Genomic DNA, 143461 nt, shown 5'->3' with positions numbered 1-143461 from the left:
ACAAGGTGTAACAGAGCAATTTGAGCTTTGGAGATGTAGACAGACTAATAATAAAGTGTTACTCAAACATGTGTAAATGAAACAAAACTCAACTCCAGGTCTGTTTTTTGATAAGGTAACAGCATTATAATATGGCGTAAAGCTGTAATATAGGACCTTTAAAGTTCTTCGATGGAAAGTAGAGACACGGGAACAGTCGCACAGACCAAAACAGGAATCCAAAAACAGACCACAGTTCAAGGCCCTATATTGTTTTAGACAGAGTTTTTGATTGAGACGGCACATTGGCATTGAGTGGAGTTTGCAAAAAGTTTCCCTGTGCTGTGACATTATAGAGTGAAGCCATTGACTTTAAAATACGAAGTAGCACCGGATGACATCACGAGGTGGGATAAAGCATCCGGAAAAGACGACATATCAAACATGCAGGATGATGACATTTTTCACGAATTAAAGTACATTTTAAAGAGTAAACATGAGTAAACAATCCTATATTCACATTTGCCTCAGGTTCAAATTTATGAAATACCATTTGAAAAGTAGTTTAAAGAAGATGTGACAATCTATTGAGGCATTTTTAACGCCTACACTGTGGCCGGCCTGTTCTATGACATCACCCATCTGGCAGCAGTGAAAGTGACTCGACATCCTGTGGCGCCGGAGCTTGTATCCACATGAGAGCCATACGGAGTGAATGGTCGGACAGAGCGCGTGCAGAGGAGGAGATGCAGCTGGGGCTTTGTGCGACCACAGTAAAGCCGTCACTGAAGAGTCCAACGCATCCGAGTGCCATCCACAAACATAATACAAGCTCTGACGCACAGCTACACCAGGACATGAATGTAAGCACAAGGAGGGCAGAGTGTCCATGTCAGGAAGGAAACGGGAGGATAGATTTAAATAGGGTTTTATGGGTTTGAGAGCGGTGTGTAAAAAGGGGAGAAATTATTATTCAAATAGTTCCACAGAGTTTTAAAGGGTTCAGGGTTACTGCGTGGTGATTTTTAGGTGCAAATGAAGAAATTAGTAAGAGGACAGTAGTCAAACAAAAGCAAAAAAGGAAAGAAATAATATAGTAAAATGAATAAATAAGTGAAGAAACAGAATTTAAAAAAAAAAACTAAACTAAAAAGGCCTGTTCATGGGTTTAAGCTTCCTGTTTATAAGATTGCCATTGTTACCACTTTATTTTATTATTACTTCTGGACACTGGACACATGGAAGATCCAGGTTTAGTCATTTATTAAAGATGTTAGTTCAAGACCAGAGGTGACGGAGCCTTTTCTGTGGCAGTGTCCAGACCATGGAGCCATCTCCCTCTGCCTGTCAGATCCTCACAGTCTTTAGCACAGTTTAAGACTAGACTGAAAACCCATATTTACTCCCTTTAATACTATCTACACAGGATATCTGTTTAACTGTTAACCTTTGTGTCATATTATCTGTACATTTGTTTTCTGTTGACTTTTTATGTGAAGCTAAAGTTGTTTTCAGATGTGTCGTGTAAATAGAATTGAACTGAACTGAAAAAGTTAGGAGATAGTTACTAAGCGATCAATCATAATTAACAGTTTTGTTCAGAATTAATTGAAATCTGTGCTCACACTTTATTACGGCGATGAAGACTTTATCATTCAAGATGTAAATGTTCTGATGAATGCTGCAAATTTTTCATCTCCCAGTGAAACTCTTGGTTGGGATATTATGCAAAATGAAGAGATTTTATAGTAATTTTTGGTGTCAATAATTGTTACAGCAAATCATCTGTGTCAGAAAGAATGATTATGATTGTCAAGGTAATAACAATGTTAACCAAGAGAATGCAGTAATCAGATAAAATTATAGTCCAAAGAAGGAAAGAGGAAAAGACAGTATAATCTTACTTACTAGCAGTCGTAGTAAAATATACAATGTGCAGTAGTGTGGTAGTCCAGTAGATGACAGTATATCACCACAGACCGAGCGTGTATCCACAGAGTCAAGTGTCTGCAACAAGAACAAAATGACATTACACCACATTCTTATCATTTAGCGTCTTCAAACTGTTAAAGGGGAACTATGTAACTTTTCTGCATGCTTGTTTCCATAAAGATGTTATTGCTTTACCTGGGAATGTTCCCCAGTAAGGCATTAGAGGTCTCATCTTCATAGAGCTTATCAGGGAACGCCATCAATTTGAGTTAAAGGTCAGATCTGTGGAGAGGCGACCCCCCTGACACAGTAAGAATGCATGTTTATTAACGTGTTTTTGTTAACAGTAAAAACACAAGTAGGCCCAGTTGAATAAATGCAAAGTCAATACGTTTAATGCCATACTGTGGGACATTCGAGGCAAAGCAATAACCTCTCCATATCCTCCACCAGGTGCATCGTGGACCTTTAGTAAACCTACGTCCTCGCTATGTCGTATGATGGATTTAATCTTAAACCTTAAAGCCAGAAGTCAAAAATATTGCTCGAGATAGGCCAATGAACTGTTAGCCCCTCAGAGAAACGCCCCTAAATATAAACTGAAGACGAAAACCAATTTTTGGCTCTACGTCAACCGCTAATCGGCTTTTCTTCCAAACTCCATTCTGCGTTATTCTCCACCTCCCGCTGCATTGCTAACCGTGCCCACAGAACAAAGGCAGGAGTCTTTAAAATCAAATTACGCTACGCACAAAGCCTCTTGTAATCCTCTGTTTCCTAGCCACCACGTTTTAGCCGCGCAACGGTAGCCTCTGTTGTTTTTTTTCTCCATCGTGCGGCCATGCTAAATGCTAATCTAACGCTAATCCTCATTTATCAAGACACAAAGCCGGAGACTGCTGTGGAGAACACGTGTGTGACATGTATGAAGATGTCCTCCGCGCTTTGTCCTTCACTCTTCATTTGCGGCAATCAATTAGCAGCCAGTTAGCGAGCGCTGTCCCCAATCAGAGCGCTAAATGAAGACAATCAGGTGAGCGAGTGTCACGGGGTCAGGAGGAGCGGCAGAGGCCAGTGATTAGAGCTCATAGATTTTCCATCGCTCAGGTAACTTTTTTGATGCTGGTCTCCATGGAGATGTTTCGGCAGGAAGGTTCCACAGTAAAACATTAACTGTATCTTGCAGTTATTCAGTTAAAGGCCCTGTAGCTGATTTTTTTCCCCATGTATTTGAGCAAAATGTGTCTTGTATAAGCAGCTCTTTAGGTCCAAATATGTCCACTGTGTGCGGTCTGCATCTAATTACAAAACATTTTATTGTCCGGTAATCAGGAGGTGTGCGTTAGCATGCTAGTTGTTGTTACCGTCGAGTTCTGGCAAGATGGCTGTCCGGGTATGCAGTATTCTTGAGCTGTTGCAATTGAATCTCAGAATACCAATTTAGATCTCAATTTTGAACCGCTAAACAGGTATAACTTAATTTTTAGGCCCGAGCCCCTACAGGGCGTAGGGCCTATTGCTTCCACAATGATGAGTGCATGGGCGTTGCTTCGCGCACAACTTCGTGGCAGCACCGCACCTTGCACAGACTCCTGTGTCCTAGCAATCCATGCCGTAGGCATGGGACATGCGTACTTGTTGTTGCTAGCATCCCCACGGTGACGTGGGGAAGGTCCAGAGCTTTCAAAAAACGTATGTCATTATAATGTTTTCGGATATATTGTTTTTGCTCAAATTATTAGGCCCGAGCCCCTACAGGGCGTAGGGCCTATTGCTTCCGCAACGATGAGTGCAACGCCCATGCACTCATTGTTGCAGACTGCGAAGCGCACAACTTCGTGGCAGCACCGCACCTTGCATAGACTAATGTGTCCTAGCAACCCATGCCGTAGGCATGGGTTTGCATATTTGTTGTTGCTAGCTTCGCCCATTGACTCAATGTTGATGCTGACGCAGCACGAAGCGCTAATGTCCCCAAACACACTCCTGGCATCGAGCCCTATCCAAGTATGGCCCATGCCGCAGGCATGGGCCATACTTGTTACTGCTAAAATGAATGGAAGTCAATGGGAGGTCAATGGCGGACCCCGACGTCATGGCGAATGACGGTCGGCCGAGTGCGAAGCACGGCCTGCGAGGGCCGTTCGATGCCGCTTGCGGCTTTAATTATTTATTTTTTTTTTGGGGGGGGGGGGGGGGGGATATTGTGTTTTTGTTGTTATTATGTAAACAATAAAAATTTGATCACAAAAAAAAGCATTTAAATCCCTCAATGATATGTGTAACTAATCAGTTTCATTTCATTCAATTTTATTTTAAGAGAATAAATACAGTTCTACATAGATGTTATGATAAGTTTATTAGATGCTATTCGGCCATTTTATATGGTTTGGTGAAACAAAAGACTGGAGAATTTTTGAAAAAAAAACATTCAGCCATTTTGTAAGATTTGGTCAAACAAAAGACTGAACATTTTTGAATCAAAACATTCAGTCCTGATTGGCTGAGAGACACATCAAAGAAAAGAAGTCTCACTTTCCCTGGCTTCTGATTGGCTGAGAGTTCGCACCACTGATGACGCTACAGAAGTCTTTAAATACAGGTGTGGAACAGCCATGCCCTCTGTGGCTCTCGTGTCTTCAACAGTTTGAGCTGCACTTGAGTGGTTGGAGGGGCCGATGGCGCAGATTGGCAGCCTCGCTTCTGTCAGTCTCCCCAGGGCAGCTGTGGCTACAATAGTAGCTTACCATCACCAAGTATGGAAATGAATGAATAATGACTATAGTGTAGCGCTTTGACAAGCCTGTAAAGCACATTACAAGTGTAAGGCATTATTATTACAATGACAGACTTCTTATGTTACCATGACTTCTTATGTTACCATGACTTCTTATGTTACCATGGTGACACAGTTGCAGCTCAGGTGACATCACAAAGTATGATGACATCTCAAAGTATGATGACATCTCAAAGTATGATGACATCTCAAAGTGGCAAAGCATGTAAACCCTCACTGCATTACTTCATTTCAGTTGTAGACGAGACACCCAAAACTCAGCAGTTTTGCAGCAGAAGATAAGTTTAAAAAGTATCTGATAATCTCACTAGTATTACAGATTAACAAACACAACAAACACAGCGATACAACAATGGACGCAAAGAACATTCAGGCTCAGATGGAAAGTCTGGAAAACAGTATAAACCTCTTAAAGTTAACTGACAGACTCACTGAAAACGCCCTAAACGCTATGTACACACTGAAACAACAAAATATCAAATTATTGGACAAAGTGGAGAATCTGGAAACACAAGTATCAGCACTCAGTCTGAAAGAATGCACACTGCAAGCACAGCTAAGTCAGTGTAGGGAAGCAGAAAGAGAAGCTGAGAACAAACTAGTCCAATATGAATCCAAAATCAAAACACTGACATCTCAGCTCAGTCTAAAAGAGCCTGTAGTTAAAACATCCACTGCAGAAACTGAACTTCAGACTGAAACCAGGGAAACGATTGAAGGACACCAAGAACAAGACGAAACTGCCCAGTTAAGAAAAGTCATTGAAAAACTCTCTAGTGAACTTGAGCAGTACAAAAGCAAACAATTACAATCTAAAGAGCGGAGAAATGTTCCGAAGAAGGCGAGGACATACACAATAGGTAAATTACCGATTATACAACCTTTGAAAAAGCTGGAGGCAGACCAAAGCAGCCCATCCGATTGTCCAACTGAAAAAGCCCAGTCTAGAGAAGAAATTGAAAAACCTTGTAGTGAACTTGAGCAGCACAAAAGCAAACAATTACAATCTAAAGAGCGGAAAAATATTCGGAGGAAGGAGACGACACACACACAAAGTAAAATACCGATTAGACAACGTTTTAAAAAGTCAGAGGCAGACCGAAGCACCTCATCCGATTGTCCAACTGAAAAAGCCCAGTCTAGAAAAGAAATTGAAAAACCTTGTAGTGAACTTGAGCAGCACAAAAGCAAACAATTAGAATCTAAAGAGCGGAGAAATGTTCCGAAGAAGGTGAGGACATACACAATAGGTAAATTACCGATTATACAACCTTTGGAAAAGCTGGAGGCAGACCGAAGCAGCCCAAGACCCCCCAGCCCCCAGACCCAAAAAGAGGCTGCTTGTAAATCCTATGGTAGAGCGACAACACAAGCAGAGGTTTCCATAGAAATGTACCAGATAATGGAACAAAAAGTCTCAGATTTGGAAAAAGAACGTTCAAAACTTGTAGCCAATGCTGAGATTTTAAAGAATGAATTGGCAAAATCTACTTCAGCAGAACAGCAGGCAGACAACGAAAATGCAAATTTAAGAAGAGAAGTGGAATATCTAAAGGACGAATTGGTGCAAAGAGAGGCCACTTGGATGAGTCACTTGGAAACTCTGATAGAAGACACACATGAGCTGGTGAACATGGTGTACGAGCTACAACAAAAGTACAAAGAGGAGAGAGAGAAGAGCGCAGAGTTAACAGAAGCTCAAGTCCAGCTTAGAATTAGAGTTGAAGAGTTATCCCAAAATGTGGCAAAAACACAGGAAACATCGGCAACACTGGGGAAACAGGGAAAACAGGATCAGAAAAACAAGCAACGTTCAGGGATATTCACCAGGATTTTTAGGAGATTGAGACGCAGTTAAGCTGACTGGTAGGCTTTGTGTCCTTGGGCAAGACACTGAACCAGACTGGCATCAGGGCAGCTGTGGCTACTGCTTGTAGTCAGTGACTGTGTGTGTGTGAGTGAGTAATGGTTGAGGCCATTGGTGCAGATTGGCAGGCACTTCTGTCAATGGGCATCAGGGCAGCTGTGGCTACTGCTTGTAGTCAGTGGCAGAGTGTGCGTGCGTGCACGTGTGTGTGTGCACATGTGTGTGTGGACTGTTGTGGGTGTAGAGTGAGCCAATAGCATCCTTCAAAACAGCAGCATGGACTTTACAAGAGTTCGTGAGGCTGTTTGGGACTTTGGTGATGAATCCTCCCCCAGAAACGTTACATAATACACCTTTAAAACCAGCCATGAAATTGTAAATGAGCAGAAGAAGAAGAAGCAGTGACACTTTACACAGTTGGAAATAGAGATATGTCTTCAGTGGCTTTTTTATTCAGTGATGTGCAGAATATGTAATATATGTAAATATTACATTAAAGATTTGGCCTGTTACATGTAGCAAAGCATGAATATACAAGGTTCATTGTACAAATTGTTTTCCAAATGCATTAATTAAATTAATAATGAATTTATTACATTTCAGTTAAATAAACACAGCAGAAAAACCTTGAACAAGGTTTACCCTTACCTATTTGAATATAATTTGGTCACATTCGGCGAGCCGGATTAATAAACTCAAAGAGCAATGTGAGGCCCCCGGTGAGTTGTTTTTAATCTCGCTGTGCATGTGCATGGTGTTGTGCATGTGTATAGTGACAATAAATGCATTCTATTCTATTCTAGTTTGCCCATGTCTGTCTTAAACCATAAAAGCTAGAGTCATGTGACTCTCATATTGTGGCCCATCACAAATAACACACCTATGATTTTTTTCACACCATTAAGTTCACACCAAATATATTGTGTTATACAAATTTTGACAATAAATCCAGAAGAGGGCGCTTGAGAGCCATTTTGTGAGATACCACCTTGATTTGCGTCTGCAAATCTGCATAAGCACTCTATTGGCTTTTTCCAAACAAAAAATGTGAAAAAGAGAATTTTTGTAGGCCCGAGCCCCTACAGGGCGTAGGGCGAAGGCTATGCACTCATCATTGCGGTCTGTTTTCACAAAGTTGCGTGCTTTGCATCAGCACCCCTCATTCGCCATTGACCCCATGGTGACGTGGAGAAATTCGAGAGCTTTTGAAAAATGTATTATATGACAAGAGTTGACTAAAATACTTCGCAGCACGAAGCGCTAATGTCCCCAAACACACTCCTGGCATCGAGCCCTATCCAAGTATGGCCCATGCCGCAGGCATGGGCCATACTTGTTACTGCTAAAATGAATGGAAGTCAATGGGAGGTCAATGGCGGACCCCGACGTCATGGCGAATGACGGTCGGCCGAGTGTGAAGCACGGCCTGCGAGGGCCGTTCGATGCCGCTTGCGGCTTTAATTATTTATTTTTTTGGGGGGGGGGGATATTGTGTTTTTGTTGTTATTATGTAAACAATAAAAATTTGATCACAAAAAAAAGCATTTAAATCCCTCAATGATATGTGTAACTAATCAGTTTCATTTCATTCAATTTTATTTTAAGAGAATAAATACAGTTCTACATAGATGTTATGATAAGTTTATTAGATGCTATTCGGCCATTTTATATGGTTTGGTGAAACAAAAGACTGGAGAATTTTTGAAAAAAAACATTCAGCCATTTTGTAAGATTTGGTCAAACAAAAGACTGAACCAACTGAAAAAGCCCAGTCTAGAAAAGAAATTGAAAAACCTTGTAGTGAACTTGAGCAGCACAAAAGCAAACAATTACAATCTAAAGAGCGGAGAAATGTTCCGAAGAAGACGAGGACATACACAATAGGTAAATTACCGATTATACAACCTTTGAAAAAGCTGGAGGCAGACCAAAGCAGCCCATCCGATTGTCCAAATGAAAAAGCCCAGTCTAGAGAAGAAATTGAAACTCTTAAGGATCAACTCAAACTGTACAAAATCAACATCATGGAGTTTGAGGAGGACAGAGAAAAGTGGAGGGAAGAGCAGAAAGATTTAGAAACTCAACTGCAGACCTACAAAAGTTATTTGAGCCAGCTAAATCTAGTTTTTGAAAAGGAAATGGAACAGAATGATTTTATGATGGACACGATCAAAGATTTAGAGCAAGAAGGACAAGATGTCCAAAAAGAATTACAAGATTCACTTAAATGTATTCATGACATGGATGTGAAGTTCAACACTGAGCGTAGCAACTTTGAAGAGCAGCTAAAACAACAGCAGGAAGCACTGACAAAACTACAGGAACAATCTCTACTAAACGAGAATGGCATGAAGGCAGAACATGAGCAGCTGAGATCTGCCAAACAGTCTATGGAGGAGCAAGTAGAGATGACGCAAAAAACAGCAGATTTGGAGAAGGAATGTTCAGACCTTAAAGAAATGGTGCAAATCTCGGAGAAAAGGTTGGCCCAGAGAGTACAGTTTTGGAGGAAAAAGAGATGGAAACTAAAACCAAGGAGCAAACCATTAAGGATCTGCAGAAAGAACGGGCAGAACTTGAAGAAACCGTTGAGATTTTGAAGGAGAAACTGACCCAAAAAGAGGCTGCTTGTAAATCCTATGGTAGAGTGACAACACAAGCAGAGGTTTCCATAGAAATGTACCAGATAATGGAACAAAAAGTCTCAGATTTGGAAAAAGAACGTTCAAAACTTGTAGCCAATGCTGAGATTTTAAAGAATGAATTGGCAAAATCTACTTCAGCAGAACAGCAGGCAGACAACGAAAATGCAAATTTAAGAAGAGAAGTGGAATATCTAAAGGACGAATTGGTGCAAAGAGAGGCCACTTGGATGAGTCACTTGGAAACTCTGATAGAAGACACACATGAGCTGGTGAACATGGTGTACGAGCTACAACAAAAGTACAAAGAGGAGAGAGAGAAGAGCGCAGAGTTAACAGAAGCTCAAGTCCAGCTTAGAATTAGAGTTGGATGGAGCTATATCTACAGTTACACCGCGTAGACTGATTAACAGAAGGACAGTTAGACTGTCCAATCAGAGACATTTAGTTCACATTCCCTGTAAGAAGATAACATCCAGTCCTACTGAAACTAATCTGAAACTTGCTGTGCTCAATGTCAGATCTTTATGTAACAAGTCCTTTTTAATTAATGATTTTATTTCTTCTTTTAGTCTTGACTTTATGTTTTTAACTGAAACATGGCTCGACAAAAACACAGGTAATGCAATTCTAGTGGAATCAACTCCACCCAACTTCAAATTTGAATCTGAAACACGAGTAAACAAAAAAGGTGGAGGTGTGTGCGCATTTTTTAGAGATAGTTTAGTTACTCACAGATTGTCATTTGGAGTGTTTTCATCTTTTGAGTATGTTTCATTCAAAATGGAGCTAAAACAATCCCCCTCCATACTCTACTTAGTCATATACAAACCTCCCCAGCACTGTCTGAGTTTTATTGATGATTTTACTGAGATGCTTTCAGTCATATGCACAGACTTTGATGGTTTAGTCATTACAGGTGATTTTAATGTACATGTGGATAATGTGTTTGACAGGAACGCTAAAGAGCTCAGTTCTGTCCTTGAAACCTTTGGCCTGACTCAGCATGTCAGCGAGCCCACCCACAACAGAGGACACACCTTGGACCTGCTCATTACAAAAGGAGTAAATATTTCAAATGTCAATGTGTTGGATGTTGCTCTGTCTGATCATTTCTGTGTCTTCTTTGACCTGTCTGTTATTCCCAAACCAGCGGCTGGTCCTGCAGTTGTTCGAAGGAGACACATAAATGATAACACAGGTGCACTGTTCATGGAAATGATACACTTTGAAAATGCCTCATGTTCTAATGTTGATGATTTGTTGAACTCTGTAACTTCGAGTGTTTTGAATGTTCTGGACACCATTGCCCCGATGAAGGTTAAAATGGTTAAAGATAAGCAGAAAGCGCCATGGAGGAATGATGATTCGGTCAGGGCACAGAAAAGGGAGTGCCGGAGGGCCGAGCGGGAATGGCGCAAGTCAAAGCTCCAGGTTCATTATGAAATTTACAGAGAAAAGATGCACATGTACAACCACAGTTTATGTAGAACAAGGCAAAGGTATTTTTCTGACATTATTGGAAGTTGTAGTAACAACTCCCGTATCCTGTTTGCAACGGTAAACAGATTAACAAACCCCCCAGCTCCACTGCCGTTAGAACTAATTTCCACATCTAAGTGCAATGAGTTTGCAGTATTCTTTAATGACAAGGTTCAGGGTATTAAAAATGCCATAAATTCCACAACACAAATAACAACCCAGCACCCACCTAGACACTTAGAGCTGACTCACTTTACACCTGTAACTGATAAAACTGTCCAAGAGATTGTCACCAGTCTGAGTTCATCTACATGCTGCCTCGATGTGCTACCCACTAAATTTTTAAAGTCTGTGCTCAACAGTTTGCTGTCACCACTCACTCACATAGTTAATATGTCACTTCAATCTGGAACATTCCCAAGTGCTTTGAAAACTGCGGTTATCAAGCCTCTCCTAAAGAAGAGCAGTCTTGATGCCACAATATTGAACAATTATCGACCAATCTCAAATCTGCCATTTTTAGGCAAAGTCCTTGAAAAAGTTGTTTACCAACAGCTTATTAACTTCCTCGAAATGAACAACTCCTTTGATGTTTTCCAATCAGGTTTTAGACCCCACCACAGCACTGAGACTGCTCTTATCAAGGTGACAAATGACATCCGCCTGAACACTGATGCAGGCAAAGTCTCAGTCTTGATCCTGTTAGATCTGAGTGCTGCTTTTGACACTGTTGATCATGGGATCCTCTTACAGAGACTGGAGGACTGGGTGGGCATCTCTGGTACGGCACTAAACTGGTTCAAGTCCTATTTAGAAAACAGGGAGTACTTTGTTGAAATTGGAAAATGTATATCAGATAAAATGTCCCTGACCTGTGGGGTGCCCCAGGGTTCAATCCTGGGACCCCTGCTGTTCAATCTCTACATGCTGCCGTTAGGCCAGTTAATACGCAGCAATAATGTGTCTTACCACAACTATGCAGATGACACTCAGATCTATGTCTCACTAGCAGCAGGTGAATATGGACCAGTGGATTCACTCTGCCACTGCATCCAACAGATCAGTGTGTGGATGCAAAACAACTTTCTTCTGCTAAACTCAGACAAGACTGAAGTTATCATCTTTGGCCCACAGAAACATAGAGAAAGTGTCAGCAGTCACCTCCAGTCTCTCTCTCTAAAACCTTCAAATCAGGCTAGAAATCTAGGGGTAATAATGGACTCAGACTTGAACTTTAACAGCCACATCAAATCAATAACATCTGCAGCTTTTTACCACCTAAAAAACATTGCAAAAATCAAAGGTATACTGTCAAAGCCAGACTTAGAGAGACTTATCCATGCATTTGTCTCCAGTAGGTTAGACTACTGTAACGGCCTGCTCACTGGCCTCTCCAAACGAGCCTTAACACAGCTGCAGTACATCCAGAATGCTGCTGCTCGGGTCCTGACTAGAACCAGGAAGTACGAGCACATAAGTCCTGTGCTCAGGTCTCTGCACTGGCTTCCTGTAGCTCAAAGAATAGACTTTAAAGCAGCTCTGCTTGTGTATAAGTCTCTCCATGGCCTAAGTCCAAAGTATATCTCCGACATGTTAGTGCCATATGAACCATCTCGCAATTTGAGGACTTCAGGGATCGGCCTCCTGCTGGTGCCCAGAGTCAGGACTAAACATGGGGAATCAGCGTTTAAATTTTATGCAGCTAAAACTTGGAACAGTCTTCCTGAAGATGTGAGACAGGCCTCTACTTTGACAATGTTTAAATCCAGACTCAAAACAGTTCTGTTTTGCTGTGCATATGACTGACAGGTTTTTATTCTGCACTCTTCTCTTTTAATGTTGATTTTATGATGATTATTTGTGATTATTTATGTTTGATTTGTGTGATTTTAATGTCTTTCTTATTCTGTAAAGCACTTTGAATTACCTTGTGTACGAATTGTGCTATACAAATAAACTTGCCTTGCCTTGCCTTGAAGAGTTATCCCAAAATGTGGCAAAAACACAGGAAACATCGGCAACACTGGGGAAACAGGGAAAACAGGATCAGAAAAACAAGCAACGTTCAGGGATATTCACCAGGATTTTTAGGAGATTGAGACGCAGTTAAGCTGACTGGTAGGCTTTGTGTCCTTGGGCAAGACACTGAACCAGACTGGCATCAGGGCAGCTGTGGCTACTGCTTGTAGTCAGTGACTGTGTGTGTGTGAGTGAGTAATGGTTGAGGCCATTGGTGCAGATTGGCAGGCACTTCTGTCAATGGGCATCAGGGCAGCTGTGGCTACTGCTTGTAGTCAGTGGCAGAGTGTGCGTGCGTGCACGTGTGTGTGTGCACATGTGTGTGTGGACTGTTGTGGGTGTAGAGTGAGCCAATAGCATCCTTCAAAACAGCAGCATGGACTTTACAAGAGTTCGTGAGGCTGTTTGGGACTTTGGTGATGAATCCTCCCCCAGAAACGTTACATAATACACCTTTAAAACCAGCCATGAAATTGTAAATGAGCAGAAGAAGAAGAAGCAGTGACACTTTACACAGTTGGAAATAGAGATATGTCTTCAGTGGCTTTTTTATTCAGTGATGTGCAGAATATGTAATATATGTAAATATTACATTAAAGATTTGGCCTGTTACATGTAGCAAAGCATGAATATACAAGGTTCATTGTACAAATTGTTTTCCAAATGCATTAATTAAATTAATAATGAATTTATTACATTTCAGTTAAATAAACACAGCAGAAAAACCTTGAACAAGGTTTACCCTTACCTATTTGAATATAATTTGGTCACATTCGGCGAGCCGGATTAATAAACTCAAAGAGCAATGTGAGGCCCCCGGTGAGTTGTTTTTAATCTCGCTGTGCATGTGCATGGTGTTGTGCATGTGTATAGTGACAATAAATGCATTCTATTCTACCGGTATTCTAGTTTGCCCATGTCTGTCTTAAACCATAAAAGCTAGTCATGTGACTCTCATATTGTGGCCCATCACAAATAACACACCTATGATTTTTTTCACACCATTAAGTTCACACCAAATATATTGTGTTATACAAATTTTGACAATAAATCCAGAAGAGGGCGCTTGAGAGCCATTTTGTGAGATACCACCTTGATTTGCATCTGCAAATCTGCATAAGCACTCTATTGGCTTTTTCCAAACAAAAAATGTGAAAAAGAGAATTTTTGTAGGCCCGAGCCCCTACAGGGCGTAGGGCGAAGGCTATGCACTCATCATTGCGGTCTGTTTTCACAAAGTTGCGTGCTTTGCATCAGCACCCCTCATTCGCCATTGACCCCATGGTGACGTGGAGAAATTCAAGAGCTTTTGAAAAATGTATTATATGACAAGAGTTGACTAAAATAAAACAAAAGCTAGTCTAGAATATAACAGTGACAAAACAGTGAGTAGACCAGGATTCAGGTCCAGAACTATCTCAAAACAGACTAAACCACATTTTAACCTGGGACACTGGACCTGCCCGGACCGGGACTAGACCAGAACACAAGTGAAAACTTCTATCTGTCCTGAGACACATCAAACCACACACATTCACAAAACAGACTATCACTGCAACAGCATAGCAACCGCATAGCAACCAAGATTCCCGCTCTTGAAATGAGTGATATAATTGGCTGTTTCTAGGCTCACTGCTTTCTGATTGGTTAACGCACGCACGCACACACACGGGCGCGCACACGCACACAAAGACCAGAACCAGGACTAGACCAGGTCTAGAATATAACAGTGAGTAGACCAGGATTCAGGTCCAAAGCCATCTCAAAACAGACTAAACCACACTTTAACCTGAGACACTGGACCTGCACACATAATACCGGGCCTGATCAAAACCAGGACTAAACCAAATCATAACAGAACTGAAAGTGGTTCCTAACAAATAGCGCACACAGTTTTGTCCTAAGCTGCAAGTTTACAGTCACGTCCGTGCATAAGGAACTCTCCTGAGGCCCTGACACGTGCTACGGGATTCAGCTACGACGAGCTACCTACTAGGCCCAACAAACACTTTAACGCAATAAAGTTATATCTACATAAGTACAAATCAGCCACAAGTTACAAGACCGAGACTAAAGAAGAATATTACTACTTTTAAGCACACAAAAACCTATATATAGGCCAGTATTGGATAGGACAACGGCACCATGCAGCTAGGATTAGCGGCTACTAGGCCTCGCTTGGTACTAGGCCTCACTAGCACTTTAGCGCTAAAAGTATAGTCCGTAGAAACACATACAACCGCACGTTACAAGACCGGGCCTAAACGAGAATATTAGCACATTAGCACGCACACATACACAGCCCATATAAACCATTAGCCACACAGCACATGGGGACACGCCCGAGAAAAAAAGCTAGCTTAGCTTTTACACAATACACGGTGAATTTTCACTACAGCTACGTTCAACTAACAAACCAGCTTTATTTAACACACATTTGAAGTAACCAGCAGTGTAAAATAAATAAAAGTCAGATGTCTCAATCACATTCTGGAGAGATGGCAGCCTAGTTCTGTTCTCTTGCCAGTACATAGTAAATTACTCCCCCACAGCAACTAAGACAACTGAATTCAACAAATAAATTGCAGAATGGAAGGGGGAAACAAACAAGAAGGACGTCGTACTAAAAGTGCCCGAAACAAAGCATTGGAACAAGATGTGGAAAGAGAAAAAAACGTGGCGTGCACCGAAGCTAACACGCGAGCGGCTAACGCACCAGCGTGGCAGGAGATGCTACCAGGCCTGGTAACAATATTGGAAGATTTAAAGCAGGAAATAAAAAACGGGTTTGTGTCGTTTAAAGAAGAAGTGAAGGCTGTTATCAGGAACGAATTTGACGCATTTAGAACTGAAATAAACAAGAAACTTTCTGACAATGAGAAGAAGTTACAGGAGCAGGAGGAAAGACCGACACACAGAGCGACACCACGGTCTATGATTGTGAACTTTCTCCAGTTTGACACGAAAGAGTTGATACTCAAGAAAGCCTGGCAGAAGCGTTTGAAAATATCTGGAAAACCTATATTCTTTGAGCACGATTATGCCCAAGATGTGGTTCAAAAACGAAAAGCTTATGGAGGCATAAAGAAGGCGCTAAAAGAAAACGGGGTCAGATTTCAGACACCTATGACAAAGATAAGAATTCACTGGACGGACGGGACCAGAACATATGGAAATCCACATGATGCAGCTGAAGAAATGAAGAAACGGGGTTTTGATGTGACGGCTGGGTCTACGGAGAGAGAAGACGAGGAGCAGCGGAGGATTCAGCAGGCCTGGTCATGGGAACGCGGGCACACACGGGATACACGGAGCAGATCTCCAGGACGGAGAGCGAGGGAGACTACAGGAGTTTCGGAGATAAAATGTAAGAGATTGATGGGAGGTAACTGCTAACAGGAAAACAAACAAATGCATTTAAATATTAAAGAATAAAGAAAAAGTTTACCGATTATAAACACTACTAAAATAGACAAGCATGTGGAAATCCGGCAGTACGCTTCTCTTTAAAAAAAAAAAAAAAACGTCCCATGAAAAATAATGATACTGGCAAGAGGGAATTGAAAGTAGTTGGACATTGTAGAATGGAAGTTAGACTTTTTGAGTCAACACTTACATCTACAGAGGGGCCCTTCTTTAGTGGGAGGCGTAACCTCTCCCCTACCAACAGGACACTAGGGTCACCCATAGGCCCAGACTTTTACCAGGGGGTACTGTTCTTTAATATTTTAGTTAGGGTTCATAATGTTCACTGGGTTGTTACGGTCATGCTGTCAGTATTTTTTTCCTTGGTTAAAGATGTGTACCAGTAAAGTGAAGATTGTGTGAATGGCTTAAATAATCCAATTAAAAAGGGCAAGGTTCTTAAAAAGTTAAAGAAGGAAAAGGCAGAGATCATTTACCTACAAGAAACTCACCTGTCTGATACGGAACATGAAGAAATGTGCATGTCCAGGTTTAATCAGAATCCTTTTAATCCTTTTTTAAAGTTCCCATTTAAAATAATAGAGCCCATGAAAAAAAAAAAAGAATAAAATAGAAGACTGGGACTGTCCGATTGTCCACCCTAGTCTCTAACCACTCATTCACTACATAACCCCACACTCTTTAAGCAGATTATATAGTACACTCCTTCACAGAGTGATTCGGACACACAGTGCATTACAATCAGGTCATGTGACTCTGGGTCTGGGTGAAAAAAGTATAAAGGCAAAACTCTGCTAAAACTTGATCTCTGTCATAAATAATCAGATTTGACTGGCACACAAATAGTTATGGATTAATATATATACCAAATATAATTAAAACCTATAAATCATTTACAATGCCCTAACGTGCCTCCCCTACACATTCCCTGCCTTGGTCCTGCCCTGGAACCTTTTTAAGGGAGCTCGTTTCCAGGACAGAGGTGGTAAGTTAAACATTTTTAAAACACTATTTCACTAAAAGCACTACAAATTAGACACCACACACACACACTTAAAAACATTCCCAAATAAGCATTTCACTATTACTGCACATATCCAATTTAATTATTAGTAGTTAACTTTGTCTTCTTTTCCCTCCAGGACAAGCAGTTTCAATTAAAATGTCACTGTGCCTCCAGATCTAAAATTGGGTAAAAGCAGACAAGTTAAATAAACATTTTAAAATCCTTTTGTGCAATTGTCTTTTTTTTTTTTAAGTGCAAACAATGTTCAAAGTGCTGTGTGCTATTAAAGTGTATGTGCAATTTATAGTGCATATAGTGAACGGTGCTGTTTCTTTGTTTTATTATTAATTCAAAAAAGTTGTTACCATCACAGCAAAACTCCACTACAGAGAGTTGTGAAAACCACTTGTAAACTCATCGTGGTGAATAATTACGATGTACAAAATGCATAAGGTAAATGAGGAATAACTTGGACCACTATTCACTTCATAAATGTTTCCATAGGGTCTATATTTATTTAATACTGACCATGAGGATTTGAAGGACAGGCCTCTTTTCACATGTGACCGCCATAACTCAACACTGAAATATAATCTGAAGCAGCCTTGACCTATAGACACAAAGCCAAAGGCAAAACAACCGGCCGCTTTAATATTATTGAATACATGAGAGTTGGACCATCAGAACGTCGTAAATCTTTATAAGTAGGCACGCTTGGCTACAGCAACTTTTTCTAGATGCCATAGATGACACTGGGGAGACTAAACTTCCTCATCCGAACAGTACGTTTAACACTATATAGTTGAATCGAACTTTGCACAGTTGCAAAAATTATCTTTATAACATCACATTGCAAAGCTTTATGGGATCCCCCCTAAGACAAACGCTAAAGCAAAGCCGGTACGTGTCCTCCACCGTCAAAACAACCCCATCATGTCCAGATCTAATGTTCTGTAACTTTTCATACTCAGTGTTGGGTTTTACAGTGTTTAAGGGCCCATGTTAGGCTGTTGTTTTTTGATAGTTTTATGGTTTCTCATCACAAACATAATTGGATTTGTGTTTTGTTTCATTCACATGTTTAACACACAAACCTGCATATTTAGGCTGAGTTATTCCCTCAAACTCAAAACACTCTGTGGTAATACAGGAAGTGCTCCACTGTTTAAACTCCATACATCTTCAGTAAAACCATTTGTACAATCATTATTTCAGCCATGGATTTACTTATCTTTACTGAACTAAAAGTAAAAGGAGCTGTTAACTTAAACTACCAACTGATGACATCACAATGTGGAACAGAGCATTTTGAGCTTTACAGATGGAGACTGACTAATAACAAAGGCTTACTCAAACATGTTGTGTTTGGTTCTAACATGGTTTAAAGCTCACAAGAGTCAGTGTCCTTATGGGACCTTTAAATGTAGAATGCCATGTGCCGGTTTGTTTGTCTAAAGTTGTAAAACAAAGTGGGCCATTTGTGAGTCCACTGATACGTTTGAACTCCAATCCACTGGTGGATCAGACCAATCACAGCACAAAACACGATGCATTCAAGTTAAGTATGAACATAAAACTATTTAGGGCTGTAGTCGAGGAGTCTAGGAGGGGGCGTGGCAAAACTTCTAAAAACTATTAGATATCTGTGTCTAACCCAAAGTGCTCTCACAGACTACATGAGAGTTCATGCAAAACAACTTTTTATACAGAAAAAAGTACTAAGAAACAAATGCCAATTGCACTTGTGCAGGTTGATTGATACTTTACAACTGATGTCATCAACGCTCCTTGGGGGTGTGACTCTAACTGTAGGCACAGCTCTGTCTGAAACTCTGTTAGACTTTAATCTGATCTTTTTTTTATAACATAATCTGACCAGAAAGAGTTGACTTAATTGTAACCACAACAGGTGAGATGGTTTGTTCTATTTAAGTCTTTTACACATAACATTACAGTCACAAGCACCTAAACAGAACCATGAACACTCGCTTTGATCTTAGAATTTTGAAAATGTGTTGGTTTAATCCATTTTGTCTTTTTTCCATGCATTTTCAGACAATCTTGTCTCTATGAAAACTGCTGAACATTCTGCCATAGACATGCACCCCCAGCATGATGTCACTCAAAGAGTAAAAACAGGTACATTATATTTGTGGGGCCCATGTGAGTTTTCTCGCCCATGGCCCCAAAAACCCAGTGCACTCTCCTGTCTGTCCATCACAATATACTTTTAGCATTTTGAAACCTGTCCGATGAAAATGGCGTCCCCCCGGAGTCTCATGTGTCAAAAGTGTCAGGACGTGCGGTCGCTGCTGAGGAGGCCTTTTGTTGTCTGGAGGTGCAGGCTCGACCGGTGCTCAGGGGACAGCACTGGACACACGTCACATTCACTTCCATTGTGTATCCGTCTCATCTGTGGCGGCCCATTGTGGAGGCAGGACGGCCCAAACCCACCGCCCCCGCCCCCCCCCCCCTTCCAAGCTGCCCTCCTGGGACTCCATTGTCTCCCCCTTCAGTCCTGCGTTTTTTCCAAACCCTCCAATGCTACAGCGATCAAGGAAAAATAATCAAATGGCCTTTTGTTTTTGCGTGCTGTTGACGGGAGGAAATAAACTTATGGAAATGAAGCTTATCGGGCAGAATTCAGGCGGTTTGAGACGGGGAGGTTGTGGGGGGTGCGGTTGTGAGGGTGCAGCCAGCTGACCACGAGCCAACACCACAGCTCAAGAAGTCTCCCCCCACCTCAGAAGTGCTGTTCAAATGTGTCTGCAAAGATTGGACACTTTGACTCTCCTTTTGGATCATATGTGAGGTCAGTGCAGCAGTTTTAATCAAATCCAGACCCAATAGTTTTAAATCGTCAACGATCAGTGTGGGGAGTTTTAATGGAGAGCTCCACAGCCTCTGTCAGTAAAAGCATCGGAGCAGAGTTTACACTTTAAAGGAATATTTTATTTTTTAATAAGTGACACTGACTAAATTGTTCATGTAAACGAAATTAAAAGCTATTTTTATTTGATTAAAAAAGTAATACTGAAGCAGCTATTTTTGTCATATCGTGCCACATGAGACATTTATTTTTATAGCAAATATTATAGAAACATTTTACGTATGAATTAAAACCAAACCTTCTGGCCAAACCTTAAAGCCTGATCTGGTAAAACCTCAGAAGCTAAACAGGGTTAGGCGTGTGCGCTCTTGGTGCTGGTCGCAGGGGCTGATGGCGCAGATTGGCAGCCTCATTTCTGGCAGTTTGACCCAGGGCAGCTGTGGCTATAATAGTAATTTACCACCACCGAGGAAGGAGTGAATGAATAATGCATGAAACTGTAAAGCGACTCTGAGCGTAGGAAAAGCACTGTACAAGACTAATGTTCTTATTTTTTAGTTTTTTCTTAAACATGATTTTACATTTTTGGTACAGTATTAACTTAAACAATACAATACGGTTTATAATTAGATGCAGACGACACACAGCTGTCTCATTTTGACCCTAAGAGCTGATTTGACAATATAGCTGCACTGGGGAAAACATTTAACATTATTATATATATGCATTATTATTATTTAGTTTAGTCACTTATGAAATTAAATGACTAATACCAAAATAATAATAAAAATAATTGAAATAAAGTGGTTTCGTTCTCCGCTGGATGTGAAACACTGCTCCAGCCGTTGTAAATGAGAGGCAGATGAGGACATGGTGTGGTTAGACTGATAGTGGTTATACGTGCACCAGAAACAGTCATAAATCATAAGTAGTGCTTGGGTCAAATTTAAATATTATCAGTGAATGTTCATCACTTATAAGACAGAGATCAGTCTGTGTCACAGCTCACCTCCGCTAAATGACTTTTGCTTCTCCTCCATGAGTGAGCGATGAGAGGAAGAGGAGAAGAATCCAGCTAAACGGACAGGGAAACTTTTAAAGATGACAGATTATAAGCAATATTGATTTACATAATACAGCATGACATACACATATAAATATAGTTTAAAGTATATAGTTTTGTGAGTCAAAAACAGACCTGGAGTTTAGTTTTGTTTCATTTACACAGGTTGAATACACAAACCCTGCATATTTAGGCTGAGTCTCAAACTGAAAACACTTCACCTGATCCACCTTGTGATGTCATGTGGTAATACAGGAAGTGCTCCAACGTGTCTTTACACTCAATACTTTCACTAGAATAATTTGTAATTGATGGTCACTATTAAACTAGAGATAAAAAGTTCTGTTAACTTGACATCACAAGGTGGAAAGGATCATTTTGAGCTTTAGAGATGCAGACAGACTTAATAAAATGTGATTCAAACCTTTGTGAATGAAACAAAACACAACTCCAGTTACGTTTCTGAGGAGGTATCTCATAAACCAGAGGGTAAGTGGTTCAGTTCTTGCCCAATCCTAGAGCAGTGTTCTTTTGACTTTTAATTTTAGTATTTTAGTTTTAGTATTTTGACAAAATATTTAGTTTGAGCTAAGATATTGACGGATATTTTCTGATTATTTACTGATGAAATGTATATGGAAATCCCCTCAAACTCTCCAAAAGTGTTGTAACTCTTTTAATCCACGATGTTTACGTAGAAATTGAATAAAAACTCAAATGTAATAGAGACATTTGATCTTTCGCTAATCTAAATGTTATGGAAGTAGGAGTAAAAGTAGAACAGGGATGTATAGTTCTTTAAAAAATAACTCAAGTAAAGTTGATTAAAAGCACACTATGTAACTTTTCTGCCATTTGCTTGTCTCCATGGCGATATTATTACTACCATTTAACCTGTAACTTAGCCTAGTGATGTCTCCTTGGTGCTCCTGTCTCCTGATTTTTACAGTCTGATGAAAACGTGAAAAACAGAACGAGTTCATTTTAAACAGTTTGCAGTGGTCCAACAACAATAACTAGCATGCTAACAGTGCACACTTCCTGATTCTCGGACAATAAAACACTTTATAATAAGATGCAGACAACACACAGCGGTCTCATTTTGAGCTACTTATCCAATATACAAGATAAATATCACTTTAATACTGTACACGGTCAATTTAATGCCATAATGTTGAGAATTCCAAGCAAAACAATAACATCTCCACGCTGACCAGTATCTTCCACCTGAAATGTTACACGGTGTGCCTTTAAATAGTCTGAATACAGCATAAAAACTCCCTTTTACAAACAGTAACTCCATGAAGCTGAATTCGTCTCCCTCCCCTGTGTTTTATGGTCCTGTCGTAGCGTGGTACAGTACCAAAAGTGTCCTCCGTTTGGGGTTAGCTGGAGCTGGTGTCTGAATGAGTTACTCCTTCCATAAAGGCGTAATAGAAGAACAATCAGCAGCTTGTGTCTGCGCAGGCCGCTCACTATTTACCTTTTTATGTGCGTGTAAATTTGACGGCCCCAAGGACAGCGCGGGCTCCCGGATATCTCCTCCTCCTCTTCCTCCTCTTCACCGCTGCAGGCCTGTAAAGAACATAAAGAACAGGGCTGAGATAAGAAGAGGCAGTTTTCAGCTTTTGTTCACAGGAGCTGGAGTGGAGGGAGTGCGGAAGGTTGAAGTTGTAAATTTGTGGAAAGTTTTGTTGTACTAGGTGGGCTCCAGTATATCAATGTGAAGATTTCAAGAGATTTTAAAGTTTACTTATTCAAAAATGAAATACATGCTCTTAGCTACTCAAAAACACATTCGCGCTTCAGTCATATATGAATAAATCCTGTTTGTTTCTGCATCACATCATCTTTTATTACATTACAGTCCTGCCACAACACGTCCCAAAGTCTAACCCTGACGAAAATACCTGTTCTTAAAGCTGCACTGCCCCTGTTGACAAAAAGAAACTCACTTGTATTTATTTACAGTATGTTTGATAATGTAAAGTATATGAAGCCTTGCCTACACTCTTATTCACTCATTGTACAGATATTTCTACATATAAATAATGTGTTTTTTTTATAGAATACAGAAATAACGTCCTCCTCTATGCAGCTGTCATTTAAAGCAGTGAAGTGTGATTAAATGCACCAGTTTAATCAGACCAGTGCACAGAACCTGTCACAACACCGCTGCGTTCAGGGACCGTCCACATTATGGGTTTGGAGAGTGACATCGAAGAGTTTATAATAAAGATTTAGATTGAGAATTGTATTATATTAGATGCTAATAGTCCCACTTGTGTTTTCGATTCACTGATGAACGAAAAAAACAAACAAAACAAAACTAAGGTATCAGCCCCTTTGTCTCCATTGTTTGCACGACTTTATTTGTAGAAAATCAAACCTAATGCGTGGATAACAGGTCGAATGATGAAGTTTCAGGCTCATTTTCTCTGTCGGAAGATTTTGAAAAAAATAAATGTAGAGTACCTGAGCTTTCAAAGAGCTATAATGTGGTATAATGTGGTGTGATTTTGGATATATTAATTCAATTGTGGAGACCAAAATTGCTTCAGTCCTCACTCATTTCATCTGAGACACAGTAACAATGACTATTTCATTCATTGTGTATCATATATGTTAATAATTTAAATGAATATAGTCCAAAACAGCTTAAAGAGAACATTTTATGTAAACTACACTTTAATGTGCTTTTAATCATGTAATAAGTTAGAGCTGTATTTTGATTGATTCACATAAGTTTGAGTAATCTAGTTTTGCAGTTTTAAAAGGATCAAAAGATTCAGACTCCAGAGTAAAAATGTCACGTAGGCATTTTTCAACAATAAAACAAAAACACATAACTGAAAATCCACTGCCTGCTATGGTGAAATGTCCCAATGAATGAGGTGTTTCTCAGGTCTGTACTTTTGAACAGGGTGTCACTGATACCATTACTAAAAAATAAAACAATATAAGATTATGTTATAGTTTAATACTAAATATCAGAAAAAGCATGCAGTGTCTTTAAACGTGTTAATTTGTAGCTTTTGTATCTCGCCCAAAAACACAATAACGAAACCTTGACGGACAAGAGGCGGCAGGAGCTCAGTCGGCAGCGCATTTGTCCACTGATCTGATGTCTGGCTGTTCGATTCCTCTTGACATAAATATCACTGGGATGCGACTGCAATTCCAGCTCCCACAGATGAATGGTGGTCCTTGGGCAAGACACTTAACGCACCTCGGCCCCAGTGTCTGTGTACACTGGTGTATGAATGTGTGTGTGAAGGAGTGGTTTCTTGACATAAAGTGATTTGAGCGCCTTGAAGGTGGAAAAGCGCGATATAAAAATGTGATCATTTACAAACGCAGTACCTCGCCGCATGTCTGCTAGCTAAACTAAAATGTCTAAAATCCCACACCTACTTCGAACACATTGGCTTTACACTCACACAGTAACGCTTCAGTGGCACAAAACAGCTAGCCGCCACTAGTTTATCTCGTCCTACTATTCTTTGCATATTTTAGGACGTCAAATGGGTTCTCCACTGGATGCTGCTAGCTTTGTCATTTGTGAAACCCCCCGACATTACCTCGATATCACTGGATCTTTTTTGTTTGGGCTCTGTTAAGCACCACAGCGATGCGATCATCAGCCTGTTTAGCATGCTCAGATTGGCACTACCACCACGCGCCTTAATGACACCGTGCTTTTACCCCACGCTGGGAGGCTCGTCCGCGGGTGGTACGGCTCTTCCTCTCACCCCCCTCCTCTCTCCAACTCCTTCCCTCGGGCATCATCAATTCGCCGACTCCTCTCTGCCAGCTTCACACACATTGCGTCGTTCATGGTTCAGCAATCCAACCGGGCCTCCCTCCTGCCTGGGCCTGCAAATGGATAAATTAATAAATTCTCTTGAAACAAATTGGAATTACACCCCTCGATGGGTTGTAATGCGAGGGGGGGGGGGTGTGTGCGAGATTCCGGATGGCGCGGAAAACAGCGAGGGGTAGGTACAGTACGGTGGAAATATTCAGGAAGTGGGAGCGGTTGGAGATCTATAAAGATGTTAAAAATGGGATGTGAAAGAAGATATGAAATAGAGAGGAATAAGTAGTGATAGCAAGAGGGGGTAGCAGATGGATGAAGCAGTAAGTAGTATGTTAGTACGGTGGAATAATGGTTAGCACTCTTGACTCACAACTAGAAGGTCTTAGGTTTGATTCCCAAAATGTGAGAGGGCTCGTAAAGTGAAGGAGGTGAGAGGCAACTCTAAATCTGCACGATATATTAGTCTTCCAGTTAGGTACTACGCCTACTGACCATGCTTGAGTCTAGCTAGGTCTGAAGTTAATTTTACCTTAAATATCTGCCGTAAGATGTCATCCCCGATTTTCTTCATTTTAAAATTTACATAAACATTTAGTTGTGTATCTTGTGTGTATCTAGATCAAAAAGTGAGTGAAAAAAACTTTTTATAAATGCATTTTTGTAGAACAGATGGAATGTTGTTTTGAAGGGTCTGTCAGTTTTATCTTCTTTGTGTAAAAACTGTTTCGTTCCAAACATCTATCTTCTTCTTATCCGGTGCTGGGTTGCGAGGGCAACAGTCTAGGCAGGGACTCTCAGACTTCCCTCACCCTGGACACTTCCTCCAGCTCCTTCGGCGGGATCCCAGGCCAGCTGAGAGACATAGTTGGGTCTTCCCCGGTGTCTCCTTTTTCTGGTTGAGCATCATGGCCTTGGATTTGGAGGAGCTGATTTTATTGTGTGGTATTAAAAATACAATACTAGTCGAGTTGGCAACATGGCTACAGTCAACGTGACTCTAACATGTTGATGCTTTGTAGTCAAATCTAAATGCTGCAATGATGTGAAAGGTGCACTATGTAACTTTTCTGGTGGAGAGTCCATCACCTGCTTGTCTCCATGGAGATGTTACTTCTTTGTCTGGAATGTTCAACAGTGTGAAATAAACCTGATCCATCTTGTACTAACTGAATTGCAGGTGTTTCTATGGCTCAAAAATACCTGATAAACATGTCTGGGTGACATCATCTACTTGTTTTCATGGAAACAGACAAGTTTAAAGTGAGACTAAACTCCGCCCACAGCTGCATTTCTAATAGAGCTGCTAAACTGTGCAGTACCGGAGGACTAAAGGGGAGAGTGAGGGAGGAGGGGTGGGTTTGGGAGGTATAAGGAACAGTGTGGCCTAATCATCCCAGATATCCATCCCTGCAGTCAGGTGTTTGTAATGTAATGTGTAATCAGAAATTAGACTGACCACTGGAGGCAGCACAGTCAGTTTTTGAACACAAAGCTGCAAAATGACACTACTACAAGGTTTGGACACACCTTCTCATTCAATGTTTTTTCTTCTTTATGTTTACCAATTTCTGCATTTTATATACATATGGAAGACATCAAATATATGAAGCAAGATACATGAAAATATGTAGTGAAGAAAAAAAAAGTCAGTTAAATATTTTTTATATTTTATATTCAAATCCTCAGAGTAGCCACCCTTGGCTTTGTCGACCTCGCTGCAAACACTTGGCCTTCTCTCAATAAGCTCCACAGCTGAGCCATGACAGGATCAAGAAATGGCAAGAGTGCAAAGTGTGTCTATTTTTACAACCAGTTTGGATTCTGACTTTATTTTTGGTTTACTACATTCCATGTGTCATTCATAGTTTTGATGTTTTCAGTGAGAATCTACAATGGAAATAATCATGGAAATAAAGAAGAAGCATACATGAAAAAGTGAGTCCAAACATTTGACCGGTGTCTGGTTACTTAACATCTCCATGGAGACAAGCAACAAAGAAAAATCTAGTTGGTATCAGTGTATTTGAAATATTATAATATAAGCTCAAATATTACATTTAACATACCGGCAAAAGAACACAAGAGGAATAATATCATCAATGATCTGCTTACATAAAATATTGCCGTCCGTTATTATCGTCATGAGGGTTAATATGCAAGATAGAGATGCAGTTTGTTTATTGAGACTGAAGAACAAATTGGCAGTGCTGGGAGCCTGATGCCCGGGCGCGCTTTATGTTGTCGTTTAGCAATTAGCCGAGCGTGATTCTCACTTAAGATGTGCCACTGCTGTGTGTTAGAGATAGAGACGCCAACAGAGGGTTTTTTGCATTTACAATTTATTGGCACTTCAAGGGATAGTTTCAGAATAACTATGAGAGCCAAAGGGTGCTCGGGCCTGGCAGTGGTGCAAGTTCAAAGGTCAAACAAGCAGCAATGAGTCATTTAAATATAAATAATGCTAACTTTTTTGGTTTCAGTGTGGCTGGTGCATTCTAATGATCGAGAGTTAGAAAAGTTATATTTTTTTCTGAAACTGCAAGGCCACTGGAAGGCCAAAGCACCATCTGGCTACATGAAGGAAAGTACGCAAATGTGAAAATAACACGAATGCACTGGTATGCGGCAATTAAAATTCTGAAGAGTAAAAAATACTAGTGAATACATATGTAAAATACAAAAATAAGATCATAAAATCATGTGGAATGTGGGATATGGCAGAAGTGGATGTAGGCAGTGCTTTGGACATCTTGTAAACAGTTTTCCGATATTTAGTGTAAGAAAATAAATACTCATACAGCAACTTACATTCATATTGGCACCAATGATAAATATGAGCATATAAAGTAGATTTTTAAAAAGCGGTTTAAAAAAAAAAAAAAAAAAAGCTTAGAAAAAAACAACAAAAAAACAACAACACATAATGCAGTATTCAAAGTTCTTTTAAAAAAATCCTAAAAATCATAAGAATAAGAATATAAAAGAATATATAGACACTTTGAATAATCAAGAACATAATATTAATTTTTAAGTGAATTAAGTGAATTCTCAGACTTGGACAAGTTAGTTGGGACTTGGCCATTATAAAGTCTTGAAAACATCAACATAAAATTTACATTAAAGATTTGATCAGTGGTGCCAATATCAATGAAGGCTACTGTAAATGTGTCAGGCTAGTAGCATTTAAGCTAACACTTGTCATCTTCACTCCTGTGCAGGTTGTATTGTTGCATTCACAGTCTGCAGCCCTAAAAGTTACAAAGTCTTTCCTCTGACAGAAATGCGTAGTGTTTGTAAAATATCTGGACTTTGGGATCAGAGTAGAAAAGTAGAGTGTGCTTTGTTCAGAACAGACAGGTGCAGTCCTCAGTCCAAGGTCTGGATCTCCTCTTCGGCCGATTCTTCTTTCACAGTGGTGGCGTCTGCCTCTTTTAAATCCTCCTCTTCCTCCTGAAAGTGCACAAATGAACACATGTTAAAGCTATATTGCACTATTTTCTGATCTATGTTATAATGATCAGACCTGGCATTTTGTTTCATTCTCACATGTTTAACACACAAACCCTGCACATTTAGGCTGTGTTCTTCTCTCAAATGGAAAGCACTTTGTTCCACCTTGTGATGTCATGTGGTAATACAGGAAGTGCTCCACTGTGTTTTTAAACTCCATACATCTTCACTAGACTCATTTGGATGACTTCAGCTCTGGAATTGCCAATCTCAACTGAACAAAAGGTAAAAAGTAGCTGTTAAAATTACTGCTTCATGACATAAGATAGAACAGAGCATTTGAGCTATGGAGATGTAGACAGACTAATAAAGTGTTACTCAAACATGTGTGAATGAAACAAAACACAACTTCAGGTATATTTTTGAAGAGGTAATAACAATATAACATGGCTTAAAGCTCAAGAATCCATTTTGTGTTATATAGGACCTTTAAGAGACACTATCGTCACAGGCTGTATGTGACTGTGTTGCATCAGGAAAGGCATCTGGCATAAAACATGACAGATCATAATTTGTTTGGGCATCTCAGAAGGAAACACAAAAGAATACATAATGGTGCTGCCGTCAATCCAGACAGTGACATAGTAGCTTATGCGGCAAGATCAATTCCCGCAATTTGTGAGTTCAGATACTCGTGAGTATCCCTCTCGTGCTGCTCCCGCTCCTGCACTTGAGATCAGAGTACAGCTAACTAATTTGGGAAAAATATCTATTGTGATTTTTCTGACAAGCATTGTGATTAGATTTACAATCTGTGTTTTAATAATAGGATTCTGTTCAGAGTTCACATTTTAAAAGTATCCAGAAGAACTGACAAAAACATTGAAATATGAACTGACTAAGAAATTACATTTCAGAACGTTTGTGCAGATCTAAACGACAGGGTTAGGAGTTTGTATGCAGAATAAGACCAAGGCAAATAGTAGTTATGATTTGCTAATTGCGTCCATTCAAATTGCGATTTCGATTTGATTGCTATTAAGAGACCAGAGCAAATGGACCAATCAGAGGTCAAGACAGTAGTTTCAGTGAAACTGAAAGCCAAAGGTGAAGCACCCAAATTCTATTTTGTTTGAAAGAGAAGCACTGTAAACATTTGTGGGTGTCAAAGATGTTTTTCTGTATGTGCTTTTCTCTCAACTGAGTTGAATCTAAGTTTGCTAAAGTTTGATGCGTCATCTAATCAGCTGGGAGTATTTGTTTGAAAGTTACACCTTTCGTTGATTGAAAGTACAAAAACAACCAAGTAGGGGTGTAGTTGACTAAAGAAATTCTTGATTGACTAAAGAAATGCCCTGCCAGTCGATTATTTGACTAAAAATTTTGTGTAGCCAAAAATCTTAAACCTTTCCAGGGTCTATCATGTATGTGTATCTAACGAAAACCGCACTCAGCAAATAGTTGTCTTTGTATGAACTCCTGTGCAGTAGTATTTAACAGAAAAGTACTAGGAAATTATATTGATATGAAAACAACAACAACAACAACAACAACCTTCCAAACCTTGAGCTTCCACCCCCTTTCTGCTGTTGAGCTTTAAACCTTTATAATCTAAATTAAATAATTAATCGTCTAATACAAATTCTAAGACACCATCAATCGATTAATCTACTAAACGACTACAACCAAGACAGCAAAAATTAAATTAAATAACCCAATGCCCCCTACCATCCATCGAACAATTACAACAAATTAAAATACCGAGTTACAGTTTAGCACAGGCCTGGGCCGAGGCTCTGTGGAGATGTGTAAGATTTAATGGAGCAGTGTAAGTGAAGGTGACAGCACAGAGAGGAGGAGAGAGGAGGAGAGAGGAGGAGAGAGGAGAGAGGAGGAGAGAGGAGAGAGGAGGAGAGAGGAGGAGAGAGAAGAGAGGAGGAGAGAGGAGGAGAGAGGAGGAGAGAGAAGAGGAGAGAGAAGAGGAGAGAAGAGGAGAGAGGAGGAGAGAGGAGGAGAGAGGAGGAGAGGGAAGAGGAGAGAGGAGGAGAGAGGAGAGAGGAGGAGAGAGAAGGAGAGAGGAGGAGAGAGAAGGAGAGAAGAGGAGAGAGGAGGAGAGAGAAGGAGAGAGGAGGAGAGAGGAGGAGAGAGAAGAAGAGAGGAGGAGAGAGAAGAAGAGAGGAGGAGAGAGAAGGAGAGAGCAGGACAGAGTAGAAGAGAGCAGGAGAGATGATTAGAGCAGCTGACAGATACAATTATCCTCCGTCTCAGCCTCTACACATGTGCACTGGGCTCAAGCCTTTGGAGCCCCTTCTTACTCAGCAGTGTAAGAATTTGCTGAATGAGAGACAAAACAGGGGACACCAAAGCACCACTACTTGGAAATGTTGAAAAAAATGGACCAAACACACTTCAATGGTGCCACTGAGCAAGACACTTTGAGGATGCAGAGTTCCAAATGTTGACATTTTTTCATGATGTGTTATTAATATTTTGAGGAATAAATTTTTTTTCTGGGAACTAGGATGTAGGCTAGCATGCTAGTTTTATAAATAGTGTCTGGTGGTAAAACTTCACTCTGACCTATAAACATATTGCGGTGAATAATTAGGATGCTAGTGAATGCAGTGAGGAATAACTTTGGACTGCTGCAGAGTTTAAAATGAACTAGCAGTGCTTTTCACGACCCAACAGAAAAAACAAGTCTGCTGACGTCCACGTTTGAAACGGCGGGGCCCAAAGGAAACCAACAGCGTCCTAACCTTCATCACAACAAAGAGGTGTGTAGCAGTTGACACCTCTAATGGATAGCTGAAGATCACACGGGCGAGCTGCAAAAGTTTTTTTTCTTTTTTTTCATTTGTACCAAAATGACTATGCGACACTGCTGACTCCGACATGTATCACTGATTAATAAAATTAAATTGGAAGCGGAATTAAATATAGAGCAGTGGGTGTGCACCGTTGACAGTAAAAATGCCATCTTGAAAATTGCTCAAACATGCACGAATCACTTCAAATACAACTCCGGGTGAGTAAGTGGTGAGGGGAGACAATTATAACATAGTTAAAAGCTCTAAAAAGTCCATTTTGGAGAATAGGTCTGTTTGAACAACTGAAAACTTTCCAACAGAACAATTCACAGGCAGCACACACGTCTTATGAGAAAACACGACTAACACTGCATCATTTCCGTATGGTGTAGTCTGTAATTAGAAAAACTCCCTCTGAAAAGACGCATTCGGAGCACATTTAAAAGAATAAATAGAGAAGGGACACGTCTTTAGAATCCTTATTACCCTCCTGGGCACAAACGGCGTGGTGCTGCATACATTTTGCTTGTGCCAAAACAAAAGTCAGCCTCATCTTTAAATAACAAAGCAGCAACTAGTCCCCAAACAACAGGCCGACTATTCACGAGAATAAGGCGGAAATAACTTATGGTGCTTAAACAACCACCACTGAGAATACTACGCTTCAGATGAGAAATGTACTTTTTAAATATATGAAAGAGTGTGTGTACAGTATTGTTGAAGGTTAGGGGATGTGATTAAAATTGGACTATATACAACAAAATGGGAATATACTTAAAAAAAAGGCTTCAGCTTCCTGTTATAGATGACATTTTGAGGACATTTCACCAGTCAAAAGATATATTTTGTTTGTGAATTGCCATGGCAACGGTGCTAATTTTTTCATCATTTGGAAACCCATGGATATCTTTTCTTGTATCTCTCACTATCTAAACTGCTCATAGCTGACTCACAGGAATAAACTAATAAACACAGGAATAACTTGGAAATAAATGTAATAAAGGAGATGATTTATTAAACCAGAAACACAAATTTGTCTAATTAGTTTCAACCCCGCTCTTACAACTAACCATAAAAGGGTTCCAGTAAGGCCCCGGAGAGATCGCTAAAATACTCAAACAAGCATGGATGACAACTAACATCTCTTCAGGCGCATTTTTGATGAGGGAACAACATTATAACATGGTACAAAGCTAAAAAAAAATCTATTTTGCATAATACCCCGTCTTTAAGTGCTGATTTTAAAATATATGCTGCTGACAAAACTGTGGGCTACATATTCACGAGAAATAAGTTGGGTGCCCCAGCTACAAATTGGTACGCAATTGCAAACTGCATTCCTTGACAAGTTCTCTTTAAACGCGTCCTCTATAAGTAAGTTCCAAGTTGTTTGCCATCCATCCAGGTAAGTCTGAGTAAGCACTGAAGTTGGGCGTGTCACATTGGAGGAGATAGAGATGAGATGGATCCGTGTGCGTGTTCATAAATCACTATAGAGGATGGTAGGGGCTATTTGCTGGTCTCGCTGAAGCCTTGTGCAATGCCGTAAATTAGGGTTAGGGTTAATGCCTGGGACAGCCTATAGATCATAACCAAACTAACAGGAACCTTGTCGCTGTCTCTGGAGTGCCTTTTGATATGCGGCCGTCCGTACAGATGAATGCGACACCCTTTCCTCGGTGCTGGCTACTTTCTGGTGGATAAATCTAACCACGGGTGACATCTCATGAGGTCCTATCCACCAAATCCTGTCCTCCTGGACAAGCCTGCCAATTTTCCAATTACCTGGACCACCATCCGTTACGGGGGGGTCCGGTCAGCTCTTATAAGGGGCACAGACGAGGGGAAGGGGAGGAGTTGGCTAACAATGTCATATAGCAAGAGATTCGTTGATTTAGAGAGGAAGAGGTGATATCCAGTTCATTGGTCTCTCTTGTGTTACTAAAAAATCTAAGACAGAATTGGTTTGAGCACCGACCCGAAAGTAGGAGGATCTATTCCCACTAGACCCAAGTTCTGCTGTTATTTGGAATGGGAAAGTATTGGATAAAAAAAAAGCGCCAAAACAAAACAAAAAAAATTAAATATCACTTGCAGAAATATGACTAAATATCTTGAAAATGCTATATTCACTGAAAACATCATATTAACAAGTTTCATTGCTCTCCCTTCAGAGCTCTATCACAACACAATTGCCATGCATCAGGTGTTGTTTTGTATCATGCTTTTGTATAATTATGTAAAATTATCTTGCACACAAATGGGCGACACAGTGTTATGGGCTGAGCTTTGGACAGGATTGTACAGCTAACCTCAAGGACATATTAACCTCTTCAGGCGTGTTTCTGATGAGGGAACAACGTTATAACATGGTAGGGTCGATCTTTAATGTCCCCTTTAATTGTAACCAGCTCTTTTTTAAGCTTTTTGATAGTTTTCTTATTAGACACTTAATCTTCTAAACATTTTGATGTATTGTATAGGTCCTGTCGTAAAAGAAAAGTGAAATCTGTCGAGCAGAAAAAAAGTTTGAGTGAATACATTTTGCTGCTCATCCAAGTGGCTTCTTCAGAACAATTCCATTTTCTTGTTGCGTTTTTGAAATGCCTGTTATTATATTATTGTTTAAAGTTTAGTTCATATCTGCTTTTATTTTTGAACTACTCCTCTAGTCTTTCCTGAATTCTAATGGCGCAGAGCTAAATATGAGGTGCATTTTTTACAGTCTGGTGGCTAAAAAGGCCTGGGTGAGAAGAGCAGTGTGTCCATCTGTCTGTACCAAAGGATCTGCATCTGCTTTAAGAAAACATATCTTACTTTACACACATTTTATTGTGCATTTGGGATTTAAACCAGCAAGGTCGAACTTTTATTAGAAACTCAAATCACTATATATGCATGTTAAAGGAGACATATCTGACTTTTAGTGGAGAGTGGACATTGTAAAATCAGATAATGAACAACAAAGTCAAATGAATGAACAAGTTTAGTGTGACAATGAGTACACAAGAAGTGTTGGATCGACACTTGGTAATAGTTAGCTCCTCCTTTCATGCAGATATAAGGCAGTGTCCACCAGTAATCTGACCAGAACTGAAGTGGCTTGGAAGAGCAGTGAAACCTCCTCACTGTAAAACTTTTGTCCAAGTGACAGAATTTTCTTTTTCTACAACTCACAGTAAGAATGTACATTTGACAAGATATTTTTTAGTCCTAAAACAAGTGATTGAAAAACAGCAACATAGATATTTTTTTGTCATATTGTGGAACATCAAGGTAAAGCAATAACATCTTCGTGGAAAGAAAAATTACACAGTGCACCTTTAATTCCTCCACTGGCAGATTTAAAGGGTCTGTACCCATTTTTCTACCATGTTTTTGAGGAGAATTGATATTGCTCCAGTACAGATACATTGTGTAAGTAAGTCAGCTGTGTACTGTCTGTATCTAATTGAAAAGCATTTTATTGTCAGATAATCAGGATGTGCACATTAGCATGCCATTTGTTTAACGCCACTGTAAACTCCGCTGTGGTGTCTGAATGTGGTGAAAAGCGCTTATAAACTCATTGCAGTGAATAATAAAGATGCTTTAAATGTATAAGGTAAGTGAGGAATAACTCTGGGCCACTGCAAACTGTTTGATTTTCAAGTTTTTAAATCAGTAAAAATCAGGTACTGCGCCTTTAAACAGCCACACTAAACCGATTGTTTACAAGTATTTTGATAGTAATTGGATCGACACTTGGTAGTAATGTGTGCATGTAGCTGCTAACTGCTTCGGTGTGTACTCTGCTGGTTTGATGTGCTGTTGGAATGGGCCATAATCAGAGCTGCTTTGTGGGATGTGAAATAGAATCTGTGAAGTTAAAAGGCTCGGTTAAACATTAGCTGCAGAGATGGCAATATTTGGTGGAGCAAAACACATTGGAACTTTATTCATCACTTGGAACAATCTTCTCTTTTGCATTTAGTCCCAAGTGACTGTTTGAGCTTAGTTCTGGTTTAGAAATGGTTTAAGCTGCATTCTGTTATTAACATACATGCACTTAAAAAAACAAAACAATGGTTTATTTATTTATTTATTTAATCCAAAAAAATATAAACATTATAAAAAAATTGAGAGACTAACAAAAAAAGTTGGCTAAAGTGTGACTGTTTTATGTGAGAAGGACAAACCAGCTATAAACATTTATAGTGGTCAGTTCTTTCTGGTCAGATTGTGTTGAAACAAACCTCAGATTAAAGTCTAACTTGAGCAACAAAGCCTCAGACAGAGTAATGCCTAAAGTTAGCATCACACCCCCAGGGAATGTTGATGACATCAGCTGCGAAGTATCAATCTTTCACAGTATGGCATAAAACATATCTATCAATGTGGAGAATGTTCCAAAGTATGGTTTTAAATTTAAATTTCCATGGAATCATGCAGGTGACATGCCACCTCAAAAAAGTTACAAACTGTACCTTTAACTATATACAGTATGTAACAATAAATCGTCCGTAGAGCCTAAAGCAGGTGGGAGGACAGACAGGGGAAGGGAAGAGAGAGGATAGAAACATGAGAGGAGAAAGAGACAGAAAAGAAACAGGAGAGAGAACAACAGGAGAGAGAGGGGGGCGGGGGAGAGAGGAGAGAGAGACAGGAAAAAGGTAGAGCTCCAGACTAACCATCTGAGTTGGGTGCACCGGTGCGCCGAAAATTTTCATTTGGGTGCTCCAGGACATGATGTGGGTGCAGCAATGCCTGTCGCTTAATTAAGCCATCTTACCAAGTTATCCTTAAATTACCTCAACAACAAGGGTTGAATACGTGGCTTAATGGATACTTTCACTTGGATGTACAATTTATCCTCTATACTACACAGGCTACACTTATTAAAACTAAATATTTCTATAATGACTATAGTTTTATATATTGAAATTAGTATCCTATTTGACTTTAATTAATAAAAAGCTACAAAATAAATATTGGCTTTAAAAGTAGTCAGAGTGAGAGGTCTGTGCTTTTAAGGATCTTTACAGTTCACTATATTATGTGCAGAGTGAGTCTTCTTACTTTCAATAGTTGACATCTTTTACCTTCTTGTTCTATTTTCTTTTTCACCTCTTGCAACTGCAGTCTCATTTGAGTAAACACAGCGTGGAGGATCTACAGGTTCGATGCCGCTCTTTAAATTTAAGTGTTGTGTGTCATTCACAAATCGATGAAAAAAGCCTCATGAGAAATGTGGTGCATTTAGCTCTGAGCACCAGAACACGACCTGAGCGCGTTGGCCTCAGCCGCTCGGAACGGCTTTGGTGTTTGGTCAGAGGTCAGAGGTCAGAGGAGAGCGAGTGAATTAACGCTTTTGTTTTAGTTGTCTATTAAATCATTCAAGTGTGTTCTATGTTATATAATCTGTGTTTATAATGAGGAGAGAGGACGCGGGAGAACGGATGTGATGAGGAGCTGTCAGGTGCACCCAAGGAACATTTTTAGTCGCACCCAACAAAATTTTAGCTGCATGTGAGCCCAAATTGGTCACACTCTGGAGCCCTGAGAGTTAAAGAAAGCGAGGGGATGAGAGGAGCAATAGGGAGATGGGAGATAGAGAAAAAGAAGAAACAGGAAAAGGAGAGGAAGGAGAGGTAGAAAAGAGAGGAGAATGCGAGACATGAAAGATTGGTAAAGCAGATGAGAGAAAGAAACAGGAGAGTAACAGAGAGAAAAGAAAAAAGAAAGTGACAGATATAAGAGGGAGGGAAGAGAGAGGTAAAGGAGAGAGACACAGGAGGGAGGGAGAGAGAGTGCCCCGGCCCCAGACAACTCTGCAGTGTGCGGTTCAGGGGAGGCCTGTTGTGCTTGAGCAGAGCTGTGATGGGCACGAGTATTATGGGATGTCTGTGCCTCAAGCCCCCTGGCAGTCTCATATACATACATGATAATGAAATGCCACGCTCTCCTTTGTTATAAGAGGGTCTAAAAGGGCACGAGCACCGCCGGCGACTCAAATCTCAAAATGGTAATACAGACCAGCGCCGACTGCTACTGAGGTCACGATCAAAGCAATAAAATCATACATTAACATCTCACAGAGGTAACCATAAAACAACTTCAGGACCATGGACAGCTCCTCTCACCAAACGATAGAAACTATATTACAGCATTTTCCTTAAAGGGGAGGGTATTTTACTTCGAAAAGATCCCCATATTACATAAGAATGGTTGTTTTGCAAGGTATTTCAATGTGATTTGATCTTTTCTGTAGCAATAATGAATGAATGCCACAGTGGAACAAAACCACTTTTTTAACAATAGAATGTAATTAAATATCAGTGCATTTATCAATTACTTTTATTTAAATTATACATAAATAAAAACTCTTTTCAAATATACCCAAGTTAGGTCTTTATGGAACGGTTTTCACAAGTATCTGCAAAAGTATACGCATCAGGTGTATTGTATCGTGAGGAATGTACTGAACGATTCAATATTATTTTGAGTAGTGTTACATCCCTAGTACTTCAGTATTGGCTTTGGTTAACGATACTAGTGTGAATGCAGCCTAAGTCTAAGCTTTAGGCTAATAAAATCTATACCTTGAATCGTCAAATTGCTTATTATACGTTTTTGGCAAGTCTCTATATGATCAAATCTTTTGCAGCTGTCAACCATGTTACAATGTTGTTCTGTCATCAAAAACATTCCTGAAGAGGTTTTAGATCAGATTTCACCCATTCATGTTTGAGTAATCTTGCAATCTCTCCCGGGCCCTATTCAGACCACACTGATATAAGACTACATGGTAATATAAAAGAAAGTACTATGATTTAATGTTGAAAATCACATTTTATTGTCTAAAAAAAAAGTGTTTTTTTAAATTATCATCACAGTATCAAAACTGGTATTGAGTATCGAGTCTATTCTTAGCATGGAAATAGAGTTTGAAATATTAGTACCGTAACACTAAACCAGCATGAAGAAGAACCAAACAAACTTGCGACAGACACCACTAAAGCAGCGGTCTGACATAATGTAATTGTGCTGAATGTATAAAAGTGTCTGGAGCTGCACGGGCTGTAATAAGCTCCCTTTATCGTAGTCGCGCAGTGCTGTGTAGAATTAGCAGTTAATTAACCTCCCTGCTTTTCTTATCACGCTAGCTGCTTTCACTGTGTTTATTTATGAGTTATTACATGTGTGGACCGCCGCCAACCTTTGACCTCCCATACACCAGTCCTCATGGTACACCGTCAGCACAGATACTTTACAATGTCATGCGCTAAAGGCTTAAAATGGATTATGTGTACATGTGTTCTTTATATAACAGCAAAGACAGTTTTGTTTTAATAATGCGTGCTAGTTAATAGTCAATAGGAAACTGACTTGAAGGAGACATGTTTGACTTCATTGCCACCTTTGAGGTAATAATTTTGAGTGTGTAAAGCGTAGTTTACACAATCTGCAGTTAGGAGTTGGCAAGAATATATCAAAGTTTACTTTACTACAAAAACATTAAGCTTCCATTACATTGTGAATTGGGACGCTTCACTCCGCTTTGTCTCCGACAGAGACTGTCAGAGAATATGACAGACATTATTTATTAACAAGTGCCTTTCAAAACATTCACTTTACACTGTGGTGGTAAGTTACTATGACTGTCTGAAACACACCAACACACAAATGTGAACACAGCCTCTGGAACTCAACTCCTGACGTGATCTGTCACACATTTTTGAAAAGTTTTCACAATCCTTCCCATAATTCTTAATAAAATGAGTCATATGATCATTGCATTCACTGTAATCAAAATCAAAACCATAAAATACAAAAACTTCATCTTATCAAACAGCATTACAGTGTAACAGACCACGAGTGGGCAGTGCATACTTCATTAGCCCGCGAGCTCCATGTTACGCGCTACATTTAGCCACCTCTGCCCTGCTAAATCTCATGACGCCGCACATCTGCATTCCCCATTGAGTTTATTAGGCAGGGGCAGCCCAGAATGTCTCCTCGCTTTTTGAAATGCAGAAACCTACTGCCATTTTAGTGAGGCGTGACTGATACAGCGATGAACATACCAGCGATGGACTAATTTAATTAGAGCCACCAAGACGCACATCCGTGAAGATAGATATGTGTAATGCCTTACTGTGGAACAACTGAGGCAAAGTAATAGGTATTTTTATTAATCCATTACAGGTGATTTTGTTGCAGTCGCTCATTTTCTGAAGTAGCAAAAAACGTCATTCATGCACATATATTAAAAGTCCAAAAAACACGAACTGTGTGCATTAAAGTGCATTTGACAGATTAATATACTTTTTCTAATCATTACTTAGTTTGGTGGGATAGTACCTGTGGCAAATATTTATCATTGTTTCACATCAGTTAAGTGGCAGTTTGTGAAGAAAAATAGAAAACAAAAAGTTGGCAAAAACAGGAAGTAGCTGACAGATCTGAAATTGAATCCCTCTCGTCAATTCCAACCAAAATGCAGAGAAAATGTACACACAAGAAGGCATTTTCTCAGGTTAAGTATTGTCATTAATTTTTATTTATCAAATCATAACTATTGTGCAATTTAGACATTATGATTGCAAAGTAAGTTACTGGTACCTCTGTGTATGTCATATCTGCTGCTGATGCCCAACGAGGAAGTAAAACTATAATTATTTAAAAAAAAAAAAAAAGTAGGCAAGATTTTTAGTGAACTCTTAAATCAAATGATGTCAACTATGTTTAAGAGAAACTCATCATATGCTTTAGCTTAGACAGCATCCGTCCCTCTGTCACGCGTTGGGTGGTAGATCCAACTTTTATAATAAATGAAAAATTAAAATAAAATTGTTAACAAGTTTTGATGCCTGGCTTATACTGGAAGAGATAAGAGATGTACAAGGGGTGGGACAGGTCACAATCCCTACAAGACAAGACGTTATACGAATATGAGACAAGATGAAAGTTTGTCAAGCCAAATGTAAACTGATGGGGAAAAAAGATCCTTTTCCACATGTGTGCATAATCTTGAGGCATTTATATCCTGCGACATCAATCCATAATAGGTGCTAGAGTTGTCAAAAGTAACAAAAATCAGATACAAATTGATACTGAAGCTAATATTGAGACTAGATACTAATTTGAGCAGGTCACACCCAGGACAGAAATGAACCTTTCCTGGATAGCTTTAGAATGATCTTGAGCTGTATCAGAACAAGTATAAGACACAGACTAGTATACACACACGGACCACTATGGAACCTATGGACGACTGAGGGATTACACAAATATAAGACCACATAGGAATACAAAAGAAAGTACTATGATTTAATGGTGAAAATAACATTCTATTGTCGAAATAAATTGAGTATCGAGTCTATTGCTTAGTATCAAAATTGAGTTTGAAATTTCAGTATTGTGACACCAATACTGAAAAAAAACTTGAAGTACTGCTATCCAAAATCAGGAATCACTTAAACAGAGCAGTACTAAAAAAAATAAAAAGGTAGCTGCCCCTAGGCATCTGTAGTCGCTCCATTGCAGTGAGAGGCCGGTCAGGACACAGCAGTAACAATAGAACACAGGTTCAGGAGCCTGCAGCTGCTCCCATTACTGTGATTTATGACACCGGACCACACTATCGCATTTAACATGACTTACTGCACTCCACCACATGGCCAAGTCCCACAGCTCTGGAGATGTAATGCACTCAGAAGGGAAAATATTTGTTCAAACAACCTCAGCAATTAGTTTATGTCTTCTTAAAAGAGTGGGTGTAAAATTCAGTAGAGATTGTTTCAAGCTACTTCTGGGAAATTATTTTCTTATAAATATATTAGAAGCTACAGCAAAGCACTCCTGATTTATTCATATTTTTGCTATTAGAAACAACTTTTAACATGAAAAAGAAATATATTTGACTAAGGCAAATACCGATACCACCTTATATAACTACCTTATTTAGTCTTAATAAAGAATAAACAAAAATGTAATTAACTACTTTCCAAAAAGGTAAATCTGATCTTCTTTTCTTCAGTTACTTTTAATTCATCAAAGAGACCAACATTATAGATTGGAAAGGAGCCAATAATACATTAAACCAAGAGGAGGGGGTGTTCATGCTTCCCCACACTTGGGATACATTTCTGAAGAAGTTGGACTGCGGAGGGCGTTGTCATCCTCACAGAAGAAGACTGTGCCAAAGACGATGTAAATCAGTTGGTAAAACACATCACAACAACATAATATGACTCTTCTGATGTCGACTGTAGACAAGCAGTCCAAACATGACAAGGTAAATAAACAGGTTTGAAAGAATATAGTTTCCTCTGTACAATTTTATAATAATTACACCTTAAAAAGCTCTCCAAAGAGTTTTGTTTTCGCTCATTTTCACTAGATAGTGGCTCTACTTCTGGACGACGTGTCTGATGTGTTATAGGTGATACGTCATCGTGGAGGACAAGAGCAGATCTATCACAGATATAATATACCTGCCGTTAAGATTTCTGTCGCGATTTCCGATCAGGATTTTCATTAAATATCTACGGACAAGCTTATTCAGCTCATGAGGGTCGGGCGAAAGTTACGTCGGAGAAGATGCGGTCGCTGATAAATTATTTACTGTTTTTGTGCGGTCCGGTATCAAATGCGTAACAGACCAGTACCGGGCCCCGGCCCAGTGGTTGGGGACCACTGCCCTATATTGTTATTTACTCTTAAGTTATTTTATCCCAGCCTATGTTGTTATGCATTAGAATATCCATAGACACAGCCTCTGCTCCAGTCCCAGAGGACCGTGTTAGACTGGAGTCAGCCTGTCCGCTCTAAAGCCTGTATTTGTCTCCATATACGTGCCCATTAGAATATCACATGTGCAGACGCAGCATGTAGCTATGGGACTGTCCTGCTAACGAACCCCCCTAATCACCCTGTGTCTGCTGCTGTGTACGTGACCCTGCGCTAAGAGGGCCATTACAGCCACCCAGGTCCAAAGGAATGGACTGAGGGCCCGCTGGGGACCCCCACTGCAATCACACATACGCCTGTTTACAGCCCAAATTGGCCCCTGAGAGGACAAGGGTGTCTGCAGCTCCTAGTTAAAGTGATGGAGGTGACTGGCGCTCATCGATTTCCCCTCTGTCTTTGGCGTCCCGCCTGGACACCCTTGACCATGTGCGGGCTCCCTGCAGGCTGCTGCCGCTGCCCCCGCCGCCTCTAAATCACATTAAACTGTGCTTAAACTCCAGCGTGCTCCAAATACAGGCATCAGTGGAGGTGTTAGCGCCGATTAAGCACCTCTCAGCCTATTGATCGCACACTTAAAGAGACAGTCTGCACTTTTTAGCATTTGAGAACTATTGTTTAGTCATGCATTTTGGGTTCTCTAGGTTTAATTATATATGTTAAAAAAAGTTATTTCAGCAGACGTATGAAGCTTTGTCCAATTACAGAATTTTAAAAAGGAGAGTTTGTGAAGCACCATAAACCCAAACAAATTGCATTTGGCAATCATGCAAACTTTACAATGTTTGGTAACTCATGGTAACCATTGTAAACTGTTAAAATATCTTATTTAAGTTAAGTTAAATTGGAACACACCTTTTTTGCTACTGAACTGTGTATAAGTTTTCGTTTTTTTGGCAATTTTAGCCTGACTACAGCCAGGCGTTTCTGATTACAAACAACTAGCTGCAGGGGTGGACTCCTCCAGGTACTTCCTATTTTAGCAGCTCTATTTGAAATGTGGGTGTGGGCGGAGTTTAGGTGCCTAGTCCCACTCTAAAATAATGTGTAGAATAATTTTGTTCTTGTGCAGTAATTTCGATGTCATGCATGGAGGAGTGGGAGTTATGCATTCTGAGATGATATTGTTTTTTTGTCATCATTTGTCATGTCATCACGCTAAGAGATGGATTGACGTAATCTTTTAAACAGAAGCACTTTCTTATTTTGAACATTTACCTCAAAGAACATAACAGCAGACAAAATAATTTAAGCATGTATGAATGAAAAAAAGCAAGTAAGCAAGTATGTTTTTGCACTGCATATAGCATCACATGGTTTAAAATGCAGACTTCTCCTTTAAGTACACGACAGCCTATTGACCCACACTCACAGATCCGACAGATAGCCGCCGCGTGTGAAGAACAATCCTTGGCCTGTATTTATCACTATTCCAAACATGTTCCACTGCCGGTGATTAAAACAATCAGAGCTCTAAGGAAAAACAGCTCATTGAGAGAATTAAACAGGCTAAAGGTGATACTTCTCAGCTAAGATGCTCTTTAGAAGACACTGCAGCACATCTGATGAGTAATGGCGCCTATTTTTCTTCCAATTTGCTGCATATAGTAAAGGCAGCCGAGTGTGGCGCTTCATTAAGTTAATTAGGCTAACTTAATTACAGTTTCTCACAGGTCAGGACAGGAGGATCCTGATTGATGGCGCAGCTCACTAAGGTAATCGCTCTCTGAGTAAAATTGCCATGCAAACATACAGCATACATAAGCAGCTGTGTAGAGAAGGAAAGGGCTAGGCTAATAGAAAACCATAGTATGTAAGAGTCAGGCTACGTACAAGCACTTAACCTCATGGTGTTATTAGCTTTAATCATTTAAGTGCTAAATAATTACTTAAACTACAAGCAATATGAGATCAGTCCACACATTACTTATGTTAAACCTGCACTATGTAACTTTCTGGTACAGAATCCACCAGGATAAGTTACAGATCGTCCCTTTACCACAAAGGTGACCCTTAAATGCTAACAGTTAATTTTCTCCACTATCAACCAGCAACCAAATGGATTTGTTAAAAAAGAATGCAATTTTTAAATGGCTTACAAAGTTTGTCTGAAGTGACATTTAATTGGTTGGTTCTTCGCTAGGGCCCATTTCCAGATCTTGAGCTAGGCTTGGTCAAGATTAACCTTGCACAGCAAAATGGATTCTGGCCATATTTGTGAGTTCACAAACTCAGGAGAATTCATCTTGGCATGCTCCTGCTGGTGTGATAGGGCCCCCAGGCTTTTTGGCACACCAACGCTAGAGCAGCATTGAGGTTTGTATGGAAACCAAAGGTGATGAGCCCAAGTGAACCAAAACAAGCACGGCGACTCAGATGTACTTCAGCTTATTTAGGGAAATAGTGAAGGGCTTGGTGAATTTGTGACAGGGAAAATGTCTGTACTTTTCTCTCAGCTGGATGTAACAAAAGTTAGATTTTTCAGCTTGTTCAGCTGTTTTGATGCTTCGACCAATCAGACTGAAATATTAGTCATGGAGTGGTGCCGTTTCTCCATCGCTTTCAGTGAGAGCCATTCCAGACTGATAAATGTGTAGAACTCCATTCAAAGGGCCACACATATCAATCTGGCAAGAGCCAGTTTAGGACAAGATTATTTTACCAACCACTCAAAAAAAACCTGGGCAGCCTGTACCCGGCACCTTATTGCTGTGAGGCATGAGCGCTCACCACCCTGCCACCGGCAGATGCCACATTGGCAAAAGTGTACTTTTTTTAAACAATTAATATATTTACATATTAATTGTAATTGTACATATTACATGTTAATATCTCCTGACAAATTATGACCCTATCAATGTAGGGAAGGTCTGCTTCAAGTCATGTTTTCAAAAAGGCAAGCATTTCTTTCTTTTTTTTTATCATACTCCTTCTAATGATTTGCAGCTTGTACAAATTCCGCTTTAACATTGTTGTGTGCAACAATGCCTGTGCAAATGAGCAGGGCTTGTTGATTTTGTGGTTGGGAAATATGGCTCTGCTGTGTACTGTCTGCACTAAAGGTCAGATGAAATGGGCCTCTCCTCTGAGCCCTGCACCGGTCCCAGTGTACTTGTGATGATACACCCATGTGGTCTGCTGGTATTGTGGCTGTATTTGTAGGACAGTGCTGATTACAAAGGGCCCGTTGGTTCACTGGTGGCTCGCTGTTGTTCCTGGAGTACTGAGGGCTTTATTGGACACGCTGTGGTGGATGGGAGGCCCTTTCTGGAGGCAGCTGATAAAGCGCAGTCCAAACCCAATCGTTTCTCTAATAAAGTGAGTGGGCTGGGAAAGACTTTATACTGAGGAGGGAGGAAAAGAAGTTTAGAGTATTATCACATCAAAAGATATTACTCAAATGAGTGTGTAGGCATGTTTCTTCTGGGTAAACCTGTTTCCCCCATCAACCTAACAAACAGGCTTCCAATTGGTTGGTCCTGTTCTAGCCTGGCTCAAGATTTGAAAATCATTACACTGGAAAACACTACACTGAGGACGCCCGCTGCTCCTGACAGGTGACCACACTGACATTGAAGGATGTCTATAACAATGTACAGTGTAAGACATTAAACATATCTTGCTTTATTCAATTAGAGGTGTTTTTATTGTGTAAAAATACCTTAAAGGGCCCATATTATGCTATTTTCTGATATTTGTTATAATGTAGTTTCCTCATCACAAACATGCCTACAGTTTTGTTTCATTCACATTGTTTTACACACACATCCTCCGTTCCACCGTGTGATGGCATGTGGTCACAAAGGAAGTGCTGTTTTTATCTCCATACAGTCACTAAAACCATTTGGATAATTTCAAGTCTGGAATTGCCAATCTCTACTGAAAAAAGGTAGCAGTTGAAGCAACTTGAAAACTACAGCTTCATGACATCACAAGGTGGTACAAAACATTTTGAGATATAGACTAATGTCACATTCACATACAATACCTCAAACTGTATCAAACAGACCCATGAAAACAACTATAAATCAAAAATTTATTTAAAAGCACAAGCCTATTATTAGCCCATGTTTTCCTCATGGAAAATGGTGATCATTTCGCCCGTTGAATCTGTGCACTTCAGACTTGACAGGCAGAGAACCAAGTACTACGAAGAGCTAAAGCCAAAGACAGGAGAAAATGTCTGAGCATGACATCGTGTTGGATCGTGGATACGCTCCCTCGTCTGGGGTCTTGACTACCCTTATTTAAGATCGAGCAGTCACTGAAGGCTGCAACAAAAGCCTCACTGCCTATTGTTCAGCCGGACTGTGGATCGCCCTCCCCGAATTCTATGGACTCACTGCGGGACAACGGGGTTTTGGTGATAGCTGCCTGCTCAGCTACCTATGGTTCATGTCTAGTGGGCAGGCAGTGGATCTGCATCCGGATGATGCCACATATTTATATCCTCCACTCAAGAAGGTGAAGCCTGGTGTGTGGAATTATTAAGGCTTTGAAAAGCAAGACCAACAAGGCAATGAGCCACCAATCTGCAGAGCCTGCTGAAAAAAGTTGCGGCTCTGAGGGCAAACACGAGAAACTTGCACTGCACTGTTTGACAAACTTGGGCTGAAAATATCCATCGTAAGTAACATACCACGTGAAATATACTATTGAATGCAGTTTGTGTTAGTTTGGATTTGTATGAATAATGGTACATGTTTGTGTTGACTTTGATATTGCTAGGTTTGCACTAGCTGAATAGCATTTTGCACAGCTCATATCATTTATCATATGCTTTTTTCTGGGGGCTTTCTCAGGTTGGTTCATGTGTTTTTTTTCATAGTCAAGAGTTATATAATTGACACATTTTTCATTTTTTAAATTTTTTTCCCTTTCACAAAAAAAACCCCAAAACAATAAATGTGATCACTCAGATACTTACATGCATGCGTATGGTAATTGACGTTTTAGTGACTTTTAAAAAAAACTGTAAACCTTGGTTTAATAATTATCTTGATATTGTTAATCACAAATTGTGAGTCTAAAATTTTATTTTGTCCCATCCCTAATAGGGAGCACTCTCCACACTGACCCGGTCCACACGCGGGGTGGGTACATAACTCACCTGGAGATGCCACACTTTTTGTGTGTGAACGACCCATGGCCCACAGTATGGCCTGGGGAACTGCAGTACCGTGCGGGGGTATTGATATCAGGGAACACAGACACACAGAGCCAACAACACTCGACCAAGGTTAAAGAGCACAACCTGCCTGCCCCATTTGCAGGTGATAAGCGTCAGATAAATTGGGGCTACACTTGAATATAGGGGCAAAACCATTTGTAGCTGCTGGAGTGTTGACGTTTGAAGTTTTCTATGGGGATATATTCAGACTCGCTAGCCTCTGGCCAAAATGCTTGTAAATAAATTGTAGGGCTGGTAAATTAAAAATTAGATTTAGGCAAATAAAAATACTGTTGCGATCAGACCAAAGAGGCCACAAAGATGTAGACATTTTCTGTTATTTCACATTGATATGTTACAGCTCAGGATTTCATTGACAAACATGGACTTACCAAGAAAAATCTCCTTTTTCATCATGTTATTTTTTATTTGGCATGTAGCAGCTCATCTGGTGCAGAATCCTCCGTTTAGGCTACATGATTGATGTGGATCCAATCAAGCCCATAATTATACCGCGTCTAGATTTGGACACTGCCTTCACCATTCGCACTGGTCGCCCTGTGCACCTACTTATTTCCTTGGATATAGACAATTTAATACCAAACTGAAACATTCCAGGCAAAGCAATAACATCTCCATGGAGACAAGCAGATAGTGGACCCTCCACAAGAAAAGTTACATAGTGCAGCTTTAACCTTCTGAAAATAACTTCAGTGTGTACTGGTTAATAGTTATGGCTCAGTAAAACTACTTTTACAAGTACAGTTCCTCAAGTAAATAAGACTGATGATTGCCCACCTGAGGACCTACACGGGGGCAGTGAGATGCCAGGGGCCAGTTGTTCGCTGAGCCTTGGCATTCCACGCTCCAACACAACACCACATTAACATAAACACTTGGAAATGCCAAAAGCTCTTAAAGTTGCTCCAGTGGTGTTTAAAGTGCTCATCTGTGAACTTGTGTGGGATGCTACACTTTAAACTGCACTTAGCCACGTTTCCATCAAAAGGACTGCAGCTGTTCAGAGAAACGGACATATAAGGGTAATTCTCTCCACTTCCTGCACCGCTCCAGGCCCACGCCCACAAACCCTTCTGTTCTGACCTCACATCCGGAGCCAGCAGTCCTAACAGCAGTTGGCTTCTTTGAGATAGGCCTTTTGTTGGTCACACAGTGTAACTACACTCTCAGTCTAAACTCTATAATCAAGCTGTAAGGATACGGTGTTTTGGTTTAGATGTTTTAATCAAACTTTTCTATGTAATCATTTGTTGAATACTTTCAAGAGAACAATTTGAAAAGTCTTCAACTTTACCTATGTAGTGTTTTCATACAATGTACAAGTTTTAAGCAGGCATAGCTACAAGTGCTATTGCTCACAGCTGGTACTATAGCAGACATATTGTATACTGTATATAGAGTAGAATCTGTGGTTAGACCCTCTTTGTCTTTCCTAAAGACTTTTTTATAGATCAACAAAAATGGGGTGACAATGAGTCGTCCATCAGCCCAAAGGTCAGAGATGTGATTCCTGCTTGGACTAGGCTCTGTTCACCGACTCAACCCTCTAGAGGTGGTTTCAGCAGCCTCACTTCCATCAGTCTTCCTCAGGGCATCTGTGGATACAATAGGTACAACTGTACCACCACTGGGTGTGGAGTGAATGAATAATGTAGCGTTGAGAGGCTTCAACAAGCTTGTCAAGCGCATTTCAAGTTTAATGCCTTATTTTTACGTAAGTACCGTAAATTTCGGACTACAGAGCGCACCTTGATATAAGCCGCACCAGCTAAATTTGAAGAGAAAATCAATTTTGTACATATATAAGCCGCACCTGAATAAAAGCCGCAGGTTTTCATATTGTAACATGAGACATTTACACAGAAAGACGCTGCACCGACACGCTTTTTTTAAACTGTGCCTGAAAATTGGCACCAACACGACAACAACACGGGATGAACGCATCTGCAGGTTTAGAAAATAAAGCTGCACCAACACGGAAAATCTGCTTTTATTTCCTCTGAAAACTTTTGTCGTCTTTTTACATTGACCAAGTTGGATTCATTGATGTCGAGCTTACGTGCAGTGGTTCTATTTCAGGGGTCGGCAACTCGCGGCTCCGGAGCCGTATGCGCCTCTTTCCGCCTCATACTGCGGCTCTGCGTGGCTTGGGAACTGACACAGACACAGCTCACAGTCCTGCGTAAAGAGCCCTGATTTTCAGACGTTGTGCGCACAGGGGTCAGGAGCAACTTTGGCCCGTCCCTAATGACACACTAATAAGCTCGTCCGTAGATGTATCATGAAAATCCTGCTGGAAATCGCCACAGAAATCTATTTGATGTAGTAGCAAGTTTATTATCTGCTCTTGTCTCCGCGGTGACGTATCACGTATAACACATGAGACACGACGCACAAAAGTAGAGCCACAAGCGAGTGAAAATGAGCCAAAACAAAAGTCTTTGGAGATCTTTTTAACAAAGGGGAAAAGGACAACTGAGGAGCCAGAAGAAGAGACTACGACCTCCAAGAAAAAGAAAGATAAATTTAACAGACAATGCCTACTTAAAATCTGGGTTTGTCGCTACAGGTGACTCTCACGCACAGTCCGCTCTGCGTAACATACGGGAAAAGCAAATAAGGCAATGAAACCTTCAAAACTGCTTTGGCACATGGAGAATAAGCACCTGGGATTAAACGATACGCTACGAGTTTTTTTGTTGTTGTTTTTTTAAAGAAACTGCGGAGTAGAGTAGACATAATCACATAATCAGCGCGATGCATGATGCAGCGGTTTGGTGAGTTGTATTTTTTTAATGCACTTAAGTTGTTTTTGCCATATTTATCTGCCACGTGTAGAAGGCTTGTCCGTGAAAGTAAAACCTACATTATTCCGTTACATTATTGTTATTATACAGTGTTATCTTCATTTTAGATGTCAAAAAGTATTTGCGGCTCCCAGTGTTTTATTTTATGTGGAAAGTGGGTCCAAATGGCTCTTTGCGTGTTAAAGGCTGACCCCTGCTCTGTTTCCTTTCTGTTTCTTTATCTTAAAAACTGCATCATATCCATTTCATGATGCGCAAAATGATCGTTCAAAATCAAAACTAGTGAATTCTTCAGAGCAGAATCTTTCCCCACGTCTGTCTCACTTTTACGTTTACAGCTAGAGAGCGCCCCCCAGGGTCCGTTATCCAGTAAAATTCCATATATAAGCCGCACTGCTGTAAAAGCCGCAGGGTTCAAAGCGTGGAAAAAAAGTAGCGGCTTATAATCCGAAATTTACGGTATATAAAGTATTTGGCAATGTAACAATAAGAGTAAGAAATACTGAGATTAACCGTAAGCAAAGCAGCATCACAGAAGGATGAAACTCAAAGCAGAGATGTTACAGTTTGAATAAACCTTAAGACAGATATAACAGGTGTTATGCCCTATATGCCCGCTCTTTAAGCTTTATAAGCCACTTGTTGACTGCACACTCAGTAGTGGCTGCCAATCTATGCTATCCATCTCCATGACCACATCCATGCAAGTGAAGTGTCAAGAGCATGTCAGGCAAGAACTGGGATAGAACTGCCAACCTTTGGGTTGGTGGGTGAATGCTCTAACAACTGACCTGTCACTCCCAAAGTACTACATGTATGACTGCATTCATCCAAGAATCAGTGAATAATGTGTATAAATATGAGAATGCAAGACAAACATCCAGTGTGACCCTGGCCTCAAGCTCAGACCACCAACCTGTAGACATGTTACAAAAGAATGACTTACTCCTGGCTCTCCTTTGACTCAATCTCAAACTGTCCCAACTTTCTGAACTTTGCAAAGCTTCTACATTTTTGCGCGCGTGTGTGTGTGTCGCACAATCTGAGATAGTGCTTCTTGATTCATACATCTGTGGTTGAGAAGAGCCGGGCTGCTGGGAGCATCCTTCCTACTAATCACTCCCTTTACCTGCTCCTCTCCATCAGGGCTGAGACAGGAGCTGACCGCCCGCTATCTACGCCTGCAGCAGCGCATATCAGGTGAGACGCTGCACTTAAGCTTGGCATTTCCAAACACCCCCGCCCCTCCCCCCTCCCTCCTCCTCTTCCCCCTCCCCCCGCGGGCCCCAAACGCTGGCATTTAAAAGCAGATAATAAAACTCGCCTTAAATACAGCTCTCATCTCGGAGTGCTTTTTAGATGCCCTTAGTCGAGTCAATTATCTCCCCACACTTGCTATTACCGACGCACTCCGAGCACCCCGCGCCTTAAGAGGTCCGTGTGTGCTGTGTGGACGTCTTAAAAAAAAAAGGCCACTTTCTTCAACTGCTGCTCAAAAGGGATATATTATAAGCGAGGAGAAGAAATATCGTTTGTTACATAAAGCTACACGTTTATGCAACAGAGGAGTTTCAAATCAATTGCAGAATGTCCTAATCAAAATAAGGGCGAGAATTCGAACGTGGCTTACGGCGACGGAGAGCTATTGAAGTCCATTGCACCAATTTGTCACGTCAAAAACAGCAAATGTCGTGTGGCTCTGGGGGGTAAACTGGGCCTAAGGGTGCCCACTGCATGTAAACGGGTGGGTGGGTGGCAGAGGAGAGGTGCTGAGGGAGAGATAGAGCGGTGGGAGTGCCAGGGGGGAGAGGGGGTGGTGGCAGACATTTTAGCGGGCTCGAAAGAACAACTTTAAAAGTGTAGAGGTGAAGAGATTTTCTATGTAACTTATAAACGATTTTAACTACACAACTTGCGCGACAACATATTTTGAAGTTCAATATATTGCTGAAGTAAATACAGATGATAAATGATAATATTGAAACTCACTTTTTCCACTGATACTGTAACCTAAGAGCAGATTTAAACCACAAAAACTATTCTAAATGTACAATACTGTTAAAAAACCAAAAGCTGCAATAAATAGACGAATGAAACACTTTAGTACTTAGTTTCCATCTGTAATGAGTCATAGAAGTTATTAAATCAACCTTTTACAGCTTAAATCTTATCATATAGGCAAAAAAATTACAGTCAAAAAATATTCCAGTAGTGCAAAGAATAAGTACACATGATAAATATTGACACCAAAAAAATATTGTTCCAACTTTCATATATTGAAAGAAAAGTCAATATAGTAATGATCATGACAGGCCCACAAGGCGTTAATCTTGCAAACTTGTCCAGGTTAATCGATGAGTGTGATTACTCATATCACAATATAATCATAAGAATTAAAAGAATAATAATTGTGACAAGAAAAAGCCAATCAATCAATCTGTACTCTAAAAAAGTAAGCCACATTTTAAAGTGCTTTTTCTTCTGGCTTTTCAATTCAAATGAACTTCGTTCAACTTCATTCTGAAAGTTTGTTTTATAAAGCTGGTCACATAGACACTAGTGTTGATACCCGTGGGCATATATCCAAGTTAATTTCAGTTCGGGGAGTTTAGTGGCTTGAAACTTCATCATTCCAGAGAGTATTAAAATGGACATGTAGGGATGTCAAGATTATTTGGTTAATCGAAAATCGTAAGACCATAAGAGCTAAAAAATAATCATTTTAGACAATAACAGTTTTCGAAGCAAAATTAAATAATTTCCATTGAATCTATAGTCCAGAAATGTACAATTCATCCTGTTTAAATCTGATTATTTATGTCGCTTTAATTTTTCAGAAAGGTTTATTTCATAAACCAGGTCACAGACTGTAACATGTTAGATAATGTTAGAACATGTTAGATGTCATATCGGGACATCCCTACTGATATGGAGCTGGCAACTTTCTCTGTCGTGATCTCTTTACAACATGTCCACCCATCAAATATAAAGCCCAGTTTTTGGCGAGGATCGAAGCTTTGGGTGACCAGTTCTATTTTTAGGTTCCCGCGGGCTTCAAAGGGCATCCAAGTGCACATGGGCACAAGCTTGGTGCCCCCTGTTCTAGATGAAGGGAAACGTGTTGCACGGTAAATTAAGAAAAAAAAAAATTTCCTTGTTGCTTGGTCATGGTGTGATTCATTGTGAATAATCGTTAAATCGTTATCAAGGCTTTTGGTCATTTACTCAATGAATCAGTTCATGGAGTCTTAGTCGACCAAAACCAGAAAGAAGAAAGTATGGAGTGAGTTAGCTGAACATTTGAGAGTGAATTCTGTTAATTCTACCATTTTACAAGTACATTTATTTTGCCTAGTACTTTTATGTATAAATTGCTGTTTTGCTTGAACTTCCGTGCACTTGTAGTCATGTAAAATCAGTTGGGGTCAGACACATAGAAATAAGCAATCATTTTGAGAGCTTTTGCCACACCCCGTTTTTAGTCCACTAATCGTTCGGCAAGACATGTCTTTAGTCAACTAGTAATTTCTTTATTGGACTACAGCCCTAGCTCAAACATTATTTCTTCAACTACACATATTTCCCTTCACAAAACAGTATCCCAAAAGCACCCTCAGTGAGAACCACAATGCCCTGCTAGTGTGATGGTTCAACTTTCTCACTGTGAGGCAGGAGAACCGCTGTGCATCCAATGAACTGATAAATGCAATACAAACGCGCGCTGAGAGCCAAAACATATTCATTAGAAATTAATTACAAGTATCATTAGCAAATGCTTTGATTCTATAAAGTCATTTAAGAAGAGGAAATGACGGATTCCTTTAGCGAGGCTTACTGAGCAGGGCTAAATGTGGTGCAGTTTATGCAGCAGTGGGAGCTAACCACAGGCTGGACTCACTGCTGTTAGTGGATAACAGTCATTTAGCGGAGGAAGGAGGGAGAGGGCCAGGACGCTCTCTGCTCTGAGCTCTTCTCTGATTCATACCATTCTATACAGCTGCGCAAGTGTCTCTAAAGGCAGTCACTGGCCAACGAGGATGGCTATATGCCAAATGCCTGTAAATATACTCCACATTACATCTGTTAAAAGAGGCTCGGAAGTCACCCAAACATTCTCCAAAGTCCATGTAGTGTGTTGTCTGAACAGTGACAGTGTTCAGTCTGCAGAATATGGAAAACAACTTTCTCTAACTTAGGAATGTCAAAATTATTTGGTTTGTCAATAATTGTGATGATGCAAATTGATGCATCATCAACGATTTAACGCAGATTAATCACACGTCTGTTTTAACCAAACACAAACTTGTGCTGGAAAGCTTACCTGGCAGGAGAAATGTTGTGCTCAGGAGCAAAAAGACATTATCAATTAGCATTTGCCTCTAAATATAGCAATCTATGAACAGTCTGTGCTGCTTTGACAACTGACAACCACAAACCACAAATGATGGACACCAGACAGAATCTTGTTTGTTCTTTACATTGCTTAACTTGGTTTATTAGCTCAACTCTTAGCAGGGTTTTGTAAATGTAATGTTATGCAAGACAACTCACATCAGTTAAGGCCATGATAGTTTGACAAATACTACTTACATAAGTGACTGAGAAAATTTAGCTGTTTATGTTAGATATTGATTACGTTATTTTAATGCCTTATTAAAATTAATGTAACAGAATGTTCAGTCAGGTTTTGTGTGCAACTAAACGTCATTCCCAGAAGGGTCTATTACACAATGTGAACGGAAGTGCATTCAAGATTTCACAGTCAATAACACTCCATAAGAGAATGTACCAACACTGTTGCAAAAGCAGCTCGGGACCCCAATCTCCTGTGCATCCTAATCTCAAAGCTACTAACCACTCCTTTATAGTGAGGTGCAACATAGCCAAAGAAAAGAAGTGGTTTAAGAGGGGATTTAAAGGGGCCTTTTTTTTTTGTGTGTGGAAAGAACAGGAATGGGGGCTTGCACATGATTTATCTCCTATTTGTAACTCCATCCTCTAAAAACAATAGTGCTAGCCAGTATGCTAATTGGTGTAACAGCACTCATTAGGGGCCTAAACTCAGAAACAGTTCACACTTAGTGTAGTTCAACAGATCTTTGGGATTCCAGTGAACCACGGTGAGAGCCATTATCCACAAATGAAGAAAGCATGGTATAGTGGTGAAGCTTCCCTGGAGTGGTCAGCCTACAAAAGTGGTCAGCCTACAAAAATTACCCCAAGAGCACAGCAACAACGAGGTCACAAAGGAACCCAGAACAACATCTAAACAAATGCAGGCCTCACTTGCCTCAGTAAAGGTCAGTGTTCATGACTCAACCATAAGAAAGAAACTAGACAAATGGCATGCATAGCAGAGTTCCAAGGCAAAAGCCACTGCTGTCAAAAAATAATATAAAAGCTCGTCTCACTTTTGCCAAAAAACATCTTGATGATCCCCAAAGCTTTTGAGAATATATTATGTGGACTGATGAAACAAAAGTTGAAGTTTTTGGAAGGAGTGCATCCCGTTACATCTGGCGTAAAATGAACACAGCATTTATAAAAAGAACATCATGCCAACAGTGAACCCCCCCCCCCCCCCCCCCCCCCCCCCACACACACACACACCTCTTCTCACAATAATAGTGAATAATAGTAAAATCATGTCCCTTCTCACAATAGTCGTGACACTAAACTGTAATACTGTGACATCCCTACTCACCTTGGAGGAGGAAGTGTCGCATTCCTGGCAGATCCAACCATAGCCCGTCTGCTTGGGGGACTTCTTCAAGGGGGGGTCCAGACAGCCAAAGTGGTAGCACAGGCTGCACTGGTCACACCTGAACACACACACAGAAGAGGAGCGGGGCGTTATTGTGGTGATGGATGAAGGCGGGCCCAGGAGCTGTCAGTCATTAGACTTTGTTAATGCCGGCTTAAGCGGAGATAATCAGTCCACTCCCTTGACCCGACACAGCCATTGAGCGTCCAATGGCTCGGATCAGCGCGGGTAAATACAGGCCTTGTTATGGGGAGATGGATGGCCCCACATGAGGCTGCAGAGGACAGGGACGACAAGACCAGGAGGTAGGGCCAAAAAGCAGCACAAAGTTAGACAAGGTAAAAACAGGGTCATTATTACATGTAGGTTACCCTGTATTTATTGGTTTCTATTATATTAGAGAGGGTGAATTTTACTTCTATGGGGTATTAACTACTAACAAAATCATTTAGGTCATCATGTAACATTTAGATCACCATATTTGCCGAAAGCAACATATTAAAATGTTTAATACGTAGCACTTTTGGTTGTTATGCTCAGTCTCCCCTCCCTCTGCTCTTCGGACCTAGTCACTCCCCCTTCAGAGCGCTATCGCAACACAATCAGCGTACATCCGACTAATGAAACTACTGCACATCTCATCAGATTTGTCAAGTTATGATATGTCATGCTTTTGAATATTCATGGAAATTTCTGTGTGGGAGCACGGGTAGAGTTTTGGTAAAATAGGGCTTTTAATGTATTAGTTATAGGCGCCATTTTGAGATGATGTCCTTTTGAATTGTTCGAATTGGCGGAGATTATACTTTTCCATAGTAACAAGTCATTTCCCTTAAATTTCACTTTTTGTTACTATTTTTGTTAGTTTTTTTCTAAATATATTGTGACTAGATCTATTCTTATAGCTGTTCACTGTCTGCTTGGAGATGCTTGGAGGTTGTTGCTTTGATGGGAAAGTTCAAGAGTATGTAATTAAAATGTATCCATCTTGCATTTATTCATCACAGGTGTTTTTATTGCTGGACAAATGTACATTATCACCTTGAGCTGCTTGTCTCCAAGGAGATAGAGAAGTTTAATGGCATTCTGTAGACCATTCCTGGCAAAACAATAACATACCCAATGTAGACAAGCAGGTGGCCTACTCTCCACCAGAAAAGTTACTGTTTTTACTACTAGACAGCCAAAGGGCTTGATTGGTCCTAGTAAGTGGTAAACATAGTAGATTTGCAAATGCGGGAATATTTTCTGTTAAAAAAAAAAAAAAAAAAGTTGTGAAAGTTTTGATATAAAGTTAAGCAGACAGACGTAACTCTTTCATAGGGGTCATGTGTTGAACTGAGGCACTGGAGCAATACAAGAATGGAGGAGCAGGAGGTGCCCCCACAGCCCAGACCCTTATGCCTGGATAGTTCTGTCTGGGTCAAACTAGCGGTAATAAAAAATATTCTCTGGTTGCCATGAATTTTACTCCCAGGCAGCAACAACTACTCAATTATTCAAATAATTTCAGGATAAATGAATAATCATTAATCATTGGCTGTATTAAAAACAGTAGTAACACCTACAAGGAGATAAGAGGGTGGTCGACATTACACCAGAAAAGTTACATAGTACACCTTCATGTCATAAGTAGGGTTGCACCTATACTGGTAACAAATATTGACACTGATACTGAAAAATTTACTGGATTGGGTGTCGCATCTATGATTTTGGTTAAGCCGATATGCTGGTTGAGCGATTAATTGGACAAAGTAAAACCATTTACAGGCTGATTTTGGCCCAGAATATCTCATAATGTTTAAAGATTTATTGATATGAAGCCGTTCATTGGTTATCGGAACACAGATAGATCTCTTGTGTAATAAGTTAAATGTGTTTTAAGGAAATAACTGCATAACATTTTCCATCCCTACACAGGTATCGATTAATATCATGTATCGGCAGACACTTAAAGTCAAAGTATCACTATCGGTATCGGAACTGAAAAAGTTGGATCGGTGCAAGCTTGATCTTTTTTAAGAATTTTTTCATGTTTTATGCAAATACACAAAACAGTAATAAAATGTACCTAAATACAACTTTACAAACTCACTGAATGCCAATGCTTTTACAGCTCCATTAGGGAAACAGAAGATTACAACTGCTATTCACACATTTATTATTATTTTTAAAGGTCACTGCAGAAAAAGCCACACAAAACTGGTACGTTATATAGTGTCCTATTTGCGTACAATGAGGAGGCCTTAATTACAGAGCACTCCAGGCGCACTGGTTGATGGTGTGTTCGTGGTGAGCCGGTTGGATGGGATTTTTCAGTACTGTCAAAGTGAATGGTGTTGTGTTAATCAGTTATGAGATGGCCTGCCCTTCCCTAATGCCCACACTCCACAATTAGACCCAATTACAGTCTAATCAATGGAGGAGATTCACATGCTGCACTCAAGTCTGATAAGAGGAGGTCAACGCCAATCGCTCTTAGTTTTAGAAACTATTCTTGGATGATAGAAGATTTATGTCATAAGATGTGTATATATATATATATATATATATATATATATATATATAGTGCATCTAATTATATAGTGTTTTATAGTCTGATAATCAGGTAAGTAGGGAATAACTTTGGACCACTGCAAACCATTTAAATGAGCTAGTTCTCTTTTTCCCATTTAAAAAAGAAAATGGAAAAATTAGGTACATCACCTTTAACTTATTATCTCATCTCAATAAAACAATGCCATCAATTGCCACTTATAGATGTCAATAGTAACATGGGCTGTGCACAATTAATACAAGTTTTATGGAATTGAGATCCAACCATCTTACACTGTCGATCAACTTGGGTTTTTTAATAGAGAGGTACACAACCAATGCTCTGTCGGTTATAGTATATGGGTTGGAGCAGAATTTAAACTTAAGGAAGACATATTGTGTTTTTGTCTGTTATATAGTTAATTGATGATACTCGTGGATGATTATGCTATATTAGATTGCTATACTGATCTTAAATTACTTCATAAAAGAAACAAGTCCAGTGTCTTCCAGTTGAAAATTGCAATAATTTAACAGAATCAAGGAACAAAGTAATACAGAGCAGTGGACGGGTAGGGGGGTAGGGGAAAATGTCATTTATTTGGAACGATGGCATCTTGAATGCAGGAGAATAAAGATTATTCAAACATGAATGAATACGTCTAAATACAACTTTGAGTGGGCAAATTAATGGGGAAAAACAATTAAAACATGGTAAATAGCTGTTAAAAGTTGACTTTGCATAATAAGTTCAATTTGAAATAGCAATGATTAAACGTTTGATGTTCTGGAAATTATTATTGAAAAACTGATTTGTCTTCAATAAAAGCAAAATTAAATTAAATTTAATACAGCTAAATTGAATATGTTAAAAAGCAGATTTGTGTTGTAATGCAGTCAGTTCCTGATTCTAGTCAGTGCATTTAGAATATTCCATAGCAAAGTACAATGTTATCAATTGGGGAAAACATCTCTTGCCTCCATTTGGGAGTATGACATTATCACAATGTAGAATCTGAAAACTACCAATATGAAGAGCCTTACTTGTACCTTGTGCTACATTACATATATATTATTAATATTGAAATAAATGGGATTCAGTCGGTTCTGGCTCTTACACCTCATAGCTTGTTTGTTGGATAAAAACAGAGCAATTTTATTAAGACGTGAGGGAAAAAAAAAAGTTTATGCTCAAATTTATGAATAAATAAGCGCTGGCATTTCATCACAATATTATATCCAAATCCTTCAATATATTATTTCACTTTACAATTTACAAGCCCCAAGACAATAACAATACTTTTCATTTCATTTCAAAGTTTACCTCTGCTAACCCCAAATCCTCCTGACAGCGTTAACCTTACAGTCATCTTAACTCCACGCTAAATCTACCCCATTCAGTCCGGATACCAGTCTTTTCACAACAGCGTCCAGATATGAATATGCTGAGATCCCATTAAGGGCTGCTTCCAACAACCTGTCCACAGATGATTTATGGTGCTACTGCCATGGGCTCAGGTATGGGTTTTGAGCGGGAGAGAGTTGGATGTGCGAGCGGAAAGAAATTAGGCAGTTAAGATGGTGGCAGATCGGACGGCGGCGTGGACAAACACAATATGGTGACGGCACTGATGGTGGCCAAGAGAGGGAGGTATGGAGAGAGACAGACAGAAGAAAGGAGATGATAGTGGAAGAGAAGAATAGGAGGCTTTGTTAATGGCAGGGTGCATAAATGTCAGTGAGGGGAGGTCTATGACAATGCTTTTGAAAGGGATGTTTTGTGCATTTCATGGTCCAATCATATTGTTCAAGCTTTTTTAAAAGACTTTGGATATCTTAACTGTGCAAAACTGTACCTTAGCGAAAAGGGGCAGGGAATCGGCCACTAATACCTCAATTTTCTAACCAGTAAGTCAGCAGAATTGTTTCTTTTATTAAGTTGTTAAAAATCAATATTGCAATTTAAAATGTCTAAAATATAAAATAAAGATCAATAAGATGGTAACTTTAAATCATTGTAAACAAACCTTATACTTTAACTTTTCTGCCACAATAAGACCAACTGAATGCAGAATAAACCTGATTGAGGTCGTAGAATAAATAGTAAAACCACACCATAATTTCCTAAATGGATCAAAATTGTCCAAGTGATTTAAGACTTTTTTTTTTTTTTACGCCATGTGACGCTTATTAGCTTCACTTGAATTGAAATTTACAGTATCAGAGTGAACTGGATGCAAGTTGTAGAAATCCCTCATGTGGAAGTGTCTCCCAGTTTAATATAGAGTTTTACAGAAGTGCTGAATGGTTTTTGGAGAGTGGAGCTGTAGATTTGTGGCCCCGAGGCGCTGGGAGCTTTGGAGAAGGCTGCCGATGCTAAAGTATGGCATAAACAACTGCTGCTAACAGAAGGGGAGCGCCGCACCAGCTTGGCTCCAGATTTACGGAGTACTCTCTCAATGCAAACGATGAGTGGTGGAATCCGGTTCAACTATGGAAGGTAGACGGGGATATAGGAGAGAGTAGATTAAGTTTGAGGAGACGTATTGTGAAATCATGTGGGTAATAAAAATATAAATGCTACAAAATCTACAGTTGATGGTTACTTGTTAAGGAGTGGTACTTGTGGTAAAAAATGGCTTCTTCCATCTCTGACATGTTAGTGCCATATGAACCATCTCACACTCTGAGGACTTCAGGGACAGGCCTCCTGCTGGTGCCCAGAGTCAGGACTAAACATGGGGAATCAACATTTCAGTTTTATGCAGCTAGAACCTGGAACAGCGAGACAGGCCTCTACTTTGATAATGTTTAAATCCAGGCTCAAAATGGTTCTGTTTGGCTGTGCATACGACTGAAAGGTTTTTATATTTCACCTTTCCCCTTTAATGTTAATTTAATGATGATTATTTGTGATTATTTGTGTTTTGATTTGTGATATTGTGATTTTAATGTATTTCTTATTCTGTAAAGCACTTTGAATTACTTGGAGTAAGAATTGTGCTATACAAATAAACCTGCCTTACCCTCCAAACCAGCCTAATTACAGTTTGAAAATGATCTTTGTTGTCCACAGACCATCACAAGATGTTGTACCTGGTTTTTATCATCTTAAAAACCTGAAAAACACAACTAGTTAATTTTGAACAGTTAGCAGCGGTCCAAAGTTAGTCCATGCCGAATATGCTAAGTATTCAAAACGGTGAATTTATAAGCCCATTGCACTATACTCTCAGGGTCCAGTGCACTTTCCTTTTATGGTAAAGCAAAAACCAACCCATGCACTTCCTAATAATGAAATACTTTATGATTAGACACACATAGTAAATAGTGAACTTAATTTGACCTCAGAGCTGCTTATACAATATATCTGTCTGTACCAGGGCAAAACTAATTTTACTCAAATATATACAATATATACAACATAGAACAATACAGAAAATTCTGTACAGCATACCCAAAGCATGCACACAGAGCACACGGTCACAGCAGTGACTCAAACAGACAAACTCATCTTGCTGCATGAAGAGTCCGCTCGTTTGATTGAGAACTAAAATACAACTACCAGTAGATACTTGCATAGCCTGAGCCCGTCAGCCTGATAGCATCAATGTCAAGCTACAACTCTAATGCTCTGCCTCATGTTTTCACTCATCGGCAGAATGAAAACTTTGAGATGACTTGTTAGACATAAAGTAACCAGCCTGTATCCCCTCTCTCATGTCATGGGCTCAGATGGAGTGTTCTGAGGGAGCAAACCTCAGAGGAAAAGCGACTGATTCACTCCATTTTGGACGTCTAATTATTGGGCTAAATTATCGGTGAACATTTTTATCATTGATATTATTAGTGTGACATTATCAGCTGATAATTATGGGTGACACTATTATTGTGCACCCCTAATTTATATAACACTTCTACCTCTTAAAGTGTGGCATTACTTTGCAGTAACATGTCCAGAAAATCCATACAGATACATTGGAAAAAAACAAGGTGCTCCCTCCCCCACCTGGCCTTTTTTCAAGCTCACCTGTGCTCTCTAGTCTTCTTCCACCATCCACACTATCAGACAGAAATATCATAGATAGCATCTAGTGGTGATATGTGAGAACAGGGGCGGGTCAGCCAATCTAATTACAGATGGTACCTTTAAGGCAATTTAAAGACTTTGCATGTACATGCATCATGATAAAATCAAAATTATGATCTGACTCAAAGTTTTAGCATATTGTTAATCCCTACACTACCTGCATAAATTTGAAAACTTCTGAACATTTCAGCCCCTTAAAGTGCTCACAAACCAGCGATTGCTTCACTGAGCACCTTTTCCATGTTTCCCCACATCAGCACTGACCTGTTTAATTTACCTCCGCTCACACACGACTGCTTTCACACCCATTCATTCCTTTTCCATGCTCGGTGATTAATTAACTTTTTTCCAGGCCAAACACAATTGGCCTTTTAGATGTGTGTGCGGTGCTAAATCCTGATCAAAATTCCAACTATCGCCCATTCCCAGATTCATGACCTAGCATGTGGCTCACTACGCGGCACTTAAATTCACAGATCTTCACGCCGATACCTGAATGCAACACAATAGGTTCATTAAGGTAAAGTAATTAGGGGAAAAAAAAGACTGGAAAATCTCAAAGTTCTGTTTTCACCTTTCATGGTTAATCAATTGCTCAGAACAAAAGGAGCATTTGAGGAGCGCAAGCTTTTGGGTCATTTGTCTTCCATTGACGAGACAACAGGAGGGCGCCGAAATCTCCTATCCTCCACCTGCCTCTGAACATCACTAATGCGTGGCAGCTGTTACCTTATTCCCAGACAACTCATGAGATTCCAATTATCTATGCCAATTAAGAGTTCTTTAGTGATTTCGTTCAAGCTAGCATGTGAAATGTGTAAACAGTAAGTGGGTATTACGGCACCTTTTATAGCCATGGTGCACGCAGTGCCAAAGGGAGGTCCTCCATAACTCCACGCTGATTGCGCTTTAACGCGGCTCGGTGCAAATAGACCCGTGGACTCCTGCCGAGAGCTCTCGGAGATCCAAACATAACTGCGTAACTGTGTACTTTATGCAAGTGCTTAATTTCAACAGGGTGTAACATCAGAACATATAGTGGAGCCTGTATAAAAAAAAAAAAAAGCCTTTTACTCCATACTGTATAGTGTGAAAGCAGCTATTGGTGGAAATAGTGACACTGAATAATATACATTACAATACAATACACAAACAATACATTTTAAGGGTGCATCATTACCATTACATACACATAGAACGTAATTTGTTCCAAACCTGAAACTAAACGTGGACTAAACCAGGATTAAAGCAGGAATAGAATAGGACCAAATCAATACCACACTGTCACTGTGTCCAAACCAGTGTGACCACACCCTCAAAGGTATTTTCTTGGATGAGATCCTTGAAGAAGCAATTGCCAGAGAAAAAATGTTGTTCAATGAGAGACGTTGTTGGGTGAGAATCATTTGGAAAAAAACATTTAAGTGAGAAAAGGCACAAAGTGAGTGAAGCTAACAGTTATTCTAACATGATATTTTATGATGGTTATTTTCCTGTTAGTTAGTTGGTTAGTTTCCTGTCTCCAATCAGCATCAAAATTTCAATCAAAGTGAGTTTTATGAAATACAGCAAGAAATATTCATGACTTTATATTGATATAGCAGCTGCGATAGCAATACTGCATCATCAAATAAAGTATATATATCACTACATATACCCTCCACAGTGGAGTGAATCAAGTCAAGACTGTACGTATATATATAAATGGACATAGCTAATCTGCTAGCAACTGCGTTTCAAATAGGAAGTGATCATGGACGTGCTTCCAGCTCCATCGACTCTGGCTCCAATTCACTTTACATTCAAAAACTGTCACCCCTCTCTCCATAAATGCTGCTGTCAGGCTCGTCATTTTTGTCTTAAAATGTTCATATTGACCCGCTCTATATAACCCTGGTATTTTTATTTTGTTATTGTGTCTGTAACTCAGTATATGCACATTAATAACAGACTACAGGTTTGATTTGACACCATTGCTAAGCACCGGTCCCCTGCGCCCTGCCCCAGTAGTGCGGATGGCAAGGGGTGTTACCTTCAACAGCTTCTCTCCAGATTGGCTCTTTGGTTGCTATGATACTTGAGGTCAGAATTCCAAAAATGGAACTCCGCTCCAGATTCGTCCCTATAACTCCTCGCTGCGATGAGCTTCATTTAGCTCGAATGCTATGGGTGACATCACACTCCCTTAGTTGACTGTATAAAGAAATGGTTCTTTATACAGTCAATGCTTAAGATCCACTTTTATTCTCTGGCTTTTAACACAGTGCTGTTGTTTGGTTCTCAGAGTCTTTGTTTTAATTTATTTGACTTACTTATTGATATTTTATGGAGTTAGTTTTTCTCTGATTTGATTTAACTGTTTTTTGTTTTTTTAATTATTATTATTTTGTGACATATCCCTTTTGTTGTTGTTTTTTATCATCCGTCTCTGTACAACACTTTAGAAACGGTTTTGTTAGTAAAATCTGCTATATAAAAAAAGTGAATTTGGATTTGGATATTTCATCACTCCTGGCTTATAGCAAATGTTTTGGGTTCAAGGAGAAAAAGTAGAACACAACTTCCCTGGATGACACATTTCAGTTTGAACACCTCCACCTGTGTCTAACTTTAAGCTGTTTATTGTCTGTGTCTCCTACTCTAACCTTACACCTCACCACAACAAGGTCCTTGATGTTATCTAAGCAATTTGGCCTTGCTTTAATCATTGGGAAAATTGAGCAAAACCCCACACACCCCCACACCCCCTCCCTCTCTCTCTGCCCGCCCCTCCCTCTCACTGTGGGAGCGGACCCAATCCAATCACTCATAAGCGAGCCTATTGATTGATGTAATCTTATTGGAGGTGAGGTGGTAGAGGCCGGCCGATTGATCGCTTTTGTCTGCTACACGTGTTGCCATCGCCGGCTGACTTGTGTCCACTCTCATCTGGTTTAATCTCTGTGTGAAGTTCTCCAATGCCCCGTGGCGCCCCCCCATGACCCACCGGTGAACAGCGCTCTCACATCTGTTCTATTTGATGTTGCACTAGGCGTAAAGTACCTGTCACTACAATGTCCTCGCTTCCGTTCATCCAGAGATGGTGAATTCAAATCACGAATCGAGGATTAGGATGTCAATAATACACACAAGTAGATGGTAACGACAAGAATGAAATCGTTCAATATGTGATTTAAGATATGAAAAAAGGTAATACTCTTGTGTCGATGCGTTTTAAAATGTACTGCTGAACAATTTTGGAAATGTATGCAATTCTGAGTTAGTATTAGTATTGCAGTAAGATTTGCACTTATGTTTTAAGTGTAGGATTCTGCTGTCAAAAATCAAAAACTTAGCTGGAGTTAGTATTTTTGCCTAATTTATGCTATTTATTTATCCATTTAAGTATTAATCCACACTAAATTTCTTCTGAGCACTCAAAAATGCTGTTGGCATTTTGCTAAGATTGTGATGCCATAGGTAAAACGCCATATTTCTCCTGCTCAGTTTTAAGTCCATAAACCATCACTGGACTCATTCTATGGGCAAACTCTAATTTTCAAATGTGGACATTATTTTATATTATGTGAAATACATACTTGCACTTGAAATGCATACTTAAAGAACACATATTATGCATTCTTGGGATTCATTTAAGTCCAGGACCATTAACATTTGAGAAAAGACATCTGAGTTGCTAAAACCACATGCATTTTTGTAACATGTTTGTAAATGTCTAAACTGCAGAGTTAGCAGGTTCTACACTGAATAAAACTTAATTTCTTTTGCCAATAATAAAATATTATAAACTACATTAGTATTAACTAATTGCAAACTTTACTAATTGGGCTCATTCAAATTGCTGTTTTGATTCGACTGTGATTGAGCTTGCAACCCTTCCAATACTGACATTGGTAGCCACATCAACAAGTCAGTTTTTTTAAATGTACAAATACATTTACAAAACATAAAAAGCATTTAAAAGAAAAGCCCAAACGATTCCCTTGACAATTTCTTAAACTCTCAGAATACCAACAGAAACTAATTAACTATCTTAAGCCACAAAACTTTCCATTCTATGACATTTGATTTGACCATTTGGATTTGTTAGCAGCTCCAGCTTCAGGCTAAATGCATGTGGCTCTATCAGGGAGTCGCCTTTAATATGTGCTGTGCAAGTTATCAAGTTATTATAGAGACATTGATGAGAAAATGGGTTTAAGGGCAGAGAGGTGATTGCCAATACTTTTCTACAGGTATTATTTTTTCGTACCAAGCTGATGTCAAATGCAAAAAGAGCCTTAGTCTGACAACTCGTCTTGTATCGGATGATAATGCATAATATGTGAGATATATATATATATATATATATATATATATATATATATATATATATATATATATATATATATATATATGTCATGTTTCTATCATTTCATTTGGCTGTAAATAACGCAAAATCTACAAGCTTTGAAGTTTAAAGCATGACCTGATACAGACCTTTTCCCACTGATCTTATCTGATATTTGTCTAGTTGTTGTGGCTGATAACTGAAATTTGACATTTAGAGTCAGTTACCTGCTTATGTCCCCGGAGTTATTATTGCTTGTTGTTATTGCTTTGTCTGTTGTCCCACAGTATGGCATGTATCTTGTGGCAACATATCTCCAGCCACTAGTCCAAATTACAAATCAGATCAGATATGCATGATATATAGCAAGACTGCATGATATGTTTTTTTAAATATTTTTTTTTTGCAATAACACCAAATGCAAGATTGAAAAGTTTAATGTTGTACTATGAAATATTCCAGATTGAAATGTAATATCTCCATAGAGACAGGCAGAGATCCATCCACCAGAAAGCTTATGTGGTGCACCTTTAATAAGTTCATATTGCTTTATCAAACTAAAGCAGACTTCTAAGCCAAAGCCTATATTCACATTAATAAAATTACATACAACAGCATCAACATAATGTTATGTACTATTAGGGCTGAACGATTCGGGGAAATATCTAATTGCAATTTATGTTTTAATAATAAGATTCTGCTCAAAGTTCACATTTTAAACACATCCAGAAGAACTGAGAAAAAGTCTGAAATATGAACTGACAAATTAATACAACAATCATATTTCAGAAAATATTTGTACAGATCTAAACTACAGGGTTAGCAGTTTTATGCAGAATAAAACAGGAGATTTTGTTGCTTGTGGTGGAAATGATGGCACTTCAAAAAAATTACTGCCTTTGTGATTTGTCAATTGTGATTTCTATTTGATTGCGATTAATCTTGCTGCCTTATTCTCTATCAGTTCCACAGACATGCGTCCAGCTATATTGACAGCTCATACGTGGTCTTCCAAACTTCTTTTCTTTACACTGCGGTTGGCGTTGTTAAAACAAGTCTGAGAATTTATCACAAGCGGCCAATGCAATTACCCCGAGAGTGGTCACGTGACACGGATCGATGCGGAACAAAGCAATCGCCCATTGACTCCCCTCCATGACAGAGTGCGCCGGTGTCCCGCTCCAGAAAAGACTGCATTATTGGAGTTTGCAAAACGGCACTTTTTGATTTACTGTGGGCTGGTGCTGCTACATTAGAAAAGAGCCATTGTTTTTATCATTGGGGAAGTAATGAATGGAGGAGAGCTTTGTCAGGAGGCGGCCTTTATTAGCTCTTCCTGGTGCAGCTCATTCACTGTTAGGACACAAGAGGATATAGATACAGATCTGTTCCAACTACTATAGCAATGATTTCACACGGTGGTGCAAGTCTGCTTTTGTCTGTTACCTATAAGCAACAACACAAGTCATGTCACGCAAGCGAGTAAGTAACTAAGGAAAGAGTGGGATCGTTGGGGTCATTTGAACATACGTGAGATGGTCCTCATGCATGGGTTGTTGTACGTTTTTAAAGGTCCACAACTGACTCTTGTGGGCATGTGTTAGAACGTTGTTACCTCATCAAAAACATGACTGGTGCTGTGTTTTGTTTCATTCACACATGTTATGTAATCTTGCATTATTAATTGTCTACATCTCCAAGGCTCAAAATGCTCTCTTCCACCTTGTGATGTCATGAAGTGGTAGTTTTTCAAGTTAACAGTGTTCCTTTACCTTTAGTTTGGTAGATACAGTGGGGCAAAAAAGTATGTAGTTAGCCACCAATTGTCCAAGTTCTCCCACTTAAAAAGATGAGAGAGGCCTGTAATTGGTCCAAGTTGTATTTGAACTCGTTATCAGTATAAAAGACACCTGTCCACAACCTCAAACAGTCAGACACCAAACTCCACTATGGCCAAGACCAAAGAGCTGTCAAAGGACACCAGAAGCACAATTGTAGACCAGCACCAGGCTGGGAACACTGAATCTGCAATAGGTGAGCAGCTTGGGGTGAAGAAATCAACTGTGGGAGCAATTATTAGAAAATACAAGACATACAAGACAATCTCCCTCGATCTGGGGCTCCACGCAAGAGCTCACCCTGTGGGGTCAAAATGATCACAAGAACGCTAAGAAAAAATCCCAGAACCACACGGGGGGACCTAGTGAATGACCTGCAGAGAGTTGGGACCAAAGTAACAAAGGCTACCACCAGTAACACACTACCCTGCCAGGGACTCAAATCCTGCAGTGCCAGATGTGTCCCCCTGCTTAAGGGGGACACACCTGCCAGTAAATGTCCAGGCCCGTCTGAAGTTTTCTAGAGAGCATTTGGATGATCCAGAAGAGGATTGGGAGAATGTCATATGGTCAGATGAAACTAGAATAGAACTTTTTGCTAAAAACTCAACTTGTCGTTGCTGAGCTGCATCCCTGAGCTGCATCCCAAGACCATACCTACTGTGAAACATGGGGGTGGAAACATCATGCTTTGGGGCTGTTTTTATGCAAAGGGACCAGGACAACTAATCCGTGTAAAGGAAAGAATGAATGGGGCCATGTATCGCGAGATTTTGAGTGAAAACCTCCATCCGTCAGCAAGGCCACTGAAGATGAAACGTGCCTGGGTCTTTCCGCATGACAATGAGCCCAAACACACCGCCCGGGCAACGAAGAAGTGACTTTGTAAGAAGCATTTCAAGGAGTGGCCTAGCCAGTCTCCAGATCTCAACCACATAGAAAATCTTTAGAGGGAGATGAAAGTCCGTGTTACCCAGCGACAGCCCTAAAACATCACTGCTCTAGAGGAGATCTGCAGGAAGAATGAGCCAAACTACCAGCAACAGTGTGTGAAAACCTTAGAGACTTATAGAAAACATTTGACCTCTGTCGTTGCCAACAAAGGGTAAATAAAGTATTGAGCTGAACTTTTGTTATTCATCAAATAGCTATTTTCCACCATAATTTGTGAATAAATTCTTCAGACAATGCAATTTTCTGGATTTTTTTTCTCATTTTGTCTCTCATAGTTGAAGTGTACCTATGATGAAAAATACAGGCCTCTCTCCTCTTGTTAAGTGGGACAACTTGCGCAATTGGTGAGTGACGAAATAATTTTGCCCCACTGTATTGGTAATTCCAGGTCTGAAATCATCCAAATTATTCTAGTGATGGTCTTTTCTGTATGACAGAAGAACCCAGTCGAAATATGCAGGGTTTGTGTGTTAAAGGTGTGAATGAAACAAAACACAACTTCAGGTATGTTTTTGATGAGGAAACAATACTATATCATAGATCAGAAAATAGTTTAATATGGGCCCTTTAAAGGACATTACACAAAATCATGGCAAAAATCAGGGTAAATGGCCTTTTTAACATAATTTTACAGAAAATGTATTGTGATGTTACTGCATTATGATGTATGAAACACAACAAATATGCCAGACTCATTACATTCCAGCTGTGACAATTTGCTGAATGCCCTTCCTCTTCACTCCCAATTCACGCTATATCATCCGGTCGAATGACTCATATGGGCAAAATAAAAATTATTAAAAATCTTGGACAAGGTAGATACTAGTCAATACTAAAACTACTATCAAAACTAGATATTAATTTAATATCAACATTACTGAAATAAGAAATCACAGGGATTGTACAAAATTTGACTGTTTTAAAATCATCTTTCAGGTATCAAAATGGGTATCAAACCTGGTCCTTAGTATTGAAATCGATTTTGAAATTTAAGTATTGCGACAACACTAGCTGTACCTACCCCATGCCACTTTGTAGTAGCATGAAAGGTTATAAGGGTGTGAATTCATAATAAAGTCCATTCTTCAAATATAAAAAGGAATATAGTAAAAAGGAAGCCAATGATACTCAATGTATAAAGTTTGACAACCACTATTCAGCATTGAATTCCTTCAGCTGTCCAGTAGGGGGCCTCAGTGAACCAGTAGAAAACCTAGCACTCACTCACTTCTGCAGAACAGATTGGCACCACAGTAAACAGCAGAACCTGGCCAAGAAACCTCTGTGTACCCAAGCGCTTCCTTTCCCAATTCTATAAGATACAAACAGCTTAGAGCACTGCACAACACATTCCCAAAAAAGGTCAGTGACAAAGTAATCAATTAAGATAGAAAGAAAAGTGGACTCCGGGCTGTAGTAGCTAGCCTATATAACGATTCCCAACGCAGCGCCCGCAGTATAGTTCTTAAGCCGATCAGAGCAGTTTGGCATCGGGGCGAGGAGCAGTAGAGTGGATAGCGAGAAGAGCTGGTAAAGAAGGAACTCGGAGTAGTAATAGATTTTAGCTGCTTGGTTACACTTCCCACACAGCCGCGCCACAACCGGGCTCTCCTTTTTAATGGGAGCCTGGAAAAAAAAAAGGTTGAAGTCAGCGAAAAAACAAAATGCCGTTAAATCATGCCGTGTCAGGGAGGTAATCGTCATGGTGAGAGAGAGAAAGACAGAGAGATAGAGAGAGACAGAGAGAGAGAGAGAAAGAGAGAGAGAGGGAGGGGTGGGCATCTCTATGTATCTGGTGTGTACGTTCTATTGCCGTGTGTGCTTGGTTGTTGTTGGTGGTAGTCCCTAAGGAGTCCAGAGGAGGGATGGGGCCAGCTACAGTTCTCCACGCTGGGCTGCTCGCATCGCAGACAAGGCCCTCCGCTGTCCGGCGCGTCGGATGTTCCGGTTGAAGAGTAAAATGTCTCTTTTTGTCTGGTCTACTGGAGCAAGTGTGGAAGGACAAAAGAGGAGATGGGAAGCAGCTTTGTTTTACTGGTTAAACAGCCTGCAGCAATGTGTAGTATTAAGACATTGAGAAAATGGGTAAACACATTTGTTTAAAATTGTAGAAATAATTGAAGAAAGTGTTGAAGTGTTGCCTTTAAGATAAGATTTACAATTTATGTTTTTAAATAAGAATTCAGTTTGCAGTTCAGTCTTAGAGAGAAGACCGAGATATAAACTGCTAAACCAATACAAGAATCCCATGAACATGTTTGTAGAGGTCTAAACTACAAGGTTAAAAAGTGTTGTGTTACCATATTATATTTAGTTTGCAGTGAACATTTATTGTATAACAGATTTCACAACTGAAATTCAAATTTTGATTCATATGTGCAGCTTTAGTGTATTGAAGACATTAAAAAAATAAAAATTCCCATAGTTATAGTACTTATGAAATAAATAATAATTATGCCAATACAGTGTTTAAAATTACTGAACAGCATTGAAGAAATCCTATTGTTGCAGTACTGGCAAAACGTACCTTCAAATTTTTGAAAAGTGCCAAGTAAATGTTTACTGTTGCCAAATGCATGCAACAGTAAAATAAATAAATAAATAAATAAATACATAAAAAGAATAAAATAACAATAATGATAATAATAAATACAATCAAATAAATCCAAATGAAAAAAAAAAATTACTAACCTATATGCCTATACCACACTACACAATGCATGACATTTCCTCCTTTAACACAAGCACTTAAATTTGCACACCCCTTTAACATCCTTTCCGGTCCTTTATCCGACACACATGGGGGATAAGACTCGGCCCACTTGGCCAAAGCCTTTCCGACAAGAATACATCAGCACACGGGTGTTGGGCGCAGCATGGGGCCAGATGAGCGCATGTATTCACCACCACCACCACCCCCTTCTTCCCTCTCCCTCCTCCCCCACGACAACAGGGCCACTTCCCCGGCGATAAATCACATGCGACAGAGGGCATTACGCGCGCAAACGGACCGCCGGCGCTGCACCTTCGCAACAATTAATTTGCCCACCGACACACATTCATCACCGCAGCAATAAGGTGAAAAAGTCAAGAGTTTATTAAAGCTCTTCTTCATTTCGGGACGAGAGCTACGCGGGCCACAGAGACAAAATCACATTAGACAATCAGACTTTGTACAGTGCAAAAAACAGGCAGAAGTACAGTGGAATACACCTGGTAAGAGTGTTCTGAATGCAAAGGTTGAACTGAGAAATCGGAAAACAAAAGTGCACTAACATCACATACACTACCAGGCAAAAGTTTGGACACAATTTCTCATTCAACGTTGATTTTCTTTGTTTACTACTTTTTATATTTTGAATATATACAGCAGACTTTACACATATGAAGCAAGATATATGAAAATATGTAGCAAAGAAAAAGAGTGAAAAAGACTCAACTAAATGTGTTTTAAAAATATTTCTTTTAAATTCCTCAAAGTATCCACCATTTGCTTTGTTGACAGTGCCACAAACCCTTGGCCTTCTCTCCGTGTGCTTCATGATGAAGTCACCTGAAATGGATTTCACTTCAAGATGTGCCTTGTCAGGGTCAAGGAATGATCCGTGTCCTAAGTAGTGACCAAAGCAAAGGGTGGCAAAGTTTGGAGTTATTTAGATTTTTTTTTTTTTATAATTAAAAAAACATAAAACATATTTCAAAAAGTGTGTCCAAACGTTTGACTGGCAGTGTACATGAAATCTGGGACTATCTCTTGGTGTTCAGTTGTCATTGTGTACACCTTTTCTTTGCACTAGTGTGGTACTTAATAATGTCCGAATGGTTTCACACATTAGAAGAAAGGCCATTTGAGATCAGAAATGTGATCCATGTTTCCGAAATGGAGAGAAGAGATGAATTTGGAGCTGTGTAAAGACTGGAGAAGCTTGTGCATGGATATCTCAGCAGTTTCTGTACTGCACAAACAACTCCATCTGCCACCAAAACACATAGTACTTGAAAATCATCTCTTATGGTTTGAACATCAGCGGTGGTCTTGAACATCTCTGTTACTAAATGTGTTGCTGCCATGTAATTTTTCAATTAAACTTTTGCATTTAGGGGCTTTAGTTAAATGCATACTCTCAAGCATACACTACCAGTCAAAAGTTTGGACACACCTTTTCATTTTGTTTTTTTACAGCGACCCTTTACTTTGACAAGTGAAAACCATTTCGGGAGACTTCATCATAAAGCTCATTGAGAGAAGGTCAGGGGTTTCCATTGTTGTCAACAAAGCAAAAGGTGGCTACTTTGCTACATAATTCCACATCTGGCATCATATATTTGATGTTTTCCTACACATCTAAAATGTAGGAAGTAGTGAACAAAGAAAAAACCTGACTGAGGAGGGATGTCAAACTTTTGACTGGCAGTGTACATGTAAACAAATGTAAGCAATACTAAAATAAAATAATGACAGCACCAGCAGAGTTCAACTCTGTAAAAACAGATTACAACAAAGGCACCAAGAGAAAACATTTGGCCTCTTAATAAATAGTGCACACATGAGAAGAGCACAGAGCTACCTGCATTCACATTCTAAACTACACAGCACAAGACTTCAGGAACTACAGTACAGATCAGAGTAAATACACCACTCATGCATTGTACAGGAGACACTGTCCCTACTATTAGAAACATACAGACCTACGCATCTGAATTCTTATGAATTGTATATGTCCTTTTATAATGTATACTTAGTGTAGATATAGTCCTACAGAACAACAGCATGCTCTGTATCTAACAATTACATTGCAAATATGTGCCAAATAGACACACTTTGCCATTTCAGAAACAGTTAATTACTGTAGAAGGCTAAAAATGCCAAAGCATTGCATTAAGACGATATGTTTTTATGTGTGATCAGGAGTGGATGGTTTCAGAGTAAGCTTCTCAGACTAAGCCCCATGTGCATTGTAGAGGGGGCACTCTGACACTTGTCATGGCCCTGACAGCTCAGCACAGCTCTGCTCTGACAGCCACAGATACAGGACCACCAGGGACCAGGTCTGGACTGGGCTCCTTCAGACCCAACTGTCATTCCATCACAGAAAGTTTTTTTTTTTTTTTATCTTTTGTTTGTTTATGTCTACACCACAACTAACAAACTAATAATATAATAATAATGTTCTAATCTATACAACAGTCCGGCCCACTTTGAAATCAGCTCAGTTTCTGAAGTAAATTTTACATTCATTTTTCTCACAGACTTTTTGAAAAATTTTAATATTAACATTTAAAAGGCATCGTGGAGGCCAACTGGCTACGTGGCAACCAATATCCATTGTTTTAAATCCAAGAAGCATGTTTAAAATGCAAGATTTGGCAAGATGTTTTAATAATTTAGTGGCTTATACAGTTTTAGAAACAGTTTAAAAAAGTCTTTTGGTCATTAGTTATGACATAGCTGAGCAAGCTTGCAAACCTTTAATGTAATTATTTTTGTGGAAAGTCTATGAGAAAAAATTATGTGAAATTTACTTCTGGAACCAGGGGCAGGTGGTCACTGTTGAGCTCCATACTAGATGGTGTAGATCCACCATAAACAGTTGGTTTCTACTTTGTACAACACACTATTTTACAAGTCTGACCCTGTTTACTTGAGTATAAGACACAAGGCTGATTGATTGCACTGGATCAAAGTCACAGGTGGTTGATTTCCTTAATCAATAGAGCTGATTGGTAATGTTCTGAAAGCATTTTTCCCTTAGAGACAGAGAAAACAGCTTCTTGATTTTCATTACTTTGCACAATTAGACTAGAATGTGGGAAGGTTTACAAGCAGGGCAACCATGACTGGAATTATTCTAATTGATGGGTTTGATGATGATGACATCACAACATTCAATAGGCCAATAATACTTAATACAGATGGGGGCAGCTAAACTCAATATTGATAAAATACAGCATTTTGTTGTAATACAAGAAGTTAATGGTTCTAGTCACTGATAGAAATCATTAGGTTCAACATTTGTGAATTTACCTTTTGGATAATTTAATGGGAAAGTACAATGCCACCCATCTGAGAGAATGACATCATGACATTTTAGAATCTGAAAACCACCAGTACTACTTAGATCAGTATCAGCTGATAATATTATGATCCTGAATGAACAACATGGCTGCTAAATGTATTCTAAAGCCTGAGGAATGTTGCTACTAGCATGGCCCCAAACTGCCATATTTACAATCAGCATAGTTACTTATTGCATACAGAGTTCTGCACAAAGGTCAAGGCAGGTGTCACAATAAGAGAGAGAAATCATTATAATGTGTATGTATTTACAAAAGGCTTACACGAGTATGTGGCACAGTTATCCAGATTTTAATTTTGGATTATTTGACTAACTACTGTTTGGGTTATAACTACTTTTGCTCTTGCTCAAACTAAAGTTGTCAAGTATCAAAAATCAGATACTAATCGATACTAAAAACAGTATTGAAACTGGATACTCATTTAACAGGACAGTAATGAACCATTCATGAATAAGTTAAGAATGATTTTGAGCTGTATCAAACAAGCATATGACCACACTGTCTAGTATACAACCATGGACCACTCTGGAACTTACCTGGGCGACTGAGGGATTACACAGATATAAGAGCACATGGTAATATAACAGAAAGTTGAAAATCACATTCTATTGTTTGCTTTTTGTAATCGTTCTATTGAAATTGGTATTAAGTATCTAAGTATCTAAGTCTATTCCTTAGTATTGAAGTAGAGTTTGTAATTTTAGTATCCTCACCAAAACAACCTATACTCATACATTCTTACTTATACAATATCACCTGCTTTGAACATTTGAACAGAAATCCAGAGGTGCATGAGATTAGTGAATGGGGGCAGTATGGAGGGTCCAGTCTGTTGAGTCCAGTCTCGTGTGCAGCTCTTTGCAGTGGAGTCTTTCTTCCTCTATTAGCCTCTCTCTCTGAGCCTAAGCCGCGGTCATCATCTGTCCGCTCAGTGTTTTTTGGGAGGAGAGGTGGCTGCCCCGGCTCTCACAACCTGTGCAACGCAAAGATACAAAGAGTCAGGGCAGCGACCTCTCACCCCCTATGCCCCTGCCGCTGCCCGTCCACCCGCCCGCTCACGCCCGCCACAGAGAACACATACATGGGTCCGCCGGGAGTCACCCTCAGGACATCTTCTAAAATGGCGATGGATGTGATGGTAACTGTACAAAAAGACATTCAAGTGCAATGGAGACAAAAAATGAATAAAGAAATGGCACAAGCATGATGGGTGTAGAATGAATGACAAAAAAAAAAAACCTCACATGCAATGGACAGCTTGTCTTAATATTCAGCATTCAGCACAATTATATTTAGACCTAGTTTTACCTACTTTGACAATTTTGGTGAAGTCTATTATTTTACATCTGGGGTGGATATGGGCAATGGATGTGACTTAGCACCCTTACTGTAAACAAGGAGCAAAACCTACAGTAATAGCTATTAGACAAATACAATCTATGATGTCTGATTCTTAAACTGTTCATACATTTTGGATGCAACTTATATTGATGACATATACGGATTAGAACTCAGCACTACTTCCAGTCACTTAAAATATTTTATTCACACCTTTTCCTCACAAACTGTCACTTGACTGGTGTAAAAATATGATTACTATTTATTCCAGGTACATGCGCACAGAACCATTCAGCACTTTCAGCACCATGCTCTACCAGTCATCCGAGATTCATAGACATGTAGTTAAATTTGTAACTTTAACTATGTGCACTTCAAAAGAAACCTGCACAATGACACCACGTGAATATCAGTACTAGTACCTAGTATTTACATTGTTTTATGGTCATATATGGTAACTCCACGCATCTTAATGCTGTGTGGAGTACACACAGACTTACAACCCTAAGAATGTCCCTTTTGTTTATGAGTCGATGCAATCCCTCATTCACCCAGGAGTGGTCCATGGTAGAAAAGGTTTCAAAGGAAGTCACCTGGACAACGTTTCAGAAATCAAGACATTTTGTCTTTCACCCAAAATACATTATCATGCTCTCCTGGACTAAAAATAGTCCTGCTCAAAGTGAGGAGTTATACCTGAAACTCCCATTGCCCTCGTTTACAAGGCTGACAGTTTGACTCTCACTGCTTGAGTCACTAAGGCAACCTCTTCTTCAGAGCTGTCATGTTTATGAACAACATTCTGGCAGCTCACAAGCACTACAGCTCCGACATACAATCATTTATAATTTCCAATCTTGATCTAACATTGTTCTGTTTAAGCATTGTTAAACAACTTGCCTGGATCTCGCGCAGACAGATGTTTACATTCTTTTGACACTGATGGAAACAAAAATAAAGAGTCATGTGACCATGAAGGAAGAAAAGACAAACACAACGAAATCACTGTATTTGACATGGAAAACAAAGTGGAAGATGAGTGGAATACATTTGTAAAAGCATATCAAGGCTGTCTGAAATAAAATTAATTCAGTTAGAGCTAATGACAGATCTAACAGTACTAAACTCTGGGGAGATTTTATGAACATTTTTAGCGACTCATCACCTGCTCTCCATTTTTTTCCCGTCTGAATTTCAAAGTCAAAGAGAAATGCTGTTTATTAGATGCCGACACCAGAAATCCCATGCAGGCAGCAGAATAAATTGTGCTATTCATTACACCTTAATGAAGTGTGCAAATGTATGTGGCAGGTCAATATAGGGGCCCTATGGAGGCGCCACCCTTCGGCCCTTCCTGCTCCGCGTCGCCCGCCACAGCCTAATGAAGACTGAACTTTAATCATCGGGAGGATATGGCCGCCTCACGAGACACACACGCCGCTGCATGTTTAATAATCCCTACACTCGGCCGGTCTTTGAACACACCGCACTCACCTCACTAAATTCTCATTGTCGCCGGGTCCTTTACACGTGGTGCACTCAGTCCGGGTGTCGTCCGCTTTGGGTTTCTTCTGAAGGGCTGATTGACGTTGACGCCGTTCCCGTGGCGCTGGTTCCTATGGAGACGCAAATGATTAGAATCGAGCTCTGTGTGGAGGCTGGATGCTGCGCGGGATAGTCAAAAGGGATGGAGGGAGATGAGAGGTAGATAATACGGTTAAGGCAATAGAGGATAGCAGTTTGATTTTGTGTCCTTTGAAGGTCTTTTACTGTACATCTAAAACAAAGGTGAAATATTTAGTGATGTAAAAAGTGTGGAGCAGCTAAAAAATAATTCAAATGCAGATCTTTGCTGTAACAGCAAAATCTAGGGTCTAGTTACTTACAGAAAGGATTTGGCTTGATAATTGTGAATTTACTTTTTGGAGATTTTGTATGAGAATACCATATCTATCGGACAATCTGGCCTCCCATCTGGGAATATGCCCTTAACACATTTTAGAATAGGAAAACTACAAATTCTGTCAAATACTGTTCAAGCTTTTAAACACATTATAAACTCCATTATAATATTATAAACTTGTTTGAATAATTCTGTATGGTGACACCTCTGTCTTATAGCTTTACTCTACACAGTGGCACAGTGTTGTGTTAGAGTTTATGCATATAGTTATTGGTCCATTGTAATTTCCCTATTGTGGGACAAATAAAGGTTCAAAACATGCTCGCCCTCTGCATAAGCTTGTTACAGAAACTGCTTTGTTGTCATTTAAAACTTTAACACATTAACAAGAGCTGCTAAGTCTAAGATGGCATACACAATTTTGTTTAACCGTTCATGTCACTAATTGCTGTGACAATTTCCCCTCCAACTGCGAAATAGAGGGCAAGTATTACCTAAAGTGTTTTATGAATTGGCTAAACAGACAGCCAAAAGACATAATCTATTCATGTTACATTTCAGTTTAAAAGAGTAATCTAAAACATGAATCCATAGCGAGTGATTAATCTTGCTCTCCACATATTAACACAACACTGATTACGAAATGTTACTATTATTTTTGAGAAGTAATGATGTGAATAGAACTGAAACAAAAAATTATTTTGCTAATCAATGAATCTGATGATTATTCTTTGGTTGAAAGATTTTTGCAGTATTTGCCTGAGATGAAGCTAAAGTGATGTCTCATGAGGACATCCCAGTGGACTATATTTACATCAAAAACAATCAATTGACACACTTCCTGTTTATGCACCCTTCCTTTATGTACTAGTTATAACATCTCTTCTTTCATTCTGGAGTCTGTGCATAGTCCAGATAAAATGTTTTCCTAAATTAGTTGACAATTATTTCAATAATCGATTAGTTACAATTAGCTTGTTTCAGCCGTAGATGGGAGTGATGTCTCTACTAGATCACTCCACTACAAGTGCCTTCCTATGATTATTTTAGCTGGATTTTTAATCATATCATTACTTCAGAGAGATTTAGAGGTCATGCTACATCCATTTATCCCACAAAAGTAAATGTTTTTGCTGCTTTTCCGATCTACTATTAATTTAAGATTGAGAAGTCTAATCATGGCTATCAAAATGCAATCATCTTTTTGCTACGGGCAAAATTATATTTAGGAAATGTTTTTGTTAAGATCTAATAGCTTGCGAATGCTGGGCACAGACAGCTATAACTAAAACAATACTTAGCTTCAGTGGAGCAAACCGACAGACTAAATGGTGATAATGCTAATCACATCACAGTCTCCTCATGCGAGACATCACAAAACTCATTTGAACTAAAACGGCATATTTCAGACGCTGACACAACTCTGAGGGAAATATATTTTAATAAAGAATCCTCTCGGAGTTGGAGGAAATTCATTAAGTGAGTCTGAATTTTAATAAGATCCCTTGAGTGCGGGTAATACCTCGTCAAATAAGCGCTGCAAAGTAAATACAGGCACAGCTGAGTGAGACACATGGAGCTGGGGATGAGAGGGGGATTCATGACAAACCTCCACTTTCTCCTCTGGCTCCTCAGACAGGTTCAGACGCTTCCTCTTCTGTCCACGCGTCCTCTGCAATACATGGACACAACAGTCACACTAGGCTCTCACTAAGTCCAGTTTTACATCAGACAACTATTCAAATTTTTGGCACCCCACTCTCAAAGGAAAAATTGTGCTGACTAGATATGAGAAAAATGATTCAGATTTTTGTACTTAATAACTTTTGAACACAATTGCTTCAAGTAACATGTAAAAGTGAAGTGATGGGAAAGGCAAAATGAAAGGGAAATATGAAGATAGGGTCTTGTTCACTGCTGAGCTCTAATGTTGTTATTTTGGTGAAACATGTTAAATGAGCGTGTGCTTGTGTTTGCTATTGGTCAAACATTTGACAGATCATAAACGGAGCGAGAGGAGAGGTAATACTAACCAAGATTGCAAAAGATCAGACACGTTTGATGTCAGTCGCAGCCCGTATTGGGTCGTACTTCAGTTCTAAACTTAATCTTTGTCCCTGTGTCACTGTAATGCCGCATTCAGGCCGAGGATTCAGGAGCATTGGGTTCACAGGCAAAGCTTATGGGGGTGTTTATCCAGGCTAGTTCAACATTTGAGCATTGAACTTTTGAGTTGAAAAATCTGTACTTTGCATTTGAGAGAAGATGCTTTACTCACATTGACACACAGGGCAAATTTACAAAGGCAAAGGCTAAAGATTTTGGTACAATTTTGATGCCACAGTCTGAACTTGGCATGAGACCTATGACCAACGACTTTGAGCCATGACTAAAGATCTCTCCATGATCAGTAATCTTATATCTTACATGGCCACCCGGTTTAAGGATGTCTGGTTACATTCATGATTAGTAATCTCAGCAACATGTCAACAAATAAACTAGCAACTTGCAAATTCACAGTGGTGGGATTATGTTTTCAAAGCACGATTAGAATTACGATTATGACTTATTATAAAGCAATAATGAGATTCAAATAGTGATTTTGCTTGCCATTCACTGCATCTTACCACCCGAATAAACAGGCACAGAGACTTTTAACTTCAAAGTATAGATGATAAAATGACACAAATATTCTCGATAAACTCCTTCCATGTTGCACTTCACATCTGCGTAGTAGAAGCACTCAGACTGATTGGGCACTTGTGCTCAAACCACACCACATGCATCAATTAAGAGCAGTTTGTATTGGCTGGTGGACTTGGTAACGCAGGATCAACAGCAGAGAAAGCACCGCCTGTCACATGACTTGGGATGGGACCAGTGCCGATCTCTGCGTCCCCAAAGTCACTCCCTTCTGCTTCCCGAGGTGCCGTGCGTGTCTTCCCCGTCCACATGAATGGCTACGTCTTGTTGCTAGCTAGCGTGTGTGCATTGTGGGAGGGGTTTAAAAGGGGAAGAAGAATCGACAACATATTTAAACAGATTGCGAAAACAATTCCATCTGTCGCCTTTGGCTCGCCACCACATGCCAGATGGAGCACTTATCATTAAGAATGCTAACTGTGCAAGTGCTGCCAATTTCCACGATTTCTCCAGTGAATGCAGACAAAGGGAGCAGTTTTGTCTAAGAATTCCAATCTTAAAGAAGTCTCTATAAAGGCGGTAGTAGGCAGTGGAGGAACAGCATGGATCTAATCTCTGCTCAGGTGAGGAAATTGAAGCCGTGGGCTGGTAAAAATCAATCTTTTAATTAAGTACATCAGTGAGTCTTTAACAAGCGTCACGCAGGATTGGAGAAATTACCAGAGCAGAGGAATGGCTGCTAACTAGATGTATTAAGTTAATTGTCATCATTTGCAGATGAGCTATGGCATATGTTTATGAGTGGGATGTTAGTGCTGGTGGTGGACACTTAATCAAGTCCCACTCAGGCACAGTTTAAGCACTGACCACAGCTCGATATGTGCTTAATCTTCTGTAGGACTGACATCTTGAGTCAAATGAAAGTCTATCAATTACTTTGTGAAATAGTCAAAAGTGACACAAAACATGATGAAATTAAGATGAGCACTGAGGGAATGTGATTTTATTTTTTAAACAGTGATGCCATGACTTAAAAAAGGGAACTCAAAACATTTCAAAGGCAGCAGAAAAGCAGCTGTAAATGTACACATTTTTACGTTTGCGTAACTGTTTAAAAACAGTGAATTTTTTGGCATGGAACACAGTTGGGACAAGGGATTATGTATAGAAGTAATGTTTTTTCACTAATAAATAGCATATTTGGGGTTTTAGTACCATTATCTACTGTTGCTAGTCTTTTTTTTGGGAAACTTTAGTGGAAAAGAAAATTGACTGAAGACTGAAATATAAAATGCTAAACTAGTGCAAGAATCCAATGCATTTCAGAACATGTCTAGATGTCCAAGTTACATAGTTAACAGCTAACAGTTGTTGCAAAGAAAATTAATTTCAGTCTTTGTCGTTTGGATTAAGGTTGCAGCCAGTCCAATGGTTATATTGATTAAATTGCCAAAAAGTAGACCAAATTAAACACCATTTAAACACCACAGTTTGAGATTGATAGAAGGACATTGCACATGGTCCTTTTAGAAGAGAAAGGATTTTTTAATACTGCTCATGTAGTGTGAATGGGAGGTGGGAGCCAAGTGCTTGGCCTGTTCCTAAACAAACAACTGTGTTAATGGACTGTCCTCAGACTCGGACAGGATCAGTAAACCAGAGCCAAATGTGCAAAGGACCATTAATTTTATAGCCGTGACATTAGAAAGCAGCCAAATTAAATACAGTTTAACACTAGTCGCACCTAGAACGGGACGTGAGTAACAGCTGGGGGAGCGCGGGACGGCTATATACAGCCTTTAGCGTCAATGTAAATCCACTCCTCTTTGACAAACACTCACCTCGGCCCCAGAGGCCGCGGGGAGGTCGATTAGCCGCTCTTGATAAATTAAAAGGTGGCTTTAGAGGAGTGCCAGCGCCTGGGTGCCCTGCTAAAAGCATTAAATATGCAAAGCGATGGCCCTTTTAGCAACTGCCTTGCATTTGAAGATAAATGCGGCGCTTGAAGTGGCTGTGAGGAATCAGAAAGCTTCTTAATCCCTGAGAGCCAGGGCAGGGAGGCAGGGTGGCAGTGCGTTGGGCCCTGGGTTTCCGAACCTTTACAAAAACACATTAACCCGAAGTGGCACAGAAGACAGATAGACAAGGGGCTCAGGCATTACTTTTCCTCCTCTCCACTGCACGGTTTGTAACAGAGATGTGCCCTGTGCAGCAGCAGTATAATACTTGTCACGATAACACATTTTGAAGTAGTATATATCGCTACAGAAAAATGTTATGATAAACGATAACACTGAAACTACCACTAACTTAAAAATCCTAAAACAGGATAAACAGAACCATGGCCTTTGGAAGATTTGGAGTTGTTGATTTTCATTCCAGCCACTTCACACCTGGCTACAATCTATCCCAGTGTATGTTGCAGGTCCTGGTTAGATGGTGCCATCAGGAGGATGGAAAAGCTCTCGATTTGCCTTTCAATCTACCTTCCTACCCTCACCTACGGTCATGAGCTTTGAGTAATGATTGAAAGGACAAGATGGCAGATACAAGTGGTCAGAATGATTTTCCTCTGAGTGGCTCGGCACTCCCTTAGAGACAGGGAGCTCAGTCACACAGGAGGAGCTCGGAGTAGTGATGCTGCTCTTCCACATCGAGAGGAGCCAGGCTCAAGCATCTGTTCTGGATGCCTCATAGATGCCTCCCTGAGAAGGTGTTCCAGGCATGTCCCACCAGAGGGAGACCCGGCGATGACCCAGGACATGCTGGAGGGGCTGGGTTTCTCAGCTGGCCTAGGAACGTCTGTCCCCCAGAGAGCTGAAGGAAGTGTGTGTGGAGAGGGAAGGCTGAGCATCTCTGCTCAGACAGCTGCCTCTACGACCCAGCCCCGGATGGAGATAGATGGATAATTAAACACTTTAGTAGTGAGTTCTAGTATCTATAATGGGCCATAGATGCTAATTATTCGACCAATTACAACTAAAAAGTTATTATATAGGTTTAATAACGCAAAAAAAAAGAAAGAAAAAGAAAGGAATAAAACAAAAGAAAGAAAAGTGCACAAAAAAGGTACACTTGATAATTATTGAGCCTGAAAAACGATTGTTCATCAAATATTGAGTGATAAGTCGTTAGTGTCAGGCATTACTTTTCCTCCTCTCCGCTGAGCGGTTTGTAACAGAGATGTGCCCTGTGCAGCGTCAGCACTGCCTCCCCTCCTCACACTGGAATTGTCCAAGTCCCAGCAGAGAGGGGGGCAGAGCAGGGCAGAGGGGGCACGATGCTGACAGCGGGAGACAAAGAACCCTCCGCCGCCACAGCGCTGTCAGATATCCATCTTCAGAGAGCGTCTTGAGCGAGCGAGTGAGCGAGGAGCAGCTCCATATCGCAGGGTGATCAGAGCGTGGGGGCCCCAGATAAGTCCCCTCCAGCATAGAGAGGGGAGAGGTATGATACTGCGGTCTGCACTCAACATCATACTTCACCAGCTAAAACTGCAGGAAAAGATGTGTGTTTAACAAAACTGAATTGTTTACACAGGTGGGTAGTACTTCGGTTAACTTTGGAAAGTGCTCTGAAAAGTAGAATTTTATTAGACACTATACTTTTACTCCTAGTTGAGTACTCTATTGAGTTACTCTATTGAGTTAAGGTTTTGATTTCACATCCCATAAGTCACAAAAGCTTTAGGCTGCTAATATTAAATTATTTGAATATTTGAGTTTCTTGCACTGCTCCATCAGATGAATTTATTTTGCTCTATCCTATAACACAGTTACTCTTATCTCAAATACTTGAGTAATTTCTGGGAACACTATTTTAGATTAGATTATTAGTCATAGGGACTCTTTTTTTAATGCAATTTTTGGTTACTCTACCCACCTTTGATGTTTTTTTTTTCTAAAGCTCTGAGCAATAAAATATAATTTTCAACAATACTGATAACCAGTAGCTTGAAGATGTGTTTCAACTGATAAAGTAAAACCGATAATAGATTTTAAATGAAATTAAAAATTAAATGTTTTTAATTACGGTAGTTTTTTCGCTGTATGGGCCTAAATGTGACTAAAGTAGACCATATAATACATATAAAGCCTTAAAAATATGACATTTACAAATATAAAGTAAGTACTGGGTTGTAGCCTGCTCATATAATACCTCATTTTAAATGCAGTTTTATTTATTTTGTTTTCTTTTTATTAAAAATATGCTTTAGATGAGCGTTATTCTATCTGTGGGTTTCATGCATGTTTTGTGCCACACAGAGGGAAAGGGGCAGACCTGCAGCACTGTGGCTGCTCCATTAACATGAGATGGATTCTGAGTGACTCAAACCTGTGAATTGTGAATATAGACAGTGAAGAAAAAGTTAGTGAAGAGAGGTAGACACATACAGTCTTGTATGCAGTTCATCTGCATTGGACTGTTTTGGTAAAAGTGTCTGCGTGACACGTGTTTTCTCATCTGCACACGGAGCACATGGTTAAAACAGCGGCTCAAACAGGCAAACTCCTCTTGGGGCACCTCTTGTCCTCTTGTTTGATAGAGAACTAAAATCTAAAGTTTGAGCCTGTCAGCCTGATAGGATCCATGTCAAGCTACAGCGCTAATGCACAGACTGTCACGGCTTTTCATTTTGTGAAACAAGTCATCTGAAAGTGAAAACTTTCAAAGCGGTTTCACTGAAATTTCGCCAAAAAATGGGAGTACGTAACTCCAGTTTTGTCGTCCCTACACTGGCTCCCAGATGCATTTAGAAAACATTTCAAAATTATACTGATCATTTTTACATGTTTGAATTCACTGGTTCCTCAGTACTTGTCACAGCTGCTGCAAGCCTTATCCTCCTTCCAGAGCCCTCAGGTCTGCAAATCAGCTCCTCCTGACAGTGAAGGCCAAGCCTTTTCCATGGTAGCCCCTAAACGGTGGAAAGGCCTTCCACTTCATGTCCGCTCTGCTCAGTCTGTGGACCATTTTAAAATTAAGATGTAGCCCTTCTATTTACGTTGGCTTTTAACACAGTTTAGAGGTGCTATCTTGGATTTTAAGGGTTTCTTTTTGTTTTCTTTTAGCACACTTAGTTTTATTGTTCTGTGATTTAAATGTCTTTGGTACTTTATTGCCTGTACAGCACTTTAGTCAACTGATGTTGTTTTAAATGAGCTTTATAAATACATTTGACGTTGACATTGACACATTGCTCTCTGCCTCTGACCCGGGCCTGCTGTGCGTGTAGGGCTGAGTGAGGGCTATGAGGGACAAAACCTTGGAGAAAAAGTGCCTGCATCAATGTATTGTGGGCTTCTAATTTTCAGATCATATTACTGGGGAATTTTTTTTATGAATGGCATTATTGGTGTGACATCATAATTACCATTATCTGCCGATAATTATCGGTGACCGATATTATTGTGAATTCCTACTGTATACAAACCGATTTGACGTGCCTCTGATAATGTTTCCACTTGTGTTTTTTCAAACTCTTGAAATCAGTGCTGTGATGTAAATGAGCAGCCATTTAGGTCTTATGTGATTGAAGTGCTGTTGCTCACATGTTATTTCTGCTCAGGGGAAAAGTGTCACCACCTTGGGCAACTTTCTGATAACCTTTAACAGAGTCTAAAGTGAGCCGCAGCTAATTATTTGTAATCAATAGAGATCAATCCATTAGCCTGCCCTGCCACAGAGACGCTAATTAGAGCGCACAAGGGTGGAATCCCAACTGCTGTGAGGAAATCATTGTAGTCACAACAAAAGCCTTAAAAAGAACAACGCACGTTGTTGATACATACGGAGCTTCGGACCTGGCTCTTCTTGGGCTCTGGTGACATCTCCTGAGGGATGAATTTGATTGGTCCTTTGATTTGCCTCCTGGACCTCTTGGTGCCATCAGGGAGTGTCGCCATGGCGATGTCAGCCTCGTCACTACTGGCTTGGTCACACTCTGAACATTGCCTAAACAGTGGAAAGACGGTAGTTTTCTTATATCTGGTAGTCCAGTTTTTGGACAGATTATTACAATTTGCAAATGCATGCATTTCACATGTGAGTATCTAAAGAAAATATAAGAAAATGCTATTTCAGTAATCTAAAAAGTATGGTTTAATATTCAACATCTAGCTGATATAAAATCATTTTGGTAGAATTTGCATTGTGTGATGTCTTTTTATGTTTTATGTTTGTTTTTATGTCTTGGATAACCAACCAATCTGCAGTAATTATTGTTTGTATTGTATTATTGTTTTCTTCTTTTTGTATTTGTGAGAACCATGTTTGTTATATCACTAATAGACCATGCATTTCTCTGATTGGTTAATTCGCCTGCCAGTCACGATTGAAAATTGGAAAAACGGCACGGTTCCACAGTTTACAGAAGCATGACCATGGAAGCACTGACGTCTTTATTGCATGTTGGTAAAACAAGTTCATACAACAAATTGCAAATGCTGCTTTAATGTTAGGGGTCCAAAAGTCTGAAAGTTTGAGATTTCTCAGTTTCTCAGACAATCCAATCTCGGTTTAGAGCACCCCAAATTTCTCTTTGCAAATCCTCCAGGCCATTACTGATAGCACAGCCATTGCGTTAAGATGCCCTCTCAAAATAACTGTAGTATTTTTCACACATCAGCTCTGTAATTATCCGATTATGAGTCTACAAATGTTGTCATCTGCACTTGTTTAAATGTCAGTCAATGGAGAGCTTTGTGCTCATTTCAGTTTGAACTCAAACCAACGCGAGGATGTTAGAGACAAACTGTGTAGCCCAAACAAAGCCACGTTGTGTTGTGAGAGCAGCAGCTGTGCTTTTTCTTCCTCTCATTTCCACAGCAGAGTTAGCGTGATGCTAAGTGACAGTGGGCTCGGCTCTGGAACGCGTGGTGGGGCGTGTGGAGAAACAGATGCTGGATCTCCTTGCACTCAGATAAAGAAGAGGCCAGAGAATTTGACATTTCCACCATCTCAGCACCTTCATCTGATAAGCTCGACTGCTGCATACTACACCCAAATGTCACATGGTAGGAAAACACTGGATTCCATTGGCTCTCCTTTACTAGAGTGGTATGGTTTTGTGGATGCTAATATAAATGTAATCTTACAGATACCACAGCTAGAGAGAGAAAATTCACTTTATATTGCAATTCAATAACTGAATAAATCTAGTTCCCATAATGGATAATGAGTTTAGTTACATAATATTAGTTGCACAATGAATTAACCATGGCCATATTATATTATTGTCCAGCCTACATAGGACATACAACAGCACCATTAGTGTATGTGTAAGTGAATCTGGTTATTTGTTATTTTTTCTACTCTATGCCTATCCTGTTGTGAATTTCTTCCATTCCTTGCATAATACAATAAAAACAATTATTAAAAAAGCAAAACAGAGTTACAAATTGGTCATATGCAAGATCACAAAATCATCCAAATGTCATATGGTGTCAAGACACAGGAATCTGAACCTCTACTGGAATGATATGGTTTTGTTGATATGAATGGATACCAAAGCATTAGCTAATAGTTAAATGCAGGGGCAAGATGAGACAGACGAGACACAAGATAGGGTCCAACAAACAAGATTTTGAAATCATTTTCAATTCAATTCATAATGTTAGCAACAGGCTCAAAGATATGCGACTTTTCACTTTAACACTTCATTTAACCACTCACAAAATTCTTGCCCCATCCCTAGTTAAATGTACTGCAGAGTGGTTTGTCAATTCTGGCATGAATGCAGGACAAATTGAATTCTGATTCAGAAATGATATCTGTGTTGCATTCTGGTGTAAGTGTAAGAATTAGGAGTTTTTGGATGAACGAATGCTTGGCAATGGTTGCAGGAAGGCTTAGCATCAATAAATAGCAAACAAATAGCTATTTTTCTCTTCGCATGTGGCATCGGCAGTCTGAAGTCCGTCTGAACGAGCACTTTTGTAACAGGATAGTTAGTTTCTCTAGAAACAAATTCAAATATTATACATTATTTGTGCTGGTGTGGGGTTTTAAACATGCTCTTGAGTACTTTTGGAATTTCATGTTTTAGAACTTAAAATAATCGCCAATTAAAGAACCACAGTATTTCACCGCTTCAGTGCTCCTCATACTGGGAACCGGTGCAACTCACCTCTACTGGAAGCAGAGGCAATTACCATGGGGAAAACAATTCTGTGAAAATTTGGTGAATGACTCGGAGGCAAAGTTATATAAAGGACTACTGAAACCAAGGAGAATGATCCGAAATACAGCCCCAGGTATGTTTTTGATGAGGGAACAATGTTATAACGTGGTTAAAAGTTCAAAATAGGTGTAAATAAGTGCAAAATATGTGCCCTTTAAACAATTTTTAGTCATGTCCTATCCCCTTGACGTGAGTATTTGCTCCTCACCAGTAGCTGTTCTTGGTCTTCTTGGGCATGCGTGTGAGGGGGGGCTCCAGACAGCCCAGGTGGTAGTACAGCTTACACGTGTCACACAGCACCAGCAGGTGTTGGTCCTGGTTCTTCTTACAGATACCACAGCTGGAAAGAGACAATTCACTTTATTGATTTATTTGATTGGGACAATGCATGCTAATGAACAGACATGATACAACGCACATTCCACTCACTGCACATTCCACTCATTGCACAGCTCCCATTATTGCACCATACACAATATTGCACATTCCATTCATTGCACAATCCCCATTATTTCAGTCAGTTTGGCCATCCATTCAAGACAATTACATTTTATACTCACCCCTTCATTTGAGCATTAAAATAACTGTATGTGGGAAATTATCTCAGACTTACCAGGAGACTATTCCACAGTTTTCCACCTTGGACAGATAATACATTCTGACCAAAGATGGTCCGTCTGTGGCGGATCAGCAGGTCACTGGTGGAGGCTTGTGTGGTCCTTGATAAATTTCCTTTATATTTAATGTACTCATTTAACAATGGTGGTGCGAGGGAGTGTAGGACCTTGTAAATTAGGCAAGCTCTTTTAAGGTTGACCATGTTGTTAAAGTCCAATAGTCTATACTTTTTCAGAACGTGACAGTGGTGGTGGGAAATGTTTTTTTAATCAAGTATTTTATAGATGTTTTCAATGGTTTTAAGTGATGTGGGGCAGGCAACAGACCAAGTAGATTAACAATAGTCTATGTGAGACATAATCATAGAGTAGGAATAAGTTTTAGCAGCACTCATGTTTAAGCTATTCCAGATGTGAAATTCTGATTATTAAATTGAATTACCTGGGACACTTTTTAAGTGACTTTTTAAGGACAATGTTGTGTCTAGGATAACTCCAAGGTATAACTCCACTTTCAGTTGCATTTGTTTAATAATTCCATCAACCAAACTGAACAGTGAGCTTTGTTTATAGAGGTGATAGAAGGATTATCTCTTCTCCAACATGTAAAGCCACTGCCTAACATTTTAGGCAAAAAAAATAGACTACAACAAAAGCATGTATTTTTGCTTTTTTGGTTCTTTTTTTTGTACTGAAATTTTTTTCCTTTGGCTATAATATTCCACACTATGGTATAAAATGCATCCATCTCCATGGAGAATGTTCCGAAGTATGGTTTTAACTTGCAACTAAGATACAAGCTTAATATGTGTTTTATGTAATGTACAAAATTGTGTGTTCACCTGTAGAGAATAGCTGGGAGGCTGGATGACTTGCCCGGGCTTCCTCCTTCTTTCTTATTGGGCTTTCTTTCCTTTGGAGCTTTCAGAACGGCCGGAGTATTTAGTTTCTGACAAAAACACAAAGATATTTCCATTGATGGTTTTCAAATTCACGAATAAGATGATGTCATAGTGCCAGATGGGGACAAGAACCAGTTTTCCCTATTGGTTACACTCTTACTTTGCTATGAAATTACAAAATGTAGAACCTGGTCATTTACATTGACGACTAAATCCTAGAAATTAATATTTAACAACAGAAATCGTCATTTTAACAATATTCATTTTGGCTGACCCCCATCTGTAGTAAACTTATGCAATATTTAGATTTTAAAGTTCATACACTTGACCTATCCGTGTCCCCGGATACATGGTAAACATGTTCATATCAAATATAGCTTTTACTAGTAAGAGTCGTAAAGCTGATTTATTCTTCAGTACAAAAAACAGAGATGATGGCCAAGTTGTTATAATTTGGGTTTTGGTTCTCAAAACGATTATCCTGTCAGAAAGCAGAATGAGCCTCACATGAGTCTCTTTTGGGTTGACAGTTTCAATGCTGAAAATCCAGTTGGTTTAAAACTGGATGCTCTCTGATCTAAACCCTAGCACCTATAACCAATCATTAATCAGTTCTAGTACAGCCTCTACAGCTTATTGAGTGAATTCTGGAGGTTCTGAGCTTTCATGTGAATTTTATATGTCCTCTATAGCCTCATTTCCACTGGTTTGCTTTGGTGGGGATCGGTGAGAGCAGCAAGTGTATCCACTGTCTAAAGTGACCCCTTTGAGGGGTCCAAAGTGGACCCAGGAGGGTACTAGCTCCCAGAGGGATCTGGGGCTGGTACAGTGGCGTGGTTAACGACTAAATGAGATGACTGGACAATAGAGAACACAGAGACAGGCGTAAACAATTTGGCAAAAGGCAGGCATAAACATAAAATAATTATTTCTCATCAAACACTGACTTATGATAAACCACTGTACTTCCAGTTATGGCAAATTAAACGTTGAGCTGACATGCTCTGCAAAACAAAGCTACCACAAATGCAACATCTGATTCCTGTTTATGGATGCACGCCATTTGCGTGTAAAGATCGAACATATCATATTCTAGTGCATTTTGTATCTAACATGAGCCAAACCCTCTACGTTACATAAAGAGACACTAAAATGTGGCACAGAGGCGCAGAGAAATGAAATAAATACAGAAAAACTGATGATAAAAAGGAAGACATTTTGTGATTATGTTAGTCTCATCTCACAATGGAATTAAAAAAATGTCTTTTTGAGTTGCTGAGATCGACCATACAATTATGAGTATAATTCAGGTATGATTTAGATTTGATTTATTAAAGAAACCATGAGTTATGTCTGGGTGACGTCAGTGTCTCACTCTCTGGACCCAGAGCTGGAGCCTTGCTTGGGACATGGAAGCACAACCCGCTCCAAGATGGCCCCATACAAACTATGCCAGTGGAAAAGAGGCTTATCTGTAGGTTTAGGCATCGGCAGCCCTGATTCAGTTGTGATTATAATACCTTTTTTAAAAACAGTAAGACTGCAGGCTTGATATAGCTCCTTTAAATAATATTTGTCTATAAAATGCTGTGATGTCATCTGAAACCCAGCAATATAAAGTGAACATTTTGGTCACTATTGGAAAGTAGTTGTAGAAGCTATCTGCTGTGTCAGTCCCATTTCAACTGAATAAGACATGGTTGTAGTGTGACAAGCCTTGGAGCTGGGGTAGTCCAAGTAGCAAAAAAAAAAACAGTTACATAGCAGAGGTGAGGAGTGGCAGCAGATAGCCAGTTTATTCTCCCCTAGCGTCTTGCGGTGAAATGCTGCCACGTAGGTTAATTAGAAAACTTATCTGCCAGGGACTGGGGCTGCCACCAAACAGACAAGGCTTTTCTCCCCAGCGAGGAGACTCTAATCTGGGCATGCTCGCAGTGGCCCGGGGCACCTATGGGAAGGTGTCTGTCCACAGGGAGGTGATACATGAGGGCAGGGTGACCAAACGTACAGGGTGGTGCTGGAAGTGTTTGCAGATATGGAGGTGCTTTAACACGCTTTATCAGACAGACAGAGGAAGTTTAAAATGGAGATTAAAAGAAAACAGTCGGTACTAGATTGGAGCTGGTGGCTATTTGCTAAGGGGTACTGTGTCCTCCTGAGAAACTCTACTAATGCCAGGATGGTAAAAAGAAGATCAGAATCGGCTCATTGATAGAAAAGTGGAAATAAAGTTCAGACTATCAAGTCTCAAAATTAAAATAAAGGTATTGAGATATTGAGAAGCATATGCACCAAGCTGTAACTGGCAAAATTACAAAGATTTTTTTTTTTTTTGTCTCCGCTGTACCGTCATAGTTTGTGTTACTGCTCAAAATTATAAACACCACTTTTAAAAATTGTGTGTAAACGTGGGATAATCAAATACACGCAGGCATTTGACATGGGTGATGTTTCATCTAGTGAGACAGTATTGTTATTACAGACCAGTGTCTCCATATCTTATAACATTTTCATTATGTATACATTTTTCAAAACCAAATTTTGGCAGCAGTAACAATTTGCTTGTATATATATATCGTATTGCTATAATGAGAAATTATTAATATAGAATGTACTGCATCGGATCATGAAGTATCCTATGATTACTAGCCAACTGGAACAATGGCTGGAACAATGTTTTTTTTGTACAAAACCTCTTATATTCTTTACTACAAAAACATTGACAGTTACAATATTAAAATGTGAGCTCCAGCAAACGTTTCATTTCTGAGAAGTGTCTATCTGGCGTCTTGCAGTTTCAGGAATAATCCACTGTGTCTCCCTGTAAAGCCTGCTGTGTCGGAGGCCGTCTGATCTCATATCAGATTGGAAGATGCTGAAGTCTCAAACTTGTTGGGGATTCATGTGGCCTGGAGCAAACTGATTTAGTGGACTATCGGCTCTTATGATGGGATAGAACAGCTCAGAACACTCCTAGCAAAAATAGCTCAAATGGCTTATGGAACAATAATGTCACCAATAACACTAAAGAAAGACAGACTAAATATTTAGCTTGAAGAATATGGTTACAAAACTGTGGTATCAGTGTGATTTTACACTTAATTTCCCAATAAAAGATTATGTACTGACATTACTTTTTTCAAAAAATACTGCCTCAGTGCCACTCAGTCTGAATGTTGAGGGGAACTATGAGCAGCAAAACAGACATAATATGTTTCTTTGATTTATATTGCTTCATTTCTGTCCATGGAGCTATTGTTTTTGCCGCACAAAATTTATTTCCTCAACACATGTATTCAGAACATGTTATTTAAGGAGAGAAAGGTTCCGTTCAACTGTGTCTGATCCTGAAGTCTGTATCAGTGATAAATGGGCGTGTTGTCTGCAGTGTCTCTGTGGTTTAACTGGTTTCACCGGAGTTGTAGACTTTTATATTTATTATTAAGCTGTAGCAGGTCTTTCACATTTTAGATGTGTTTTGAGCTTTTACAGAAGAAAATGTCATTGCACACTGTTGATACGCATACACCTTTGCCACTCACTAATAAAGTTCCAAAAGTTGCAGTGTCATCTGCATAACCTCTATACAGGCAGAGCTAAAAACAACCAACAGATAAGTAGATTACTTTGTGCTTCATCACATATTAAATTGAACAGCAGTCAATAACTAAATAACACAATCGTGAATTTCTGTCCTCTCTTCCACACAATAATGGCACTATTGAAACCATCCAGTGCAACAATGGACTGCAGTGTTTCCCAAATATTTTGTTAAAACTATGGTTCAATGTGTAAAGTATAAATGTAACTTATTGACATATTATGTCAGTAAGTTTACTGTCATAACTTTACATTTATACAATGAGCAACAATATCAAAATTATATATATATATATATATATATATATATATATATATATATATATATATATACACACACATATATATATACACACATATATATATATATACGGTATGTAAAATATATGTTTTATATATATTACATACATACATACACACATACACTCTCATACACTACACATTTTGGATATTGGCTACGGTTTGATTAGGCACTTGTTTGAATGGCTATAGCTGAAGGAGCCGAAGAAGCAAAAGGTGTTGCTGTCGCTCCACTCACACAGCATGTTTGAGAAAGCACAAACACAAGCACAGAAAAGTCTAAATTGCACCATGCAGACTTTGCAACTTGTTTGCTCTTAAAAAGTGTCACAAAAATACTTTGCCAGACCCACACAAGAAAGCTGGAAATGTGTTAATATTGAGTAAAGTCCAAAACAAAAACAAATGGCATCACACAGTACCTCTTTTTTCTCATGTCAGTGACAACTGTGTAACCTTGTGCAGCAAGATGGATTCCAGTGATATTTGTGAGTTCGCAAACTCACAAGGATCCATCTTGGCACGTCCCTGCTGGTACTATAGGGTCCAACAGGTGGTTGGTGCACGAATAACAGTGCAGCATTTAGGTTTATGTGGAAGCCAAAGGCGAAGCGCTCAAGTGAACCTTGTTCCTCTGTTTTGACGCGTCGACCAATCAGATTCAATTGTCATGACGTTTCGCCTTTTCCAATTGCTTTCAGTGAGAGTCATCCCACATTGATAATGTGTAGAACTCAATTCAGAGCGACACACAAATCTGGTGTGAGCCAGGTTAGCAACTGTGGAGATGTGGATAGTGTACATAGGACTCTCTCACAGTCTGGGTCAGCTGGAGGGATCCAGATATGGAGAGCGTGGGTAACACCTATGTCACTGCAAAAGGCTCAGAACAGCGGCCTAGGCTATAAATGCACCAATAGACTTTGAAAACTACAGTGAGTGCATTTCATTCAAAGCAGATTAAATAAATTGATGTACATCGTTTTGTATTTGTGGATTAACTGCTCTGTCTTGTGTTTAAGGCTGGTATAGTTCTTAATTTTAATAAAGAACAATTTGAACAGGGAGTGGTTATATGAGTATTTCACAGTTTAGCAATGGATACCAGTTCCTTGCTGCTGTGATTGAAGCATTATATTTATATAATTTAGAGAAACATGTCAACAAGGTAAATACATGTACTGTAATGTCTTTAAAAAACAAAAAACAAATGGCAAGAGAGATATGTTCAATCAATGCCATACTTACAGCTTAAGCAATGAAATCTCCTTATACACAAGCAGGTGGCAGAACCCTCCACGAGAAAAGTTACATAGCAAACCCTTAACTTCCAGGTCTGTCTTTTGGGAGTAATGTTTTGAGTTTTTTGTGATTACGTTGCCAGGTGTGTTAAACTTCAGCACAACAGCAGCAGCAGCACTCACTGGGACATGAATCATTAGTGCGGACGTGGCGGTGGGCTGACAGATCTGAGCGGGGAGATGCGTGTCGAAGAGATGACACGGAGGCATGTGGCGCAGTGACTGATGTCGCTACTTAAGGCCAAGCATGTTCATAATGAGCTGATTTATGGTGGTCATTGTGGTTTGGGAGGCAGGCGCTCTCCCTCAGTCGTGTCCATCCTCTCCACACCATTATCATTAGGGCCATTTATCTGCACTGCTGCGGCACTTTTAATGAGCCTTTTACATTCACTTATACAGTAGGCACTAAAGCGCCTCGTAAAGAGATAGACTGTCCGCTGTGTCGCAATGGATAGATCTCAAACTAAGGAGAGAGAGAGAAGCACTCAAACGTATCCAAACTGCTACTTTTTTAAGCTGCAACTACTACTGCACACTTCAGATTTTCATAATGCAACCAGTACTGTCTGCTACTACAATCATTAAACTACAAAAGCACGTACTGCAAGTATGTCTTTTTCTCTCATCCAAGCAACAGCTCTACCACCACAACTACTGCTCCACTACTGTGGACCTCTATTAAACTTGGACAAACTTGATTGATTCAAAGGGTACTTACTTACAATATAAGAATAGTTCTTAAAGCTGGGGTACCAGATTTTAAAACTGTAAAAATTGCTACTCAAAGATGTCAAGCCAGCTCTCACAAACCTGTTGTCAGAAAATATGCACAATAGATAGTTCCTCCAGATAAGGTAATCCTGACCAAGCCTGGCTCAACATCTGTGGATGTATCACCGGGTGCAACACTCTAGCATCATCTACTTCTGACATCTCCATGGCGACTTGTACTCCTTGGAATTGAAGGATGGGTCAAATGTAGAGAACACATTTTCCTACAGAGACAATTAAGTGTACCTTATTGGTATCTGATGATTACTAATTTGATAAGGTAGTACTAAATTATCTGGAAACACAAAACAAATGTGTTAAGTAAATTGTTACTTAAAAACTCTTAAAAATAAATAAAATGTATTATAATTATTAAAGAAAATTTGAGTCCAAGTCAAATATGGGGACAATACAAGCATACAGGGTTGTACTCTGGGTTATGCAACACAACTACTAACTACAAAATAAAATTCAATAGCTTACTCATTGTTGCATTTACTCAAGAAACACAAGTTATTTTCTAACTTTAACATTTGCTACGCTTCTCTTTTTAGCAGCTTTATAATCCAAATGAACATACTGCACTGTAAACATACAGATACCAAACCATATAACATAATCATTATCAGGCACAAAGTAATCCTAAGAATTAGTCTCAAAAGTCTGTCTGGTCTCAATCTATTTCTGTCCAATGCATTTCAGATTCATTTAATAAACCATCAGGCGTTATCTATTGTTCCTCATCGAAGCAACCGGTAGCTATGGGAACAAAATCCAGAGACACCGTTTGTGTGCGCAGTCGGCTCGGACTTCATAGAGGATGACAGGTCAATCAGTTGGCCCAGAATGAGTGGATTTTTATAAACAGACGTGCTCCTGCTCTCAGCCACGGTAAGCCATGTGGCATGCTACTTACAATTTGGATAACTCTCCATCACGATTTGTTGTTTGGCTAAAAAAGGAATGATTAAATACAAGACTTCCACAAACTTTGCAATCATAAAGTGACGCACAGAACAGTCGGTCTGTAAGTTATGAGTTATGAATTGAGGCAAACAAATGAAAGTCAAATTCTATGTATGATACTGATACAGTATCATACATAAAATTTTTAATATGTTTATGATAGTTTTACCAGGTCATCTCTCACTTACTCTAGTTCATGGATTGTGTCAAAGCTCTTGAAGATCTTTAAGGAATATTTGTATTAAATATCTGTCAGCAAAAGCCACATCCATTGTCCCATAAAGCATGTGATTTAATGTTTAGCATAAATATATATTTAGATTTTTTTTTTTAGGGATGGACCATATATCATATCCAGTATCGGTATGTATCGATATTAATTTGGTACTGCCCCAGTTTCTATATGCCCATGTGGCATTCCCAGTGTGTCCTCAGTGCATCAGATTTGTCTTTCTGGACAGACTCATATAAATAAAAGGGACATTATGCTAAAATTATTTTATATCCGAGATGAGGACATTTTGTTATTATTTTAAGAAAACGAAAAAGAAAATTTGTGATCTTTACTTCAACTTAAGCTAAATATTAGTATCTGCAAATATTGGTTATTGACCACAGTGGCCCAATATTGGATAATAGTATTGGCACAAAATATCCAAATTGGACTATTTCAACTAAATTAGAATTAGACTAAAACAAATTATTTGATAAAATTATAACTGGGCATCACAATTAATGCAGTGGTATTGTCCACTATACCAAAGACTGATTTTTTTACAGTGGTTGTGTCCTTCAGCAAGACACTTTAAAGACCTTGGTGTGTACATACGGGCACTAAGGTTGACAGTTGAGATGTGGTTCAGTGGTTGTGATACCTGTCCCAGGATGCCTCCCATTAGAGTCCACATGGTCTGGCCTTCACCGCGCAGCTCTCCGTTCACATTCAGCAAATCTTCCAGAGATTCACAAAGCTGACAACACAAGCAGTCAAAACAGTCAACAGTCAAAATCATTTTGCATAATGAAATACAGCATGATCACTATAAAGCTGGCTTAATATCCTTTTTCAATATTCATCGTTTATAAAACCTTCAGTTTCCTTCTCTCCACCTGTTTAACATTCCACACTGCAAAAATGCAATAATGACAAGAATTCAGAAGAGCAATCTTGATTTGAGCAGTTACATAAATTGATTGTTGTGCAGAATATTAAATTGGTTTCAAGACATGTTTAACTGGTTTCATGATAACGTAGTTTGGAAACAGAAAGTAAATACCTATCACATTGGTAAATAAACTTTAAGGCCTGTACCAGATTAAATTTTATTTTTGTCAAGATAAATGGTCTTTACGTCTCGTGCTATATGGTGACAGCTGCTAAATAAGACAGTAAAATATGATTTATTCATTTTACGTAGCATTTTCCCAGGAAATAAGTAATATAGAAGATACTGACAGGGTCACCTTTTTTTTTGTCAAATCAGGCATATCGTTGCTAAGAATCATGGAAAACCTGACACTATCCCAGACACTTGATCCTCTGCCTAGTATTTGCTTTTTGTCACTCTTGAAAATGGACCATGACAGAGAATAGAAAACTAAAGGGAAACAACTGCATGACACTATCCCAGACTGTTGTTTCTGTCTCGGTGCAATATCTCAGTGACAGAAAGGACAAAGTGGGCAGGGCTAAAAGTTCAGACTACAACCGTTTGTAAAGTATTGTTTCTGACTCGTGGTTTGAAATCAGGTATAAGCCCTTTAAACAATAAGTAATGTAAACAGATCAATAGTTTACTTACAAGTCAGGACCAGCACTAGCTCTTTTGGTGGCTCTGGGCAAGATTTCTGATGGCACCCCCCCACCCCCACCCACAGTAATAAATAATCTAAAGGGTATTTTTCAGCCAAGACCTTTATGGACATTAGTCCATGAATTAGGTGCCTTGAATCAAATTCTGCATTGATTTTGTAGAGTTTGGGGACTCCCTAGAAAATGTTCGAACAAAAGAATTTTCCTGGAATTTAATTTAAATTAGGTTAAATCAACAAATCAGTTTTTTACAGCAGTTAACAGTCTTATCATTCTGATTGCAGGCTCCTTCTCTCAAAGACTCAAAGGGGGTCATTAGTTATTATAGGAACACATGTGGCACAGTTGGGGCACAGTCTGGTAACTTTAACTCTGTGTTGTTTCTCTTAATTTTGTTTCTCTTCATGTTGCTTGTCTTCATGCTGACAGATGGAGCAGCAGCCTCCTCTCTCAGGTCACTCTGTTAAGAGGCGCCCAGAGCACCATAGACATTGCTACTGTTTTACTAGAAGACACAGTGAGGCTATGTGTCAGGAGGTGTGAGGGCTGGTTTAGAAATTACAAAAAGGTCTTCTTTTAAGGTGCAAATGCAGATTTTTTTGGTTTATTTATTTGGAAACAGTACACCATCTTAAACTGTTTCAAAGCTGCACTGTGTAACATTTCTGGTGGAGGATCTACCCTCTGCTTGTCTTCATGGAGATGCTACTGCTTTGCCTGGAATGTTCCAAAATATGGCATTTTACTTATCCAATTCCAAGCAGAGTTACAGTCAGATCAGTGGAGAGGTAATCAAATGCACAGTACGAGTGGATGATTTTCATGGTATTTTGGGAAATAATGACACCAATAATGACATACGTGCTTAGATACATTTAATGCCATATTGGTAGTTTTCAGATTATAGAATGCGATGCCATAATCCCAGATGGGGAGCACGAGCTCGACTTTCCTATTGATAACTTTGTCATGATAAAATCACAAAAACATGTCCATGAAGACAAGAAGGTGGCAGAGAAGTAACATAGTCCACCTTTAAGCAGCTAAATCCTAAAATGTTGTCAGACCGAAAATAATACATCAAGTTCTGCAGCTTTGGGGTTTCCTAGATTATGTGAGTATGTTAAATTAGATGACCTGACAATAGTGAACGTATTCATGCCGTGAAGGCATTGTGTTCTGACCTTGTTGTACTCCACATGCAGTTTTTCCTGCTCACTCTCCAGCTTGTCTTTTAGGTTCTTCTGCTCCGAGATGTTGTCCTGGATCTGGATCATTCGCATGTTCCGCTCTGAATATCAATGGGAACAAAAATCAATATTGCCATCCCAATCTGTGTACAGGAAAACAGCACGAGACAGAGGAGACTGATGGCAGATAGTCCTGTGCTGGGCTAATGGAGTCTGTGCTCAAGGTTACATCCACATCTGCAGCCACAATCTACTCAATGTCGCTTTTATTTTGTCAACATTTTACCAGCAGGATAAACCAACCTTTTAAACTAATGAATTAGAAGTTTGAAATTCTAGATTTAAGTTTATCAAAGACATATTTTGGGAATCAAAGACATACTTTTGCTTAAAAACTTTTCTGACAGTTATTCTACACTTCTAAAGGAAATACTTGAATGAAAACATTTATTCAATATTTAAAGTTCAACATTTAGAGCAGACACATTTTAGATTTATTTTTGTTTGGGTATAAACTGTGACTTGTGACTATTTACTGAACCTCAGCTTGCGCTCATCTCAGCTTTTCTGTCTGAATCTCAAATATAATCATTAAATCTTGGAGCCTTTTCTCTTGTAAAAAAGTAAAGTTCAATGTTTGTGACAAAAATCAGACCACTGTGCACTGTCTGCATCTGCAGTTTAGGATGATAGTGGATTGACTGTATGTTGGCAGTCTACCCTGCTTCGTCATCTGAAAAATTCAAGGCATTGTAAATACTTTCAATGTGCCAAAGTTTGTGAGAACTAGGAATAAGTTAGAGCTATTAAACTGTGTATATGGTGTTTTAATAGCATCTTTTGTCCGTAGTCATTTCTTGGGTAATTTTAGTGTAAACTAGGTAAAAATGCCTAAATCTAAGTGTGCGCTGCCTTCAGTGGCCTTTGCAATTTCCAGTAGTTGGTGACATCACACATGCCCTTATTACACCCAGGTGTGTCTGATTACAAACACCTGGCTGCAGGGGCAGAGTTTGACTGTGGATAGTGTTGGATTAATCACATTGTTCTTATACATTCTCCCTGTAATTTCTAAAGTTGCAGAGAAATGGGTGGCCAAACAAGTGAATTCGTTTCTGAACATTTGCAGCACACTCTTACATCCAATGCAGTTTGGATTTCGAAATAATCACTCCACAGAATCTGCAAATTGTCTTTTTATTGAAAAAGTGAAAGGCCTTCTTGACAACAGTAATTGTGTAGGTGCTGTTTTTTTTAGATCTCAAGGCGGCCTTTGACACAGTCAATCACAAAATTCTTATGTCCAAATTAACTAATTTTAACTTTTTACAAACAACCTTGAAATGGTTTGAATCATATTTATGTAATAGAAAACAGTGTGTCTCACTTTCTGGAATTAAATCGCCATTCCTTTTGTGTCCAGCAGGGGTCCCCCAAGGCAGTATTCTGGGCCCTATTTTATTTAGTATGTACATTAATGATTTACCAAATGTGTGTTTCAATGTCAATGTCCAATTATATGCAGATGATGCTGTGATTTTTACCCACGCTAAAACTACTCAAGAAGTTTCTCAAATTCTGACAACAGCCATGACTCATGTCCAAAACTGGATCCAAGGTTCTTGCTTGCAATTTAACATAAAGAAAACTGTATGTATGATGTTTACCAAAAAAACAAACGAATTGCAGTGCTCCAGTGTTTTTTTGGATGGAGCAGAACTAGATCTTGTCAAAGAATTCAAGTATTTAGGTTTGACTTTGGATCCGACTTTGACATTCAAGAAACACATAAAACAAATGACAAACACAATCAATTTTAATGTGCGAAATTTTAGACATGTAAGGCCTTTTATGACACAGCACTCAGCTAAACTTTTTTTACATTCAATGATTTTTTCTCATTTTGAATATTGCATAACCACCTGGTCACTTGCTGCCGGCACAACACAAAAAACAATCGAATCCCTCTTTAAAAAAGCCATAAAAATCTTTGACAAAAAATCTAGCTCCTTTCACCATTGTATTGTTTTAGAAAAATATAACTGGTTGAGTTTTGATAATTTTATACAGTTTAAAAATGCTTGTTTTATATTTAAAGTTCTACATGGACTTGCTCCTCCTCCGCTGAAAGACTTTCTCAAATTAAAGACTGTGACTGGGATGGGAACCAGTGCCACATCTCGAGGAGATTGTGATGTACCACACAGATGCACTAAATTTGGACAAACCGTGCTCATATTTGGAATAGTCTTCCTCTGACAATAAAATAATGTTCATCTTTGTCCACATTCAAACTGCACCTTAAACTGTGGCTGAAGGAAAACCAGGTCTGTGACCACTTTTAGCTGCTTTTATTGTATTTTTTGTAATGTCTATGTTGTATTTGTTGTCTGTGTACCTGCCTAGGGACAACAGATGGAAATTTGTATTTTTTGCTATAATCTGGCATATTTACACTGTGTTTACAGATGTTCATTAATATGCGCTGTCCCTTTCAAATAAATAAATAAATAAATAAATAAATAAAATACCTCCAGACCCCACCCCTCGCTTTTCTCATATCTTCTTTACACCTCCAGACACTACACCATTTAGTAACTCTATTTGATTGTCATTGTGGGCAGAGTTTAGCTGTTTAGTCCCACTTTAATAACTGTCCCCAATTTTTTAACTTTTCAAACAAGGTCACTAGATCATCCCACAAGAATTTCAACTGTTTTCTCCTTTAAGTCGAAACATATATGTATAAAACATGTATACAAGTTCTTGCTCACCCAGGTAGTAGTTGACAAAGTCGGCTGTGAGTGCAGGCTGCTTGTGCTTCCTGCGCCCGTCCATGCTGGCGTTGGCATCAGATGTGTCCACGGGGAAAATGTCCGTGCTGATGCCCATCAGTTCAGCCTTCCTCATCAGTTTTCGGATGGCCGATGCACTGGAGGTCAGAGGTCGCGGGAGCTTCTCTCGGGGCACCCAGGCCTGCGGTCTTGTATTGCGGGATAGTTCTGCTTTGGCCCGGTACTGCTGAAGACGCGTCATGATCCGGGCCTGGACATTGGACATTGAAAGAGCCTTGTGAGAGTTAGGGTTGTACTGTACTGAGTTACATAGGTGTTACTTAAATGTGCAGTAAGTATGTTTTGGCACATGCTTGTCTCCATGGAGAAGTCACATGGAGATGTCAGCTTTGCCTGAAATTTTCCTGTTCTGGCATTAAAACTTATCTGTATAGATGGAGACAAGCAGGTGATGCTACAAGACATTGTTATATTTGTATATTTTGTGAAACATTCCAGGTAAAGCAATAACTCAATGGAGATGGAAGTTATATTGTGCATCTTTAACCATTACTTGGCAAAAATAAAATTAAAATAAAAGTGGCAACATTATGTCAAGGAAACAAAAATGTAATAATTATCGTTTTCCTGATGTGGTTAATATAACAATACTCTAGTGCCAAGGTAAAGTTATATTAAATGTAGACAATTATGTCTTTTTAGGAAACTGCCATAAGGTTTATTCATATTATTTTTTTATTACTTTATTTAACCAGTATTCATTGACCCAAGATTAATAATGAGTTAATGTGGTTATTTGGAAGGAATATATATTTCTGTTTTCACTTGAAAGCAATTACTTATGAAAGTTTAATACATTTGTTTATGGTCCTTAAACAAAACAAAGTAAATTATCAAAATCTTGTGTCTGTGTACTCACTTGTGCTTCAGGGGTGAGCTGTTTCTCCCTCTCTTGCAGAGACACTTTACAGTAGGACTGTAAAGCCAGATAATTCTTCCTCTTCCACTTTCTGTCAAAGCGATCTGCGTGTTGTTTACAATATGCAAAAAATGGATCGGCAATATCCTGCAAAAACAACATGAAAGCAACCATTAGGGATTAATTGGTATTGGTATTAGCAGGTAAGTGAAATAGATACTTTATAGACCCTTAGGCCTGTCACAATGATTGCGACATCGACTTATTGTTCAATATTTGAAAGAAGGAGCAATATCAATATTTATCACGTGTACTTCCTCTTTGCTCTAGCTGTAGCGGGTTGAATTAATAACGTCTTTGACTCATTACAGATACAAATTAACTACAAGTGCTTCAGTCTGCTATTTATGTATTTCAGCACATACATTTTAACAATATTGTACATTTAGAATAGTTGTTTAGGGGATGTTTAATGGTTATTGTGTCAGTGATATAAATTAGTTTCAATATTATCAGAGGTCACTGTAATAATAATAATAATAATGCACTGGATTTATATAGCGCTTTTTGGACACTCCCAGACGATTTACAGTGCATTATTCATTGACGCCAAACTCGGAAGTAGCTCCCCTGACGCAGAATGACGGCTGTCAATCTGCGCCATCAGCCCTTCCAACTACCATCAACACACACACACACACCGCTTTCATACCAGGATGAAGTGCCTTGCCTAAGAACACAACAACAGTTTTGCCACTGGCGTCCCACCATGGCACCTGATATTCCCAGCGGGCTGTATACTTCTGTTTACAGAATGGGACAATCTGAGGTGGAGGTCAGGGATGAGGAGGCCAAAGCATTGCTGAATTTAAACTAGAACTATTTGTTTAGTGTTGTGTAAATGCACTGATGACTCTGCTCATACTGTTTCAGACCTGGGACGTCACCAACAGCCTTAAAATGAGAGACATTGTGTTTGAGTCTAAAAGACTTCTGTAGTCTCTATCCTGTGTCCTTATTTCAGGCTTGGAGTTCAACCACCAAAATGTTGAATCTACACTTGTCTTGTTTTGATGTAAGTGTCTATCAGTGTTGTGTAACTTTCCACAGAAATCACAGACTTATGGGCCTGGCTCATTCTCACAGCTTTAGCTTGTCCAAGATGCAGCATACACCCCATGAGCTTTCTCTTTGGGAAATGATTCTGGAGCTAATGACTAAAGTCTTTGAGTTTGTGGCAGCCCTCTCCCTCCTTGTCCCTGTGCAGCATGCCCTCCAGCCAGCTGAGCGCTCCTGCTGAGAACCTGGAGCCCCTCTCTCGGTCTGAGGACCTGGAGACTCTCTCTCGGTCTGAGGACCCGGACACTCTCTCTCGGTCTGAGGACCCGGAGACGGTCTCCCGGTCAATGATGATTGAGGACCTGGAGACTCTCTCTCGGTCTGAGGACCCGGAGACGGTCTCCCGGTCAATGATGACTGAGGACCTGGAGACTCTCTCTCGGTCGGAGGACCCGGAGGCTCTCTCGGTCTGAGGACCCGGAGACTCTCTCTCGGTCTGAGGACCCGGAGACTCTCTCTCGGTCTGAGGACCCGGAGACTCTCGCTCGGTCTGAGGACCCGGAGACTCTCTCTCGGTCTGAGGACCCGGAGACTCTCTCTCGGTCTGAGGACCACACCGGAGAAGGAGACTCAGTGGACATTAGACTTTAAACGTCCGTCTGTCTGCCAAAGGCTCCATTTTTCAACAATTTCTCAGATTTATATACTTCTAATAGAATGAGACTTTTATCATTTTATTTTCCTTGTTAAATTGCAATAAATTGTACTTTAGATTAGTGTAGGTTGCAGGGATATAAATCGCAACATACTGGAGACTGCTTCCTCAAATAACTGTTAAACTGTAAATCTTGTTCTTTGTACTTTCTACAAATATGTAGAGACCTTTGTGTACTCTGATCTGCCTCTCCCTAGTACGACATTCAATGAGCCCAGGTTTAGAGAGATACCAAGTAAACCAAGTGAACTGGAAGGTGTGGTGGGTTAAAAGGTGGTCCTAAAATATTTCACAGATTCAAATAAGAGCTGATTTGGAAGAGAAAGATCAGACTGTCTGGGTAAGCCTAAGCATATCACTATTTTAAGTGAGAGGAGATGCATAGGAGCCCTTAGAAAATGTTCAGCTAAGGGGGGTCTGGGCCCCTGTTGATACTTCAAAGAGTAAATGAGTCTTGACCTAAGAGGAAAACAAACCAGTGGAGTTTATATGTACATGAGGGTGACGCACGTTTCTTCAAGACCACAACTATGACAAAACACAGGAAACGCATCAATACTATTAAAAGTAGTACTATAAAAAAGTCATAATTATAGCAATTACACATTTTTGACACACTCATGAGGGTAACAAAAAGTAAAAAAAAAACATTTACCTCACATTCACTATTTATATGAAAAATTTGGTTTACAAACATGTATAACTTTGTTTGATCAGAACTGATGTGGAGTAGCTGATTTAAGCAAAAAAAGTGGATTTTTTAATGAAGTATTTTCTAAACGATCACAAGGGCTACTATACTCCTATACTAGATATGGCTTTGAGACAGGCTCAAAAAAACATTGAGATTTAACTGTCCATTATTGAATTAAACTATCTAAAGCGTCATGACTTGAGTGATGGTACCTCCTCTGCTGCGGCCTCTGACAGCAGGCCCTCCCTCTGAGCACAGGTCACGTGGAAGTAGGAGCGGCACATGCCTGCATCACAGCTGATGCAGACTCCGGTGCGGGCGAAGCGCGCATCCTCACAGAAACTGCACTCCTGAGGGACAGACGGACGCGTCACACACAGGCAAGACACTAAGCAGCTAATGTCACCAGTCACTTCAGCTGAAAGTGACAGGTTTTCCTGTCTTTCTAATTATTACACATGGATTGGTGGGATATTACCTGTGACAAATATTTATCATAGTTTTACATCAATTGAGAGTTTGTGGAAAAAAGTTGAGAAAAGTACACAAGTATAGGAAGTAGTAGTGAGTTCTAAACAGAATCTCTCTGCCTATGTCATCCACACTGAAAAGTCCATCCAAAAATGCAGGGAAAATTTACATGCCAGGAACTTTCTGACAGCTTGAATCTTCATTAAACAAACTAAAGATCCATCCATCCATCCATTTTCTTCCGCTTATCCGGGGCCGGGTCGCGGGGGCAGCAGTCTAAGCAGGGACTCCCAGACTTCCCTCACCCCGGACACGTCCTCCAGCTCCTCCGGTGGGACCCCAAGGCGTTCCCAGGCCAGCCGAGAGACATAGTCCCTCCAGCGTGTCCTGGGTGTTCCCCGGGGCCTCCTCCCGGTGGGACATGCCCAGACCACCTCCCTAGGGAGGCGTCCAGGAGGCATCCTGAGCAGATGCCCGAGACACCTCAACTGGTTCCTCTCAATGTGTAGGAGCAGCGGCTCGACTCCGAGCTCCTCCCGTGTGACTGAGCTCCTCACCCTATCCCTAAGGGTGCGGCCACTCTGCGGAGGAAGCCCATTTCAGCCGCTTGTATCCGCGACCTTGTCCTTTCGGTCATTACCCAGAGCTCATGACCATAGGTGAGGGTAGGAACATAGATTGACCGGTAAATCGAGAGCTTCGCCTTTGGGCTCAGCTCCTTCTTCACCACAACGGACCGATACAGCGACCGCATCACTGCAGACGCTGCACCGATCCGCCTGTCAATCTCCCGCTCCATCCTTCCCTCACTCGTGAACAAGACCCCGAGATACTTGAACTCCTCCACTTGGGGCAGAGACTCACCACCCACCCGGAGAGAGCAAACCACCTTTTTCCGGTCGAGAACCATGGCCTCGGATTTGGAGGAGCTGATTCTCATCCCAGCCGCTTCACACTCGGCTGCAAACCGCCCCAGCAAACAGCAGAGATGAAATCCTGTGGTTCCCAAACCAGACCCCCTCCGGCCCCTGGCTGCGCCTAGAAATTCTGTCCATAAATATAATGAACAGAACCGGTGACAAAGGGCAGCCCTGGCGGATTCCAACATCCACCGGGAACAGGTCTGACTTACTGCCGGCAATGCGAACACAGCTTCTGCTCCGGTCATACAGGGACCGGACAGCCCTTAGCAAAGAGCCCCCCCTTCTTATACAGAGGGACCACCACCCCGGTCTGCCATTCCACAGGTACTGTCCCCAACCGCCACGCGATGTTGCAGAAACATGTCAGCCAAGACAGCCCCACAACATCCAGAGACTTGAGGTACTCAGGACGGATCTCGTCCACCCCCGGAGCCTTGCCACCGAGGAGCTTGCCAACCACCTCAGTGACTTCAGCCAGGGTGATGGACGAGTCCGCCTCCGGGTCCCCAGTTTCTGCTTCCTCCTCGGAAGATGTGACAGTAGGATTGAGGAGATCCTCAAAGTATTCCTTCCACCGCCGGACAACATCCCCAGTCGAGGTCAGCAGCTCTCCTCCAGTCCTCCTCCATGGCCTCCCCGAACTCCTCCCAACCCTGAGTTTTTGCCTCTGTGACTGCCCAAGCCGCGGCACGCTTGGCCCGCCGGTACTCATCAGCTGCCTCAGGAGTCCCACGAGCCAACAAGGCTCGATAGGACTCCTTCTTCAGCTTGACGGCATCCCTTACTTCCGGTGTCCACCACCGGGTTCGGGGATTGCCGCCGCGACAAGCACCACAGACCTTACGACCACAGCTACGAGCAGCCGCATCGACAATAGAGGTGGAGAACATGGCCCACTCGGAGTCCATGTCTCCAACCTCTCCCGGGATCAGGGAGAAGCTCTCCCGGAGGTGGGAGTTGAAGACCCCCCTGACAGAGGACTCCGCCAGACGTTCCCAGCAGACCCTCACAATGCGCTTGGGCCTGCCAGGTCTGTCCGGCTTGCTCCTCCACCAGCAAATCCAACTCACCACCAGGTGGTGATCAGTTGACAGCTCAGCCTCTCTCTTCACCCGAGTGTCCAAGACACGCGGTCGGAGGTCAGATGACACGACAACAAAGTCGATCAACCGACCTCCGACCTAGAGTGTCCTGGTGCCACGTGCACCGATGGACACCCTTGTGCTCGAACATGGTGTTTGTTATGGACAAACTGTGACTAGCACAGAAGTCCAATAACAAAACACCCCTCGGGTTCAGATCGGGGAGGCCGTTCCTCCCAATCACGCCCCTCCAAGTGTCACTGTCGTTACCCACATGGGCGTTGAAGTCCCCCAGGAGAACAACGGAGTCCCCGGCTGGTGCACTGTCTAATACCCCTCCCAGGGACTCCAAGAAGGCCGGGTACTCCGCACTGCTGCTTGGCCCGTAGGCCGACACAACAGTGAGAGACCTGTCCCCGACCCGAAGGCGCAGGGACGCGACCCTCTCGTTCACCGGAGTGAACCCCAATACGCAGCGGCTGAGCTGTGGGGCAATGAGCAAGCCCACACCAGCTCGCCGCCGCTCCCTGCGGGCAACGCCAGAGAAATGGAGAGTCCAACCCCTCTCAAGAAGTTGGGTTCCAGAGCCCAAGCTGTGCGTGGAGGTGAGGCCGACTATATCTAGCCGGTAATGCTTAACCTCCCGCACAAGCTCAGGCTCCTTCCCCCTCAGCGAGGTGACATTCCATGTCCCCAGAGCTAGTCTCCATGTCCGGAGATCCGATCGTCGAGGTCCCCGCCTTCGACTGCCGCCCAGATCTCTCCGCACCCGCCCCTCATGGCTCCTCTCGCAGGTGGTGAGTCCACGGGAGGACGGCCCCATGTCGTTCCTTCGGGCTGTGGGGAAAGGCCCGGCCACCAGGCGCTCGCTGCCGAGCACCCACCCCAGGCCTGGCTCCAGGGTGGGGCCCCGGTAACGCCAGTCCGGGCGACGTAGCTTGCATTGTTGTTTGTCTCTTCATGGGGGGCTTCTGAATCGCTCTTAGTCAGACCCGTTTGCCATGGCATGAAGCCCCCGACAACATAGCTCCCAGGATCATTCGGGTGCTCAAACCCCTCCACCACGTTAAGGTGGCGGTTCGGGGAGGGGCAAACTAAAGATGCTTTCATTTATTTTTATTAGTGTAATTATAACTATTGTGTAAGTTGGGCGAGCTTTGGCACTTGTATACATTATTTTTGCCAAGTAATAGTTACAGATTTATGTGTCATATCTGCTGCTTGAGTCCAACCAGGAAGTAAAATATTAAAATATAAAAAATGTGAAACTAGAAAAAAAAAGAAAAGAAAATTGTCAAGATTTGTAGTAAAATCTTAAACAACTCACCTTAGCGCCATACTTGGAATAGTTCATCTCTGTAAGGGTTACTGGTCGGAGTTTATCAATGTCTCCAAAAGCCACTCCAGGGACATAAAGAGCACACACCACATGTACCCACCTGCCAACATTTGACATTTAAATTATATGAGTACTTCAGAATTTCAGAATTGCTTTTTCAGAATCAAAATGACAAAGCAGTTACAATGGCAATATAGGGTCAACAGGAATGTTGGATTTGTGAATTAAATGAACTCAATAAAGCAGATTACATCAGCAGTTGTGGTTATGCCTGGTTTAAATGTGAGGAATTATGCCAGACAATAAGAAAGTTAATGTGATAAAATTTTCTCTCAAAACGTCTCTCCGACACCAAAAGAAATGGATTGATAGATTCGTGTAGCCCCAGCCTGGCTACTGTTGAGTGTGACACAATTTCAAATGCGTACTTTGGGGAAGAGAATCCGAAGTCCAATATAAAGATATCCATCTCTAGCAAGCAAGCGCTCCACAGTTTAATTTGCTGTGTTTTTCATGCTCTAGTGAAGTAGTAAATTTGGGTGCAGCTCGCCTGAGAAGCACTATCAGCGATAACGTGGCTGAAGTCTCCACGCTTCACATAACACACTCTTTTCTCTCCCTCTTTTTCTTCCTCTATCTCTGCTCTTCCCTCCATCCCTCTGCTGCTCGCTCTCTCTCCTCCTTAATCCCACTTCCTTTTCTCTCCGCCGCTGAATAAATGGAGTGTTTAGATAGCCTTTGGCTGTCTGCAGCATTTCTACCAGCTAAGGTCATTAGGTGTTATTTGTTTCTGAGCATGTTCCACTGTGTGCCTCGTGTAAATGGCAGCTGTCCAGAGCGGTTATATTCAAGTAGCAAAATAGTGCAAATGTATTGCTTTGGTCCAGTCTAAAAAGTTTTGGACACAAAGCGGATTCCTCTTATAACTACCTATACTTAACATTGCCCTCTCGTCTCTCCTCATCAAATCCTATCTCACTCCCTCCAACCAGTCCTGTCGTTTGTCATTATGTTATTACGTTAAAGTGGGGCTAAACACATAAACTCCACCCAAAAGGACTAAAGAAGAGTGAGGAAGGAAGGATGGGGCAGGGTATGGAGGTATAAGAAAAAGTGTGATTGGTCTAACAGGTATCCACACTTTAAAATCCGCCCCTGTAGCCAGGTGTTAGTCAAAAACACCTGGCTGTAATCGGGACTTTTGTGGTCTCACAAACTACTGGAAATTGCAGAGGAAACAAGGATTTTGGCATTTTTTGACAAGCTTTTTTTTTTTTATCTAATTTGCACTGTTGCCAAAAATTGACTAGGAACCATAGACAATGCTTTTATCATTATTTGACATATTTTCACCAGTTGTTCATAAATAGTTATGAGAACAAATAAATAAATACAATTTTTTGAACAATTTCAATTTGTTTTTATAGAAGTATTAGACATTTTTTTGTTAATTGGAGGAACACAGAGTTGGCATTCTAGAGACAAAAATTCTCATCTTCTTTATGATTAGGATTTTTGCACTCTTTAGAAATCTAATATAATTGAATGATTTAAAAACTGTTCTCCAATGAGAACAAAAAAATCTTTTGGAACTACATCTTTGGAAGATGTAGCTCCAAAAAGCAGTGCTACAATGACAGCAAAAATATTACATAAAGTAAATAAAACATGTTAAGGCCCAAATTGTGAACTGAACTGCACAATTTATGGATTACAAATCTCTCTTATGGACCCAAACTTGTGTCTCAACTCATATTGTGAAAATGTTGTTTAAATTATAGAGTAAAAGTGCAACATAGGATTAAAAACTACTATTTTTGTTTTACCATTTTTTATGCATTACCTATCAATAATTGGAAAAGGGAAAAGGACACAGCCATTCAGAACAAGAGTGATGCTTCGCTAAATCATTTTGTACTGTTTGAAGTCTAAATTGTGTGATCAAGTACTCTCTGTATTCTCAATTAGGAATCTTTCGATATGGATTTTTTGAGCCAATACTGTCTTGCTGTTGTGACCAATAACCACTATGTACAGATATCGCCATTAAGATAGATTAAGTTATAGTGAACCTTGCAAATTAACTTACAGCTTTTGTAGAAAAAGATGTATTTATCTGGGATATAAATACATATTTTCACTCATTTAGTCTTCTCAAAAAGACAAATCTGTTGCTCTGAGGACAATTGGGAATCACATATGGGCACACAGAAACAATCGGTGTCAAATATCTGCAACATTTTCAATATCAGACCAATACTGATGTCACCAATAACTGAACGGAATAAGTATTTTAGTACATGTATTCAGTTACTTCTCAACACTGTGTCTTGTCCCACCCCTAATGCTTAACAGGTGAAGATGCATGATGGGAAAGTCCAGAGAGAGAATCCTTCCAGGCACATTTTGAACCAATTCCCCACTTCAACACTTAGTAGTAGTAGTAATGTAGCCTCAGTAGTGCTTGAGTGTTTTGTGCCCACCTCCCTGCGTCAGTCTCCTTGAAGATACCATCCTGGTTGGGGCAGAGCTCACAGCTGGGCCGGACCCCGTTCTTGCAGGCGTCGCAGAACCAGGGCTCAGTGGAGTTTTCGGAGGCGGAGCTCATGATGGAATCGCTCTCCCCGTCCACGCCGTAGCAGCCTGGGGAAACGGAGGAGGGGAAAAGAGTGTCAGTGGTGTAGCTATGCCAATTACACTGTTCATTAAAGATAACATCAGTCATCCCATTTTCTGTGTCAGTGGCTTTCATGAAGGGCAGTGGTGAAACATGGAGGTTTGGTAGTACAGATACAGGGCAGTGTGCCGTCTGGTTCCACTACATGCTGAAACTGTAACCCTGAGGTAGAGCATGGCTTGTTTCTAACCTCTCACATTTAGACATTTACAAAGACCATTCTGGATACAAACCTAATGAACTGTAATGTTTGTCTTACATTGAACACATTTCACACCTAATCAGACAACATGATTGTGTTTTATATCCAATGGTCTAGAATCTACATCAGAAGAACTAGTGTCCACAAGACCACAATATTTTATGTTGAAAATTATAATCTATTGTCCACAGTTAGTCAATGAGTAAAGTACCTATACAAACACAATATCATTTCTAATAATATTCCCATAAAGCAATTCTGGCCTAGCTTAGAAACACAATTTTGAACCCCAAAAGTATTCCCAGGTAAGGTACTAGTTAATTCATAATTAAAAACAACAAGAATGAACAGCAATACAAAAAAATAATACCATAAACACCACAAAACAATACAATGAGTACAAGGCCTCTTCATCCCTTTAGGCTGATGTTGGATTAGAGACACCACAACACACCAACTCAGAAACAGTATTGTGACAGAGGAGCGCAGCACAAATTGAACATTTGCTGGAAAACTATACCCCCAGAGAAGCAAAAGCATTTGAATGTTGTCCTCTTAATTTTCTGAGGTTGCCTAAACAATTACTTGGCTGATGTGGTTTCTATGGCAGCTATTACACCAGGCAGACGTGCTCTTCACTACCAATGAGGGCAGCAATCAGCTCTGAGCCTCGGCTGGGAGATAACACTCTAACTCCTAATTCAGTGCGCCAGCCCGGGGCCGTTCTGAGCAGTGGGGAAGACTCACAAATGAAAAGGCAGGCACTCTGCATGCGTGTCAGCGCACACACACAGCCACAGCAAACACACGGCCAGACGGGCTTGTTTATTCAGCTCTGCACTTGATTTGGTGGAGCCATGTCCTCTCTGATTGAGAAAGCGTTTGCTGCGTGTCATGAGGAATTTCTAATTTTGAACTCTGCTCTGGGTAACAACTGTTTTTGCACATTGTCACTGGCTCGAACTGCCACATAGTCTAAAATAGTGGAGTAGTGGTGACTTCTCCACTAGCTGGTCAAGCATGGCAAAACGGTACTCTATATTACATTTCGTGTAAAGAAATGGTAACTAAAACCATAAAATATCACAATGAACCCTCAGGTTTTGCCGATGCAGAGCAGTCCAACAGTGATTTATCAGTTTTCTGTTTATGTCAGATGCCCTATCCAGTTGAAACCAGCTTCCAGGGTTAAGTACCACTAGAAAGTGGTTAAAAAGTACCACCAAAGGTTACAGTATTACAACTTGTTGAGAAAACTGGTACAAAAAATGTTATTACTTTGAAGTAGTAGAACATTATAGAATTAACATTATTATTCTGTTTCTTGTTCTAGACATTGTTTAGTACAGTAAAAGGTACAGAAGAAAGCATAGTTGAAGAACTGGTATTGCAAACCAGGTTTTGTTCAAGTAGCAAAAAACAAAAAAAATGTAAGTAAAAATTCAAAAAAAGGTACCCAGCCCTACCAACCACATTACTCTAACTGGAGTGGGGAACCAGGATTGAGCCGGCAAATTTTTGCCCAAGGGCTACAGGTTGAAATTAGCATTTTTTGCTTTAACCTGGTAAAATGCATCTTTCCTTTTAGTCAATGTTTATTGTACACTGTTGTGGTATAAATAAAACATAAAAAACATACCAAATGAGAGAAAATGTCAGCAAATAGAAAAGTAACTACTATATCATGCAAACTTTCAATGCATTACTATCTATTACTACAATATTATGGGGACCTGATGTTTTCAAACTAAACCACAAACATTTCACAGCAGAGAGGTCACAGCTTAAGCTCTCCTGACCTTCACAACTGAAAACTCCACTGCATTTAAAAAAAACATTTGTGCCACTATTTACCTTCACAGGTTGTGGGTAAGGTTAGGAGGCCAAATTCTACCTTCTCCCTATAGCTCCACTCTCCATTTACCCCTAAGCAGGTGTTTCGTGGGTAGCATCTAGCAGCAGCTCCCTGATTGGAGTTTGGGGTAGCGTTTCTCTAATAGTCTTAACTGTGAAGCGTGGCACCAACCTTCGCTGTTCCTTTTGAACTCGGGTACAAAGCTGTAGCGGTTAAGCCACGGGTCGCTGGCTAATATGAGCTAAGCTTACAAAAAGTGATGACTACAGGATAGCTTCATAATAATCCCTGAAGCTAGAGATTATCCTTGTCAGAAATGACGAGACCGGCAAAAGAAAAAAGGGGGAAAGGTAGCGTGTGTTAACTACATTGAGATTGGACAAAAAGGACTTCCGGTGTGTCGATGATGTAGTGAGATGTACAATACTCATTCTCTCGCAGTAACTACTTTTTGACCCCTTATTTACTAGCCTATTACTGCCCCTTGTTATCTCTTTTGACTTTTTTTAAACACCTTTTGACACAGAATTCCTCTAAAAATAAAGACTGGAGAATAGACGGATGACAATGATGCTGTAAGTCCTTGCAAAGCAGACTTGATAGCTATGTTTGCTGAACCCAAGTCTGCACTTTTAGCGGAGTTTAACCCTTCTATTGACAAACTCCACATGAAGCTGGATGGTCTCCAACAGTCACCAGACAGCCACGACACCTGTTTGGGGTCCTTGGAGGATGATGCTTTTTCAGTGAATCAACATTTGGCCAAGCTGAAAACCTATTGCTCTAAGGTATAAACTGACAATGACAAGATACGTGCTAAAGTTGTGGATTTAGAGGGGCGATATAGAAGAAATATTGTCAGAATAGTAGGGTTGACGCAGGGAACTGAGGGGCCCCAGTCAACTACATTTTTAGCTCAACTGGTACAGCAGGATTTTGGCCACCGCATGTTTCCAACTCCACCAGAGTTGAACTGGGCCCATCGCAGTCCAGGCCCCAGACCAGGACCTGGTGCAAGGCAGCAGCATGTCATTCATTGTTTTCCAAGTTGCCCAATGAGTAACATAAATGAAGCAAATTTTTCATTCTACTTTTCAGGTTAAGGTGAATGGTATTGCCATAGTCATTTGCAAAGATGCAACGTCTGTCCATTCCAGTTCACTGATTGATGTCAGTGGTTGTTACGTTGTAGTTACTGGTGTTTTATACAATATGAAGGTGGTACTTGTTAATATATATACCAAATTTTGATGACCCTTTATTTTATTAGTAATTCCTGATTTGAACTCACATTTGCTTATAATGAGTGGGAATTTTAACCTTTGTATGGATCCTGTGATGGACAGGTCACCCACTATAGTAGGCAGCACACAATCAAAATCTGCTTCTTGCATGCAATCCCTCCTTTTTGAATATGGTATTATTGATGTATGGCTTTTTTTGCATCCCCATTTTGTGTGGCGGACCACAAATCAGAACAGCTACCTAGTGCACCTTGAAGAAGGGGGTATTTTACTTCTATGAAGTATTAATTGCAAACAAATAACGTATTTAGATCACCATGTTACCTTTTATTGAAAATGTTATATTCACTGAAGACAACATATCACCATAATAAGTTTCATTTTCCCTCCCCCTTCAGAGCACCATCGCAACACAATCAGCATGCATCACACTAATAAAACTATTGCACATCACATCAGGTTTGTCAAGTTGTAGTGTACAGTTTTGTATAATTCTTTTGGATAATTGCCACCTGGGACCTTGGGTGACATAGGCTTGTGGGCAGAGTTTTTGATGAGGGAACAATGTTATAACAAGGTAGAAAGATCCAAAAAGTCAATTTTGCAATACCCTCTCTTTAAATAATTGCAGTCCATATTGCAGTTTGTTGCAGACATAACTTTAACGTCAAACATGACATTTACCGACACTTTCAGCACGTTTCTGATTGATCACCCTAATATCATCTGAATATTGTTACAGAGATAATCCAAACATATATCACCATTTTACTGAATATAGCCCACCCCTAAGTGAGAGTAAACAGGCGCGGGGAGAATATGAAATCATGTTGTGATAAAGAGGGGAATGAGCACGCTGGTGTGGCTTGGCTGGTCTGATGAAAAGACAAGTGATGAGCACCTCAAAAGAGCATCAGCGGCCATCTGTTATCCCGACAGCAGTGATGGCTCACACTCTGAGCGGGGCCTCACTCAGACTAATCATCTGTCTATAGCTGTCTACAGGCACAGACAGAGAGGAGCAACACAGAATCCATAAGGGAGACCACAATGACGACAGATGCTTCCATTTAGGCCTCGATGAATGCTGAGAAATGGGATGGGAAATTCACTCCAACATTAAACCGCAGAGTAATGAAACAGATTGTACGGCATTCTGTAATCATCACCAACAAGTGGCTCACATCGTTTAAAATAATCAGGCATTCGGCAAACACAGTGTTACAGGCTATTGTTTTGATGCGTTTTTTTGCCTAGGGTTGAGAAGCCCAGGGTCCTTCACGATTTGATATGATACATGATAGATGATGGCTCACAACAGAATAATCTCACAAAAACTAAACTACCATCTATCACCATTTCTAAAGATCCAAATGGTATTTCTTTGTTAAACCACCAATTGCACATTTTGTTTATACTTGTTTTAATAATCCAAATTGTGAATATGCACACAGTTTACTAAAAACTACTCATGATGATATAATTTATACTGTGACATTAGTAGTGTATAACCAAATCAGCAATACACAAAGCCCCTGAGTTGTGTTGAAACAAAATGGGATCTTTTTTCCTCCATGAAAACTAGTGTACTTTGTACTGTTTAGATGAATTCACAAGATTGAAAATACACCAAAGTGAGGATAAATAAACCACACATAGTACCAAAACTAGTCAGTAAAATTTCATATACAAATGATCAACCTAAAACATCTTGTGCCTCAAATCATCTGTTTGATATTTTAATGATGAAAGTTGAAACTCCTTGTACCCCCACAGTCTCCTTGCTGCTTGTACAATCTGACGACTCTGTGCTATGCTATGGTAATGATGTCTGCCTGACTCTGTGATATTCAGACAGTCAGGAAGAGCGAGGGGCTGAGGTGCTGCTTCTGTTTGATCACTCCTCCGGTCTGAGCGAGCAGGTCTTTCATGTGCTCCTCTGGTTCTCTGGTCTGGTGCTGGGGTCTGGACGCTGGGCCAAACACCAGAGCAAAAGACTGGACTTGTGAAAGCTGCACCTCCTAACAGCTCAGCCCACACTCCCCACCTGCTTTTGACCCGAGATTATAAGGGCTCTGTGATTACTATGCATTTCTACTGCTCTCCTAGTCTATCAATTTAGACTGGCATACAATATTATGCATTGACATATTCAAATTAAAAATAAAATAAAAAATAGATATAGTTTTTGATATTTCATTGCCATGGAAACAGTCCAAAATATCTTTAAAGAAGACCTATTGTGCTCATGCCTGCTATATAGTTATAATCTATGGCACCTGTGGATCATTAGGATACAATTTGCACATTTTAAATTGCAATATCCATCTAAAACAACTCAATAAAACAAACAAGTCCGCTGACTTCTAAGTTAGAAAACTGCGGTGCTCAATCAGAGCTAATGCCGCTGTAAACGTCATCACAACAAAGAGCAGCACAGCTGTTGGCACCTTTGATGGATAGCTGCACATCACGCTAGCGAGTAGCGGGTTTTTTCTTCATTTGTACCAAAATGACTATGGTACACTGCCGGATCCTAGACATATCAGTGATTAAGAAAAAGCGCACTTCAATAACTCTATAACCCATGGATAGCCTTGAGATACTGAGTGAGAAGTTAGTGTAGCTCATGAGTCAGTAATCTTTTATTTTTCCCCTAAACTTGGCAAAATGGATCATTTTATGTGAAATAAATTCAATGAAATTATTTTTAGAAATCTTCGGATTACAATTTGAGAGACACAAATTGTATGAACCAAAATTTGGGGAAAAAAACCCTGATTACAAAATGACTAAATGACTCCTGAAGGAAAACTTATGATAAGAGTTCCAAAGTTTTTGTCAGTAACTGCACAATAATAGCCACTAACAACAGTTCATGTCAGGGCACACTGGATGTATTTTTTGTTTATTCAAGCACTTTTGCATAAGTATAAAATGCATTTCTCCTAAATTATATGCTGAAATATATTTGTGATAAAGCAGAGGCTCATCAACAATTGTGCTTACTGCGAGAGGTCAGAGCGGGCCAACTCAGCACTGCACTGCTCCTAATCACACACATCTCACTGTGGCAACTCCACTTCCTCCAAATAAATGCATGGGAGAGGGTTCGCATGCATAAGTACTCAACACCTGCAGAAGTGCACTGGATTACACTGCACTTAGAGACAAGAGCACAGGTCAGCACATGAACAGCAGATAGATTTGCACTAGTCCTGGTGAAACGTATTGTTGTCGTCACACCACCATCATGAACATTATGAACATTTAGTCAGCGATATAGTGGTCACGTGTCCACATGTCCAACAGGTGAAAAGTAGTACTAAAAACTTCCTAAAATGCATCTGCAAAAACAGAGGCAAAAAGCTCAATAATCCAGTCGATTTTGATTGTTAAAGTTACAGTATGTAACTTTCTGGAGGTTGCATGTCAACTGTATGAGATAGAAAGTGAAAACCATACTTCGAAACATTGTTCATGGTGATAGAAGTTTTAGGCCATACTGTGGGAGATTGTAGCTAAGGAACATTTCCAAGAAAAGAAGAAGGAGGAGGCGTTCGTCCAGGCCAAAGAAGAGACAACTTCGTGTAGATGCAAGCCTGCTCAATAAGGACAGATGGGGTTTTTTTTGTCTTTCAGTGCAATAAAAACAAAAAAATCACTGTTGCTTTAATGCAAGACACATGAATATTAGTCCATAAACTTATTTGTGTCAGTGTTATCACAATAGTAAAATTTTAAACTTTCGATACTATGAATATAATAGACTTGATACTCAATACCAATTTTGATACCCAAATGATAATTTTAAAAGCTCTTCTTTTAGACAATACTGTAATTTTCAACACAAAATAATAGTATTTTTTTATTATACCATGTGGTCTTACTCTAGTTCTGATACTAGTTTTAGTATCGATTAGTATCTGATTTTCAATACTTTTAACATTCCTAATGTCAGTCGGATTTGATTGTCAAATACGAGCGTCACATGAGCCGCTTGCAGCAAGGACAAAGTAGTGATCAGAGTATCCGAAACGGGTGTACTACACAGTCCGCTAAATGGTACAGGACTGTAGTGAGTGAGGATTTAGGAGCTAGGGTGGACCTTCGGACTCAAACACTCTGCTCTATTTAGAAAAAAACTAAAGTCTAACAATTATAGTGCTATATTCTGCGTACTGACCTTCTCTTGACTTTTAAATCATTATGGAAATCAATTGTACTTAATAAAAAGTAGGAAGCAATCAAATGCTAAAAAGTATGGCGGTAAAAGAGTAGAATTTTTCAAAAGGCCATGCACACCGTCTCCATGTTTTATTCCTTGGCGTTTCGCTCCACTGTAAATCTGAGGGGAGATAGTCCATCAGCACAAAAAGAGCTGAGCCTCAGAATTAGACCCCTAATAGCATCATAAATCCATCCATTTGGAGCAAAGTACACAAAACGCACAACTTATGGCTTGGATTAAGTTCATATTTTACTGTGCGGAGTAAAAAGGTGCAGCCTTGTCCTTGGAGAGGCAGATAGAAGTGGCCTGGGGCTCCCCCCTCCTCTCCCTCCTCCAGCCCCCTGCGTGCCTCCTCTGGCAGATTAGACTCCTCTCTGGGGGACTAAATATCAGCCAAAGCAACAGGATAAACACGAGAGCTGTTCTAATGTCTCTGAGTCTACAGGGAGCAGTGATGAGGCCGTTTACACATGTCACTACGCTCTGTTCAGACATGTGACTGACCTGGAGTGTCATTAGAAAAACATTCGAACAGCAATAGTCTTCTGTCAACTTTCAAAAGATATGGTTGGCTTAAGAAGTATTCGGACAGTGACCCAAGTTTTATTATGTAATGTTTACAAAATGTTATTTAAAGCACAAGTATGTAACTTTTTGGCCAAAATATAGACAAAAATAAAGGCATGTTTTTTTCATTATAGATGTTTTTATTGTACTGAAAAACTAATTTAAAAATGTGTTCTTACAGTGAGTAGGCTTGCATCTCCACAAACCTGACTTATTTAGGACAACAGCTTCCTTCTGCTTGATTCTATGGAAATGTTGTTCCTTTGGTTATAATCTTCCATAATATAGCTTAGTCATTTCCATGTATGGTATTAACTTTCTATTTCCATGGGCTCATGCAGGTGACGTGTAACCTCCAGAAAGTTACACGCTGTCACTTTAAGTTAGCACTTTGTGCTACATATACACAAACATTATTATATATATATATATATATATATATATATATATATATATATATATATATATATATATATATATATATATATATATATATATATATATATATATATATATATATATATATATATATATACATATATACACACATACACATATATATACAAATACACACATTTTATATATATATGAATGCATGTACATATGTCTGTGTGTGTATATAAAATGTGTTTTGCTATGGGGAAAATAATCAATAACCAAGATGCATTTCCACTGAATATCATAGTAAATAGCTACAGTGTGAAGCAACGATTCAACAGTGTCTAGTGTTGAAAGTGTGCCTCTCTCTCCTGTAATACAAGCATGTCTCTGTGTAACCAAATAGAATAATCCAAGTGCGACAATGAGTGTTGTCACATTGATCCCGCATGCATGGTCAGCTGGAACGCTGTGCTGCCTGAGAGAGACACTCTTCCAGGGGCATTGATTGTGCTGGCCGACTGACAGCGCTGGGCTGGAAAAGCTGAAACATGAACTTTTCTCTCTCTTTAACCTCTCACACGTTCTAAGGAATAATGCGAGACCCCACATTCTACATGAAATCAATAGCACTATTTACTGTAGCCGACAAGTGCGCCTTCACTCACCGTGATTTGTGGATATGCACTTTAAATTGATGCCCAATGAAAACAAACAGGAGATCTTTATTTACTGAGAGAGTTAAACTTATTTGTAAAAGAAGAGCTGTACTGAAAATGATAACACATCAGTTGCAATCTAACATTTGGTCTGCTGCTTAACATTTTGTATTTAGAACTTTTAACAGAACAATACACGTGTTAGGCATGAGTAGGTCACATTATGCTTTTTATATATAATGGGTTTTCTATAGTTAGAACAGTTTGATCTGCAAAGAAACTTAATATAGGAAACAAGTCAGCTGACATCTGGTTGAAAATGCGAGAGCTGATTTCCACCTGCTCCTTTACAGTATGTCACCATAAACATCATCACGAAATATAGACGTGAAGCCAGACCGTACTTGGTCACAGCCCCTTCTATCTAAAGCTTCATTTCATGGCTGCAAGTAGATTCTTTTTTCTATTTGTGCCAAAATGGCTACGCAACTTTGCTGAATCCTATGTGTATCATCCATGAAGAAAATATTTTACAAATGGAGAAAAATGCACAAAACCCTGTGTGTGTGGTAACGCTCTGATGGGAATTTTGGGTTGAAATGAAGGGCAGATTGTAGTAATTTCAGATAATATTTTATACAAAATAATATTTTATGCCAAACTCAGTCAATGCACTGCTCTGTATGGTAAAAGAATAGAAAGGCAAACCAATATATATATCTGTTCATCACAAATCCTAAATATTGGACTTGAAAGTGGGTGTTATGTGACAATAGTTCCACCTGTCCCATAACCTTGTGTATGTATGTGGAGTGGTACCTTCATGCACAGTGACTCCACAGTTGTCACACTGGATGATCTCGTCAGCATCCTCACTGTTGTCTCCCAAACACACGCAGCAGATGAGGATGTGCTGAGTGCTCCAGGTCTGGGAACGCTCCAGCAGGCCATCCTGAAACAGTACACACACAGAGTAATGTATCAATCCAGCTTTTACAGTTCTGATATCGGTTTTGATACTTTAGCTTTACACGTCTGCCGATCCCTGATATCAACCGATACCAGTCCAGAGGCTACAAACAGAACTGATTTTCTTTAAACCAAAATAAAATAAGACAGAATTGTATCCAGTTATATTACGTAGCTATTATTTATGACTCAAGTAACTACAGAACAACTTTGTATAAATAAAACTTCAGATTTTCAGACTTTCTGGGCCGACTACGCCCGGATGTCTTATTACATCAATGTATATGTCCAATCAGGATATCGGCTGAACCATAGATTGTATAAAGAAGGACTAAGGGAGTGTGATGTCACCCTGATGCCAACCAGTTGTTAAAACTAGTGGGAGCGACCCTGGGGAAAGCTGCTATCTCTTATTAATGTTCCATACTTGATTTATGGAGACAATCGCAAAATCAAAATATCAGGATCATGTAGAGTGGGTTAATATGAATATGTTATGACCAATAGGACAAGCTTGACAGCAGAATTTATGGAGAGAGGGGTGAGTTTTCTAATGTAAAGTGAATTGGAGCCGATACAGGTTATGATCACTTCCTATTCAGAATGTCCCTGTATATATGCAGTCTACGAACTACACATATATTTGGAAACCGATATCTGATACAGAACAGTTTTCAGTTTTAGTGCCGATATCTGATATCAGTACCGGAACAGCGCATCCCTGCATCCCTACGCACACACACGTTTATATGAATGCCCCCTCCTCGGTCTCCGTCTCCACGCCTGGCTGGCACGCTCTTAATCCACCACACAATGATACAAAGACACGGGCATTAACCTGGAATCACTCCGATACCATCTAAAGCTCTTTGTGTCTTACTTTGTAAAGTAGCCAGCCGCCAGTACAATACCGCATTCATCTGCGGTGGCTTCGGTGAAAAGATATTCCATAATCGCTTTGACAATACATCAGTAGTGTTCCAAATGTACTTAGTATAGAGAACTATTCAAGACCTGACACTCACTCTGTGCTACAACTCTGCTTATTGTCCAATTATATCTATATTATATCTGATTCCTCCAAAGAACAAGTCAGACAACTTCCAGTTTAGATGCAGGTAATGACAATGCGCCAACATAATAAGACTTTTTTGGCTAAATGTTTTTTTCAATGTATCTGGGACCAAGTTATTTAAAAATGTCAAATAATGTCAAAACACTCAATATTAGCCTTTTTTTTTTTTTTCTAATGTCTACATTCAAATATAGAATTGGAAAGTTATTTAACCTTTTGAAGCTGAAACAATTTTTATATAAAAAAGCCTCTATTACTGTGGCTGTTCTGTATAGTCTGCTGTTCCTTTCTGCTCACTATGAGCCTGATAGAAGGTTGGCAGAGTCCTGGTTTAGTCTTAATTTAGTCCTGATTCAGATCTGGTAATCAGTCCTCATATTTAGTTCTTGTTTATTCCTGGTTCATTTCTTGTGCAGTCCTAGTTCACATCAGCTCACTGGTAACTAAATAGATGAAAAATGAATATCTGTTGTTTTCAAAATAAACATGACTGACACTTGCGGTAAACTCTCGCATTGCAGCTGATAGATCGCTAATCCTACATGCGTGTATTGAATAATGTTTTTAGTATCACTCTCGATTTTAAGACGTTAGTGGGGCATTTCTCAGTAATCACTGACTCTTTTTTGGATAGTATAAAAACTCAGACGAAGCTTGGTCTCCGTCTTTCTTCCACATGTCCAGTGCACAGACACAGCAGACCTGCCCCCTGGTGTGTGTATAGGCTGAGCAGAGAGAAGGGGAGGAAAAGGTGAGCTCACAGACCGGAGCAGAACTCTAGATCCTGTGTTTTTGACTGCATCAAAATAATTTATCACAATTAAGGATCTTATGATCATGCGTTAACGGGCCCAGTCCCAAAATAATCTAATCTAATCATCACAGCTACAGTAGTTTTACCTTTGACCTTTAACAGACCAAAACAATACATGAAGCGGCATATTTTCACAACTTCTAGCTGCATTTTGTCATCACTGCTAACAACTAGCATGCTAACAGGTTTGTTGCAGATAAAATTGTTTTATGCTTATATATGGACAGCAAACAGCATGCTGCTTTTACAATACATCTGTAGTGTGGAAAACACATTAAAATGACTATAGGCCCTTTAATATTCTTTTCAGTACAATAACAATTGACCAGTACAGGGCTGAATAGGTAACTTATATGACTAATTATAAATACTAACTAAATATTAAAGTGTTTTACAGTTGTCTCTCACTATAACGAGGTTCATCTTTCATGGCCTTGCTGTTTCGTGGATTTTTTTAGTGCAATTTTGCATGTTTTTTTTTACAGCGCATGAACGTGCATTGTGTTCTGTGTCCTGATTGGCTGAGGGACTGTAAACCATTGTTCATCAATCTCCTCCATGCAGTGTCTCCTGTACAGTATAGAATGCATTCAGCTTGCCACATTTACATAGATGTTCGATCGCTAGCAATATGACTCTGAAGAGCTGTATGTATGCAAGTTTTCTCCCCGAAATGTTCTGCACCAACAAAGGCACCTGTTCTCTACAAAGGTTTGAACTTTGAGGGTGTTTAAACAAGAGATAAATGTGAGAAAATGTTAATGCCTGTGTGAGAAAAGTGTATAAAGTGTGTGGTGAGGGGTTTTACAGACTTAAAACATGTATAATAATTGTAAAAAATAAAGCTGACTACTTCGCCTATTGCGGGTTATTTTTAGAACGTAACCCCCGCGATAAACAAGGGACCACTGTATTGTGCCATTCCAAGTAGACATTTTGTGTTTGTGCCTGCTATGTAGTTATAATCTATGATACATGTGGATGATTATGTGATATTTTGGGCATTTTAAATTGCAATATTCATCTAAAATGACTTAATAAAAGAAACAACTAGCTAACTTCTGCGTTAGAAAACTGCAGTGCCCAATGGAAGCAGACGCCACCATAAATGTCATCACCACCAAGAGCCGCGCAGTTGTCAGCACCTCCGATGGATAGCTGCACATCACGCAGGCAAGTAGAGTTTTTTTTTTTTTTTCATTTGCAGCAAAATGTCTACAGGACACTGCTGAATCGTACGTTTGTCACCGGTAAAGAAAAGAAAATTGAGAATTGAAGTAAGTACAGAGGAGTCGGTGTGTGCCAGAAGAAGTGAAAACGGGTTGTTTGCGCAATGACATCTTGAATACAGAAGAATAAAGATTACTCAAGAATGCATGAATGACACGTAATACAACTTCTAAAACTTCTAAATGAGGAAGTACAACTATAACATTCTAAAAAGTCGATTTTACATGATAGGTCCACTTTAACAATATTGCTGTTATGCTGTTTATATTTGCTGGAAGAACTCTCCTCAGTAGCATATAGCAGTTTCAAACATTAGAAGTTTTCGGGATAATTTTCTACTAATAGTTAATCCCACATCCATACGTTTGATGGTGACAGGCCTGATTGTGGCTCACCTCGTTGCCTTTGCCCTGGGACATGCTGTCATTGGTCAGCTCTTCGTCCAGGGCGGTGCTGCTCTTGCTGCTCTTGCTCTTCTTCTTGGGCTTCTTGTCGGCCTTTTCACTGTCGCTACTGCTGTTGTTCTCGTCTCCGTCCTCTTTGTCGTCATCATCGTCGTCGTCGTCGTCGTCGTCGTCGTCATCTTCATCGTCGTCGTCCTCATTGTCGTCGTCATGATCGTCGTCGTCGTCATCATCACTGGCCCCACCCCCCTCCTCCTCGGCCCCTCCCCCTTTCTGGGCAGCGGCCTTGCCTTTCTTCTTCCCTGCCGTGGGTCTCCAGTCGTTGTCGTCCTCGCTGTCATAGTCGTCCATCTCATTCAGCTCCTCCATGGTGGTGAAGTCCAGAAGGGGACGATTACGGCGAAAGTTCCACTTCTTCGGTTCAGACTGGAGTGAATGAAAATTACAAAGGATCAGGACTGACACCGGTACAATTTTGCAATAAAATTAAATTGAAAGTGCTTAATAAATAAAGGTTACATTTAGGGTTTTTTCTATAGTACGTAAGGTGAACACCCAAGCAGACAATTAAAGGGTCTATATTATGCAAAATTGAATTCTGTGAGCTTTAACCCATGTTAGAATGCTGTCACCTCAACAAAAATATACCTGGAGTTGTGTTTCATTAACAAATGTTTCAGTAACCCTTTATTATTAGTCTGTCTACATCTTCAAAGCTCAAATGGTCTTTTCCACTTTGTGTGTCATAGAGCAGTCTAGACTTCAAGTTACCATCTACCTTTTACCTTTAGTTCAGAAGAGATTTACAATTCCAGGGCTGAAATCATCCAAGTGAAGGTGTATGGAGTTTAAAAACACAGTATAGGCACTTCCTGTATTACCACATGGCATCATAAGGTGGAACAAAGAGAGGGAAGAACTCTGTTTTTGATGAAGAAAAAACATTATAACATAGATTGGAAAATAGCATAATGTGGGCCCTTTAACATTTAACCATCACACTTCATTTTGACAGGACAGGATAATGTGAAATGGGGGTTAAGTATGGGGAGGACCTTCAGCAAATTATCAGAACCATGGATCTCACAGCTCTGAGGCCAGGACACAGGCTATATGCTTATATTTTCTACAGCTAAGATTACTCAAGTACCAGGCACCACAAGAACATTTAAACTTTAATATGGACATCAAGAGAAGTAACCTCTAGTTTATCATAAAAGGTTTTCTAAAAACAGATAGTACATAGGGAAGAGCAATTTTCACTTTTAATGATATAATTTTGTAAAAGAAGTACCAAATGAATTATAGCTCCAGTGTATATAATTGAGAAAACTTAAAGGTTGTACACAGTTTTCAACATTAAAGGGCCTCTATTAAACTATTTTTTGATCTATGTTATAACGCTGTTTCCTCATCAAAAATATACCTGGAGTTATTTCTTGTTTCATTCACACGTTTATCATACACACCCTGCATATATGAATTCTTTCTTCAAACAGAAAACACTGTTCCACCTTGTTATATCATTTGTTAATACAGGAAGTACTCCACTGTGTTTTTAAACTCCACACCTCCAGTAGAATCTGTTGCATAATTTCAGCCCTGGAACTGCCAATCTCTACCAAACAAAATGTTGTGTAATGTAGGACTTTTGAATCAAAGAGGAAATTGGGCCATACTTTCAAAATATGGTGAATATGCATTAAATAAAAATAAAAAAGTAAGGTAAATTATGTTACAACTATCTCATTTATATTAATCTTGTGCTATATGTTTTTTTTTTTGTGTGTGTGTTCACTACTCACATGATATGATTTATTTAGGGGCGCCTGCATTCTCTACTTTTAATTCTTATGACCCGTGAAGACTAGCTAGGTAGTCTTCACGGAAACGTGAAGGCTTCGCCTCAATAAAGGACTTTTAATTGTTATTTGTCAGAGAGCCTTGGGTCTGTTCCCTTGTTACCTGATTACTATATTGAGTTATCATTTAATATATGAAAGATGGAACAATCATTTTTCAGGGTCAATATTTATCGCGGTTACCTTTTCTTTGCACTAATGGGGGATGTCGGTGTAATCCCTCAGGCGTCCGGGTATGCTTCATAGTAAAAGAAAATTTCAATTCTGTCAATTGAACACAACTTTTTGAGTGACCAAAAAAAAACAACTAAAGAATAATTTTTTGTCCAGTTGACAGAATAGAATTTTTCTTTTACTATACCAATGGGCAGTTTTTGTTCTTTCTGTACAACAATTATCCCAACAACAAAAGTCTGCCATTTAATTTTTGCAACTATTCATCCATTTTCTTCCGCTTATCCAAGGCCAGATCGTGGGGCCAGCAGTCTAAGCAGGAACTGTCAGACTTCCCTCAGTCACTTCATCCAGCTCCTCCAATAGGGCCCTGAGGCATTCCCCAGTCAGCTGAGAGACTGTCCCACCAGAATGTCCTGGGCCTTCCCCAAGGCCTACTCTCCTGGTGGGACCAGCCCAGAACACCTTCCCATAGAGGCAGCCAGAAGGAATCCGGACGCCCGAGTCACCTCAGCTGGCTCTTCTCCATGTGGAAGAGCAGTGGTTCTAAAGGAACCCCCAGCCACCCAACAGAGGAAACTTGTTCTGACCCCTTGCAGAACTTTTGCAGCTAATATTTTGTAACTGTATTGTACATTTAGAATAGTTTGGGATGATCATGTTTTTTGTTATTTTGTCAGTTAGTTAGTTAAGCAATATATCACTCTTCAAAATGTGTTACTGGAAATAGGAATAGGAAATCCGGGTTACTCCACCTGTGATTCATCAGTTGCGTTGACAGACCCGGAGGTGGGCTCAGTGCTGGGGGGGGCTGTGGCTGCTGTCTCGGGCTCTGGGGTTTTCTTGGCTTTGCGGCGGCTCTTTGGAGGAGTGCTTGTAGCAACGCCCTCTTTGGTGGGGCTGTCTGAGGATGCCTTGGAAGTCTCGGAGGACTGCTTGGCCTTGTCTTCGTCCTCAGACATGTTCTCCTCTGTTGCCAGCTCCTTGGCCTCCTCCTCATCAACGCCGTCGTCTGCAGAGCCCGCGTTCTCCGACTCACTATCCGAGCCAGCCACGCTGCCTTTGGAGCCCTCCTCATCGCTGCCATTACCCGTTCCATCGGACCCTAGTGAATGGAGGAGTGATAATGCACTCAATTAAATGTAACCATTTTAGTGATGTGATGTTTGCAAACGGGTCAGCTCTTTTGAACAATTCCTTAATGTGAACACTTAGAATTTAGATCTCTTTTTTAAACAAATATTTTGATTTCTATTTTTTTTGGCATTTTTATACTGATTAACATTGAACCAACACAAGAATCAGTGAACAAGATCAGGCAACATGAGTGAGAGCTTTGTGCATAAAAAAAACCAAAAACATTTGGCATCATAACAACAGTTAGCTTTTTAATTATTGTAGTGCAAAGCTTTATTTAGATTATGCATAATTTTAAAGGGTTAAAGCAGGTCCACTCTCAGTTTTCTAAAAATACATTGTTTGGTTGCATTGAAGCTTAAAGAAAATGCCTGCCCCTTTTCTTAGCTAATGTAACAAAACAATTATTACACAAAACAAAAGAAACAAAAAAATGGCCGGTGCAATATTACTTCTGTGACGCTGCAGAAGATAAGTACATATTCTGATTAATTTTGTGATACATTGTGCAACTCTAAAGATGGGGTATTTTACTTCTATGGGTTATTAATTGCTGACACATAACATATTTAGATCACAATGTTACTTTTTATTGTTTGAAAAGGCTATATTAGCCAAAAACATATTAAAATGTTTTATAAATTTTACTTTCAGTTTTGACACTGAGTGTACCCTCCCTAAGTCACTCAACTTTCAGAGGGCTATCACAACAAAATCAGCGTGCATCCCAGTAATGAAACTACTGCACATCGCATCAGGTCTGTCAAGATCATATCACCTTATTGGCTGACGTAATAGCTAATATTGCAAGAAAATAAATATATTACAACAACACAAAGTTCTCCATTTTACAAAGATGCACTGTTTTTGGAAAGTAAAATGAAGAAGGCAGACTGTATTCATGATTTTCCTTATAAGGTTCTACTTTAGACTTGGGTTGGTCTTGGTATAGTTTCTGTTAAGTTTTTATTTTGACACAGTTTGACTGGTAAATGAAGAGATGTGCATTTGTTGTTTAAAACTGACTGAACTTACTGTGACAAAAAGTCTATTAAAATATAGCAATAATGTGTATTATGGTTGAATTTCACAAATATAATTTAAACTGCCTGCATTTAATGATCAAATATATATTAAATATATGATTTGAATGCCATAAAAAACTCACCTGAGGCATCTCCTACTTCAAAGTCACTGTCGTCTGAGCTGTCATAATCTAGAGCATCTAACAGTGATGCAGCCAGCGGCTTCACCTGACGCCTCTTCAGACTGCGGTCCACTGATGAGACAAAACAACACAGATTTACTTTACTGACCCAGGTTACAGTAAATATATTATAGCTTGAGTTTGCCCTGATGAAGGCCAAAGGGCTGAAACATGTTGACGTGAGTTTATCTTTGCCTGCCATGAGGTAATAAAGGCTTTTCATTATTTTATAATTTTTGAGTGTCTTGTTTTTTTTTCAATTATGTATTTCAGAGTGGCCCCTACACTGAAGAACACCAAAAGGAAGATTTTGCACAATCTGTATACATCCAAGTAGCACTCCTGCCTCTAACTTTTTGCATACTTTAGCTTTATTTATACATACTAGCCTATTATTGGTGATTCTTATAAAATAATATCAATAGAAAGCTTTAGTATGAACACTGTAACTAATGTCACATTGTGTGCAATCCACAGAGTGCTATTGTGGAAAGTATTGTTACACTAAGTTAATAAGAGGACAGCACTAGACATGTGTAAAGAATGAATAAACAGGCAATAACTGATATTTATCGTGCATCTTATTAGGGGTTGTACAAACCACACACTAAACTACCAGAGTTTCTACAATGTAAACCCAAAATGCTCATTATTATGTTTATGCTCTGATATCAGATTGCTGAGTAAATGAAGTCTCTTCGTCTTGATAACGTGAGGCTACTTAGCCTGTGTTAGCACTCACAGAACACATGTCTGACCCACTTATGTGATGGGAAATAGACCTGTTATTTCGCTCGTCGGGATAATTGAGCCTGGAATGATAAGAATCTGACGTGTTAAATGTGCCACAGAAAAAACAAAACCGAAAGGTAACTTCACCTGTGCTAGTTGTGCAGCTAGCGCTAACACTGTTCATTCATACGAGTTCTGATCAATTCTACGAAAGAATGGAACATACGAAGCATGTTCTTTGCAGTAAAGTACGCACAGATCACCAAGAGGTGTGGACTGTGCAGTTTTACGCTCACGACAGAAAAAAAAACAACAACACAGTTTGTAGTTCGTGCTACCGAGCTGGTCCAGTTAGCTAGCTTAGCTCGTTAGCTACTATCAGCTCCAACTCTAGTCTATAAACAGCCATTTTACATTCTCTCTAAGAACGTGTACTTGAGTTACAGTTATTCTTACTGATTCGGGGTAATGCATGCTTAAAAGACTCACTTTATATGCTCCTGTTTACTAGCACGAGCAGAGAAGGTCCTGTTGTGTTAGCCGCATGTTCTGTGGACAATGAAAAACACACAGCTGTGACGTCTGGATGGTGTTGCCATGGTGACGCAAGAGGGCTGGGATACAGGGAGTGAAGGCCAAATTATCATCATTTCACATCATGTATAACTGTAAACAAATGACAACTACCACCACAACATAAGAAATTACATAGTTTACTGTAGTCATTAGACAATATTATTGCTTGACACCCAATACACCCTGATAATATGTACCAGTACTCAGGCCTGTTTAATTAGCTTACTAAAAAAATGGGAAAAAAGATTATTTATATTTAAAGCCACGCTGTGTAACTTTTTGAAGGTGTTTTTTGTTTTTTGTTTTTTTTTTTTTTTTTTTTTGACATATTGTGAAATATTATAGCCAAATTAACATTTCAGTACACATATTTTTTGTTTTTTCAGTTCAATTAAAAACATCCAAAATAGAAAAAAAATAGCTATTTTGGATAAAATGTTATATGGTGGGCCATTATATGGTCTAAGGTTAAAGCTGCACTCTAGAAACCAATGGCGATGAGTGAAAACCCAGTTCTTCAATAAACAGGATTGATGATCTGTGAATCATAGATATCAATCTTCCAAAGCTTGTCCTCAGGAGGCCAAATGATCTCTCACGCAGGTGTATTTTTAAACGTTCACAAAGAAAAAGAACCAAAAAGGTTTTTAGCTCCATTTATCATGGAGAAAACATCAGAACAAAGAAGTCCTATTGTGGTACTAGTACACAGTCAATCTATAACTCAACAAAGTGACTTTATTTGTCAAAAATATAATTAGGCTTGTATTTATTGTCTAAACCCTTGTAGAAAGTGAAATGCATTTACCATGTCCTAAAGCAAAACAAATGAAAAACTGGTAAGAAATAGAGTAGAGTCAGAGAGTCTGCATCATCTTTTTGTGGAGGTGTCAGGTACCCATAGAAGAGTGACGTCATGGGCAAACCCTCTTGTCTTAAAATAAGGACTATAGTCCAAACTCCAGAGAGGTGGTCAGTATATGAGACAGTGACTGGTGGTTGTCTTGTCAGAGAGCCATTGGTGCAGGATGGCAGCCAAGCTGCTGCCAGTCTGCCCTAGCTGTAAGGGGGCTGATGAAATTGACTGTAATTACACTGCTTGGCCAAAAAAAAACTCACCACCACACAAAAAGGTCACACACTCTAGAGAGTACAGTCTGACCATGCCACAAAGTCTTCTCCAGCACATCCCAAAGATTCTCAATGGGGTTAAGGTCTGGACTCTGTGTTGGACAATCCATGTGTGAAAATGATGTCTCATGCTCCTGAACCACTCTTTCACAATTTGAGCCCGATAAATCCTGGCATTGTCATCTTGGAATATGCCCGTGCCATCAGGGAAGAAAAAATCATTGATGGAATAACCTGGTCATTCAGTATATTCAGGTAGTCATATACAGTCATAGAAGGGGGGGTCACTCCCAGAAAGAACAATAGCAGACATTGAAGACAGTTACAAGTAAATTTGCATCCCACAAGCAAATGGCAACCTTGAAGAGGAAACAAGGAAAGCAGCCACAGCCAAATACCTCCAACGAGTAAGGGAAGTCCAAAGAAGTAAGCTCGATGGCAAGAACAAGACCCAGGCAATAAACAACTACTCCCTGATACCCAGATACGCAGCAGGAATCATAAACTGGCCAAAGTAGGAGATACAGACCACAGGTGTTAAGACGCAAAAGCTCCAGACCATGCATAGCAGGTTTCATCCCAAATCCATCATCCTGAGACTCTTCGCGAGCTGTAAGGACGGAGGCCGAGGACTAGTGAGTATGAGAGCCATAGTCCAGGATGAAACATCCAAGATCCATGAGTACATCAAGGGCAGGCCTTGAGCACCGGAGTGATAGAGGCCTAGATCTACCACACCAGACAACACCCAAGGTGTAGACTGTGCAAAGAGCCCCTGACACAATCCAGCACATAAATGCAGGGTGTAAGATAATGGCAGGGAAAGCATACATGGAGCAGCATAACCAAGTGGGGGGGATAGTGTACAGAAACATCTGTGCAGAGGACAGACAGGAAACCCGAGGTCAAGGTGGGAAACACCTCCAAAGGTAATGGAGAATGATTGAGAGAAATACCAGGAGCTCAAAGAAGAGCTGGAGAAGGCCTGGAAGATGAAAATATCAGTGGTGCCCGTGGTCATCGGAGCATTCGGAGCAGTGACCCCCAACTTCAGTGTCTACAGAGTGGCTACAGCAGATCCCAGGAAAAACATCAGACATATCAGTCCAGAAAAGTGCAGTACTAAGAACAGCAAAGATACTGTGCAGAACCCTCAAGCTGCCAGGCTTTAGGACCTTTAAGACCCGAGCGTGAAAAAAAGGTGAGGATGAGATTTTATATATATATATATGTGTGTGTGTGTGTGTGTGTGTGTGTGTGTGTGTGTGTATACACTCCTTTTAACCATACAGCTCCCTGGAGTACTGGAGTTTTTTTTTTGGTTTTTTTTTTCTTCATGCATGCTTGACTCATACAGTATATACTATCTCAAAATGCTCTATCTACCAGGTGATGTCACGGGGTCCTAATCTCCTCCAAGAAGTGCCCCTGATATCTATCCATTGTACATTTATTGTTTAACAACATATTGTTGTTAAAACATTTAACCACATTAAAAAATCCACCTGCCTTTGCTTGAGAGCTGCCCCCTCATGACTTCACCAGTTAAGAAAACAAGCCTTGATTAAAGCAAATGAGAGTGGATTGGAAGAGTGATGTGTGGGACACGCATGGGGGGATGATTACAACCGTCCCTGCCTGTTTGACAAATGGCCCGGCTTGTATTGTGCCACATAGAGGTCCTTTTTATCAGCACGCATCAAAACACTTGGAGGATATCGCAGACGCCATCACTGTCATCATCTGTATCAGAGCTTTCATCGTGTTCTCATGGCCACAACATGGAGTGTGAGGTGTGACCAGATGGGAGGGCAGGAAATGGGAAAAGTATAGGCTACGCTCTGGAATAGTCGTTTTGTGATAATGGGACAAAGTTTAAAAGAACGACAACTTTGCGGCAGTGTTTTGATGGCGATGATGATGAGATGAGGAAAGCTAGTACAGGACAATATGATTAGTTTTTATTGGTTGCACTTATGATGTATACAGACACAATACAAGCTTCACAGCTATTGGAGTGGTTCTCAAACTATGGTTATAACAATAATGCATTTGTCTTATATAGCGCTTCAAAGTCGCTTTGCAATTTGTTACATTATTCATTCACTCCACACTCACTGGTGATAAACTACTACCATAGCCATAGCTGTCCTGGGACTGACTGACAGAAGTGAGGCTGCCAATCTGCACCATCGACCCCTCCGACCACCAGTACACACCCCATTCATATTAGGGAATGTGGGTTAAGTGTCTTGCCTAAGGAGACAACAACAGTTTTTGCCATTCAATTACTAACCAGGCCCAACCTTGCTTAGCCTCTGAGATCTGAGGAGATCAAGTTTTGACAATGAGTCCACCTTTCATTTAAAGACTATTTTATCCACTTTTTGTCCTCCTTTGGTTTAGTCCTTGGTTTGAAAGCAAGTCTGTAGCAAGTTTTATTTTAGACCTTTCACGCCTTGTCCTGGAATCGCCCTATTGAGCCCTGCCCTAGTTTAGATTTGGTGATGGTGGAAAGGCCACATTTTAACATGGTAGTTGTGAAATGTTTGAAATCCAAAGTAATGAAATCATATGCTGTTTTTTGTTTTTCTTTTTATCACAGAAGTCTTCAAATAATATGCAAATTTTGGCATTTTCTCACAATGAACAATACAAAGGATGACTAGAAACAAAAACAATTCACTTTTTTTTTTTTTTTTTTACATAAAACATTTGAAACAGATAAATACAACTAGAAACTTTTATTCTTTTACTGGCCACTCAAAACACTAGGATGGGAATGAGATTTGAACTGCCCATCTTTTGGTTATTGGATGCCCACTTTTGAACTGAACTACCCTTTTACAGTATGCAATACTGTTTTATTATTTTTGCAAGATCACAAGATTACTGAAACATGTATCGATGACATATTAATAATCTTCAATTATCTTTTATTTTTACTTTTTTTTTTTTTTTATAAGGGAACAATTTTATAACACAGTAGAAAGATCAAAACAGTTGATTTTGCTCCTCTTTAAAGGGCATATATTATTCTATTTTCTGATTTTTGTTATAATGTTGTTTCCAAACAAAAAAAAAAACTGGAGTTGTGTTTTGTTTCATTCACACATGTTTAATGCACAAACGCGGCATATTTAGGCTCAGTTCTTCTCTCAAACAGAAAACACGTTGTTCCACTTTATGATGTCATGTGGTAATACAGGAAGAGCTCCACTAAGTTTGTAAACTCCATACACCTTCACTATAATCATTTGGATAAGCAGCTCTTGATGTAAAAATAAGTCCACTGTGTAATATTTGCATCAAATCGTGAAGCACTATAATGTCTGTGAATCAAGAACTGAGAACTTAGCATGCTAATTGTTGTTAGCGAAGTTGTGAAAAGTGCTTATAAACTCATTGTGGTGAATAATTAGGATGCTCAGAATGTATAAGGTAAGTGAGCAATAACTTTGGACCACTGCAAACCATTTAAAATGAACTAGTTCTGCTTTTCACATTTTAAGACAGTAAAAATCAGGTACAGTGCCTTTTAAATTTTAGCATTATTCTAAAACATAAAATCCAAATGCCACTGTGACCAAAATAATGTTTAAAGCCATTGAAGGCCAAAGTAATGCACGATATGTCCCATTTAATTAGAGTTTACCTCACACTATGGCTGCCCAATACGCTTAATCAGCACAATTTAACACCCACTGTAATAATGTAGTCATCATGCACATGTGGGTATGAATTCCCATGCTTTTAATTGCATGGCCATATCCTGGACCATCAAACATATGCTGTAAAAGTGGATGAGTGATCTCCTAGAACAAATATACTGTACACTGTAAAAATTGCCACCCGCAAACAATAAAACCTTGTAGTGAACTCGGATTGAGCACTCGACCTGCTAGGCTCTACGGTGCTGAGAAAGCGTGCCGGGTCCCGAATCAGTCAGCTTGATGAGGCACGCAACAGAACCAATTACACTGGGGGGGGGCAAGAATACCACCGGCTTTAGCAAATAAAAACATTACATCCAGGACGCGCTATGACAAGTAAGGTTTAAAAGCCCATTTGAAGAGGAGTTATGGTGTTGTGTGTTATTTATGAAACTCAAGTCCGAAATGTTCCCCGGTGTCTGCGCTGATGTACGGCCCCCCAGCACCTGAAGATGTTGCATTTAAATTGGAATATTTATCCTTTGGCGTGGTGTAAATCATGTGCGCCGCTGCTCCCTGCATTTATCCAGCGTGCGTTTCATTTCAGATCTGTGGATGCTAGCCACCAGTCATCGGCAAGGATGGGTACTCCTTATAATAACATGTACACTGGTTTTCAATTACCAAACAAAAATACTAGATTTAGTGTGACTGTGTGTGTCAGCAAGAATGAAGGCAGTGATGTAGTCTATGGTAAGCTGTTTGAATCTGCTGTTCATATCTTTAAGCAACGCCACATCTGCTGACTGGAAAATGGTGAATAAATGGAACACTACTTTCTGTGCCTATAATTATATGAGCAATATGTAGGTGTTCAACAGAGTTCAAGTTTTGGTTGAACATAGTCATAGCCATAGCAACTTCTGTGCTTGTGCTTTACAAAACATTTTTACTCATTGTTTACTCTAAATTTCTCATGTTGTGTGGTGTTCCCCAGGGCTCTGTCTTAGGCCTAATACTGTATTATTTGTGTAATCCAACGGAATTGCATATGTAAAATAAAGAACAAGTACGTTTTGGCAAACTAACTGTTGTATTTGTTGTTGTTGTATTTTGTTGTATTTAACAGCCCTCTTAAAGATACCAGAGATCAAGGATACCTTTTTTTCATTGTCATTGTGCCAATTGCTTAGCAATTGATGGCCGATAAGGCCAAAATTGTTGGACAAATAACTTTTAGTGTCATGAAATTTGCTTATTCCCCCAAATTCAATATTTAAATACCTATTAAAATTACATTTCAGAGCTTTTAACAATGTTATAGTCGTTTCCCCTTCTCATTTACCCTCTCAAAGTTGTATTTAGAGTAATGTAGAGTAATGTTTGTTTGAGTCATCTTTATAAACCTGTATTCAAGACGTCATTGCTCTGATCAACCCCGGTTTTTATTGGAGGTACCAACAACTGTTTGACAACTTTTTCAGCGACATCAGCTCCCCTTGAACACTGGAGTTTTCTAACACGGACGTCAGCAGACTTGTTTGTTTTATTAAGTCGTTTTAGATCAATCTTGCTATTTAAAATGCTCAAATTATAATCCACAGGAGTCATCGAATTTAACTATATAGCAGACACAAGCTTAATGTCTTTTTTAAATTTACTAAAATAGCATTTTTTTTATCTTAAGAGAGTTGTGCAGTCAGATTTTGTGCAGTAATGTTAAAATAAAGCGTGTATTCTTCAGGCATCAGGGCAACCTGAACCCGCAAATTTTTCCCTGATATATTGGTTGGTTTATCTCTAAAAGATAAAGTCACTTTACATAGTCTACTCACATGCATGCACACATACAAAGAAGAAGGTACACAGATGCCTCTGCCAATAGTAACCAAAACTGTAACAGCTGTAGATGTTTGGCCAATACTAATGACAGGTAATAAAACATAATTAAAGCAATTAGTCAGTAATAAAAAAATATTTGGAAATCATCTGATGACATACCTGCTGCCAAAATTCTAAAAATACAGAGTATTATATTTCTTGAAACTATGTTTTTTGGCAGTTCTCTGCAGTTTGCTCTTTTTTTTTAAAAGAATGTCAAAGTTGTTAGGCCTGACTACAGTCAGTATCAAATATCATCATTAATTCAACATTAACCCTGTTTTGTTAGCCTATTGCATCGTCAGTTACTACAGTCACCTTTTTGGCTCAAATGTTCTTCAAGAGATCAAATCACTCCAGCAACTTTGAGCTCTCCTCTTCTTATATGTCACCCCTCGTGCCAAAACATCTCAGTCATACTCAGAAAGTACTTTATTCACAGATATCGGGTAAAAATGCAGATGGCTTGTGTCTGACATCTTCCAATTTCCTTTACAGGGAGGACGATTTATAAAAGTTGAGGCCTGTTCTCCTTGCTGTTCGGGATGCAGGCTCCATTTGTCTGACGGATGTGCTGTCATATCCCATGGTGCACTGCTCCTCCAGCTTATGGACGCCTCAGAGCGCTAGTTTTTCTCTGTTATCGTTACACCGCTGGAGCTGTTCCCCTCATGTAAACAAACACGCCGCAGAGGTGAGTAATCCTGACTTTGGATGGGATTAAAGCCAGTGTGGAGGTATGGGCACCCAGTGAAGGGCACATTAACAAAACTGTATAAAGTTGTGTATAGTAATTATGCAATCACAGTGTATCAGGAATTTGAATGATAAGTTTGAAAACATAGAGCAAAATGTTGAATAATTCACTAAAACAAAGAAGAAAGCTCAGGAAAACAGATTTTGCATAATATTCCCTCTTTAAAGTGCCCTCATTATCAGTACAAAAGGCCGGATTGAGGTGAAGGATGAGACCACATTCCTGCACAGCAAAGCAAAAAGGTCCTTAATTCAATTCCCTGAGTTGGAGTGTTCTTGTGTGGAGTTTGTATTTTCAGCACAATGTTCCCCTGCCATTAAAACACATTAAAAATAGGCTCCCCTTTGGTTATGGTTAAAAATGAACTTGTCTGGTTGAGGCTATACGTTGCCTGCTTGTCTTCATGGAGATGTTCATGCTTTTCCTAGAATGTACCAAAGTATGGCATTAAACTTATCAATCTCCACTGACACAAGCTTGTGCTGTCACCAGGCCAAATCAGATCTGTGATGATGCAAACCTGTTAGTAAGTAATAATGCATGATGTTTTTATTATTATTTTTTTATAAGAACAACTAGATGAATACTGTCACTTTATTGATTATTTGTTAAAATTCTCAAAAAAAAAACACAACACAACTTCCAAACAAAGGAACTCAACAGTGACCACCCACCCACCGTTTCTGAAACAAAATTTTCCATTCAATTTTCTAATAGACTTTCCAATAAATAAATAAAAGTTTGAAACCTTGCTCAGGGAATAATCAGCTATGTGGTAACTAATGACTGTACGACCTACAGTTTCATTTAAAATCTGCTTCTGAAACTTTATAAACCGCAAAGTTATTAAAACATTTAGCAGAATCTTGCATTTTAAACAGCTTTTTTGGACTTTAAACTACCACGGTATGGCTATTAGTTACCACGTAGCACCTTTAAACTCTTAATATTTGAATTTTATGGGAAAAATTAATGGAAATTTACTTCTGGAGCCTGAGCAGGTGGTCACTGTTGAGCTCCATTGTTTTCACCTCCACAGGCAGATCATTTTGAGTCTGGTTAGAAAGCTGTCAACCAATAATTTTAACCAAAGAGGGAAGCCAGTGGAATCACACAAGTTCTTTCCCCCTTAAAGAATGTACTAGAATATAAATACTTTTAATTTCTCCAAGGAACCCTCCAGCTTCCCGTTCATTACTTGCACGTACAGCCTACATTTGATTATCTGAACAAGCAAGAAACCTTTCACTGGGAAACGACAGAAGTTACCTCAAGTCAACTTTGAGTCCATAAGTGGCTGCGACTCCATGAATAAATTGCAAATAAATTGTCTTTCTAGTTCCTTTAATGAAACAGCGCGGTATGAATTTGTCCCCCATCCAAATGACTACGCGCGCCTATGCATTTCTCGTCTGACCTAGTGGACATTGTCTTGCTGCTAAATCTGCTCTCTCCCTGCAGCGGCCCGGCGTGCGAGGAGCGCCTTATCAGCTCCGACCAGAGTTGCCCTCGCTCACGACCACCTCCATCGCCTTAGAGGAAAATAAATTGCGGCCCAAGCAGTTAATAAGAATAAAAAAAATACATACACAAAGCAATTGCACGTGGATCTCTCTCATAGACTTAACAAACCGCTCGTGCGCTAGCTTATGTTTTTTTCCCCGATTTGTTGTCAGTGCCTGATATCAGATGAGGTTTTGACCTGCTCCTTATGGTGAACGTAGTACCCGGTTCTCAAGAGCTAAGCACATTTTTTTCTTTACATGTTAGTGGTGGGATGTCATGGCTAGGATATTGAATTCCTGACAATGGCGTAGCAATACGACATGAGGTAATTACATATCGAATGTTCTTTTTTTTCATTGGGGGGAATCCATCTGTTGAGGTTATGGGAAAAAAAAAAAAAAACATGTTCCCGCAAGCAACCATTTACATTGATATGAAAACAGGTAGGTGGGATAGTGATGCCATGCTAAATTAACTTCTGGCAACAGCGCACATGAGGTGTTGGCAAAGAAATAAGAGAGATGTTCACAATAAGGTGTACGCAATGAGGTTCCTGTTGCAGATGTGATTTATAGGAACGGTTGTGTTACGGGGAATAGGTTCTGGAGTCTGCCTAGCAACCGCAATGCGACTGATCCTGTGTGATGTATGAGGCAATAAAAAACACGGTACGGGGCGTAATGCACTCTATTATTTTAAAAAGTATTTATCTGTAAGATTTTTGCAAGACAATCAAGGGTACTATGTGGAGTAAAATATCTTGAAAGTCTTTGCGGTATATGATTAGAAGTAAGGTAACTTTGTCAATTCATGGATTACAAGGGCCCATATTACCCAAACATTTAGGCTGATTCAAACAGAAAACACTCCACCTTGTGATGTCATGTTGTAATACAGAAAGTGCTCCACCATACGCCTACCACTAGAATCATTTGGAGGCCCTGGAATTGCCCATCTCTACTGAACTAAAGGTAAAAAAGATTGTTGTTATCTTGAAAACTACTGCTTTGTGACATCACAAGGTAGAACAGAGCATTTTGAGCTTTGGAGATGTAGGCAGACTGATAAACCAGGATTACTCAAACATGTGTGAATGAAAACAAACACAGCTCCAGGCATGTTTTTGAGGAGGTAAAAACATTATAACATGGCTTAAAGTTCACAGGAATCCATTTTGTATAAGATCGGACCATTAACAGCCTTAAAAAAATGTTTAGCAAAACTTTTGGTGCCATGACATGTTTACTTCTCATTTTGTCTACTGGTTAACTAGATCTTTCTAATATAATGTAACAAGGTATTTTTGACATTAAAAACTCAATACATTTGTCAAAAAATAGATTTAAACCATCTGAAAGAATAAATAAAATGAATGTGTTTTGTATAAAGCTTAAAAGGAACTGTATGCAATTAAATAGTATATGGACACATTTATAGCGCGCTTTTCTAACCTCCAGGCACTCGAAGCGTTTTACATCAAGGAACCAACATTCACACACACGCACCAACACACACACACACACACCCACACACAGTATACGCAGACCATGAGTAGGTTAAGTGTCTTGCCCAA

General features: G+C 39.8%; 1 protein-coding gene across 3 annotated transcripts; it reads right to left on the bottom strand.

The window, feature by feature from the left end:
* Positions 1 to 27056: 27056 nt before the first annotated feature.
* On the bottom strand, positions 27057 to 132964 carry phf14 (PHD finger protein 14). 3 transcript variants are annotated; one of them, XM_033975211.2, is made up of 19 exons: positions 132874 to 132964; positions 131614 to 131724; positions 130064 to 130413; positions 127264 to 127698; positions 123600 to 123732; positions 113451 to 113610; positions 110956 to 111067; positions 107365 to 107502; positions 104685 to 104831; positions 103745 to 104015; positions 100965 to 101071; positions 98843 to 98938; positions 90967 to 91073; positions 89716 to 89847; positions 87118 to 87280; positions 80292 to 80354; positions 78274 to 78395; positions 55557 to 55674; positions 27057 to 28313 (listed from the first exon to the last, which is right to left on the bottom strand). In XM_033975211.2, coding segments are annotated over exons 1-19 (2850 nt in total). In that variant the 5' UTR covers positions 132875 to 132964; the 3' UTR covers positions 27057 to 28229. The 3 variants fall into 3 exon arrangements, with proteins under 3 accessions (XP_033831102.1, XP_055081370.1, XP_055081369.1); XM_055225395.1 differs by having other exon boundaries at positions 27177 to 28313; positions 87130 to 87280; positions 103745 to 104039; positions 132874 to 132961; XM_055225394.1 differs by having other exon boundaries at positions 27178 to 28313; positions 103745 to 104039.
* Positions 132965 to 143461: the final 10497 nt, after the last annotated feature.

The sequence above is a fragment of the Periophthalmus magnuspinnatus genome, chromosome 11 (assembly GCF_009829125.3).
Source record: "Periophthalmus magnuspinnatus isolate fPerMag1 chromosome 11, fPerMag1.2.pri, whole genome shotgun sequence".
Taxonomy (NCBI): domain Eukaryota; kingdom Metazoa; phylum Chordata; class Actinopteri; order Gobiiformes; family Gobiidae; genus Periophthalmus; species Periophthalmus magnuspinnatus.
The sequence above is the reverse complement of the archived record's forward strand: the minus strand, read 5'-3'. Positions and strand labels throughout refer to the sequence as shown.

Bases quoted from the DNA above. Each gene is read 5' to 3' on its own strand.
- phf14 (XM_055225394.1), bottom strand. The intron at 104,832-107,364 runs GTACCATCACTC...TTGTTTTTGCAG, and splicing joins CAGAGGCCGCAGCAGAGGAG to GATATTGCCGATCCATTTTT. The intron at 55,675-78,273 runs GTGAGTGCGGTG...GTGTGTGTTCAG, and splicing joins GACAATGAGAATTTAGTGAG to GTGTGACCAGTGCAGCCTGT.